Below are 126,825 nucleotides of genomic sequence, written 5' to 3' on the forward strand. Positions count from 1 at the left end.
CCTGGGGATCTACCTGAAGGAACCTGAGACTGTATTTTAAGGAAAGCAGTGTAAAAAACAAAATGAAATTTCCAGTATGTTCCTCATATCCTGTAACCATTACCAGTACCTAGATGTTGTGGTTTATTCTCAGGACCATTGCCTTGAGAGTAGAAGTGATGAAATTATGTACTAGAGAGACTTTACTGTCCCTCAGGATTTTCCCCATAATTCAACATCTCTCTCCTGTAATGCTGCAAAAATACAATGTTTTTTATCTGCACAGAGAAATGGACTGTCACAATACAAATAGTAATCTGACATTTGCAGGGCAGGATCATGCCACGTTTTGCTGAATGGTATTTTCATGGGTCTTTTCATGTACTGCTCTTGACTCAACCTGGTAATCAGAGGGAACAAAACGAGCACTTACTGACTAAACCAGTGCTGGCCCTCAGCAACCCAACTGTGTTTGCGTGGCACAAAAAGCCAGCACAACATTAATTCCCTCCTGTTCCCCTCAATAGAAAGAGACTTGGAGCATTTTCCAGTTTACAGGGGAGAGCACTTAATAGATCAAACTCATCCCTGACAGACTGATGCCAGTGCCACAGCAGCAGCTGAATCTAAGGAGAGTATTTACCTGAGAACAGAATGTGACACTGTTCTCTTCTTCTATTTAATTTCAGGTAATATTTATGGTCCACAGAGAGAAAAAAAAAGTGGTTTTTTGCTGTAACAATCCCCAACATCCAGCTATGCTTTCCAAAGATAAATATAGGGTCCAAACTTCCTCCCCCACTTCACATCAATTCCTAAATAGAGCATTAATTATATGCCACTCTTATGCAAAAATTAGGAAAAGATAGGCCCAAAAACACCAAGCACACACCCCCGTAAGATGGTTCACTCATATTTAAGGGGCCAAAAACAAAAATCAATTTTACTGAATACATGGACAATTATTCACAGCATCAGAATTAGCATAATTAATATTATAATGGATTTTTTTCAAAAGGGAACTTAGTATAATAATTACAGAAGGCATTCTATGTGGGAAACAAAGCAAACTACAAATTTCATAGGCTTTTTTATGCAAATACTGTAGCTGTAACATTCTGAGAATTCCATTGTAAGCTGAATTGTACACTTCTGATACTATGAGTAATTGCCTACCCCTTTATTTCTAATAACCTATTATTTATGTGCAATTTCTTTTATCCTTCTAAATACTATGAACCCATTTAGAGAAACCACCAAAGTGACAACTTACCAATTATCCTTACAAAATGTTGCATTGCTTTGGATTAGCTATACATATAATTAAATGCCAACTAACTGTTGTGTTCATATAAGTTAGCAGAAGTCTGTGAACCCCAGAAATATAAGATTGCATTTAATTCTAAACAATATTTCTAAAAGAAGATGATTTATATATAATCACCCCAGAACACAATAAAATTGCACTCAGTTTGGCATTAAAAAGATTAGTGAGTGCAGATATCAATATTTAACATGCAAATAACAAGTGCCATTTTCCAGACCATCCCCAAACAAACTCCTTCATGGCTTCACTCTTCCAATGCATCAATATTGCAGTCACTCTCCCATGCACACCCATGAGCAGCTCCATGATGCCATGCATTTACTCACCCTGTTCACCTCAGCTGCAGTGACATTTCACAAATTGGCTTAGAGTTGGCAAGCTGGATTACACACATCTATTGCATCCATGCTGTGGGACTCTGCCTTCCTCTGGGTCACACTGCTGAGCACCAGTGTCACTCAGAGGGGCTGGCCCTTGCTGATGTGGGCCCTCAGAACCGCTGTAATCATGCAATCCCAGAATGCAGCTGACTCCTGCCTGGCTACCTTGCTCATGTCCATGTGCAAACCACCGAGCAAACATTCAGTGTGTTTCTTTTCAAGCTCCTTTTGTCTCTTTGAGCTCACCATGAAACTGCTGTAGCATCTCAGTACCTCCTGTGCCCAAGACACTATGCCTGGCACTGCCTCAGGGGACAGCAGGGTAGCTGTGGGGTGCAGTGGCACCTGCCAGAGAAGTGATATGCTGCCACAAGTGGGTTACATAGGGAGCAAGCAGGATTCAGTCCTGGAAGCCTCCACACCTTCTGAAAGACCTTCTGAAAGCTGTACCTCAGCTGTGGATTGTCTTTTCCTCGAATCCTCAATGATTTAATGCTGCACTTTGAACACTTTTCCTTCTGAAGCAAACTCAAGGCTAATTCTTCTATCATTATTTTGGAGGGTCTGCCATGCCAGCAAACAGCTTTATATTTACAGCATTTAATAACAATACTAATGATATTCTACTCATTACATAGTCATCTTTCTATATTCATGCATTTTTCTTCTCTCTCGGTGCCCTTGGGTTTCAGGCAAACAATTATTTGTGGACAAAGTACTTGTATGGCCCTCAAATCATAAACTATTAAAAATATGGACAGTGAAAAAGCCAACACAAGACAGACCTGGGGGGCCTGACCAGAAACTGTCCAGAAACTATGAAATCACCCATGTATAAAATACACTGTCTGCCTCTAGTGCTTCATATTGCTGTTAAAAAGGCAAGTCAGGACACAGGGACTGGAGAGGCATAAAATGGCCTGCAAAGGCAATTAAGTGCCACAGAGACATTTGGACTTGATAAGAACAGAAGATTGTTTACAGCCCTGTTTACTCTTGAACATGAATACTGTGCTTTGTGTACAACAAGGACCTGAGCAAACCCCAGCACTCTGACACATTTGCTGCTCTGCTGAGACTCCAGAGGGCACAGACACTTCCCACTGGCACCATTGTGCAGGTGCTTTCCTGAGGCTTTCTGCTCCAAATGATGATCTCCAGCCATATGGGGAACAGACTCATCAAACAAATACAGCCTTCAAAGCTGATCTTCCTCTGTACCCTCTTGTTTTTTATGTGGTCCTGTTCCCCTACATGCCCCCACACCATGGTTTTTTTTCTCTCTGGCAAGAACACAGGCTTTACTGCTAGAAAATCCCTTAGGAGTTTGGGAATCAGACAGAACAGGGATCCTACTGTGCTTTTCACCACCAAGAGACCATTGCTCACCCCAGGCAGGCTGGCACCCTCGGTCACTAGGAGGGGAACTGACTCCCTGTTGTGTTAGTCCCAGATCCAAGACCCAAGCTGCATTTTTCCAACACGGAGAACAACTTCTCTCACCTTTAAAAGCCAGACATGCAGCACCAGACAGATCAAGAGACAAAGCTCCTGCAGGAGGAAAGCCCCAAGGCAGTGGGCTGTGGCAGCCATGGAGTTTTCCCACTGCTCCCAAGGCAAGGGGAGAGGGGGTTTCCCACTGCAGCCTCCTCTCAGCGTGGCAAGGGCCCTGTGAACACACCTGGTGCTGCAGGGATGGAGGTGCATGGAAGCCCAGCCCCCACGAGGTCTCATCACCTCTGCAGAAGTTGTTCCAAGAGCTGTCTGTGAGAAATAAATGAGAACGAAGATTATAAGTGTTCTATTTTTGGTTGTTTGCTGGTTTGGGGTTTTTTTTAACATTTATTGGGATGTATGTCTAATGCCTAGGATCAGTATTTCATTTTTTCCTCTGAATATAAATACATTGCCTATGGATATATCAGAAATACACAATAATGCAACTATGAGTTATTTACCTGCTGGGGCAATGCTAATGAATATTCTAGCAATGAAAATGGCTTCACTGGCTTGTAAAATATAAAACAGCAGGGAGCTCACTAGAGACCCCACAAGCATATGTCAATAAACTTAAATTATTCACAAGTACACAAGCCTCCCAAGATACCAGCTTCCCAGCCCCCTTTCATTTCCAGATGGTTCCTGACTGCCTCACATTTTGAGCAAAGTCAATGACTAATTTTCTGTCTTCCTCAAGCCCATCAAGTTTTTGCAGAAGCCAAATATTCATATGAAAAACATTTAGTTCAGATACAAACTAAATATTTTATTGCCTAATACTTCATATATCAAATTGACATGTATTGCAAAGTGCAATAGCAATACAGGACAATCGTATGTAAGACCATAACTACCTGGACATAAATGCCATTTTACAGAGCGCTCTAGCAATGAGCTCAGACACAGCACTGATGCAGTGTGCTCTCACTCAGAATGCTGCTGTTCTTTGTTTCTCTCCTCCACATCAACCCTGACAATATTAACATCTGTAATCACTAACCACTCTCATCTTGACACTTCCAGTGTCAAAGTGCCAAGCCAAGCTCTGCAGGGTGTTACAAGCAAAACAGAAGGTCCTAATCCCCACCAAAGGTCCTTTAGACAAAATTCAGATCAATGTTTGGATTTTAACCAAAAAAACATAACAAAACAAACAAACACCACATTAGAACACAAGTCCAGTCCAGGCATCTGTTGTCATAAAAAGATTGTGATTGTTGTCTTTTGTTTCTATTTTTGCATTTGTGTCCCTCTTCATTATAAATCCATTTGGCACCCTTTATAACAGCCTATCAAAATTATTTGATGTTACTGTAGATGCCATATGCACCCTGTGCTTTTACAACTTTTCTATTGTAATTCAACATTAATTATCTTTCCAATTAATGTACTGCATAAAGCTGCAATATGAAATGCTCACATTTTACAAATGAGAAAACTGAGCTCAGCTCTGTCTGCTTTAATCCCATTTTACTTTTATTATAATTCAATACCAGAATTCTTCTCCTTCTTGGCTGAGTTATTGACACCCTGAAAACACACAAGGGAACTATCTTCTGCATAGAGAAGATACATTTATTATCTTCTTTTCCAAGAGAAGACCTCCAATTTCTTTTTCAATACCATTTAGATATACTTTCCTGCCTTATGATCATTACTGAATAGCTCATAAGGAAAACTGAGGTAACAGATCTACTAATACAAGAGCATTTAGCAGTTACCATAAATGTAGACATCATAAATATCTACAACTGCTAGAAAATTGTAAGTGTGAAGCAGATCACAAATACAGAAAGGTGATAAAAAACTGTGGTCAAAGAATTGAAAACACCCTCTTATTTAGAAGCTGAATGATCCAACATATTCTTTAAATTTTGTGTGTCAAAAATACCATTCAAAGTTTTACTGCTGAGTACCATAATAAATATAAAAAAAAACATAAAAGCTAAAATATATAGAGAGCATAACATATAGAAATGAAAAATACATATACAAAATTGCTTCCTGTATTTATGATGGAAAGAATATATGGTGAGTTTCCACAATGAGGAACTTGATTTTACTGCATGTTTGGTTTAGCTGCTGTCAGTCGATGCAATCTTTGAGCTACTGGATTTGACCTGGTGGATAATACCACCATCTCAAAACACCTCACAGTTCTTTTTCATCCTGAATGTGTTCAAGTGCTTGAGGAAGGTACAAATTCTCCCTTTCTCCAGTGCCATTAGGTCCAGCTTTCTTCCTTGTTATCCCACCACGTCATTTTTAACAGAACCGAACCTGTAACACACAGAAAGCTGCAGAAAAAAATTTGTGAGTGTGAGCTGACCCTCATACTCACAAATCTTATATTCATTCTTTAATGCCCACCACTAGCTGGCAAATACTGAATATGTGAACATGCCCTGGGAAGAATATGCAGATCAGACAGATGGAACTTTAGAACATCACTTGTGAAATATTCTCCAGATAGCTAAACAGCCTCATTCTAAATAACATTGCTGGTCAAAAGGTCTATTTTTCAGAATATGTTTAAGACCAGCCTATTTAGCATCTTGAGACAGGAGTTCCTCTTGACCTGTTTTGGAATACTTCACTGAACTTAAAGTGCACAGGCTAGCTGTTACTGATCTATCAGTAATTCAGACAACCTATTTTAACAAGAAGTAGTGCTCCTCCTTCAACACCATCCTTGACCAAAGCCTTTTGAACTGACTTTTACTAATTGCTTAGGAATGATCTTGAGCAGGTACAGCTGAGGCAGATAGCCATGGAATGCTGCTGCTTTTTCCAGTGCCTATGTAAAGGTTATGGGGAATTTCAGATTTATTTAAGATAGCTTTAGTGACCAGAAACATTCATTTGTTTGGTATTAACCCGCTTCATTTTGATACAGCTCAATTTTGCCATTTCTATTTAGCTCTTCCATCCTTGCTGGTACCTCACTTTTGGTTAACTTATTTTAAATGACCATTATTACAGCTGTTAATTTTGAAAGAAAATTCACAGCTGCATTGATCCTCTCTTCCCACCATGTGAATGCCAGTCTTCAGGACACTGGCATCCTTTAGGCTTGTCAGTCTAAAGGACCAACAGCTGGAGTGTTTTGCACCATCAATGAGCTGTACACAGTGACAATGCTGCAAACATGGCTAGAACAGGAGAAGGAAAGAAAAAGGCAAAATGTTAGGAAAGACAGGCAAACAAGATTTTGTGGAGAACTGAACACAAAATGACAAGATGTTCCTAACTATGCACTGAAGTTAAGCTGTCTTAATCACTCCCTTGTCACTGGCAGAGTTTTAGAAGGGGATTCTCATTAGCAATGAATGGCTGGGAGTTCACCGCGTTTACCATCAGCTAACAAAGTATGCAGCAGGTGCTCTCACAGAGTTCATTTGTATCAACACCTCAAGTATCCTGAGTTTTCTCTCAGGCCAAGGCACATCTACCATAAGTAATTATTTATCAGACAGAAACTGAAAAACTATGAGAAAGAAAACTGCAACCTTCCCTGCTGGCTAAATTAGCAACTGCGTGCCCATACTCTTTCTCTGAGCACTTTTTTCCTGGGATTCCTTTTCTTCAGAGATAAAGAAATGTCTCTGGTGAGAAAAACAACCAGCTGCCAAAGACTGGTGCTAAACCAGCCTCTCAAGTAAAAAACTGCATCCTAAAAAGACACCCTTTTGTGAGGCTGTTCAGTGTTATACCATCTTGTGCACATTGGTCTTCTAGCTCCACCAAAGCACAGTCATTCTGTTCTGGACAGCAACAGCTCAAAGCTCTCAAACAGATACCCAGGAAAAATCCACATCCTGACTCTGAGGTCATATGTACTACTCTTAAGCATAAAGTAACCCAAGCAAAATCAGGTAAACACAGATAAGCCAGGTAAAGGCTCCATTTTCAGGGATCTCAAACTATCAAAGGAAAGGAAAACTATTGCTGAAAGAGAGAGAAAATTTTCACTACTGTGATCCTTTACTTTTTTCTTCCATTGATCAGCACACAGAAAGGAGCAAAATGCAACTACAAGACTTTCTGCAACTTCATTTTACACTATGAACCTAGAAATTAAAATTATATATGAATCTCGTTAACTTAGAAATTAAGAATCAAAATGACACTTCAGATTGTTTTAAAACACCTCTTGGAAAACCAGTTCCAACCTACTGAATATATTTCCAATGATTTCAGCAGGCTTAATTACTGCATACGTATTCCACACAGGATTCTACCAGAAACAAGAGATCAAAGCTAAAAATCAGTGTTAAACACATGGGAGGCCAAAACTCTACAGGTTGTTTAAGAGAGCCCAATAGCCTTCAACGATACTAAGTGCTCAAGCAAGAACTGCTTGTGTAAATTAAGCAAGCAAAAACATGTTCACAAAGTGCATGGATATTCAAAATTTTTAAACTGGATGTTGTCCTGGTTTCTGTTTTATTTCATCAAAGTGAATGAAAAACAGCCTGAACATTATTGAGTTTTTTGTCTGTAAAGGAGGTTCAGGCCTCACAACACACATCATATTTAAACTCCTCTCCCAGCTTAGCTACTTCTAAGCTTGCTGTGAATTTGGCAGCCAATTTCTGGCTCTGAGCTTCAGCAAAAACATTTTTCCAGTGTCCAAAAACACCTTGAATATAAAAAATAGGAAATTATTACCCTTGACTCTAACAACCAAAGAGTATAATTTAAAACAAAAGACTAACTTTTCTCTCTTATCATATTTCAGATTTTTTTTTCCTGTAAGAAAAAATATCTGGCAGAAGAATACATTTGCTTTATGTTTGGTGTCTTCAACAGAACACGAACATAAAGCAGCCATGGGAAGTTACTGGTCTGCCTTCATAGCTCTGGAATATACCTTGTACAGCTGCAGAAGACTGGAAAAGGTGACCCTCAGCTGTGACACAAACCCAGAAAGCTCAAAAGTGTGGCTTTTAACAGCAATAGCTTTGTTTGTTGCAACCAGACTCAAGGTTGCAGTCTACCTTTAATCTAGATTTTGGAGAGCTCACAATTAGGGGTTTTCTGAGGTTCTAGTTGATCCATGGCTAAAAACCACAGATCAATCTGTGGAGCATCTGGATTCTGTGAATTGACTGTGGTCTCTAGGTAATCCTGAGGGTTATTTAGTAAACCCAAGAAGAAAGATCTGTAGAGGCACTCAGTCTACTGGCTATCCCCAATACTCACAGAAGCCAAGATAAAACTCTGCTTTGTTTTAGTTGGTGCTTAGTGCATACCACAATGGAGGTATGGCACTGGCCCTCGGGGTGAAATCAATCGAGATTCCTGAAGTACAATCAGTGTCTCTTAAATAACACCCAGCCTTGAAAATTACACATAAATATTAACCATCTATTAATCCAAATTCCTGTCTGCCCAAGACAATTCACTGCTCTGGCAAAATACAAACAGATTTACCTTTATGGAAAAGAATCAAGCCAGCAGCACCATCAGTCTCCTGAGCTTTAACACTCACATGGCTGGAAAGTGTGTCTTCCTGCAGTGGCCTGGATCTGCTCAGCTGTTGGTGAGAATCCAAACAATGCAGCTATCTGCTTTACACTGGCAGTCAGGTTCTCAAAGCAGTACAGTGAAAGCGAGATGTGCAATACGCTTCCTCTAAAAAAGGGAGTCACCCACTTGGGATGCGCATTGCCATCATCTACTAATTTCATTCACTGTTTTCTGTGTTGCATTTCTGTTTTCTGGAGCTCTGCTTCTGTACAGCCAGACTCAACTTGTCACCAAAATCAACTGGATTTTGCTTTTTCAGAAACCTGTACCATTTCCTCTTAATTTCAGCAGATTTCAAGAAATGGGCTCAGATGTGTTTTGGCTGTCAGTAAACAGCATCTGCTGCACCCCTTTCAGGTCTTCATATATTCTGACCATAGTATTCTTTTCTTCAATGTGTTTGTTCCAGGTTACTGCAGGATCAAAACAGGATTCCCAGCTGACTGTAAAGAAGAGAAAAAAAGCATTGGTGTGATCTTCCTTTCTAACTGGGTACTTTTTTTCTGTTCAACTGAAAAATTGCCTTCTGTTGCCTGTTAGTTACATCAATACAGACAAAAAGAACAGCCTGTCCTTTCCGTGGTACTGTCTGTACAGGAGAATGACAGAGGCTTCCTGAACTTCAGTAGGTAAACAGTTTGCACACATAAACACTAATCTCACTATGTGCTTCCCTTCTGTGACTATACTGTCCTGTAAACAGCTTTTAACAGACAAAGCATGACATCTAAAATATGGGTTGCTAATGAGGTATTTGGCCTAATAGGGAGAAACACTAAAGAAACAAACTGCTATTTCAATAACACTTTGAACCTGCAGCATTTTCTCCAACACTAAGCAGCAGAATGTTGACCCAATGCCATTGTCCAGCTGCCATGCAATTCCTTCACCCTTTGCTGTAAGAACAAATACCCAGAAGCAAAGCATCTTTTGGACATTCTCCCCTTCTGGCATTCAGCTGCCTCCTTTACTGTGACATATGGCCATCAGGAAATTAATTATGGCACAGCTGTTTTCCCACTGGCCCCATTCAGTTGTTTTTAAAATGTTTTTTTCTGTTGCTTTTTCAGCTACAATTATTATCTGTAAAAACACAGATCTGTCATTAATCCCGAGAAGAACTCATCCCTGGAGCTGTAACTGGGGACACTTTGCATTCCATTTGTATGGAAATGGAAAAATGAAACAGCTGTATCTTTAGGGTTTTGAAACAACAGTACTATGTGAAGTGGGAGAAAGAGGTCACAATTTTAGATCACTCCTCTGCCATGGCAAACAAAGTGAGAGTATAACCAAACATTTTGCAACCAATAACATACTGGGAGCTATAAAATACTTTATTAACAAAGGCATGTAGAACAAAACTGTAACACAATCACAATAAAGACCTTATCACCACTTCTAAGGTTCGTTTATGTCATGAAGCAACTGTAGAGAGATGTAACTGGAAAGACTGTAATATTGTCATTGAATACTGTCCCATGACTACTTGGGAAATATTAAGGAACCATTTGCCAACCTCCTGTCAGGAAAAGCTCCTTTAGAAAACCACCGCTGTTACAATCATCTCCCATTTTTCAATAATTTTCTTGAAATCCTTAAGAGACTGTAATTCCCAGAGAAGCACAAACACTTCTGAAAACACATTATACAAATTAAATATTTTTGCCAGATACATTTTATTTTTTTTCCTGCCCCATGCAGGAAAAAATAACAATAATACATGGAAAAAATCTCTATCCCTTAACTAATTATTCATTTCCTCTGTGGTGCATCTTGGAAGTGCTAAGTATCTGCCACTGCCCAGTGACCAAGTACCAGAAACATTCAAGTTTTAACCTCAATGAGTCTTTGCAAGGAGACAGCCAATGTCCCAGAGACTGCTGCCACATTAATTCCCATTACGACTGTGCACAGAAAAGAGTTGCACAAAAAAAGGAAATTGTGACACTCCAGCAATTTCAGAGCACTGCAACAACTCTACCTATGTCCCTGCTTATGTCAACTGAAATACCCTGAGGCTACTGTGAATTGTAGGGAGTGCTAAGAGAGCCCAAGTATCATGAGACTCCCACTGTCTCCAAGTTCTTTTCCCTCAGTGCCACCTGCCTGGGTGCAAAAAAAGGATATGGCCCCAGAATTAGTCTTGCACACTGATACTGTAAGAGAGATGAGGCTTGTTCTTGGGAAAATAAAAAAACCTACTGTACCTTTTTCCTTAAAACAGACTTGGGTAGGTGATTATAATTCAGATGTTATCAAAATTCTTAGAAACTGAATCTATTTTATCCTCTTCAGAATAAAACAGGAACAGAAGAGAAAACATGTTTTTTACACAGGTGCAGCAATGATTTGTGAGAGCTTCCTGTGTGAAAGAGCCCCTAATCAGAAGGCATTAGTCATCCAAAATTATCTTCTTTCCTATCTCAGGAGAAATAACCTTACTTGCTGCATGACTTCATTTTAATAACTTTTGTGCAGGAGAGAGAAAAAACAGTTTTAAATGGTTTGACAATTTCTTTTCACTAAAATGATATTTACCTGGATCTCCACATTTAATAAAATGAATTCTGCTTACATATATACTCTAAACAGTTGTAAATATCAAATCATTTAAAATCTAGACAAGCCATTTCATACCTGCACCAGGAAAACCAGAGAACAAAATAAAATGTCTGAAGGTTAAATAAGATGTCAGAGTCTTCTCATTACAAAGGTTAATTCAGTATAATCAAATGACAACACCAAAGCACTCAAATGATTATAAACAAAGTAATGTTTTCCATTAATGAGATCCTCAACAGCTTTGTAACTGTGACCTTCCTGAATCACTGCTGGAGGCAAAACTGATTCAACAATCCACTTACTATTTTTAATATATTCATAACATAGTCAGTGGCAGAAAATGAGCTTTCCTGTCTTTTACAGAGAGACACATAGAAAGATTCTGGGAAGTAGAAGGAAGGAATTAGCAAGAAACTCCACTCATTCTGCTGAGGGAAGTGTCTGCCTCTCTCTGCTGCCCTGGGTCAAGGGCAAAGCAGAGTCACCTATTCAGTGTCACTGCCAGTGGATGTCCTCAGCTGTGCCTGTAGCTGTGTCCACAAAGCACATGCCAGAACAAGTGCTAGAAGAGTTGTTCCCCCAGACACCCGCATTCCTCCCCACCCCTGACCCTTTGGAAGGCATCTTGCAGTAAAGCCTCCCCCATGCTACATCCTGTTCCAGCACGAGCCTGTGACCAGTTCCTGGAGCTGCGCCTCCAAGCCAGCTTCCCCAAGACTTCCATGGCTCCCATTTGCCCCACTGCTGCTCTGCCAACTGCCAGCAGGACACAGCAAGGGAACAGGGTGGTCACCTTGACCCACAGCACCCTCCCTGTGTCCTCGTTGGGAAGTGCTTGGAAGGCTTCCCACGGGGCCCCCTACAATGGAGCTGTGGAGCTGATATTTTAATTTTTGCCTGGTGGTACTATGTCTCGGTGGGTCCAAGTGCCACATAAAGGGGCAAGAGAGAGCCCAGAACTTTCTAGTTTCAGACTGGGGCAGGTAATCTTTCCTTTTCCTTCTTTTTCCTCTAGTCTTGCCTTTTCTCACCTTGCAGACAGGCTTTTCCACCAGAGTGCCTACCAGGTAACAAGATGCTGCATTCCTCAGCAAACCACGGGGAGCTGTGTACCTCCTCTCCTACTGAACAATCGGCAGTGGTATTTAGTAAAATATTCTCCTGCTGAGCTACCACAAATGGTCCAACATTAACAGTGTGAGATCCTTTTTTTCCTTTATCTACTCATCCTTTGGCCTGAGCAGGAGAGGTTTACTGAGTCAGTAAATGTCAGAGACAACCCATATCAAGTCTCCACACCTGAACTCTTCCAAACTCTGTGAGAAGTAAAAGCCAGTGTCAAGATATGACAAACAACCTCTGTGTAGGGTCCATCAGGAGTCTGGACCCAAATGCAAAGGGATTATGGGCTCCTTAAGACAAAGATGCATATTTCACATTTCGTGCCTGCTCCTTTTAATTATTTGGCCTCTTTCAGTTCACTGCTCTGTCTCACAGCTGCTATAAATTCACCCTAAACATTACAGGCGTACTTTTTAAGCCCCTAAATACACTACATTTTCTTTCCAGATCAGAACTTGCCAAACAATGCAAATTCTATATGCTAAATGAGACCCTGACCCAGGACCCTCTCTGGTTCGAGCCGCAACTGCTACAATGATAACACAATTAATTCCTTTCTTGGATCCATGTTTTCTCCAACAACCCTAAGCTTCTGCTGCTTGGGTTGATCCTGTTCACTTAAAATCCCCAGAGCAGGAATTACTTTACTGAGAAATCCCACTGAGTACAAGCAATACTTGCAAACTCAGCCACCAGGGAAAAGAGAATTGGAAAATTAATCACCCTGTAAGAATGAGCAGCAAAAATATTATATCTAATCTTACAAAACACTAGCAGATGAGGGGGAAAGCATCTTACAAAGAAAATTAAGTCCCTATTAAGGAAAATCTGAAGAGCTTTTATTTTGGCAATAAAGTCAGTCCCATAATATGAGTTAATAGCAATATGAATAATAGAAGACAATGAAAATGCAAGGAATAAGATGACTGTGTCTTTACAAACAGACCATGTGAATCTGCTTGTAGATAGGGCTAAGAACTAAGAGATAGGGAAGCAACAGAAGAAACTCTTAGTTCTAGAAAATGTTACTATCAACACAGACTGTTGCTCAGCCAAGGCTGTGATAAATTCCTGATCCTAGAGAAAAAGAACAAAGAATTAATAGAATTATGAATAGGCTTTTCTTTCTTTTATATAATGAAAGGGGAGTGCATAGAGCAGGCAAGTCGGGAAGTCTGTGCCTTCCAGGTACCTCAGCCAATGGGGAAAAGGAAGGGGGAGATGCAGTCAGGAACTTAGGATAAAAAAGGGGACTGTATCCCCCAAAAATCTGAGAGACCCCCATGGGAAATGCCCATGGCCTTTATTGAAATAAAGTTACAGGACTCCTCTGTCTCCTTTTTGGACATAAACCTCTGGCATCATGGACTAATTTTCCTGACACTTCGGAGACACACTGATTATTTATTTCAGAGTTGCACAAACCTGAGTGCTCCAAGGTATTCCACAAATCAAGCACGCCAAGAAGTTTTTACTGTTTATACAATTTAGCAAACTAAAGAATTAGCGTTTTTTGGCTGCAAGTGACATAGTTCCCTTATTAATTAGTCTTCCATCTTCTATTAGTTAATGATTGCCTTGCTTCTCATGCTAATCAGTCAACATGCTCAGTCTTTCTCTTCTTGTGGGTTGGAGTTTTCTTGGGTCCGTGGCCACCAGTTGGTGGTCACAATCTGCCCCGGCCATAAATTATCTTTTACCCAGTCCAGCTGAGTTTGCTTTATCAGTTTCTTCCTTTTCTTGGGGGTTCTGCTGGACGTCTTTGTGTCCACTACCAGTAGTTCGTTCTTCTCGCCTGGCATTATTAGCCTCTCCCTAGGTCTGAGATTATTGAAGCAAATGGAGCCCAAGACCTTAACAAGGCAATTCTACCGATATAAATCATTTGTATTTCTAACACCTGGCCATCACTTAGCGCTCGCCTGTTACCCGCTACCTGCCTCAGGATTAATGTCTTTTCTCGTTGATTAGGCCGGATATACAACAAAGCCCGCCCTTTCCTGACCGGATTTTTACACAGCTCATATTTCGCACCGCTCGCCACGGAGTGACCTGAGCGGCCGGGCCGCGGCCATGACGGGCCCGTGAGGCCCAGCAGCGGCGGCGCCTGCGCAGCGCGGCGGAAGGCGCCGAGCCGCGGCCATGGCGCGGCGCGTCCTGAAGGGGCTGCTGCTGCTGGAGGCGGCGGGGCTGCTCGGCGCCCTCCTGCTCTACCGCGCCATGGACCGCAGCCAAGGTGCGGCGGGGCGGGCGGGGGCCGCGGGGAGGGCAGAGGAGGCTCCTTCGCGCGGGGGCCGCCGGCGGTGCCCGCGGAGCACCGCGCACCGCCCGGGTTGTGTTAGGAAATCCTGCCGTGTACAGGAGTCGGGCTCGGGTGAGTGCGGGCGCACAGGGCTGGCTCGCTGGCCCTAGGGTTTACCTCTGGAGAACGAGCTGCTGTTGCAGTTTTACAACCCCAAGCCCGCGAGCAGTCCTTCGGGGGGCAGCACGCCACCACGCCAGGAACAGGGAGGAATCCTGCCCGGCTTTATGGTAGCAGCACCGGGCCAGATAAGGATTTGAAAGGGAGAGAGGCTGGCCGCAAAATGAGGCAGGAATTCATCGGTCCTATTTCAGGTATCTGGTGTTGAGCCCTGAAGGGATGTCCGGGCTGTGTCTGGGTCTCGCAGCCTTTGCGATTTGACGTTTCCCAGGCTGAGGACAGACCCGGCTGGCAGGAGGCACCAGCGCTGTCTCCTGGATTATTTATCTTCAGCCCCTCAGGTATCTTATACTTAGGACTCGGTGCCCAGGTAACACAGAAAGAATAAGCAAAGCACCAGTTTGGTTACTACAGGGATGTTTGCTCTGCACAGCAGCAGCCTTTGCTTGCAGGGCTCTGGAGGGTGCAGCACTGGTTACAGACCTGTGTCCCTTCGGGAAGAGCCTGTCCTGCTACCTGCAGGGTCAGGGCAAGCCAAAAGGCAGCTGCTGCGTTGGTGGGAGGGCAAGAATCCACCCATTTCAGCAGTGGTCTTCATGCCAAGTACAAGCTGAGCTTCACCTTCACATCAGTTTGCATTTGTTTTCCAGGATCCAGATGATGTCAGGCCGTTAAATTTCAGCCATCTTTGCATTTTTATTAGAAAATACATGTAACAAAAATATGGAGAACAGATGTTTTCTGCCTATTGTAACTTGATGTTTGGCGTCCATCTTTGGGATTTTTTCTCCTCTTTTGTAATTCTTATATGCATTTGCATATCCTATGTAACTGCAGTTCCATAAGGTACAGTGGGCTAATCTAACAGCTCAGTGAACTCAGAGTCTGAGGCTTTTACTGGTTTCTTTGTGTTAGTACTAGAACGGTTAACATCCTTTTACAAGATGCTGTAAATAATTAACAGCATAAACCTGTTGTGATTTTCTACTGGGTTGTCAGAGTGGCCCACAGAATGATTCAATGAATATCTACATCTGTACAAAGAAACAAAATTTCCCTGGCTTTATCTGCATGTCAGTCTATGAGAAGCATGCAGCTTCCTGTGAATCGTAGGACTTGGTTATCACAATTGTGAGGAAGCTCAGAAATCACTGTGATGATGGGGCTACACATATGAGTAACCTGAACAGTCTCTGAAATTATTTTTAAAAAACAAATTCTTATCACATTATTTAATGGTGGTTGTAACTAAAGAGCCCAAAGAAATTTTGATAAAACAATTCTAGTTAGAAAAATTGTGCATTTAATTATTCATCTTAATATATGCTGGGAAAGTAACTGTGATCTATCTTTCTTGTCAGATTTCAGATACACAATGCAGAGGAGGTTTCCATCAATTCTGGAAGGTGGGTTTGTAGCTGTTGGCTTCAGAAGGATGGCTGAAGCTTCTGTTGCATCTTAATATATACAACCGATCTTAGGATGGCTTAAACCTTCCCCAGGAGACAGCTGCAGAAGTTTTTATTGTTAAGGCATGGCTGGAGTGTCAGACTGTTGGATAGAGATCTCAGAGCTGGAGGGTTATACACTGAATAAAACCAGCCACAAAGAGGCTGCTCGTCAGGTATGTCCAACTTAGAGCTGACATGGATTTTCCTATTTTTCAGTTTATTACAAATCCAATGAGCGGTCTGGAATTCGTGGCATAAGGGAGAATGACCAGATGACATGGTTAAGCAGCAAGAACTGAAGTAAGAAAGATGTGTGATTAAATAAAAAAATATTTAAGAATAATTATTTTTTAAATGTCCACATCAAGACGTCCCGTCCCGTTCATCGTCTTGATTTCTTGCCTTTGTACTTGTTTTTCAGCCCTCTGTGCCTGAACTGTTTCTTCTTTTTGATTATGCTTTTCACATCCCTGTTGTGAAGCCACTTGTCACGCTCTATTTCCCACTGGATCTGTTTGACATCTGTAGGAGGAAAGATGAGAATTTAGGAGCCAATGGATACCTCTGACCATGATGTGGCCTACAGAGCAATCATATAAAAGTTAAAACTTGACTACTGTATTTATAGAAGTCAATAAAGTGCAAACTGCCTTTTTTTTTGAGAAAGCTGTGGTTTTTTTCATTTCATATAACAAACCCTACCATCTCAAGAGTTTTAGACATTGCTTTGTATTTTACTAATGCTAGACACACTTGCGTTAGCAGCAGTGTTTATTTAACCTGCATATAACCATACACACGTGGTTCCTTAGAATTACTTTGGGAAAACTACTTTCTGCTTCACTGATACTGCAAGGACACAGCCCAATAGGTGGGTAAACACAGCAATACCTTAATGCCTTCCCTTTCCAAGGAATCAAGGACACTTTACCTGAGCAGAATTCACACAAATTCGTGACAAAGAGCATCCTGCCTTTCCCTGTTCACAGTGTGAGAGGGCCAACGACAGCTTCTCCCTCTTTTCTGAAGCCTTATGCACTCCACTACTCCCACTTAATATTTAGCACTGGGCATCTCTTGTCACATCTTACTGATGCTGAGCTACTGTCCCTGCTATGTGTGGTTTTGTGAGCCTGTGTTCCAGTTAAAGGTGGTTCATCCTTTCACATACAGAACCTGAAGGAAAATAAGTGAATTTCAGCATTCCAACTGCCTGCTACTTGCAGCATGTACTTACTCGCATTATCCCTGTTGGCCATGGCGTTCATTCCGATATTGTCAAACTTAGAGCCAGCATTTTCATCCAGCAGATAGCCAAACTTTAAAGAGAGAAATTTTAGTATTCTGTCACAAAACAACAAGTGAAATGCTTGATCACTTTTTGTTAAGCACTGATCAAACTCACCTCTTCTGCAGATGCCAGGATACCAGCATCTTGGAGTTTTCTCTTCTTTCCTCGGCTGGATCCTTCAAACAAAGAGTATTACTCTTATGAGACACAACTTCAAGTTCCCAAAGACAGTAAAACAAAGTTTTACCATGTTTTAAATGTTTAGAATTTTTTCTTTATGAGATTATCTGAATTAGCTATGTTGGAAATCTTTGTTCCCCACCTCCCCTAAAAGAAGAGGAAAATAAGAGTTTCCAACCAAGAATTAAATTACACAAATCAGGTGTAACAGATGCACAAAGCACCAGTACAACTTCATCCTTCAAAATTTCTTCTGCAATCTCCTCAAATCTCTTCAGATTGTTACTCTGAATTATGCTGGCTGGGGACAACCTCCTTTTAATTTATGGTTTATTCAAATCTGACCCTAGATCCAAAATGTGATAATCTACTGTAGTAAATCCCTCTACAAAGGTTTTTGGACTATTTTATTTCTATTAAGCTTTCATGTCAGTGTTTTCTTACCTTCAAGTGATCCCGCAAAATTCATATCTTTCTTTTTCTTGCCCTTTTTACTGACGGATTTCAGTTGCTTGTCATTGTTTGAGTCTGACAGGAAAAAACCCAAATACATCAGTCTCCAGTTTGCACACCATGTACAAGTATTTAAAGTACAGCAGAGACTAAAATTCCTTTCTAGGCATATTTGCCATAATGGTCCAAGTCTTTAAAAGGCAGTGCACACACACAAATCTAGCATTTCCTCAAGCTGGACCATTAAAAATTGGTCTTTAGTGTGCTGTTCTTTGTGTATGTTGTTTCCACAGCACCAGAAGGGAATGATACTATGATATATAAAATACAAAAGCTAAAAGCAAGCATTAGGTAAACCTCGAATGTCTACATGGTAAGTTTGGTGAAATAATAATCTCATTAAAGATTGTGTTAACAACTATGAACAGTTTACCTCCTCTACCCTCAGTCATCTTCCTGTGACCTTTAGTTATTCATTGAAATACTCCATTAATCTCTGCTTTTCCAACCACATGCACTGTAGTCTATGTAAACTGTGCTTTTCAAGTGAAAAAATAAAACCATGCAGGTACAAGAACCAGTTACTACTCCAGTGGAAATAAAAACTTGAGTGCACAGCTGTATTACAAAAGTAAGCTGTTACCTGTGATACAGCCATTTCAGTAACAGTTACTTCATCTAAAAAAAATCAGCATTAACTATTGTCTAAAGAAATAGAAAAATTATCAATGTTTATTATCAGATGTTTTTTTCTCCTTGAGCTCTTTTACTATTTCTGCCTACTGAAGCCAGTTATTTGTGTATAAATTTTCAGAATGAAAAAAACATTTGGAAGTTTTTGATGCCTAATTCCCACTCTCACCTAGGAGATTGTGCCTGGAAACACTTAAGACTTCATTGTACAGAGAAAGACTTGTCATTTCTTTGCCTAAAAGCCAAAATTCCCACCTAGATAACTAAACTGGAATTTGCATATGTAGATATTAGATAACCGATATTTAAAGTATTGTTCTTCTTGTTTTTCAGTAACAAATGGCACTTTACCTAGGTCATCATCATCTTCAGACACATCCATAAATACACCTCCCTCTTCATCCATATCCTCTTCAAAGTCTTCCTCCATACTTCCTAAGGAGACTTCCTCATCATCCAGATCACTGAAGTCATCTTCATCATCAGAATCCTCCCAGTCAGCACCAGATCCATCACCACCTTGGCCTTTCTTGCCGCCTTTGGGATTTTTTTTTATATTACTAAAAGAAGATGTAACAAGCTTAGCACTCCATCTGGAAAAATACTGTTTGCATCTAGATGACATCTGTCTACTGGCAAACACTATGTTAGGAAAGTTCAACATCATTGCAAACTACTGCAAATGTAAGCTGCAACCTAAAATATACATATTATACACTCAGGTACGTTTTCAACATTAGTGTAGGCAGTTGTGTTATAAAAGTCAACCATTTTAAGATGTTCTGGAGAGAATCCTATTCTGAAATTAGCAAAAATGACAGCTTGAGTATTTTATCTCCTCTGTGTGTTTGCTCCTTTTCAGAAAGTCTTTTCTGTAAAACACACACTGCTCTATTAAACACTAGTCAAGATCACAAAAATGTTTCAGGTTTCACTAGGAGTTTAGATTTTAATTCTGGTGTTGCCTCAAGGGAAAAAGTCTCTGTGCAAATTCAGATGCTGCATTATAGATACTTTGAGTAAAATAGAATCTGCTTAATCATTTACAATTGGACTCGATGAACCTAAAGGCCCCTTCCCACCTAAATGATGCTATGATTAATGGAAGTGCTGACTGCAGGAGAACTGAAAGCTCTGAGCTCTGTGACTCTGGATCTCACAAAGCTGATTAACTCTGTTAGGTCCAGTTACAACCAGTACTTATGGCAGCAGTGCCATTATGCCTCATTCTGCTTCCTTTTGTACTTAGTAATTCTCAAATAGAAACCTGAGGCAATGAAAAACGAGATTTTACACTGCTTACTGGGCCACTCCATTGTATAAAATAAACAATTAATTAATTAATTAAGACAATCCAATACTACAGATGTTATTTAAGGACTATAAGCATCCCAAAGTCATCCTTATGTGACTATTAAAGGACATGCAGAAAACCTGCATTACTCAGTGTAAATCTGATATTGCTGATTTTGCTAATATTGTGGATTTTTTGCAAGGTGATATTCTAAATTGTTCTGAAAAAGGTCTATCTAGTTTCACAGAGTAAAACTCTATACATATATATTAAGACAAGATGAGTAAGAACTAATCTGAAGTCTTACCCAGCAAAATCAAGGTCATCCTGGCCAACAACAGCATTATCAGCAGCTTCAAAAGTATCTAGGGAGAAAAAAAAATGCTGTTACTACAAAAAAAATATGCAAGTCGTTGCATCCAGCAAATACATGGACTTGTTGGAGCAAGTCCAGAGGAGGGCCACAAAGACAACCAGAGAGCCGGAGCACCTCTCCTAGTATTGAAGTTGTTCAGCCTGGAGAAGAGGAGGCTTTGGGGTGACCTTATTGTGGCCTTCCAGCACCTAAAAGATGCTACAAGAGAGCTGCTACAAGCCCTTCTTCCCAAGGGCACGTAGTGACAGGACAAGGAGGAATGGCTTCAGACTGAAAGAGTTTAGATTAGGTATTAGGAAAAAATTCTTCACTGTGAGGGTAGTAAGGCACTAGAACAGGCTGCCCAGGGAAGCTGTGGATGCCCCATCCCTGAAAGTGTTCAAGGCCAGGTAGGATGGAGCTCTGAGCAACCTGTCTTGTGGAAGGTGTCCCTGCCCGTGGCAGGAGAGGTGGAATGAGATGATGTTTAAGGTCCCTTCCAACCCAAGATATTCTATGATTCTAGCATTGCAAAACATCTAATTTTCAGATCATTATTTTAAGCTTCTGAATTTATGAAGCAAATTCTCATCAGAGATACTAATAATAAAAAACAAATGCAATTAGTAACAGATTTTTGTCATAACTAAGACCACATTAATTGAGTCACTAATAACCCTGATTAAAGAATATAGAATTATCTCAAAACACTGTATAAAACAGTTATGGAGAGTTAACTGGATTTTTTTTAATACATATAAGTAAAATTTGAAATGGACATTAAAACTGACATTTTCTTGTACACTAACAAATTTAAATTCTGGAACAAATCACACACTAATTCCAAAGCAAAGTACATGCTACAGGAAGAGGTAAGGCTACTGCAGGAGTTTGCCAGTGACGTTCCTAAACTCACAACCTCATGAAAGACGTTAGACACTATGAGAGAAACCATAAGCAAGACTGAAAAAGGCCCAGCAGTAAAGAAAAAGTAGAGCCAAATGTTACATGCTGTTAGAAAAGGTCACTCAGGCTATGTTAGGAAAAGAACAAAGGGGCATGAACAGGCACTCATCAGTGTAAGCTCAAAATCAGACAATTTCCAGCCGCTCAAACAAGCTGAGCACTGCAGTGGTGGGAGCAAGGCCTCTTTTCCAAACAGCACCCAGGTGGCTCACACAGCACACAGCAGGAACTGCTGTCAGCAGTAGCACAAGCAACACCTGGAAACCAAGTTTTCTCCCACTCCGCTATTCCTGTATCTGGTTCTTTTACACAATATGAACTATAAAAAGGATAAATTAGTAATTTGAAGAATCTGGGAATACTGGGATAGTTACTGCAAGGAAGAACACAGCCTTACCCAAGACTCTTTCAAATTCATCATCATCCACATCTTCCACACTTTCTTCATCATCCAGACGCTTTTGTTTCTCTCTCTTCTTATCGAACTTCGAATAAAATCTGAAATAATATATTGCTCTCAGACACAAAATTACAGGGGATTATCTTTATGACTTTTTAATTACAAAATCTGCAAATTGTTTCCCATGTATGTTGCCAGCTGAAAACTGTAAGTGATGGTTTCAAACACATCTAAAATCAAAAGACTTGTACTGCCTTTGTTTTTTAAAAAATCAGTCATTACTGCAATATTTAAAACAATGGAATTTCACTGGCCAAAAGTGGCAGAAGTTATTTTTAACATAATGAATTTATCAAAGAGCACAACAAAGATGTAAAAATCTGCCTTAGACTAAGAAGGAAGAAAGGATCAAATTCAACTTGAATGTAATTGGGAAAAAATAAAGAAGACATTCACCAATTAAATTTTATCAAATTTTCTCACATATCCCTCTTCTGTTGGGTCTTAGTTTTACCTTCTGTCAGCCATTTTCACCTTAATTTCATGTTAAAGAACCACCAAACACGGAAGGCAATTTTGACCACATACAAAAGAGTACTTTACAGAAGACTTCAAATGTGTAATCTCATTTTCAGCCATCTCCCATGTAACAATACTGTTAACTTTTCAGATGGGCATGTTTTTAAGATGCTTTTCTTCAATCTCGAAACCAACACGACTATTTTATTTATTTAGTAGTAGTATATTCCTCAATATTATAGCATCAGTTAATTTATAATAAATGAAGTTAATTCAAATAATAATTTCCTAAGGAGACATATGTAATCAAAATAAAAACAAATCTAATAAAAACAAATCTTTGCCAAATGCATATCACTTCAATTTTAGTATTACAACTGCATTTTTATGTCATACTCTCAAAGGAAATTCAAAGAAACAGAAAGAACTGTAAGTAATAGAAATATAAATACTCTAAAAAGTAGCTCCTCTTTCTTTTGCTTTTTTCCATTCTACTAAGCTTTGATGCTTAGTAGAATAACACAAACAAGCTATATTTCAGCTTTTATTATGTATATCTCTAATGTGTAAGAATTACAACCTACAAGACATTCATCATTACCCATTACTTAGGGTTTCTCTATTGTAATATCAGTTTACTTAATTTACTTAAACTACAAGCCCCAGCTGCCTTTGTTCATAGGTGATATTCTTTCCTAACCACTTTTGGCAAATGTTAAAATTATACCCAAGAGAAGCACTCTCATCTTAAATAGCTCAAATTAATCAAAATTTGCAAATACTTGAAATACTAGAGAGTACTTTAAAAATGCAGTGAGTTTTAATGGTAGTGCATTAAAAAAAAAAACAAACAACACTTAAAATGAATGTTCACAAGTATTCCATTACCTGTGAAAGAACACTTCATCCACTGGGATTTTGCTTTCATCTTTGGCCCGGAATTCCTTACTGTTGACTGCAAAAACAAAAAAAGAACTGATTTTTACCCCAAGTTGAAATGCTGGTTATTCTTTCCAGAGGCTAAGCAGCACACACAGACAGAAGCAGAGACACATGGTGTCATCCATTCAATAATGTGGAGCTTATCTGAAAAGCTCTTCAAACACAGAAAGCAGTTTTGACCATATACAAGAGTACTTTGTACAGAAGACTTCAAACGTGTAACCTCAGTTTCAGCCATCTCCAATGTAACAATACTGTAAACTTTTCAGACACAGGCAGGTTTTTAAGATGCTTTTCTTTAATCTTGAGACTTACACCAGTATTTTATTTATTTATTAATAGTATATTCCTCAGGACAGAAGTGCTCCTAAATTGCTCCTTCAACTCAGATAAACTAAAAAATGTGACGAAGTGAATAGGCTAAAATTTCTATTTTCAGCTTTAACAGCTGTAAAACCAGCCATAAAAGTACATCAGTAGTTACTAGTCTGCATAACTAAAACTTCTTTGCAACACAAAAGACCCAAAGCTGGTGGAAAAGCACATCCCTGGGAATGCTACAGAGATACTGCCACTGAAGATGGTACCTCTTCTGTCCTCAAGCATGTTTTACTGATAGTTTGCTCTGGTTTTTTAACTGCTGGTTCTTAAACTAAATCCTACTCTTGATTGTTGGAAACAGTGGGACTGGACAAAAGGCAGCTTATTTCTGGAGGCAGGAAGACTCTTAGCAAAATAACAGTGCTAAAGATACCTTACACTCATCCTAACAACAGCTGCAACTGTGGCATTGTATGGAGCAATCCGTATCATTTAATGAAAGAACTTAATGTGATTTAAATAATTACATAAATCCATTTTTCTGGTATTTAAGTCATTTTTCAATCATAATAAACAGAATAAAAATGGCTATATAATAACTGACTTTCTCCACACAATTTTTTCTTCAAATGATTCAACAGATCCAAAGTTCCATCTGTCAAGATTCCATACATCCTTACAAGATGAGGTCTGATCCTGAACATCAGGCATGACCACTGCACTCCTGATGGATGGCACTTTCTTTTATTGCTAAGACAAACGGTATAGACAGTACAGATGACACATCTACACCAACCAACCAAGGATTTTTTAGTCACCATAATCTTAACTGATTTAAGGGGCAGACTTACCTGCAAGATTCTGCATATCCTTCATAAACTGCTTCTTCTTCGGCTGCATTACCACACTGCTGGTGTTTTCTGTACCAGAATACAAATCAGGGAGAATTTTGATTTTATGACTATTGATACAGAACTGTTAGGAGCAGCTGACAGACCAGTGGGTTGTGCTGCCATCCATAATGACCTCAAGAGGCTGGAGAAATAGGATGACAGAAACCTCCTGCAGTTTAACAAGGGGAAGGGCAGTCCTGCACTGAAGGAGGAGCAACCCCAAGTACCAGTATACGCTGGGAGCTGCGCAGCTGGAAAGCTGCTTGGCTAAGAACACCCTGGTAGTCCTGGTGGACACCCAGGTGACTGTGAGCCAACACTGTGTCCCTGCAGCAAAGAAGGCGATGGTTTTCCTGGCATTTGTTAGACCACACTTGGAGCCCTGTGCCCAACTCTGGGCTCTCCAGTATAAGGCAGACATGGGTATACTAGAGAGAGTCAAGTGATGGGTCACTAACTTGATGAAGGAGACTCCACCTGAACACCTGGAAACACCTTTTCACTGTGAGCACAACTGTGCATTGGCACAGGTTGCACAGCAGTAGAGTCTTCTCTCTTGGAGACATTCAAAAGCCATCTGGAAAGTCTGCTCTAAGTGTCTCTGCTTGAGCCCATGACTTCACAGTCCCTTCTAGCATTCTGTAGTGTTTACATCTCCCCATGCCTTGCTTATTCCTGCAAAGTGAGCAGTTCCGCACTGTGGGTGTGAGGGGCAGCAGGATGTGACTGTCACCTGCTTCCAGGTTGCAGACACCTCTCCTGCAGCCCTGAAGACAGATCCCACTCCTCTGTTCCACCACATGCACCCCAAATATTTGACAAGGCCAATCTGAGAGAATGACAATTCAGACAGCAGCTATAATCAAGATCACGTGGTACAGAGAAGTGCCTACCTTTGCCTTTGCTGAGCTTGGGGTTTCTGTACACAAAACGATCCAAGAATCTCATTAACGTGAAATCCTGCAAAGGGTCACCGGAGTACTGAATGTGATTTCCCTGAAAGAGGGAAAAAGCCAAAAACCATTAAGGTCTTTATTTTAAAGACACCATCTAAACATAGAGGACCCAATCAGTTCAAAAACATTAAAACATACTTTAAAAAGATAAAGACTTGGGGATGCTATACCACATAACCCTGATCAGGTTCTCCTTTTTGCAATTTCACTATTTGCTTAACTAAACCACAATTCCTTTGCTTTGTTTCAGTGACAAACTGCCTTGCAATGTACTGTGCTAACAGCAGTTAATACTCAGCATCATTTCAATACCAATTTCAATATCTGAATATTTCAATATTCAAATGAAAAATAAACATTTTAAATACGTATTTGTGAAAGTTGGAGTGGTTTTGGCATACAATAGTATTTAAAAAAGAATTTGTTCCTGTAGTAGTTTCCCATATTTAAAAAAAAATAAATAAAAAGATACAAAAAACTCTAATAAAGCTTTGAGAATCATGTAATATCTACATTTCCGCAAAATTAAAACTTTAGTAAGCAGTTTGCTTTACACACAACATTGTAATTCCATTAAAAGCTTGGCATTTGAGAGTATGATAGAGTTCTGCAGAGCTGCTAGTTCCCACAAAGTGCAAGGAAACTTCATAAAGTATTTTTTCAAATGGCAAAAGACATCTGACATAAAATATCAAACTTTAAAGCAACAAGCTAGCAAAAGCACTTACTTCTAGAATAGTTTTTGCAAACAGGGCCACAGATGGATGAAAATGTTCAGAAAGCTGAAAAACATGAGTCATTCATTTATTTCTAATTAAAAAATATGTTGTAAGACCACTCTGTGACTTACCAAATAACACATACACATAGTAATGCAAGGTTGATGAAGCACCTTAACAACTGAAGAACGTCAAGTTCTAGTCTTCTTTTTGCATTAAACACATTTTCACTTACAATTTTATTTAAGTCAACACTGAAAAGCTTTAATGATCAAAGCTAAGATCCAATAGTCAAAAAATATAATTATTTTCCAAATCTCCACTCTAAAAATTTCTATTCCCTACTCAAGAATATTAGTATTGTATGGAACATATACAAGTTTAAAAATGAACAAAGTGTCAGCTTTAACCTTTCTGTTGTTACTCAAGCAGCTACTTCAAGAATAACCAAGTTATTTTCTCTTTCTTCGTATAAGGGCCACACTTTTCAACTCAACAACAACAATTCAAGAATGTCCCACCTTCTTCAGTTCCCAAAGGCTTGTACTTTCAGCACCACAATATAAAGGACTTCGGTGCATAGGATCATAGGAAGCTTCACTCTTCCTGCCTGTGGGGTGGAGGGGAGAAAAACAAATTTTCACAGGCAGCTTTAGAGGAGTATTATCCTCATTTCCCCATAACAGTAACGCTGCCCATCACTCCCAGCTGGACAGCCCAGGGGTTCATCTGGCACCAGGAAAAGGCTGTGTTCAGCTGCCCTTCACAGTGAAATACAGCAGCCAAGTCTTTTCATTACTGCTGAGGTAACAGATAAATTGCTCTGACTGGTTGCTTTCAACCAAACTTCAATTTAAAAAGTAAAATAATGTTTTAATCATTTAATCTTACAACAACTCTTGACCAACTTGTCCCTGTTATGGACTCTTAGCTGTTGAAGTATGTATTTTCTTGCTGTTTTACCTCCCATATTCAGATGATGCACCCACGAGGCTGATGAGTTTGAATTGTTTGTTTTAGCAGAACTTTCCACTGTACTTCTCTTTTCATCTTCTACTTCTTTGTCAGCATCCACAAATTTTTCCTCATCCTCTCCAGCCTCCTCATGATCCTTAAAGCACTCTTCATCATCTGACCCCTAAAAATTAAAAAACATTAGCAAACAACTTTTTCTTTCCATATTTACCCTGATTTTTTAGAAAAACGCACATAAAATTCTTGAGCTACTTAAAAAAATTAAACAAATGATGGTTGATGTTTAAGAAATACAGATTTTTGTCTTTGATATAGCACTTAAAATTGAACTTTACTGCTTAGAACACACAACTATAATGGTCCCTCCCCATCTTAGAAATATCTTAGCAAATGGTTACTAAAAAACAGGTTAGGAAAAGGTGCTTATGAAAACAGCTCTTATTGAAAAGGCAATGAGATAAAAAAACCATCTTATACCATGTGATCCTGTAACTGGACCCTTAACTCTGGTTTTACTTTCAGAAGCTCAGACAGAAGGTACAGGGTTCCACAAATGAAGGGTGGCATTTGTCCACAAGTGACTTGAAGCAGCCTCTTCACAAAGGCCTTCACACGCCGCAACACAACATCCGCCTTCAGAGACTTATAGACAAGATTTAGAAACATGGATGGCTTTGAGCACGTTGCTAAAGCAGGATCTAGAAGCTTCCTGTAGGGAACACAGGAGAAATTTTGCTGATTGTCACAATGCACACAGGAGAACAACAGCTATTAACAATTACCTACATTTTTCAGAGTGCCATCTAAAAAACTAGTGACAGCTTGCCCCTCAGTACTCAAAACCATTAAGATCAATCCTGAACTGTCAAGAGCTGTGTAATATTTCTATATATATATATGAGACACTAAAGATTAAAAAAAAAACCCAACAAACTGCCTTGGTAAAAAAAATATTGCAAGAAAATAAAAAGAAACTGAGTTCAACTGAAAACAGTTTCAAAATTTGAGATACTCAGTGCTAAGAAACAAATCAGATTTGTTTATTTGTTTAAAAAAGAAAGCAAATGGTTAAAAATCAGTGCACTTCACAATCAGATCAGACACTTGTACTGGCATTTTTGGCTCCAATTTTCTTCCAGGCTGCCAAGAGCAGTAAGGCCCTTAAATACATTGCACATTCTCAGGGAACCTGAATTCCCTTTTTAAAAAAATCAGTAACTTCCCCTTGGTCAGCTAACAGAAGCCTGTAAGGATCCTATAAAGAGTCTAAACAATCAGCTGGGACAAGAAAAAAAGCAATATTTTTATAACACAAGGCTTTCCAGCTACAGAAATTAAATCATCTATAAAATTTAAGATCATATTCCTCCTCCTCAAAATAAGGATAAAAAAAAATAAGATTTTAGGCTATTTACAGGCCTAATTACTTTACAGGCTAGTACCTGTAAAAGTGATTTCAGAAGGAATAATTATCAATTAGTTTCAAATAACATCTGGAAGTAAAGCAAGCCACTAGAAGAGTGGCAAAGTATGAAATGCAGATGTGTTCTCAGGACCTATCCCTATCTTTTGTTTTTATCCTCATGTTAAATCAAACACATCACATGCATTTTCTTCCAGCTCCTACAAAACATCAGGAATTTTAGCCAACAGAACACAAAACTAACATGACCTTAAAAGCAAAGTGTTTCTACAACTTTAAATTAATGGTGACTACTTCTTAAAATGATTTTTTTAATATAAAAATGCAAACCTGCCACTTACTTGTACAGTGCTGCATAGTACCTGTCCGATACAGTCTGCTGAGAGTCCATCACTTGGAACAGCAGCATCAGGGCCTGGACACTGGTACTGAAGTTCACAAGATGCAGAACTTTGAACAAGGTGTTCATTTGCTCTTTCACTTTCTCATCACCAGTCTCAGCGTAAGGGTAAGCTCTGTTTACCCCACAAAGTAGAGCACTGAGCATTTTGGATTCAACATCTTTTTTCTTTATACAGTTCCGGAAAAAGCAGAAGTACAAAGTTATCAGCTTGTTAGCCAGTGCACTTTCGTCATGACTGAGGACTATCTGATTTAGAAAGCAGATAGCATAGTATTGAGTTTTCACATTGATGTTTGAGCGGTACAGAAGCCTCTCCACCTCACTGCACACTACTCCCTTCATATTTGGATGCTTGTGAAGTAAGGTCTCTAAAAGATAAGAGGCTTTGGTGGCGATCTTGTTCTGAGGGTCACCCAGTTTATTCACCAGCAGAACCAGCAGAGCTTTCTCCTGCTCGGGCTTGTTACAGAGCAGCTCGTGGGAAACTGCCAGCGCTCGGGATTTCGTGGCTGTCAGACAATCGTGGCTCAGTGTTTCCAAGGCCTGCACGAACTCTGCTATCTGCAGCTTCAGGTGATGCTCAAAGTACCAGAGTATCAGCCGCCTGTCTCTCGAATCCTTGTTGCCACTCGACATCTGCACTATGTTGTTAAGCGGTCGCTGCGAGAAAGACCGCAGTTTTCGATTGTCTGGTAAGATGTCTGTAATGAGAAGCTCCTTGAAAGTGTCCAAAGCCATAAGACTCTGCTGCCTGCTGCCCTTCTTCTTTACAAGACTTATCAAGTTCTCAACAAACTGGAGACTGTGGACAGCACTGTCCTGGATGAGAAGGGTCATTGCTGCCATCCTGTCAGCCAAGGTACCCGAGGACACAACAGTTTTAATCCATGCAGAAGAGGCCCCCTTCTGATAGTCTGTCTTATTCTTAAACAGGTCTCTCTCGTGTTCATACAGCTTTTGGGCCAGGGCCTTATACTTGGACAAAAGTGTTTGATTCTGTGGCTCTGTAGAGAATTCATTGGTGTATTCCAGATCATACCACTTGCCCCCTGGTTTGATCAGGATTGCTTGCCTAGCGTGAAATTCAAAATCTTCTTCCAGCCTTTCCTTCTTTGCGGAAGGCTGCTGGCCCTGATCACCGCCAGCCTGCTTCTTCTTGCTGTCTTTCACACTACTTGCCTTTTCCTTTCCTTTTTTTTCTTTTTTCCCCTCTACTGAAGGACTATTTGTTTCCTTCTTGCTTTTCTCTTTCTTTGGAGGTTTCTCTTTCTCCCTGCTGCCACCATCATCCTCATCCCCCTCCACCACCAGGCAACTCTTTGCGTATTTGTTGATCCCCAGGGAGCTGACGAATGCCTCCAGCTCCCCTTCCTTCAGGTCATCGATCGTGTCCTTCTTGCCTCCGTCCACCATCTCGCTCTCCTCGTCCACGGCACACAGCATGAGGTAATCTTGCTGCAGAGACAGGGCACAGCTGTCACGGGGAGATCTGGTACAAGGCTTTCCAAGACTCCCAAGGCTTCCCCACAGAATCCCTGAATGATTTGGGTTGGGACGGACCTTAAAGACCATCTAGTTCCAAACCCGCCTGCCATGGGCTTTCCCCTACACCAGGCTCCTCAGAGCGCCATGCAGCCTGGCCTTGGGCACCTCCAGGGATGGGGCATCCACAAGTTCTCTGGGCAACCTGTCCCAGTGTCTCACCAGCCCCTGAGCAAGGAACTTGTTCCCAGCTCCTGCATGGGCCGCCCCCGCACACCTCGCGTCCCGCAAGGGCCTGTCCCGGGATGGGGGTCCCGGCCGCCACGTGCTCCCTCCCCCCGCTCCCTCACCTTGGTGCCGCCGAGGCGCAGCACCTCTTCCAGCGTGAACTCTCCCGCATCTCCGCCTTCTGCTTCTTCATCACCATCGTCGTCGCCCTCTTCCTCGCCGCTGTCGCCACCCGCCTTCCTCCGCTCCCCCACGCCGAAGTCCCAGAGCGCGGCCGCCATCGCCGCCGCCGGAAGCGCTGCCGCGCAGCCCCGTGACGCGCGTCCGGCCCGTGCCGCGGCCTCACGGGGGCGGCGGGGACCGGGCGGGGAGGAGGAGGAGGAAGAAGCAGAAGAAGAGGAAGACCGAGGAGGAGGGGCGGGAAGCCGCTGCCATGGTGCTGCCGCTCGCGCGCCGCGCGCTCCTGGCGGGCCGCCGGCGGCTCCTCCGTCCCGGCGCCGCTCCCCGCGGTGAGCGCCGCCTCTCCCCGCTCTCCTCCCCGCTCTCCTCCCCTCCGCTCCCCGCAGCTCCGGCGGCGCGGCTCTGCTCGGGCGGCGAGGCGGAGGCGGCCGGCGGGGACGGGGCGATGCTGCGGCACCTGGCGCGCAAGCTGCGGGCCTGCGGGCCGGTCACGGTGGCCGAGTACATGCGGGAGGCGCTCACCAACCCCGGGCAGGTGCGGCGGGGCCGGGCCGGGCCGGGGGGGCTGTGCCTCGGCCCCCGCTCACCGCCGCCCCGGCCCCTGTGCCGCTTGCCCCCCGCAGGGTTACTACACGCGGCGCGGAGGCGTCGGCGAGAGCGGGGACTTCATCACCTCGCCTGAAATAAGCCAGGTGTTCGGAGAGGTAACGCAGTTCTTAAGTTACTTGTTGTACTTCAGTCACGCGGGCCTGGCTGGAATCCTGGTGGACAACAAGCCATCCATGAGCCAGCAGTGTGTCCTTGTGCCCAAGAAGGCCAATGGAATCCTGGGTGCATTAGGAAGGGCATTGCCAGCAGGTCAAGGGAGGCGATCCTGCCCCTCTGCCCAGCCCTGGTGAGGCACATCTGGAGTGCTGAGTCCAGCCCTGGCTCCTCAGGACAAGAGAGACATGGAGCCCCTGGAGTGACTCCAGTGGAGGGTAACAAAGGTGACTGAGGCTCTGGAGCATCTCTCTGATGAGGAAAGGCTGGGGGAGCTGGGCCTGTTCAGCCTGGAGAAGAGGCACTGAGAGGGGACCTCATCAATGCCTGGAGTATCCGAAGGGAGGTGCCAGGAGGATGGAGCCAGGCTCTGCTCGCTTTTGACAAGCAATAGGACAGGAGGCAATGGGCAGAAACTGATGCACAGGAACTTCCACCTGAACATGAGAAAGATCTTTACTGTGCACTGGCACTCAGATTGCCCAGAAAGGTTGTGGAGTTCCCCTCACTGGAGACATTCAGGAACCATTTGCACACAATCCTGTGCCAGGTACTCTAGGATGACCTAGTTGAACAGGGAGGGTGGTCCAGATGGCCCAATGTGATCCCTTCCAGTTTCCACCCCAACTGATTTCCAAGCCAGTGTTCAGTGTCAAAATACTGGAGTAGCAATAATAAGGTTCAAGTTTTTTCCCAAGAGAAAAATTGGTTTTGGGGGAGGAAAGGGGGTTTTGTTTTTGTAAAAGTCCTTTGTCTGAAACACCATCTGTTTATTTTCATATAGAACTTGCTTATAAATAAAAAGAGTTATGGTGATTCTCCAGTGTGAAAATGCTCCTCAAAAATAATCTCCAGAGTTTGGTCTGGCTCACTCTGGTTTGTATATCATTTCCGGAAGTGAAGATTGGCTAAATCCTCTTCTCAGGGATGCTTTGGTAAATGCATTGTCAGGAACATTTCCAAAGGCACCTGGACAGTGACTTGCATTTAGGTGAAAGTTCTTGCTCCAGCCAGAACAGACTCCTCAGTTTTACTGATAGAGAGTTGCTTCTGCTGGGCTGACAGAAATCAATGACCAACGTTAATATTTAAAGCCAATAATGTGATGTTATGTATCATAATTCTTCTTAACTTTAAAATATCAAGAGAGAATGTTGCCATGTTATCTCAGTTATTATCAGACTAAAGACAGGCGTGATTTTGCCCGAGTGCTGAAGTTACTGCTGTAACCTGTGTGTTGTTTCTCACTGCCAGTTAATAGGAATATGGTACATTAGTGAATGGATGGCCATGGGCAAACCGACCACCTTCCAGCTGGTGGAGCTGGGCCCAGGGAGGGGCACCCTCACCGAGGACATCCTGCGGGTAGGTGAAACCATCCGTGTGCTGTGTTTCTGGCTGTGTTCCACAGCTACAGTGAAATCTGAAGGGAAGATGATTTGCTGTCAGGGTTTACCCTTCCCAGGTAGCCAGATCTCTTCAGTCAGGCTGGCAGCTCAGACTCTGATTAGAATGGATGAGTTTCTGGGACCAGGGCTCTCAGGTGGAAGCAGACCAGGAGCCAGCACGCTGCACGGACACGCCTGTGACCTTCCAAACACCACTGGATAGAAGGGGAGGGCAGGAATACTCCATTGTAAATTATTTCTGTGCAGGGAAATGTTATCCAAACTGAAAACCATCTAGGAAGGTGTTGCTGTGTGTAATTGAGATGGAGGCCTTAGTGCAAGGAACAGAACGGGGGAGCACAATAACACAGAACGAAATTGTGTTAATTCCTTTGGGCATTTCAAGGCCTTATTTCTTTTGAGTTAATGTTTTGTGTTCAGTCATGCCTGCATGGCTGTCTTTATTAAAATGCTGCTGATTCATAAACAAATAGCTAATGGGACTTAGCACCACATAAGAACTTTTATTCTATTTACATATGTTAATAAAAATGGTGAAATGTGGAATATCAAACACTTCTTCAAGGTGGCAGGGAAAACTGAACCATTTCTCTTCTAATGCTAGACCTTCTACAGGTCTTAGAGGAGCTGCTACTGCTCTTCCAAATTAGCATTTCATGTTGTTGTCCGTACAGCCCCGTAATGTACAGCCAACTTTTTTGAAGTGTAGCAGCTTTTATTAAGATTTATGAAGAAACTCACACTTCCTACTGGAGGAGCAAAATGCAGTGTCTCTCACTGAGATTGTTTTGTTAGTGAAAGCCAACTAAAATCTTTTATCTTGAATAGTTAATAGTGAATAGTAAATAGTGAGAAGAACGGTTAATACTTAAACATTTAATGTACAGAGCACAAGACTGCACCTAATAGAATTCATCTGCCTTTACAGGTCTTCAAGCAGCTCCACTCTGTTCTTAGTAAATGTGATGTCTCTGTTCATCTGGTAGAAGTGAGCCCCAAACTCAGCGAGATCCAAGCAGTGATGCTGACAGGAGGGAAGGTACAGCCAAGCCCTGAGGACGAGTCTGCTTACATGAAAGGCATTAGCAAGACTGGAATTCCCATTTTTTGGTACAGAGACATTCAAGATGTGCCACCAGGTAAGGAGCTTGAATGCCTCATTAAAGGGAGGGTGCCCTTCCTTCACTGACAGCTTTTGACAGCAGAGGGCATCTCTGCTAGCCTTCACACTGGACAGAAAAGTAGTTATATACATATTTGTTCTTACTTTCACGAGTCTGAGGCAGGATCTTGGTTCATTTTCATCACTGCTACCTACTCTGTCTACCTTCATTTGGGGATAGCTACCCAATTTCCTATATTCTGACTTCTTATTTTCTTGGTGAGGGAAAAAAAAACCCTTTACTGGCTTTGCCTGAATCTCCTTTCACAAGATAGTGATCCAAAATTCATTGCCTGGAAGCTAGAGCTAGCTGTAGAAATGGCATCTTAATTGTATGCAAGCTGGAAGTAATTATGTTTTTTTCACAACTGCATTAACTAGCTTAATTCATTAAAAATCATTAAAATATTTTAAACTGGGAACTGCTCTGGAAATGTTAATAATTTAATGGAGTTTTTTTTTAACCTCCCCACAGGTTACAGCTTTTACCTAGCACATGAGTTCTTTGATGCCCTGCCAATACATAAGTTTCAGGTATAGCAAGATCATTATTTTAATTGTGACCATCTGCTTAAACACTTTTTCTCTTTGAGGAAGAGCAGAATTAAGGTGCCAAACTAGTCACATGACCTGTCTCTGGTGATTAAATAATTCTATCTGCATTGGACAAATAAGGCTTAATTTAGCTCAAAACTGTAAAATTAGTAATTATTTTTGAATGGAAAAACTTGAGGAAAGCTAAGGATTTCTTTCTGCTAAAATAACTCTCAAGGTTATTTTTTTTATTCCTTATACTACATTAACACAACTTTAATTTCCACATGATTTTGTGTAATACTGCTAACAAAAGACTGAAGGGCTTTCACTTGAATAGTAATGAGAGCAGCAAAATAGAGGCTAGTTATGATTCAGAAGTAGCTAATTTATGAAAATCACCAGTGGAATGAAATCTTTCATTTTGATAAGTTAAGTGTTGCACTGTCAATAGAACAATAGAAGAGGCAGCATGTTTCTTCAGAGCATTATTCATTCCCTTTAAGTATAATTAAACCTGTATTTGTTGGCTCTGCAGATGAGAGTCCACCACAAGCTTTTTCTAAAGAATGAGTAGTAGATGTTAACAATGTATTGTTCCTAAAACCTTTGTGAAAAGGCTTGACATATTAGTTCAATCAAATGAACAAGATGCTGTGGTGCCTGTTGAGTGTAACATGAGTCCCTTGGGCTCGTTGAACAGCGAACCGAGAAAGGCTGGCGTGAGGTGTTGGTTGACATTGATCCAGAAGTTCCTGACCAGCTGCGGTTTGTCCTGTCGCCATCCAGGACCCCTGCGACACAAAACTTTATTCAGGTGAGGTTATGCCTACCAGAGCTCATCCTTACACCTTTATTGACTCTTTCAAGTGCATTTAGTGCTTCTCAGTTACTCTGACAGCAAGAAGAGAGCTCTCAGTCTGTAAATGAATAGAGCTTAAAATTTCTGCAAACATTTAGCTTTGTATGCTGTGAAACTACAGCACAAAAATGATCACGTGTATCAAACTTTGCAAAACAGGAGCTTGAACACACAAAATGTCTCAGCAAACCGAGGCAGCAAGTGACGGGCAGAGTTCTCCACTGTGTGTGTGGCATCACCATCTCAAGAGTGCCCTGCCCCAGCCAGGCTCTCAGCCTGCTGCAGGGTACTCAGGGCAGCTGCCTGCTCAGTGCCACTTAAGGCTGACCTTTAATGGAAAGTGGCTGTGGTTTCTTCCTGAAGTGCACTGGATACTCAAAGCTACAGAATTAAGTACTGGAGATTAAACAGAGCTACAAAGTCTCACAGAGCAAGGCCTCTCAGAAGGGTGTGCACAGCTGAAGCACTATTTTCCTTAAGTAAGGAAGTTTCCCCTGATACAGATATTCTTGGTAGAAAAATTTGCATTTGACTACAGGTTGTTGAAGAGAGGATTGAAATCCAGCACTCAGAAAATACTAATTGAGAATGAGTGATAGTAAAAACTAGCTCAAGGCAGTATAGGTAGCCTAGAATGCACCTCCTGTACCTGCGTGTCCCAGCAGAGCAACAGCCCCAAGACACCAAATGTCAGGGATACTTGCCTTGTGCTCTGCTAATACAGGTGTTGTGGTCTTTGGACTCTGCACTAGCCAGAAGAAACAAGAGACCACGTGGAAGTGTGTCCTGAGGCCGGTGTCATTGTGCAGCGGCTGGCCTCTCGGATAGAGAAGGATGGTGGGGCTGCTCTGGTTGCAGATTACGGCCACGACGGAACCAAAACTGACACTTTCCGGGTAAGGCATTTGCCCTGTAGCAATAAGCCAAAAGACTCTGTTATCTTTATCCTTAGGTTCTTGTGAGAAAGTTCATAGGTGGGCATAATAGCAAAAACTGCATAAAACTGAGTAATTCTTGTTTAGTCAGTACCCAGAAGGGTTTCCGTCAGATGGAGCGGGTAATCTGAGCTCTTGCTACATTTATCTCAAATTTTCCTTGTATAATTTGCTGTGGTCACCACTCAAAGGCACAGCTTAATTTTTGCTGGCCCCAGCTATCATAGTTGGACTACAGCTGAATGTAATCTTCCAATTTCATTTTCAGGGTTTCCGGAATCACAAACTTCACGATGTGCTGAGTGCTCCGGGTACAGCAGACCTGACAGCAGATGTTGATTTCAGCTACCTTCGAAAGATGGCACAGGGAAAAACAGCTACATTAGGCCCTATAAAACAGAGGGAGTTTTTAAAGAACATGGGCATTGACCTCCGACTGCAGGTACAAAATGTTCACAGCTGTAGAGCTCTCCCAATCCACAGGCAATACTCTTAAGCAGCACAAGAGCTTTAGTAAAAATCTTTGGGTTTAAAATGAAGTTATTCAACATAGAATGTAGGTGTGAGATCAGAGAGTTGCTTCTGCTAGATGTAAGTTGCTCCAGATCCCTGAAAATAAATTGATCATATTATATTTATGAGCATTTAATGCAAAACTTGCATTGGTGTATTGGGCTGTGGACCACCATCAGTGAGTGATCTCACCAGTTCTACCAACCATCACAGCACCGTTAAGTGAAAAGGATGCAAGAAGGGATTGCAGGTATGCAGGAATTTATAGGAATGCAGGAGGGGCTCTAACCTGCTTTTTTTTTTTTTTTTCAGGTGCTCTTGCAGAATTCAGGTGACACAGCAACTCGTGAGCAGTTACTTCACAGCTATGATATGCTGATGAATCCCAAGAAGATGGGGGACTGTTTTAATTTTTTTGCCCTGCTGCCTCACCACAGACTTGTACATCCTGACAAGAAGGATAAGCCAGAATCAAAGTCTCCCCTACCGCCTGTTGCTGGATTTAATGAACTGTTACTAAAGTAATTTCAAATACTGTCACAAAATGTGTGATGGCTGTTTCCAAATAAGCCTGGTGCAGCACGCCAAACCTCTGGACTGACCTACTCAAAGCAGTATGAGTGGAAATAAAACACTGCAAATACAGAAACCAGCACACAGAGCAGAGAATGAACAATGGTTTGGGGGTCTTATGAGAGAACAGAGTGAAATATTTACTAGTGGAATCAAAACTTGTCAGTAACAAACATGCACTAAGGATACTTCAAATGTATTCAAGCTTTGGTACTTGAATAAAATCAAGATGCCTTGACATCTCTGAAGATATTTTTATAAAGAGAACAGTGACAGGATGCACGTAAAAGGAGTTCCTGCTGGCTGAATTTCCACAGCAGGACATATTTAATAAATCCACAAACAAGAAAGTATAAACCATTTACTCCTAATGACATTTGATAGGAGAGAATTCATGTAAATAAAAAGAACGAGTCTGATAGGGAAATAAATTTTATTTTCAAGCTTACCAGAGGATATTTACAAACAATAGGGTGTATAAAAATATAAAAGTACTTGACAGTGTCATTTCGAGGCTATAAATTTTACATGAGCTTTTTTCTAGCATCACCATAGCACTATTGCTTGAATGAATGCAACTTAATTCATCTAGGGGTAAGGGTATTAAACACTGTAACCTACTGCTGTAAAAGTCTGCAGTAAAGGTAGAAAAAAGGGAATAAAAAACTCAGCTATTTTTACTACTCTAGGAATTTTACTCATAATGTAAGCCTGATTTTTTTGGTTTCTTGACCACTAGCTGCTTGTGGCTTCTCTTGTCTGGCTCCATAAGTCTGCATATGATCAGGCAATCTCCTCCAAAGGCCAACAGCATTATTTTTATTTTAATACAACTTGAAGAATAAATAGCTCATATAATATTTTGAAGCAGAGCAGACTTCATGGGGAGAGACAAAAGCCAGGCCTTCTACTTCATTATTGTCCCCTCCTTCCTCTATTCCTGTTGTGCTTTTTCAAGTGACTGAGCTGCTTTATTTCCTCCCTTACAACAACACAAACAACAAACCCACAGGTAAACCTGAAGTAACAGCTCAAGTAAAAAATCTGAAGTTTAAAACCAAACTGTATCTACATATTACAATTAGGATGGAATATAGCAATGGCTTCACTGAAATTTGGTCACTTGAGCACTGGAAGTTGAAAAACAGCACTGCTTTCCTTGCCAAGAGCGGGCAAATAGCAAACTACCAATGCCAGAGGTGATTGGTTGCAGAGATGAAAAGCAGTGCCTCTTGGAACAATCAGTCCTGAAACCCTCTCTAAACAGGGTTAAGAATCCAGAGCTCAGCCTTGCCAACACAGACACCTACGAAATGCAGTGGCAGATAGATAAAGGGCAGTGGGAAAAGAAAGAGTGAGTTAAAGACCCAGACCTACCTGTGGGCACATCCTTCTGCAGCTGCCACTGACCACTGCCAGGTCACTGCTACTGCAAGCAGCTGCCAGCTCTGAACTAACCATGTAACATTTTAGGTTTATCTAACAACTTATAAATCTGCTCACCTGTCTCCTTACCTGAATAAAAACAGTAGAAAAAAATACTTATCTACACACAAACTAAAAAAGAAAAATCTTTGTAGGAGAGAGGAGATAACCCAAAGCCTCTCACTGCCTTTTTAGTTCAAGCCTGTATCAGTACTTTAGAAATATTTCCAACTAAGCTCCAGTTAAGTAGCTTGGCACATCAGGGATGCATACAGCCATCCAGCACCCTCCAGGAGCACAACACTGTTACCCCACAAAAAAAGGATTTCACCCTTTTCATTTTTTTAATAAGACCAAAAAATCTTCCATTTGCACTTAGCATTATGGCCTCAAACTTGTTTGAAATGCCATTTACTTGAACTGTCCAAGGGAATCATTTCCAAAGAACACTGCTGTTTCCCCTCTACTGTGCCACAAGTCAAATTAGTGGTTGGGAATCCTTCAGTTGAGGCATGTGCACAGTAAAAACTGAGTTAGGAATTGCTTTTGAACTCTTCATTCAGCTTAAACAGTTCTGAGCTGAGTAAAAAAGAGGATGGGAGGGGCTGCAGGTTAAGGTGGAAGGCAAAGTCCTTTCTCCTACAATCCAGCTGCCCTGGCAGAAGCAACAGCTGATGTGGTATCCACTGTTACTTCTAGGTTTTGAGCAGAGTTAACATAACAAGCTAGCAGGCTACAAACTACTCCTGATGTAAGTCCAGGGAACCTTAAAAAATTAGAAAAATATTAGAAAAATTTTTAAATCTTATTACTCAAAACGACAGAAGAAAGCTGCATGTATTTTTCCCTATTTTTCCACATCCTTCTGCTAGAAGCTGGTCTTCCAGAGTGAAAGGATATGCTACATCAAGTCTTGTGTGCTCTCTGCATTATTTGTGTAGTTTTAAGGCAAAATGCCTTTGGTGTGTATCAATGGCGTGCCAGCCTTGCACAGCAGCGCACTGTTGTGGCTTATTGCTTTGTTCAACAGACAAAATAAAAGCCTAGCACAGCTTTGACTGTCATCTCCTTAGACTGTCAGCCAGCATTTCAAGAGGAATGTAAGAAGTTATGGGGTTTTCCTTTTTTTTGGTTGCTATCTGTTAAAAGTTCAATTAGGGCCAAGACACACATATTTAACTGTCTAAACAGCAGCAAATTATTCCTTCATCTATGAAGCTGTATTCAACTAAACCACCACGTTTTGCTTTAGCCAAGGTATACAGTCTCTTCACCATCCACAGTTTGAGAAACAGGAGATGTATCTAAGTAACAGAAAACAGTCCTCTATGGCCTAGTAAATAGGGATTAGAAAACCATTACAAAACTCTTACTGCGTAGGCTATGAAAAAACAAAAACCTTTGAAAAACACAAACCATTCAGTCTGTACACACTACACCTCAGCAATGGCTTTGTAGCCACCCAGCTCGGTGAAATGTTACCCAACAGGGCTGTGTATCCCACTGCCTAGTAACTTCTCAGAGTTAAAGTCAGGGATGGGGAAAAGTTTGCAGACAACAGTCTATTCCCATGGCAATGCAGGATCCTCTGGGGCTTTACACACCAAACTATGTGTACAGCATTTGGAAACAGCAATAGCTGTTCCACTTTCTTCAGTTTCTGCCTGGAGTATCCTTCTTTGCTGCAATTTAGCATAATGAACAAATCAAGGGTCTTCTTCCATGTCATCTGGGTTGGGAGCCATAATGAAGTGCTGGGGGTACTCGAGGTTGTGTTCGTAAGCGTGTTCTTTCCAGCGTGCATCGTCGCTCTCATGGGTAATGTAACGCTCTCCAATGCGTGTTTCAAATTCTCTGAGGTCAAGCCAAGTCTGATAATCCTAAGGAGTAAAAGAGATTTAAAGAAGCAGTTTTAAGAAACAGTGATAGTACATTCCCACAGATAAATTCTGCACTTTGTGTCCATTTTTAGTGTAAATAGCCACAAGATACAACCAACAAGATCTGTTAAAAAAAAAAGCTCCAACACTGTCCACAAAGAATAGTTCAAAATTAAATAGACTAGTATCTAAGGTTGTGAAAGCAGCAGATAAACTCCATTCCAAACAAATCTTTTCTAAGGGGGACTACAAGTTACCGCACACACCAGGCTTCAGCACTCAACAAACAATGTTTGTCCCCATGCTGATTTCACAGGGCTCCATGCACTCATCACTGCCCACAATCAGGGGGGAAGCCAGGAGAGTAAACCCATGTTCTTGTCAGACAGAAAGGGAAAGGTGGGAGAGGCAGTAAGACACATTTCCCTTGAGGAAAGAAGGCACTCATAGATGGTCTGAACCCTGGAGCACATCAAATGTAAAGCTAAAACCAGAAATGCTCAAGCCTTCACAAATGCTTGCTAACAGAATGTGACACTTGCAGTTTTCATAAGCCTCTGAAGGATTTCAGCCAAATAAATTATTCACCCATTATAAACATAGTGGAAAAGGCAGATGGGCTTACCTGTAACCATGGGTGACTAAGGGATTTGTCAACACTGAAACGTTTTCTCATCTTCACTTGAAGCAAATTGTTTATTAAATCAATGGCTGGCAAAGAACAACAAAAATTATTTGTTTAAATACTAACTACCTCTATCATCATTCACATGCTGCAGTAGAATTTTTTTTTTTATGTGTGAGTGTATCCTACACTGAATTCCTTTAAATTTAACCAAGCTCTTGAATTTTATATTTAGCTTTGCTTATGTTAAATGTGGCTACAATATAGGTATATGGTAAGTTCCCCCTACTTTTGATGGAAACACTAAAAGCTTTACTGTGTTATTCATTAATCTTTTTCCCTACTGATTTTAGTGATTTTCAGATATGCCTAAAAAGCTTAAGCATAATCCTGTGTTCCACAATGATATAGTACTTCCACTATTGTATACTTTTGTATACATCCTTCCACATCTACCTGTGTATTAATAATGTATTAACCAAACATGATAACAACATATAACCAAAGCTGGCACTGAAGAGCTCTAGAAACCAGCTTTGTAAACTTCTAGGTTGTTCAGACCTGACACTTAAATCCACACTTCCTAGTGTACACACTACAATTCCAGATGCAACTTTGAGCCGTTTCTGTGATTATAGCTCAGATAAAATATATACCAGCATTCAGCAAATACCCACACATGAATTAACTACTTTGGGACTTTTGGGAAGTGTCAGATTACTCATCCCATTCATCATACATAAAATTCACATTTCTTGCTAAATCTCCTGACTCCCCTGCCCTGAAAATTATCTAAAGCATTATATTCCACAATTTATCTTGCACAAATATATTTAACTCATATTTATCTACTTTGGCATAGTCTACTAAAAAACTATCAATAATTTTCACACTCCTTCCTTAAATGAACCTTGACGTTTAAGCATTTGCAAGTGTTACCTACATACACAAACATTCTAATAGCGAAAATTAATTTCTTTACCTTCACTAGAAATTTCCTTCCAAGGGTTTGGTGGGTACATAAATGCTGCATTTTGAATCTGATCATTGATATCCTCATCTTCATTAAATGGGAATGTGCCACTGAGGCTCACATAGACAATAACTCCTACTGACCACATGTCTAGGGAGCGGTTGTAGCCCTTGCTCCTGAGCACTTCAGGGGCGAGGTACGCAGGGGTGCCCACCACAGAGCGCCGGAAAGACTTCTCACCAATGATGCGTGCAAAGCCAAAATCACACAGCTTCACCTGCAAAAGCAGCACATTCTAAACTGAGAAACCTCTGCTTGACCTCACACCCTTTCTGCCATCACATAAACATTGTAGGCAAACAGAACAAACCCCATGTAAACCAGTCCATTAAGGTTTTAGGTTGCTGGGTTTGCAGCATACAGATCAGCCACGCTTCAGATCAAGATCTGAACTGGGCCTGCACAGACTCAGGTCTGAGGCAGTTTGTGTATTACATGGCCACAAGTGTGCAAATAAGGAAGAAATATCTTTATTCCAAACCCAGCTCATTTTCAGAAGTGAATCCTCTCTCTCAAAAGGCACAGAACCAAAGTTAAAAACACACATGAATCCCAGCCAAATCACATTCCTCTTAATCATATTCTTAAAGCTGGAGGCTTCGGCTACACGGAAATCCAACAATGAGTTTTAGCTTGAGCTCAGAGCCAGCCAGCTCTTGACGGAACATCCCAGTGAAACGCATTAATAGCTGGCACATGCACCAGTGTTCAAATCTTTATGATCCTGTGGTCCTTAACTTGAACACAGCAGGCACTTGTGGAGATAAAAGGATCCAGATCAAGTTCAACACGTAACCCCAAGTCAATAAGCCCTCCTCAGAGTATAAGAAAGAGCAATGCACTAAAGGCACTTAGTGAGACAAGGAGAAAAAAGAGACGACTACAATACATGCAGTTCAAGTAATTCTAGAAGTCAATTGAAAATCCCACAAGAGATTACTTTTTAATCAGCAGTGTCAATATTACTTTTAAAAAACCTGATGAATAGTAATGAAAAGTATTGTTTAATCTTCACTCACTTGAGGGAATGGTTCTGCTGATGCTAGTAGTACATTTTCTGGTTTTAAATCACAGTGCACAATATTCTTGAAGTGTAAATTCCTCAAAGCAACAAGTATCTACAAAATGAAAGAACACTTTCAGAATACATTCAAGCAGATCAGAAGTGTCAAAAGACACACCAACTAACCAATACAGCAATTTCTATCAACATAGTCCTCAAGAAGTAACCCACATATACTGTGCAAATACTGTTTTTTTCCAGCCTACTAAGACTTGAAAACAAGCAGGTTTATTTTCCCCAACCTTCTTCCCCCCCACATCCTCCTCTGTTTTTTGAATGCTTACTGTTTTTACATTCATCTTTAGATGTCCATAACATTAAGTCTTGGGAAACAAGGGCCAAAAAAATTAACGTAATTAACATTCAAAGTTATTTTCTTGTTTATTCAACTTCCCTTAGATGTGTAGCTCTCTCTGCTGTCTCTTTTAAATAACAGTACAGAACACTCCTCCTCCAAATTCTCATCTTATAATTACAAAACCCAAATCTAGCCTTTCCTCTCAAAGCAGAGGAACTGACTGCTCACCTGAGTGACCATGAACTTAGTTATTCGTTCTGGAAGTCGACTTTTCTCACTGGAAAGAATCATCTCTAGCATATCCCCATGCAGCTTTTCCATCACAACAAAGACTCGTTCTGGGGTTTCAAACATACATTCGAGGTTCACAATCCCAGGATGGTGCAAATTCTAAAACAAAGTAGCACAGGTACATTACTAAAATAAAACGGTACGAAATAGCCTGAATTACACAGAAATGCTGACCCCAAATCAAAAAAAACCCAGTTAAATAAAGCTGAAAAAAAAAATCTGAGGAAAGAAAATAGCTCAAAACAAGTGTCAACCCATGGAACACAATAACTACTAAGGATAACTTGTTTAATACAACTTAGCTCAAATGATTAATTTTACAGTTGATGCATGTTCTGTACTCAAATTATTGAGTATAAGAATAATACTCAAAGATTGAGGAGCTAGTAGTGGAAAACAGCAGAAAATAATACTGAGGGAGTCAACATGGAGCCAAAATACATGGCTTCAGTGGGGTAGGTATCATCCCCAAGTTATCAACTCTATTAAATACTCTGGAGTTCCTGCTTTTATAAGATTCCCTCTTCCAAAAGTACTCAGAAATCACAGATGTAGATTTAAAAATCAATTCAGAACACTTACGCACAATACAAAATCTCATTAATGGTCTATTTAAGACAAAACTCCAACATGATTCCAAAACACTTTTATACCTGGAGAATGGCTACTTCATTACGAAGCTGACTTTCCTGTTTAGTTGGAAACCTCATCTTGTCAATGACTTTGATAGCCACATCTCTTCCAGTCTTCCTGTGTTTTCCTGAACAGAAAGTCAGTGTCAGCCATCGAGAGATAGAAGTAATTCATAGCTATTAAACATTACGGCAGAAATTCCTTTTTGGGGAAACCAGTATATTCTGTCAAGTGTACAATATTACCATATTTATATTTAGAATTGCAAATGGTATATGAGTAAAAGAAGTGATCAACCTCGACAGGAATTCTGTAGTTTAAACTTAAACCAGTTACCACTCTGCTGTCAGGTACACACACACTGACATTCCATGTATTGGGTGAAGGTTTGCTTGTGCAAGGGACGTCCATATAAGCAAGTAATAACTACTCCACAAAATATTGCCTCTCCTGTAAAATCAACAACAATTCAAGGCCAAAGTGAAGACAGATCTACACACCCACTGTAGTGGCATAATACTTTTATGGGCTCCATGTGCACAGGAAATTACACACCAAATACTCTTTGGGAACATGAGAGCAAGTAGCCCAAAGAACAGCAACACATCTAACACCCAAGGCAGTCTGCTGCGATCAAAAAGCTCTAAAAGGTTGTGGTAACAAGAGGCAGTGGTAAGAAAAACACCATGCTGACAGCACCACATAGTATTCCTTACTGCAACCTGCATCAGCTCCATGAGAAGCGTTCTGCAATACACAGGGAGGCTGTGTCCAGGGCGAAGTGAGGAGCTCTTAATGCTTCCCCAGCTTCTTCACAGCTGGCTTCTTTCAGTCACATCAGAGAGGTTAATGGGATCACACACTGCAAGACCTTGGAAATCTGAGACATTTAATACTAAACTACGACAGAACAGTAAGCCTGCACCAAAGAAAAGTATCTTCATCTGCTCAGTGAAGGGCTTGGAAGCCATTTTAGGTGAAGGGACGATACACACAGCTACAGTGAAAGTGTCACAGAAGGTTCTACCAGCACTGCTGTGGGGAGCCCAGCTACACCTCAGCAGCCAGCCAGCCTCCCCTGCTGCTCCCTGGTCAGCACTGGTGGCCAGGGCTTATGCAGGGCACAGGAACTGCTCCACAGCTGCTCTGCCAAGCAACTACTACATCTGCCTTCAACATCATCATGAATAAAGGGCTTATCTCCACCAGATAAAGGAAATTATATTGAAATGAAGCACAAATACAATGAATTACAAACTAGATGCAAAACACAGAAGGCAAATGCTAGATTGCTAAAGAATATAAAGCAAACCAACCTATCTAACAAAACATCTAACTACATAAGCTAGACTATAGCTAAAACTTGCCCATGAAGAGTAACAGAAAAGCAGCTTGAAAATTCCTTTTGTGAAACAAAACACAGCCAGCCAGTTTTCAGTGCAAGTTTTACATCAGTAAGAAAATGTCATGAGTAGTTTTTTTCTGTCTCCCTTTTTTCAGATCTTTCAAACTAATCAAAGTTTGAAAGGAAAAGCTGAGGGAAACTGTTCTCACTGATGCAGGAGTTGGATATCTATATCCTACAACTTTTGATTTGCAATTTTGAAAACGTTTGTCAAGAATGGGGGACACAAAAAATGCAACAAAAAATAAAAATGCAATCCAAACCCCACAACAATGAAAGCAACTTAATTTTTCCATTAACTGTTACCATTATTTCAGTATGACTACACAGGTGCAGATAAGCCAATATCAGAAGTTATCAGATCTAGTCTCTCCAAATACCAGCAACAATTAAGCAGTGTGTAGAGCCAGCAAAATCATAGTCTTTTATATTGTCTTTTCATACTCTTTCAGCTTGTGATTTTATATTAAGAAGTAAGCATATGCTATATATTTTAAGCCCTTATCCAGTAAAAAAAAAAAAAAAATCAATGAAAGCTTTTTGTAAGTGTTTATTACACTTACAAGCATTTGTAAGCATTGAATCTTGCAAAACACCAAACTGAAATTTACCTACAAGGCAATTTAGGAAAAATAAAATCCAGTCATTAAAATAAGTGTCTGCATTTGTTAATTTCTATTCATAAGAGAGGGAGGACATTTTGATGCACACTATGCTTTAAGAAATACAGAGGGGGCAGAAAACCTGACCTCTTTCAAGAGTGATGTAAAACCAGACCAAACTGCATTTCCACCAAGCAGTTTAGAAGTAATAAAGTATCTAACTACACAATTGACACAGAGAAAAATCAAAGCCACACTACTTCCTGATTAGAAAGAAAATGTGACAGAAGCAGAAAGATTACCACTTGTAAATCATTACTTATGACTTTTTCTTTCTTTCCAGATTTATGGTCTGTGGTTTTCTCAACACTTGAGATATAACACGAGATTAAAAAAAAAGAGAGAGAGAGAGATAGAAACAGAGTTCATATGCATTTCTAGTATTTTTCTTTTTTTTTGTGATGACATACTAAAAACAAGTTATATGCTGCAACAGAAGGTTTTAAAACCTAGGTGGTAATACTAGACTTGAAATCTAGGGCTAACACTCCTGGCAAATAATACCTCTTTCTATTTCATCCTGCTGACAGAAATTTCTGTCACATCAAGTATTTCATACACATCAAGTATGTCAATAATATGTTTGCATGCATACTGTCAAAAAATTATGTGTTTTTCTAATTGCTTTTGGCCACATCTCTCAGGTGTAATTCAAAACAGGTATAACTGACAGCAAATACATGACTTCTAATGCTGTAAAACACAGTGTTAGAATTTGCAATTTTAAAAAATCATAAAACATGGCCAAATTGGATGGCTTTGTATTAAATGCAACACATATTCTAAACTGATTAGGATGCCAACACATAACTGTAAATGGAAGAATTTAATTGTAAGAAATACTGTACATAGAACTGCAGAGACATGCAGCAAAGTAATCCAAACACAACTTTTAACAAGATTGACTTCACCTAGACATTCTAGATACAGCTAAGTTAAGTGTGAAAAGGATAATTTTATCAAGCAGATATTCTACCTTAATAAATGCATAATGGAACACAATGCAATTTACCTCCATATACAATACCAAACTGACCAGAACCCAGCACTTCATCAGCAAATATTTGGTACACAGAGCTGATATCCTAATGCATGAAAAAAAAACCACAAATATCAGGAGTCATTAAAACAATGTTCAGACATTAAAATGTTCACATTAGTTATTACTGGCTAGGCTGTAATTATATTTGACATTAATCAAAATCTGTAAAAGGTACCATCATTACACTGAGGAGTGGGAAAACACAACAAACTTTTCCTGAAAAGGATCCACTGAGCTGCACCAAAAGCAGGGACACACATTCATAAAAACTAACAGCCATAGCAGATAAGTAGGTTACTTCCTGCATATAACATGGACTTCTTTACCTACAGTGCTCTGGTGCTGCTTTCTCATCCAGACACTGCTACTACCAATTACTTTGTAATACTCAGATAAATAAACATCACTGTAATACAATGCACATGACTCACCACATTCTCTTGGACCTGGCAATTTGAAACAGAGATGCTTAGAGACAACTCTTCTGCAATAAAGAAGATAAAGCCAAGTAAGTAAATAAAAAGGGCAAACTTTTTCTAAAAAGAGTGGAAAAATAGTAATCAACAAGAACCCTTTACTGACTTCTAACCCAGTATCAGTGAAATGATTTTTAGTGTTGTTTTGCAGAAACTTCATACTCTGGAACTCATTAGATAAATAACCCTAAATGTTTTGCTTTTTTTGTCCTATTCTGATACAAAAACAGTAGAACAACACAAGTGTGTATGCAATAGACAGCTGGAGAACCAAAAGCACTAGTAATTGTATCATAGTTCATTAAATGAACAATGGTTTCTGGTAGCAATAAAGAAAAATACAGGCAAGAGGAGCAGGTAGATCTCTCATAGTCAAATGAACGTGGCTTCTTATCTTCTGTGGCACCAAGAAATACATAATTAATGTATAAGAAAAGAAAACAGATCAAAGAAACCAAGTAACAGAATAACTGATAAGTAAAAAGGCAATAAAGCCCATAAGATTAAAAAAAAAAAAAAAAACCAAAAAAAAACCACCAAAACCTTTGTTTCACGGATAAACTACAGAAGCAAATCAATCCTTGGAACATAAGGGCACATTCAGGAAGTGTAATTTCCAAGTAAATGTATCAGCTAAAGAATCCTTCAGTCTGCAGCAGACATTGACATGAACTTTTCATTACAGGAATAACATTGATGCACAGGCAAGAAGAGATATACCAAGGCAGGCAGGACCCTGACTTGTCAGTGGGGTTGGACTGGATGATCTCCAGAGGTCCCTTCCAACCCTAACAATTCTGTGATATTATGTTAACTTAAAGAACAAAAAGAGCTTATTCATCTACAAGGTAGCTAGAAAACACACTATAAACTAGCAGTTTGAAAAGAGCCTTTATAATCCTAAAGAGAATTCAGAGAAAAAAAGATGCCTGATTTTTGCCACCTGTGCTTTACCTCAAAGAAGAAATTTACAGAGACAAAACAGGAACAATTACTAATTCTCAAAGACACCCTGAAGTCTGCATCTGAAATATGAACTCTGAGTCTTGCAGATGCCTACTGATTATTGACTACAGTCAAGTCAGTACTGAAGTAACCGTACAGAACATATGGGAAAACAATAAAGAAGTCGGACAAAAAAATTCCTAAGGTCAACAAAAACTGCTTCAAGGTAACTAGAAAATAAAGATGCAGTTTTCAAAGTGTTTAACAGAACACACGGAACTCTTGTCCACAGATGGCTACAGAATACTAAATAACTCAGAGGTAAAGAATGATTCCTTCCAAATAAATCCATTTTTCTAGGGTCTGAAATGTGCAAGAGTAAGGGCTAAGAAGCAGTCACTTCTAATGAAATTAGTAATGCCAAAATTCCACACAACTTCTGCAGCAGGTAAATTCCCTCCACAGCAGACAGGTCTCTTTGTTATTTTAGCTCAGAATCACCCCACAAAGAAACACCCCACCCCAAACACTAAACTAGGTACATGGTTACAAAGGATTCTTTGCCATGGGTCAGACTGGGAGAACATCCTCATTTCTAACTACCTCTGGCCACAATGGGGTATACAATAACTAGATAGTGCCTTGTGGACCCTTTGATGCTACAAATTCTCTGTTCCTGCAAGTATTTAAAGCACTAGCAATGTCTTCCTCCTCCTTTGGTCTTTTCATTTAAAAGCGTGTATTTGAGACTTTTTTAAAATTAAAATCTAATTATCTTAAGGGCTCTTGAGATACATTTCATGATTCACAAAGTGCAGGAAGAAGAGGGATGAACAGACATTTTTTGGCCTTCTGACAGTTTAAAAACCAACCTGAGTTGTCTAAAATTATGTAAATACCACTCCCCAACTCACAGTAGTTTCTTATACTCCTAGAATCCTAAACATACTAAAATACTTCCTCTCAGCATCTACCACTGCAGTTCTCTTCCCTACCAATGTCAATGGAATGTTATTATATATATCTGAAAAACCATTTGTTTTGGAAAAATCAAGTGTCTTTGCAAGTCTGTCAGCAACAGTAAGCCCTAGATGCTAGAAAGCAAAGAGAATTTTGGTGTATCTATATAGAGATATATACATACATACATACATATATATATGTATATGAAACTAAAATTTCCATATCAAAAGTGGCATTTTATGTATGTATAAAGGCAGGTATGAGGTACCATCTCACAGGTATGTTTCTTCACTGTAATTAAGTACCAATGCCAGTACTGGCATTTCATAGTTTACTATTTTAGACCATTGCTGCATTCAAAGGAAGTGCCTTTACCTCAGACTAGCATTTACATGTTCTTAACTGTTGCTGATGCAGAGTAGCCAGACATCAGAGACAGAGAAACTGATCTCAGAATCTACAAAAGAAAATTTTCTGCAAGGAGATTAAAGAGTAGCTGGAATTTTAAAGGAAACTAAAAAGTGAAAGCATAAATCTCAGTACCAAATGAGAATAAATGTTGTTGCAAGGAACAAGGAGATGTCTTAAAAGAAAGAAAACAATATATAAGTTTAGGGTAGCCTTGATAATGAACATAATCCCATGCCAGATGATAAAAGGGAGGGAAGGTGCATAAAAAGAAGAACAGGGTACTTTTTGTAACTACCCACAGCTTAGTAAAAGTTTTTTACATACTGATGGTATTTACATAGCAACAATAATCCTTTTCTTCTCCTTAGCTACTGACATCTCAGAGAATTTTTAAAATATAATCATATATAGGTACTAACATTAAAAAAATCCAAGTTTGGTTCTTTCAAAGTGTATGCATATAATCTAAATATATTTAGTTATGTATATTAGAAATATCTAATCTATACTCCATTTTTACATTTGCATGTGTTCTTAGTGGTCCCACAACAAAACTCTGCATTCATATTGTAAATCTGATTCTTTACTACTTTCTGCTACAAAGGATTAAAGGATTTGCCCACCCTCCACAAACCTGAGGGTCACTTTTTAGAGACTCATGGAAAATTATGAACCCAACTCAGCAGATAACCAACAGACAATACTTCACTCTAAATAAGCACTGTTCCCAAAGGAATCACTACCATCAGCAGCTTCAGCATATGAACAAGAGCCTTGTCTGCCTGCTTACTGTGATCTTTTCCTTGTCCTGCAGCAGTGCAAACGCTAGGCTGAGGAGTGACTGGCATCAAGGCCTGGCGGATGGCTTTCTCCCAGCCCTGAGCTACGTCAAGTCCAACTCCGGAGGCAGCAAGAACTGGACTGTGATGAGCGCTGCCATTGTTCTCGCCCACAAAGTACACCATCGTGTCAGTGATGATCTCAAAACAGTAGGGATTGCTGCCCTGCACCACGTGTGAAAAATCTCGAGGCTGAGTCACCTGGAGAATTTCTGAAAGTGGAATCTCCTGAAGAAAGATATTAAAAATTAAAAAATGAAAATGCACATAATATTTTAATATACTAACACCCATAACTGCAAGCGTTGCAAAGAAACCAAATCAAATATATCAAAAAAACAAAACCAAAACACCAAGCTTCATAAACAAATTTGGACAGCACATGACCATTGAACACCAGGTGTTCTGAATTCCTATATACAAGCCTAGACAGATTTTCAGGCCCACCACAGTTCTCTCTATACAACTACTATTTTCTGCTCAAACTAAATTTATGTTCATCATGAGACACACCCCCACTACATGGGTAAGTGATGCACAAATAGAGAATGACCATTTTCCCCTTGCAGTTTATACAGCTTAGGCAGAAAAGAGCATGAGGGAGAGAAAATGAAGCAGTAACATTAAGGAGAGGATGCAGCTATACACACTAATCAGTAAGCACTGCTTTGTGCATCAGAATCATTATGGGTAAAGATTCTCTTTCATACAGATATTAGCAGATATTATCTGCATTCAGATATTATCCTCTACCTGGTCAGTTTAAGACCATGGTACAAGAGTATTAGAGAACAGATCTCAAGGAAGAAATGGTTTCACATTCACACTAGGTGGAGGAGGACATTCCACATCCATGGGAAGGTGGAGGTGCAGGTCACTTGCAAGAGTAGTGAACAAGCAGATAAACACTGGGCAGGCATTAGGAGGATTAAGAGACAGCAGCTGATTGAGATGAAAAGCAAATAAATGTAAAGGCAAAAACTGTGAATTACTTTAACAGCCAAGACAAACAATCAGATCTAAGCAGTTAAAACAAGGGATGCAAAGGGGCAAATGAAAGGACTAAAAGCAGTGACGTAGTGGAGCAACAAGCAAGGAACATATTTTACCAGCTGTGTTTTGAATGCACAGGGCAATACAAGTATCAGAGAGGTCTGAGAAGAGACTGCATTGGTCAAGATAGGGATGAAAAGGATCTGGGCAAGTTTAGCTGGGTGTACAGAGAAAAGGCTTGATCTTAGAGTTGTTATAAAGGAAGAAGTTGCAAGATTTGGACCCCCACCTAAAGGCATAAGACAAGAAAGGGAAAAGTCCTGTTTACACATTCAAATGCATTTTCTGAACATTCCACCACCAAACACAATCCTACATTGACAAAACACTAAGCTTCATTTATATAAACATAAGGCTACACAGTAAATTTTCCTGTAAATCTTACTTGAAACCTTCAGTTGTACAGTAGGGAGTAATTGAATTTGAGGAATGTTGAAATAAAACAGATAAGCATGCAAACTATTCAGAGAACACAAAAATCCAAGCCTTCATTCAACTGGCCAAAGAAATTCTCAAAGAAATTGTGAGGAAAGCTTAATATACCAGGTAATTCAGGAGAACAGTACATGCAAAAATGTAAGGAGAGACATACTCAAGGGAATTAGAGCAGGAGCTGCAAGCAACTTCTCAGAGTTAGTCTTGGTCCTTCTCACTTACAGGCTTTGGGCAACAATTAACCTGGTCACAGTTTTGATTCAAAAAGAGATGGGAAAATGGAGATAATACATAAACTGCTCACAGTAGACTTCATATCTATAAAGCACTGAATAAATAAAGTGAAACATAATTATTACTCATCATTAATTACCTTATAATATTTTGTTCCAGATTCATTTTGAAATAGTGTGAGGCATTTGCTGTCCAGTCTCCAGTAATGTCTTTTTCTCTACAAAATGCACAGTACAATTACATAAGGAATAAACCTCTCATATGGCTTTTGCTACCTCAGTATTTAAATTAAAAAATGCTTTAAATTACTGTGATAATAATTCAAAATTAATCTACCGTAATCTTAGACTGCAGAAATGAAAAAATAAACTTTGGGAATAAAGACTTTGTCTTAATTAATGGAAATAAATAAATTATTTCCAAAAACTAGCAAAAATATCACTTACCTTACAGCAAAAGCAGTGACAACAGGAGTTACCTCATATAGGAAAAAACAGTTACTAGACAGGTTTTACTCCAGGTGCGTATTCTCACAAAATCTGAATTATTTAAATTTAGTAACAACTGTGGGAGTCACGCTTTCTCCCTTTATGCTCTCATACCTACATTGCAAGGGTTCAAGCACTGAACAAGCCTAAGTCCTTAATTCTTCCATCAATATAGAGGCAAAACAGACACATTATGAGATTCAAATGAAAAAAATACTTTGTGGGGAAAAAAAAAACAAAACCACAAGACACACTATATAGCCATTTGCTGAAAGTTCCCACCAAAAAGAAATCTCCCCCACCAAAAAACAACACAGATTAACTGTTGTATATAACTGTCTTGTAATTTAAGCAGAAGAATATTCCTCAAAACAAAGAAGCTTTTAGAAAGCTAATAGGGTTGTATGAATCAAAGTATCTGTAAGATACTTTGCTTGCACCATGCTCATATAGTTAGAAAACCACTTCTATTTTTCTGGGACAAAAACCCAAGACCCCTAACCCTAACTTAGGATGACAAAGTTTTAAATATTATTCTATTATATTTCTATTTTATAAATTTTGTCATGTTAAAAGCAAAGCCTTTTTTTTTTTGCCATATTTAAGCAGAGCTTAAATCACTTCACTCCAGGAGAATTAAATGCAAAGCCTTTTTTTTTGCCATATTTAAGCAGAGCTTAAATCACTTCACTCCAGGAGAAGCTAAGTCAACCTACAGGAGTTAGATATAGAAAACTAGATCAATAATGGATTTAACTAAAAGAAGTTCCCAGACAGCACCGGGACAATGGGTGAAACCGAAGGTGTAAACCCCTCCTTTCAACATATATGCCCTTTATTAAATTGTGAATCAGGAAAGACTTTGGAGGAGAGAAATTAAGGAAAAGGCTGGTACTCAGGGGTTCAAAATCTGCCCCATACCCTACTCTGAGAAAGGATGGGACCAGGGTCAGAAAAAGAGTAAAGATGATGACACAGAAACTTCTCATTTTAAAGAGTGAAATATCTTGTTATCAGGGAGCACAAGAAGCACACAGATTCTGCTGTTAAAATGAACCTGTCTGGAACTGATAGGAAGCTCAGTTGTTTCAGGAATAGGAAACAGTCTGACATTGCTGAGAACGGAACGGTCAAGGGAAATAGCCGATGTTGTAATGCCCAATACGGAAGTCTCCTCCCATTAGGAAGCTCTGTGAGATCTTGTTTGGCTGACTGTCCTTTGGGTCAGGACACTCCATTTGACTGGCCTTTTTCAGTTGATGTCATCAACATAGCAGCCAGACTGACAGATGAAGAAAATCAAACTAAGCAAGGTGTTTCATCAGATCACTGTCCTAAGGGGAGGTTAAAAAAAAAAGTCCATGGGAAAACATACAGGTTGTACTGAAAGTTTAAATCAGAGCTGAATATAAGGTCTGCTCTGAACAGTTCTGCTACAACTACTCACCTCTGTCTGCTACCTGGCCTTAGTTTTTCCAGAGCTAGCTGATGATAATTGTGACTTTTATGTAGTCTTGGCTGTAACCACACCTAAAATACACTAGATGCTTATTTTGGATTGAGATAAATACATCTAGGTACTAGAAAACTGTACCTTAAAGAAATGGCTTTTAAGGTAGCTCCACAAAGACCATTTACAGCAGTCAGTTTAGCTGACAATCACAAAAAGTGAAAACATTACAGTAACCTGAGCTATCTATTATCAACCTTCAAATTGATTCCATCAGAACTTAATTAACTTTGCTCCTCTAAATTCTGTGTCCTTCAATCAGATGCCACAGAGACAAAGAATGAAAAAGTATTTCTGCTGCCTTTCATGAACAGTGTCAATATGCCATAAAGCATTATGAACTCCATGAGTTCTGGGAACTTCTTAAATTCATCCTTTTCATTCATCTACCAAAAAACAAGAGGATTCCCTTCCTCCCATCAGACAATACTATGGAACCCAATTATTTTGCCTTGTCTTCCTCCTCAATATACAAAAATCAAGCAGATTGCCTACTCAATTAAGGTAGCATTATTGGTAGCACTGGCCACAAACACACAGTCTTTTTGAGGATGCTTGCATACCCAAGGACACAGTCAAGCCACAACTCTTAGACTGAATTGCTAGAGGAATTAGGACCTTCCATATCTACACATAACTATTTACAAACACCTAAATCATTAGAATAATACTCTCAGCCATTTCAGTACACATAATATTCTTATGATTTCCACATTTTCACAGGGTAAAATAGAAAAAGAGACAAGTATTTAATTCAACTACTAAAGAGAAAGAAGACACAAACAAATTATTGTGAGTTACTTTCTCAGGAAAGCTGAAATACTACATATGCAATTAATTTGAGACAATGTAGAGATGCTTTTCCTTCCCAAAGAGGAGCAGGAAAAGTACTGTTCAATCACCACATGAAGAATTTTGAATAAATTACAGTTTCTCTCTGGAACCAGATTTCTTTATAATGAACATCACAGCTAAATTCTATCAAATGATACTCTAAATCAGAAATAAAATATACTAGTTTAGAGAAATAACTTGATTTAGGAAGAAACTAAAGTAACTGACCAGGTTGTCTCTACTAGTGTAGTGGACCATCCATCCTTCTTTCACCATTGTACTGCTCTTCCTCTTTGTGTGTTTGATTGACTGTACAACTCGCATGAGAGGAATATTATTGCTTGTTGAAGGACTAAAAAGAAGATACAACAATTTAATATGTAACAAGTTAAAATACAACAGTTCTGCAATTATACTCATTTCACACATTTAATCCACAATTTTCAGGAGCAGACACCTTTTTTCCCATACAGATTTAGTTAATGGATGAATTTGATAAGGCATCTGAGCTCCTACCAGGTCTCCTAGGGCAAGTATTGCAGTACTTAATGAACAGAGAAGAAACACACTGGACTGAGGACACCTACAGAAATTATCCTCTTTCAAAACAATCCGCTGAGACTGCTGGTCTTTTATGCCATTTTACACCACAGAAATATAATTAACATCAGCATAATTAGCATTTCTTCTTGTCTATGTAAGTTAATTACGCTGCTTCATAATATTGTTGTTAATGAAGGCCCCTACCAAAGCAAACTTTCAGCTTACAAAAACATAAACCGGGGTGTGTTAAATCATAATTGCACTAGAAAATTCTATCAATACTAAGGTATATTAACTGCCCTGCAGACAAACGTTTGATAATCTCTAATATTCTGAGAGAGCCATAAATTAAACATACAGATTTTAATAGCACTGAAAATGAAGCTAATCACCGAACTGCCTGCCTAATACCAGAGCTCTACATGTGGCACTAATAGAAACATCTGTAAACACATATCATGAGGTAGTTTCAAAACAAAAAATGTAAGGATGCTTTAACATGGCCTGTTGTTACACTACAGAATTGGCTACAGGATGCTGTCATGCCAAAAACTTGAATTGGTTCAATCTGATTAGAAATAAATGGAAAAATCCTACTTAGAGGTAGATGTTGCTTCCCACTCAGGAGATCCTTGAGCTATAAATCACTGAAAGTTGGGAGGTATCATTATATGCTCTCCCTCACAAATTTGCTATTAAGCCCTGAGCTACAGCGACGTTTAGTTTGACCAAATACAACTGCGCTTATCTTATTAAGAATGACTAAGAAAATCAAGATGACACTACTCAGAATAATAGAGAAATAAAAATAGGAAATTTGATTTAAAGAACTATGTTAACAGTTATTGGATAAAAGACTTCAGAAAAATCACTTTCAAGATAAATAAAGCAAACTATTGCCTAACATGCATAGACTATGATGCCAATATTAAAATATGCTAACCAATGCTGTTTAAATCCACACATATATAACAGTAACTAAATTAGGCTCATATCACAGAGGCCTTAACTACACATTAGCTTTGTTAAAGCTGTAAGTTTTATCCTGCTTTAATAATCTGGTTGTATTTCTTCAATAACTGTCATAGCATAACAATTTTTCTAATTAGAAGAGGTTGTATTCTTTTAGTTTATTTATGCTTCAGATTTTCTTGAGATAGGAGAATTTTACAAAGTATTTTCAAGCTACAAAAAAAAAAAAAAAAAAAAAAAAAAACCAAAACTCCACACAAAGGGAAAATACACTTTCAGCAACAAAACTGAGCTAATTGGAAACATTTTACTCACAATACTGAGCAACACATATCCTGAGCAAAGAAATCCATCCTGTAACTTACCTGATTGTTTTGACAGCTTCCTCATCTTTGTCTGCATCGAGGTCAGACGGATCCATAAAAAAGATTTTGTCCTCTGGAGGAGAGGGCTCTTCGGCATCATCTAGAACTCGACTACCGTCACTGTTCATTTCACTGCTATCAACTTCCATTGGCATATCCAAGTCCTGGCCTGGGCTAGCAGGTTCTGGAAACAACACAAGTCAGACATTATTTCAAACACACAACCAAAAAAAATAAATAAAATCCTCCAAAACACACCTTTTTTTTTCAGGTCACTCTTACGGAAATAAACATAAAACTACAATCACAATATACAAAGTCTTGACACTTCTGCTGTAAGTAGAGCATGCTAATGAACATTATCAATTTCATTTTGCTAAATTCCATGGTAAGAGAGACCCAACTAAAACACAAACCATACCGAAACAGAGTGAAAAGCCTAAAGTCTATACCTAAATTTCATTAAGTAATTCTGTTCCATAAGTAATCAGGACAAAGTAACCTTTCGATGGCTAGAGATAACCCAGAGAATTATTTCTGTGCAAATGAAATTCTCCATTAACAGCAACCCACTCTGCTCCCCCTGCTCATGTAGTCCATAATAAGAAAAGTAAGAAAGAAAAGGGGAGCTGTGGAATTGCAGGAAAAGAGAAAAGCGGAACGGATCTTATTCACCTTTGATTTTCTGTAGGCAGAAATTTAGTGTTTTCAAAAGCTGTACAACTGGACTGTGGAAAACTAAGAATTAAGACATAAAAATATCTTCATCTGTAGCCTTATTATGGTTTTTTTTTGTTTGTTTGTTGGTTTGTGGGGGGTTGTTTTTGTGTTTGTTTTTTACTTGTGGCGAGTTCGATTAAGAATGGGAGAAAGAACAAAAAATAAATTGCTCTTTACATCCTCAGAAGAATTACGTGAAATCATAGTTCCCAAACTATGTGGCCTTCACCACTTCAGCATCACACGGGCAGAAAAACCAGGCTGCAGCAACATGATGTTCCTAGCACATCCTAGCACAGCTGTTGCCCAAGCCTCTGAATCAAGCTGTACAGTTTGATGCGATCTGCTCCACGTCACCAATTTTGTTTCACTAAAAAATGTGTGACAAGGCAACATAGCCACAGAACGGCTGAAGTTGGAGGAAATTTTGAAAGGTCACCTGATCCAACAACCCCCCAAGTTCATTTCTCCAGTCTGTTGAAGTCCCTCAGGATAGCAGCACAAACCCTCTGTCATATCAGTCAGTCCTCCCAGTCACCTGCAAACCTGCTGCAGGTACACTCTGCCCCATCAAGACCATTAATGAAGATGCTGAACAGGACAGGACCCTTTGTTGGCCCCTGGGATACACCATGAGTTATTTGCCATTGATAATCACCCTCTAGGCCCCCCCATTCAATCAGTTTTTAACCCCTATCTGCTCATCTACCCATACTTCATCAGTTTAACACAAAAATACTCTAAACATTCTTCCACAAAGTGTTCCGCACGTTCCTCTTTCAATTCTGCAAGGTCTATTCAAAAAGCAGTCCTTCTTCATTGAGGTTTCCAGAAATCCTCTTTCAATTCTTCAAGGTCTATTCAAAAAGCAGTCCTTCTTCATTGAGGTTTCCAGAAATTAGAGTACAAGTTCTTCTTTTGGTTTGGCTTGGGGTTTTTCTCCTTTCTCTTTTATCTCAAACACCTCAGCTAACTCTGGCCAGTAAGATAAGTGAAAGTTGTAAAAAATGGTACGTGTCTTCAGATATTAACATTTTAAAGTATATATTTCATGGTGAACAATGAGTAGACCAATCACAACAGATCTTCAAATTTTGTAGATTGGGGTGGCTTCTAGATTTTTCATTTCCATTAAGCAATCCCAAGCAAAAGCTCAGTGAACTTGTCAAGACTGATTAAGTAAAATTTAAGTCACCAGAGTGTAAGTTTTACAGTGAATCTTTTTCATTTTAACTGAAAAAACTGGCAAGATAAATAAAAATGTCAAATATTCAGAGATGAGGAAACTAAATACTAATGTAACTCACTCAGCCTCAAAAGATCTCTCACTATTTGAAAGCATGTTTCTCATCTTACCTCCATTGAAAATAACCTCTCCAAGACAGTCTCGAGGTACTTTAGGTGCACAGCGTTTGTGACAGTTGAATCTGCAATCTAAAACAGCAGATAAATGAGCCCATGACATCAGAACCTCACTCCCACCCAGGCACTAACATTTATCATTCACTTCTTCCAACACTAACTCAGTTCATATTCATACATTTGCATGTAACTGAAGACAGCACCAATGAGGTCACCTCCAGGAGGAAATTAGCAATCTTGTCCTTATGTCACATGTTGATTTGTCCCACCACTATTTAATATGTCAGTACTTCCCCTTCCAGTACAAAATTATTTGCTACTTCTGTAGCTTCTTCTGCAGCTATTTTTTCCCTCATTATGTAATTTCTCCCATTCTTTCACTTGTTCCACATCCTTTTTTCCATTGCTATATGATTTAACTGTCTCATCTCTAACATTTTTCCCCACCAGCCAACTAAGACTTGCAGACATCAGAGGTCTGATCACACAAAATCTGTGATCACACAACTACATCAGAACAAATATGTACTTCAGTAAATCCCGAAGTCCAGTTCCCCTCTCATTCGGTTACAGATTTGCTCCATTTCTTGCTGACACAGGGCAGACAGAATAGCATTATGTCCAGATTTGGCCTGAGATGGAGATGGAATCTCACCTGGATGCGTGCCATTTCTGCACCCGAGGTATCAGATGCAGCCTACTGAACAAAGTCCAGCATACAACATTACTGGTATGAACAGGAATTTCCTTTGTTAGTTGCATCCCTGTGATTTTCAACTCCATCAATGCCATGAATTTCAAAACTCCCTACTGCCCCCACAATTGTTTTCATATTGATAGTTTAACCTCTTTTTGCTATCCAAAACAAGTTCAATGTGTTTTTCTTTTAAGCCCAGACACGAGAAAAACCATTATCTCTCCATTTTTAGTAGCAGAGGAGACAAATTTTGGAACAGAATACAATATTGCTCAGCTTCTGAGTGCCTAAAAAGATGCATCCTAGGAGACCCATTAAAGGTATTTTACAGTCATGACTTCAGTCCATATTATGAAATACAATTACTTCACTACTTTAAAGAAGGTTGGAAGAAACAGAGACATTTTCAAATCCTGTCACGAAACTAAAAGACTGAATCTATCCTAAAAAATTGAACTATATTCAGAAACATTCCTGGATACAGCAATGCAATTCTCTAGTCTAGTAAATAGCTACAAACATCCCCTGGCATGCTTTTGGCCCACAGCATTAACATAATCTCAAACAGTTCCAAGGTCTAGCTCATAAACCAGAGCATCCTATGAAATTGCTCTAGGCAGTCTGATAGAGCCACCCAGGCTGGGATGCTAAGAGAATTTGCTCATGAACACGGGTCATTGTGTCCCAGCTGACCTCAGTGTCCGGGAATTTGTTTCTGGGCACATTTAATTCATTACCACAAATACAGCCTTAGCATCTCAAACATCATCCTCAGAGCCTAAAGAGCAACCTGAATTAAATCAAGAAATCCAGGGCTCCTACGGGTAGTCAGAAACATAAAACTACTAAAAGACCCCAAGCTTTGTTAATGTGCACAAGAAAGTTGGTGGGAAACCTTAAGAATCTGTATGAAAAGTCAGTGAAAATATTTTAACTGCTTGATATCGATTCCTGATATATTAAAAATAAGTATAGGATCTTACTGCATTAATGGAGGCCCATTAAGACACTTACTTCTGTCCTGCACATATACATGGCATTTCTCTAGGCTTGTTTTCCATGCAGAAATGCTTACAACATGCATACAAATGATATTTTTAGCCAGTGCCATTCAATTCCCTGAAACTGATGTGGTAGCCCCATTTGTTCAGCTGGATACAGCCATAGCAATTGTATATGGCCAGCAGCATCTGTATGTTAAAACCACAAGGCATCTTTTTCAGGCTTCATTATTTTTGTATCATGTGTATCCAAGAGACACACTGACTGGAAAAATATCAAAACCAGTTCAGGATGCAGATTTCAAACAGACTACAGAGACTGCAAATAACAACAAAAATTAAAGACAAAACTACTTCCTTACTCACATGAGGCAGCAGTATTACTAGTCAAAAAAAAAGGTTAACATAGCTGCAAGCTTACAATTTTTTCTCTCCTCTAATAAAGCAAACTGAAAATATATTAAGTGCCCTCTCTCCAAAAGCTGACCTTCAGTACTCCTGTTTGACAAACTCACATGAGAGACATGGAAGCTGCTTTCCATATTAATGTTTATGATTCATGACTAGACTTTTGTTTCCTGCAAAAACACCAACAGATCTGCACTAACTAGTAATAAAAATCCAGAAGGAGATCATGTTAGTTATGCCCTTGGAACCACATGGAAGAGCCTGAGAACTGAAGCCATGCATGTTAACATATGCTACACAAAAACCATGCAAGTTCAGCACAGGCACCTACCTCCAAAAGGTCATAATCAGTATCCTATACTAGATTAATACAATGAAAACTCACAGATTCCTTACTGGTCGGTCTAGAATACAGATATTGAAAAAAAGGAAGCATTTCCCATTTTTATTAATTCATAATTATCCTTTTAGAATTACAGTGTTTTCAATCTACATAATTAAATTTTATTTTCCAGAAAAATGTACAATGCAGAGCCTACTACAATGAAAATGAGGGCTGCTGTGATCTTCTGAAAATTATGCAATTTTTCAAAACTTACATGTCGCTGTTTTGCAGTATACAGCCACCTAAGTTCCAATCAGTTTTAAATATGAGACCTTTACTGAAATTGACTGCTACAGCAGAAAATTAAACATGTACCTTTACACTGCATTCCTTGGCGAAAAAGGCCCTTAAGCAGCCGTTTGCAATACTGGCAGATGGTGGGACGAGTGTAAGAGTGAACAGCAAAGGTGTGTGGGACCTTCACTCTGCAAAGCACCATCTTATCCATCCAGATGGGGCGGCCACTCCAAGAGGGAATCCTCTTACTAGGTTCTGGGCAGAAACGCTGGAATAAAGGAATACATAATTTGCACCAGAACAATTCTACTGCCATGACTGCTTTGAAAAGTCACAGTAGTCAAGTGAACTGGAAAAAGGTAAAAACTGCACCCATTTTTAAAAAGGACAGAATGGACAACCCTGGGAACCACTGACCTTTCAGCCACCTCTCTATATCTGGGAAGATCACAGAGCTCCTACTAGAAGCGATGCTAAAGCACATGAAGGACAGGGAAGTGATTTGGGACAGCCAGCAGCCTTTCATGATGGAGTGACTCCATCAGTGGACAAGAAAAGGGCTACAGGTGTCATTTATCTGGAATTCTGTAAAGCCTTTGACATGGTCACCATAACATCCTTCACTCTAAAGTGGAGAGATGGATTCAAAGGACAGACTTTTAGGAGAATAAGGAATTGGCTGGATAGTCACATACAGAGGGTAGTGGTCAATGGCTCAGTGTCCTGATAGACATCAGTGACAAGTGGTGTCCCTCAGGGCTGACACTGGGATCAGAGCTATTAAATGCCTTTACCAATGACAGAAGTGGAATCGAGTGCACCCTCAGCAAGTTTGTGGATGTCACCTTGAGTGGCACAGCTGGCATACTGGAGGGACATGATGCCATCCAGCAGGACCTGGATAAGCTTGAGAAGTGGGTCCATGTGAAACTTATGAAGCTCAACAAGGTCAAGTGCTGGTGCTGCACCTGGGTTGGGGCACCTCCCTGTATCAACACAGGGGATGGGAATTGGTGTCAACCCTGCTGGGAAGGACTTGGGGGTCCTGGAGGATGAAAACAAATGTCAGTGGGGCTGTAAGGGAGGTGCTGGCTCCAAAAGTGACCAGACAAGAAAGCAACCTGGCCAAAAAGCTTCAAGAGGACATTCTGGTATTGTAAAACAAAGACATGAAAACATCAGATGGAAAAGCCTTACAGAAAGCGGAAGAACCTTTATTTCCACAGAAGATAAAATGCTAGAAATTCACTCATGACATTCATTTTTTGAGCAACCTGACAAGAGTTACATCCATCTATATGAATGTTTGTATGTGCAGACTCACATACAAACATTCATACGGAAGGTAAAACGGAAATCACTGGAGGCAGTCAAACCAAATTCCAATCACCACCTCAAACTATCAGTTTTTAGAAGCAAGGTATAGCATGCTGGATAGCTTACTAAATTAGGCAAAGCTATTTAGAAAACTCAACCCCCTCAAAACAATTATTTGAAGTTAAAACAAAAACTTTAGTAATTATAACAGAAGAGGTATTGAGTAAATGAAGAGGCATCAAAAAAGTACCAAACATGCACATAGAAATAATGAAGTAAAATTCTGTGATAAATGCTTACAATTCTATGTTCACTGAATAAATCTTACCAGTAGTCATAAACATCAAAATAAATATTTTTCAATACCGAAGACTAAGCTTTTATAGTCCCTAGCTACAAAAATCACGTTCTTGAACTAGACTATAAGAACAGTTATAGTGTAAAGTAACAGATTACTATAAAAGCCTAAGGCACAAACAAATGGATCTAATCCCTGCCTGTCCTGTCTTATGATCCCAATATAGGTGGGATATAGTTGATACTTGGTATTTGTTATGTAATTGAGAACCTCTCAGCAATCATCACAACAAGGAACTACTACGGATGTCTGTTTTTACTCTAAGCCCTTCATCCCCTGCACCCTCATTGATGGGGTTTGGGGCTTTTTGGATTAACTCTGTGAAAAGCTTAACAGCAGATCGGGAACACTCTTCTCCAGTATTAAAGCTTACAATTTGTACTGCTTTGGCCAAGTACCTAATCTATGCTGATACAATAATTACAGAACTAATCTGTATTACTAAGAAGGCAAGATGTTTTATCATTCTGAAGCCAAAGTTCCCAGGATTTGATATAACCATGAGTGAAAGGTTAATAACAAAATTATATATTAAACTTATGATTTATTTCCTCTTGCATCTCTCACAGTAATAATAAGCAGTAAGTGTCCAAGTCTCAGAATCATCATATTTTAAAATTCACTAAAACTGATCATAATGGTTAAGCTTGACTCCCACATACTCATGATGAGCCACTTAAAACACTATCTAGTTCTCCAGAGGTTAAAGAACTGAAAACAGAAATTGTTTCTCCTTTCCCATTACATACCTCTTCAGAGGCAGAGGATGTGTGTTCAGCTTGTGCTGGTCTTGGAACTGAAAGCCCTGCTCCTGGTAAAGACACGTTAGACAGGCGCCTCTTCCTCACTCCACTGCAGTTGTTTGGAATCTTGAAGGCACATCGCTTATGGTAGTTTAACCCACAACCTGGAAGAGGAGTTTGTTTATTCAAAAAACCTCCCAATATTCAAAGTAACAAAAGCAGTTTTTAAAAGCTGACCCAGGAAAACGGTAAAGGGAGAAACAGACTGTTGTGTCAAATTCTCTGATTTTAATGTTCTTGATGCGATTCACAAAAACAGCTTTTTCTCCAGTAAGCCCAGTTCTAGTAACAAGGTTTAACACTTGGAAGCAGTTGATCTCCCACCACCAGGAGGCTTTCATCACTCCCTCACTTTGGAGCACAAGAACCAAGAAGGATTCAGTGAGAAGGCAGCGTTAGTACCTGACAGCAGGCTGCAGAGTGCTCCACAGCCAGCTGGATGAAAGCCATAAGGAAAGGGATTCCCCTTTGGGAGTCTCTCCAAACTATGTGTTCCTTGTGCGAAGAACACAAGGCTGTAAGCTAGCTATTTTTTCCAAAGTGGGAAACAACACCAATTCTTAAGTCATTAGCCCAAGGTCACGCATTAGCCCAAGTGTGCATTAACGCCAAGATCAGAACTTTGGTTTTCCAAGGCACAAATCCTTCCAGCTAGGAAATACTGCATTTATCACTTGCTAATATACCAAACACGATACAAGTTCTCCCTCCTCATCTTATATAGATATACACACACACAAATACACTAAATATCATAGACTTACTTACCCTCACATTTTAATCCTTGTCGTACCAAACCCCAAAGCATCTCTCCGCAGTAGTCACAAAAAGTAGGAGCCTTGTAGGAATGCACATAAAGTGCATGAGGACGAATCTGGAAATCTTCAACTGTAGCCAAAGCTTTTAAAAAATTGCAGTAAGTTATAACTCTTGCCACAGGATCAACAAGGATTTATGGAAAGAACATGTTTTAAAAAAGGCTAACTTAAAGAATGCTGACAAGATATTTAGAAATCAGCATTTTACTGTATATGTCATTTAAATATGCATTTAGGAGACTACATAGTTCTTCTCAATAAACATTTTTATTGAGGAAGTGTATCTATTGAACTCTGTAGGCTAATGGTCCCAGCTAATCAACAGTATGAATCACTCTGTTGAAAACCTCACTAAGCTGAAGGCAGGTACAACAAGCTTTGCTAAAAGCAACAGTAAATGTTTTAAAGAGCAACTTAATTTTCAAGTTGTTCTGTAACCTACAAAATTTTCAAAAAAAGACAGTTCTAAAAAATAGATTTTTATCTTCTAAAGGACTGTTGCAGTAAAAGTTTATTAGATTATACTCAGTGTATCCAAACAGAACTGTGGATAAAGTTTCACAGAACACTGAAATATTCTTTTCCTTAAATAAGCGTAGATATATTTCAATTTTTTTGTCCTGTTTCTTTGAGGGAAAGAAAAAAAAAACCAAAACGTATTTTACATCAAGATTGCCTTGCCCTGATGGCTATTGTTTTTGATCAGATACATACTAACACTCCCTATCCAGATTCTTATTTTTAAAATCCTACTGAAAGAGATTTACATGTCTTCAAAATGCTTCTGTTTTGGGTGGTCTGTCTGTCTATAAGGAAACTGTCAGAGACTGCCAAGAGTCACACAACAAATTTTCCAAATATGTTATTCACCAGAAGCAATGAAAAGCTTAAAATAAGATGATCAATTACTGAACATCTTAGACATGCCCTGAAATGTGGCCAAGGACTCAGCCTTACAGCTATCAAATTCATATTTATTGACCAAGTTCACAAATCTAAGCTCATGACAGTCAAGAGGTCTCTCCTCCTAATATATAGTCTCAGTTTGTCACTTTATCCTCAAGGACTTAAAATCTGCTCAACACTAGTCCAGCTTTTATTTGTAGTTTAACTACAGCTGACTTTTGATTGAATTTGATGAAGTATTGATCAAACACATACAATGGCAATCAGGGCTGGGGTTATTCTGTCCTCGTTATTGGTTAATAACCACCACTCTAAGGACTACATTGCTTAAAGAAACCATTACAATAACCCATAGGAGTCTGTTTTTATAGGTATGATTCAGCAACATTTATATAAAGTCTTATGACAGCATAAGCCATCAATAGTAAAAGCTACAGAATAAAAAGACAGATATATGCAAAAGAAAACCCACAACAGTTGGAAGAACAAATTCTGAATCCTACCTACATTTTGCCTTAAACAATTATAAAAATTAAAAACTGGTATCATTATACTTATAAATTCTCATTTGTATAGTTCAGATTTATTTTTAATAAGAAACCTGAAGAAGATTAATACAGAACAATGAAAAAATAACAAAACTGAATACTGAAGCATCAGTGACACTTGGACTTTCTTAGAAACCTCTACCCCAAAGTATATTGCCCAAAGTGAAAAAGCTCAAGGCAGGCATGAAAATAATGCTCCATGAAGTCCTATTTTCTTTTAATCTACTGAACACAGAGTTGTGCCACTGTTACAATAATACCTACCAGAGAGTACAACCTCAACAAGATCTCCCTCATGTATCTCTTCTGCTGATGTAATTCGTTGCAAAATATTATCTGAATTCAGGTCATGGCGGAACAGGAGAATTTTGTCATACATGCCAAAGAAACCACACTCTGGGAACTGCAACAGAAATCAAACTCTAAATTAACACATGCTCTGTGATAACCCTATACATCAATGTTTTTTAGTAACAGCTACAGAACTCAAGAGTGGTAAATGTTTCATGATAAGAAAATTAATCTGCTTATTTTTGAGGAAACAAAGCATTTTGTGAAAAATTCTATTTTTTTTTTACCTGAAAAAAAAAGAAGTAAAAAGAAGTGTTAAAGTTTTCGTTTCTTTGGGTTTTTAATCTCTCAGACCTGCATAATCAGTCTGGCACAAAGAAGCCAATGCAGGCCTTTAACTTGGATACCACCACCTATAATCCTCATTTCACAGGTATTCTGGTCAGGCAGGTATTTAGCTCGAGACACTCCAGCAGCACCTTCTACACTTCTCTTGAGGAGCAAGCCAGTTAAGAAGCTCCATACCACTGTTCTACAACAGTTTAGGTCTACAGATATAAGAAATCCTGAGTAACATGCTCCAGAGGACGCTGCTTCAGCAGGCAAGTTGGACTCTATGACCTCCAGTGATCCCTTCCAACACTACCCATTTTCTATGATTCTGTGAAAAGAAAAACTCAAATCCCCACAAGGACAGAAAAAAAAATCTGTACAGGAAACAGATACACTAAATCACATGCCACTTTTCCATGATACATCACTGAAAAAAGCTTTCTCATTCTATATTTTCCCTACTCATTGAAAGCTTTCTCATTTTTTATTTTCCCTACTCTTCAAAACACTGTCAAGCATGAGCAAAACTTTTTTAAATGAAAAATTCTTAAAATGAAAAGTTTAAAACTACCCCTACTCTTCAAAACACTGTCAAGTATGAGTAAAACTTTTTTTAAATTAAAAATTCTTAAAATGAAAAGTTTAAAAGTAAACAGTTCGTGGGGAAAAAGAGCAGGAACAGACTCTGGAGAGAAATAAGCAGCATTCAAGCAGCTCCTTTGACCTTTTGGTTTAAACCAGAATTCAAACTTGAGATGGGAACACATACACAGAACAAAACAGGAAAAGTGTGGGAAAAATATGGACAAGCTCAAAAGAAACTTTTATTTAATGAGGTAACAAGTTAGTAATTTACATGTCACACAGTCAACTGCATGAAGCTTGTGGTATATTAATTGCTCTTAACTAAAATCATCACGGATTTGTTCTACCAAATCAAAAACATAATGAAGGTATCGTATCCATTGTGCCCATTGTCTTCACACTTTCTTCTCATTCAGAGAAAAAATAATATCCTCTTTACAGCAGCAATTTCATCTGAAATATCAAGTTGATCTTCTGTTTTGGTGTGTACACACTACATAATTACCTGACACACAATACTGAAGAAGTCCATGCTCCAGAAAGCACTCTATGTACCTTGGACAGTCACAAAGAGAGGCAGAATTTCTACAATTTAACCCTTGCAAAATCAAAAGACAGAGCTGACAAATTTATACTGACACATAGGTATTCAGTCCTCAGCAAGAAGCTGATTTACTGGGCCAATGCCAAAGCAGCCAGCTGCTTCCTCTGTCTCTCAAATCACTCTCAGGTTTCCTATGTAAAATAGCAAATATCCAAGAATATTCTGAAAATTACATTTTTCCAATTGCCCAAAGATCATCTATAATACAAAAGAAAATGTAAAGCTTAAGAATTAGCTGTGCTGCCCAAATATGTACCTCAGTATCTCTGCAAGTGTGCATGGGACTTGACTTTATATTGTGAACACACAATGATACAGGCCACTAGTAATTCTTCCAAGGGAACTGACATTTCTTCATAACTGAAACTACATCATAAACTTACTTTAAGCTCTAACCCAAAATCCCACTGTGCCTTGATTGACAAGAAAACAAGATATATTAACATTATTTTAATAAGTGCTGTGAGGTTTATTACTTGATACACTGTTAACTTCTGTTAAATTGCATTATACTGCTGAAAAACTTAATCTAACAAAAGGCATAGAAAATCAACAACAGCATATATCTGCCTGCAGATACACATTACACTTTTTAATAACACCAATATTAATGTCAGCTCCCAGGAGGGACAACTCATGACTCAGGGAATCACGTGAAAGATTGTCTCTTCATATTAAGTTCACAGAACCACCTACGAACCACAGATTTGAAGGAAGCTTCTAAGATACTTCACAAGTTTGAGTCTCCTTCTTTTGATAAAGATATGTCTTTCTCTTTTATTTTTTTCACTCTTTGAGACCATAACCCTATCATGCAGCTGCCAGAATATCCCTACACATAATCCCCCACCTCAGTAACCAGAGGTCACAATCACCTGCCAAGCAGCACTTATCTTAATTGCTATGACAAAATATATTCTGCCTATGCACCATTTACCCATTCCTGTGGACAAATCTTGGATTTACTAAAATGTTTTAAACATACTACACTAATTTTCATTATTGAAAGACATTAGCTAGCAAAATAAAGTTACAGATGAACACTGAAGTCCTCTTTGTGACAACAAGTGCAATCATTAAAAATATGAGACATTACATCCCTGAGAAAGCAGCCTCAACATTAATCCAAAGTTTGTACCTATAACTGAGATTTTGGTTTACAAATAAGTTCCAGACAAAGGCAAAATTAATTTATATGGAGTAGAAATATTATAAAAAAAGCAAAATCATCTATTACAGATTGTTAGAACTGTTGATATCAACACCCTCATTTGGTTCTCCATTAATTAAATTGACCTTTTAAGCTGTGTATCATGAATGCTTCTCATATTGTCATGATATGCTTTACTGCCCTGTTCTTCCAAAACAAATATACATACACATAAAAGAAGTGACAGTGCAAGATTGTCTGTTTTGTAACTCTAGCATTTAACCTCCTCAGAAGGTATTTCTTCCACTTCCAAACTTGAGCTTTATCAACGCTTTCTAGACTAAGATGCAGAATCACAATCTCATGACTAACAAGGGAATAATCTATACTAGTATGGAGTACAAGAACTCTCCCACTAAACACAGACTCTGTATACAGTTTCTATAGTATGTGACAAGACTGCAGCAGGACACACTTCTCTAGGCATTGTGCATGCCTGGTCTCCATTTCTGAAATAATTCCAAAAGCTAAAAGGATGAAAAGAGACCCAGCCTGTTCATTACTATGAAGAGCTTCAATTGCTAGGAGGTTTTCCTGAATCCATAAGAGGGACAGGCAGTAGCTGAGGAACCTTGCAGCAGCTCCTTTACCTGTCCTCCTTGTGAGGTGCTTGTCTGCACATCCACAAAGCAGCACAGAGGAACAGTGCAGGTGAGGGCAGCCCACCAACACCCTGCCCAGGACCTTCCAGGCCCTTCACAGGAGCCATCAGGCCTCCAAAGGCCCATCTCCACAAGCCAGGGGAGCACAGAGAAAGAAGGGAAGGTAGAAACCCAAATAAAAAATTCCAGGGAAAAGATACTCTGGCCTTCACAAGACATCCTTAGACCCAGTTTCCACACATACACTGATCAGGTAAGTCAACATTAGAACACCTTTTGGCCTGAGAGGGGTTGCAGTCTAATGGTATGGTACAGATCATAAAATGCTGGGAAATTAGGATTGTACATTATCTACAGAATGTTTACAGAAGGCAACAAAGGCAAGGAAAGAGGCGATTCAGGAAGCAATAAACATGGGGGAAAAATTGAGGGATAAGAAGATAAAAGAGGCTGGTCACCTGTAACCAGGGGTTGGTCAGAACAATTGTCTGATCATGCCCCGTGCATCATCAGCTCCACCCATCCTCTATTCTCATTAAATTCAATTTCTAGCTATTTTCCTGAAAGATTTTCTCTCATTCCGAGCCCATGTGTGTGTATGGGGGTGGGTCTGACCACCAGCAATCAGAGCAAGAGGATCCTGTAATCTCAGTGACTGGAGAGATCAAAGTAAATGAAATCAAGAGCTTGAATACCCAGGTGTCAGCAACTGAAAAGACCAAGATGCAGCACCTATTTGAAGCAGCAAATAGTGCTTGAAACCAGCTGCTGGAGACACCCACCTCTATTTGTTGCTATTTTTTTACTGGTGGGTGAGTGATTGTGCGTCTGTACGTTTTTTCCCCACTACCAGACCTCCATCCTGAACCACCAGAGACTGATACAGCATGGGACTGCTGGTGTTGTTTGTGCTCATGTGAATGCTGACAGACAGACACACTGTTGATCTGTTTGGATCTGTACATATACATGCATGTGTTGCACACCTGTATCCAAATGCTAGTGTCTATCACGAATACAGCAGCCTGTATGTATCTATAGCAGCCTCCAAATTCAATCATACCTAATAAAATGTTTCAAGTTAGATGACTCATCCTGCTCTTTCCTTGAACACTTCCACCCCACCCCCACCAAAAAAAAATTTCCCAGTTACAAAAGAACAGACCCTACCAGGAAGATGCCTGCCTCCCAACTCCTTTTCACACTCTGGCTCAGATTCCTCTCTCTGTCCCCACTCCAGCCCGTGCACCCAAGCCATGGAAGCACTGGCTGGCTGCCCTCCCCACGGCCGGCTCTGATGAGCTGCAGGTGGCCCAGCAGAGCCCTGTCTAAGGCACTTGGCTGGGCCTCGATGCAGGGAGCAGTCAGCTCCAACCAAGCAGCTTGGCTCCTCACAGGCATGCGGCGCCCTGCTCTCTCTTCCGCTCCCCAGTCCATTCGGGAATACAGCATTCCTAGCCAGCACCTTGGCCAGAAGGCTGTGTGCAGACTGCTGGCCAACAATAACCTCATCGATTAACAGGGGTTTTATTTCAAGTGGTATCTTTTAACAGAATTTTTACGCAAAGCTTAAACTATGTTCAATAGTTGAACTACGTTCAAGTTGTACACTACCAAATTCTTCTCTCTTGTACTGCAGCAAAGTACAGCTTTTATAGCTTTTCTTATGCTCAGTTACATGAAGCTGTTAAGGAAGAACATTATCCAGCTTCTTTGAAGTGTTAACAGCTCATAATGTAAACTTGAAAACAAAACTCAAAGCAGAATTTTTTAAAGCCTGTTTTATCTTACGGGATTATACAGCTATTATTTTCCTGCATAAAAGCCTAATGTATCTGCACAGTTACTCAGAATATATAAACTGCTAATCCCAGTATTACTAAGTTTCCTAAAAGCAAAAACATGACTGTTCCCAGTCTTAACAGTTCCAAAAGAGCATCTAGTGACAGGAAATCACTTGTGGGAAGTCCACATATCCACTAGACTGTGCCAAAATTAATCTCTAGTACAACAACATCACCAACTTATATCAAGAATATATGTAATTGTTAATACTTGGGTGGTACTAGCACAAATGACAACTAGCACATTATTGCAGTTACACTGAGGAAAAATCATTGGTGTTATCTAGCATGTTCATACTGTAAATATTGCAGCATAGCTAGCTTTAATTGAGAGTGCATTACATTGCCTTTTTTATCCAGAACTCAACCAACATACAGCAGTCAGTACTCTGAGCGAAACACAAGTGAGGCTTCTTTCTATCTTGGCAGTAACTGAAAAATCCCTTTACTTCAAGTTCCAGGAGTTACTTTACAAAGTTCTGGACTAGTCGCCAAAAATTCACACTAGGGAAAAGTGTAGGCGGATATTGTTTCAAGGTCCAATATCTCATGACCCGTCATAACTCAAAACAAATGCTTCAAACCACTGAAAGTTAATTCCAAGGTCTAATGGTCCAAAACACCATTGGAAAGTCTCTCCATTCACTGAAGTCATCATTCTATTATCCTGCATCCCTACCCAGCTATTCACTCCCACTCTTTAGAATCATGTGCCAAATCACATTATCACACAGACTATTGGCTTCAAACATGTTGCAGGAGATCTTTCCCTCACCAGATGCCTCAGTACAGACATACTTGGACTACTGCTTGGCTAGGTTTTCCAGCATACAAACCTATTACCATGCTGGAAGTGCTAATCTGCCCACCATGTAACACCTCTGCACCACCAGTAACTCCCCAGCTCCCACCTTCTCACAAGCATGTTTGCTTCTCATGCCTCAACTCTTGCTAAGTCTCTGCATTACCTATATGAAGAAAACAGCTGACAAGTCAAGAAGGCAGAGCAGTATGACAAAAACAGATTTGAGCACATCTGAACAGAACAGATGATTTGCGTTCATTTTTGAACCTTTCAAAAACAAACACCATGAACTATCACAAGCTTAACCAGTTGCAGTTCTGTTATTTATTACGTTCAAGTTGTTACTGCAAGTGTTGTAGAGATCCATATGTAATATGGATGGATTGCAATATGATCCTTGTAATGCAATGAAAACAATGAAGCGGAATCTAATCAGCAAGACATAAGAAATACCCCTTTGATTTTGTTAAATGGTGACTTTGGGTGGGTTCAGTCAAAAAAACTGCTGTAGAAAAACTAGGCGGGAAGAGTAAGAAACAGATTGCATGGGTGAAGTATCAGTACTCAAAAAGAATGCAACAGTTAAAGGATCATGAGAATGTCAGGGAAACATTCTAAGGTAGGGGAGCAGTTGGTCTGCTTCAGAGCAAAACGTAAAGCCATCAGAGGAAATATATGCAGAGAAGGAGAATGCTGAGTATGACTGAAAGTGAAAATGATGAAGGACAGGTCTGTGGATCAAAAAAGACAGAGAAGTTGCAGAAACAGGAAAGTAAAGATTCATAAATTTACTGAAAAAGTTACAACAAATCTTGCAAGTACTGATACTACACAAGTAACAGCTCAAGTTAAACTTTTAGCTACAGTAATCAAATGTTTCTCATTTATAGCTCTAATCAGAATAAAATTAGGCAAACTAGAATACAGCGTTTAGAGCATGCTGTCCAACATAACCCTCAGTTTGCAAGCAGTGGAACATCACCACACACAAGTTTCTAGTTTTAAGTCAGTCATCCCTTTGTTCTACATCATTTGAGGAATGAAGAGACAGTATTCCAACACAGAACAGGATTAAAAACTTGCCTCTGTAATATCTGACTATTGTGCAAGGACACATACTGTCTACCCGCTACAAGTTTTTCTGCTTCTAAACACTGTCCCTCTGTTCCAGCAGCCATATGTGCCCAGCTTATGTTCCTCTTCAGACTGCCCCTGAGAACTGTATGTCTGATACTTTAATACACAGCAACCTAGATAAGGAATGAACAGAGAAGACCATGAATCTACTGGAGACCATAAGCAAGAATTCTTTTTAAGCATCCCTATAAAGTTAAAAGTTTGGATTTTCTGAGGACTTCTATTAACCATTCCAGTACAGAACAACCTTAACACAGCAACCCCCAAACTCAGCTTTATACTTGAAAAAAATTGAAGAAAAACACTTAAAAAGAAAAAACATCTCCTGATGTTTAGAACATCTGTATGAGAGCTAAGAGACACACCAAATATTTGCATTACTCATCTCACTCCTTTGCAGACACATGCCTCTTTAGTTTCAGTTCTGCTGATGCTGCTTCTAATTACCCTTCTGCAAAACCTGAACAAGCTACACTGAACACCAGTGTCTGAAGCAGGAAACACAGAGAAGCAGAGCCCTAACCACTGTTTTTGATACCGTAATTGTAGCCTCAAATACAGTAAGGCAGATGGTTCAAGCTCCCAAGTAGGCAAAGAAGAAATCCTCAGAGTTTTATTTTGTTCCAGATTACGTAGAGGAATACAAACCTGAATTGTGACTGTTAAGTAAACATCTGTTTAACTCTAGTAAAGATAACACTCAAATAAGAAGAAAAGCTACCAATTATTATTCCAAGTAAAAAAAAGGTATTTCTCCTAATTCATTAAAGAAATGCAACAGTAAGTAGATACAGAGAACTATCACAACAACCACACAGTATCCTGCAGTCAAGACAAGACAGTTTCAGCAGGCTGTGGAATACCAGAGGAAAGGGAAGCTTTAACACTCTTGAATCTCAACAGTATACCCAGCAGCTTCAAAACTTTCAACTGGAAAAAAGAGCAACCATTTGCATGATTACCGACAAGAACGCAGTTAGCAATTTTCACATGAGGCATCCACTAATCCTAGAACACTCAACAGTCTTGCAACAGTCACCAGACCTAAGAGAAAAAAAGTCAAGGCAGGACATACTGCTGTCAAATAGAGTACAGGGAGAATACTGCCACTCATGCACTAGCTGCAAAACTACTTATGAAAGATTAATCCACCACACATGAGGTTGTTTCCTGATCAGTTTGCTGCCTGCAACATGTTTTCACTGAGCAGTCGCTTTCTGGTAGTGTCAGCTGCAGGAGAGCAGAAACTGCAGCAAAGCCAGACAAAAAGGAAAACTGACCATGAAATCCTCATCAGTTTCACAGCAGATTAGGCTTAGCGTGTAAGAACTTTGAGCCGTAAGAAGACTTCATGTTAAACTTTTAGCTGAGCCTGCCAAAAAGCAGAAAGGAAAAAGAAAAATAAGAGTGAATGTACTTGTTTTCATCTTTCTTTATGACAGAAGACAGGAAACATGCAGATGTAAAGAGAAGGAGCTGATATAGAAAGAAAAAGCAGGCCCTAAAATGGCTGCATAAAGGTATACCTAACACGCATGGTACATGAAAAAAAAAAGTTGACCCAAATAACTCGTCTCTTCAGAAAGCAACTAACATGCTGAATTATATTATGGACGTTATTATGAAAGCGGTTTGTTTGACAACTAGTTTGTAAAAATAGAAAAGATATGAAATATATTACATGAAAAATATGCAGTAAGTTATGAGACAGGAAAAAGGATACACAAGCATATGCAAGTAACATATAATGCACTTATGTTTTTTCAGGCTATTAGGTGAAAAAGAATTATATAATAAAACTAACCAATGATAAATATCACAATTATCACAACAATGAAAGACATGGAGATAATTCCCTGACCTTGATGGAAAATAGTAACTTCTTACTTTACGAAATACTGTTAACTTCTTTCAGGCTGCTTCCTGGGATCTAACCTTCCTAACCTGAAGATAAAACCTGGATGCAAAACCAGCACAATCAGCGTTACTTCCTTCCTAGATAGACAGCATTTGCAACAGGGTAGCCAAGACACAAGAGAAAAGTGTGCTATGGTTCTTTTGTTTCTCAGTCAACCCTCTCCTAGCAGAAACTATACTGACATATATAGGAGTAACACATGTATCAGTATACAGAAAAACAACACTAGGACATTATTAGCTGTTTGGTGGGATCTTTACTTATTAACTAGAAACAAAAGGAACAGCTGGTATCAAGTCTGTGGCCCTGCAATGCATTTCTGTAGCCACAATTGGTCCTGTCACTGCAGCTGGCTATACAGATCCAAGAATATCCCTCAAGAGTAGTAAGCATAAGCTAGTAAAAACCTAAGGTATCAGTGGCAATTGTTGAAAGGCAAAAACTGCCCATATTGTGAAAAGACATTGTTGCAGGAAATTTAGAACTACATCTTTTACTAGATTTCACAAGTAAGAGGAGAATTTACTCCTTTTGAATTAAAAGCTTCTCCCTTGAGAGTTACCAAAATTTCTTTCTGCGTAATTGCAAATACCTAACATAGATCTTTGTCACCAAACCAAACTCTTGACATATCTCAGTTGCTATTACTAAACAGCCTGTTAGCAAACAAACAACTGTTGCCATCAGCAGAACACAGTAGCATTATACCATACCTTCTGGTAAACTATTGAGCACACAAGATCTTTAACAGCAGAGAGGGACAGGTCCTGAGCTTCAATGGTGACAGTCTCTCGAGTGAGACCAATCTGCAGAAGGAAGGAGATCCCATGCATAGAGCCTCGGGAGTTGGTGAGGCTCTGGGTACTGAAACTGCCATTGGAGAGTCGGCCGGAGAGCCCCGACTGGGGACTTGAAGACAAAGTTGGGGTCTGTGGTGCAGCAGCATGACACGCAGGTGGGGAAAACTTCTGTAAGGATGGGGGAGAAGAGTCGTTTGCTGACATCTGACTTGCTTTACTCTGCCGAGATCTCCCTAGTAGTCAAATTCTAAGTGAAATAGGTTATCAGTTCTCGGTTTGAAATGAAAACAAGGATAACGTAAGTTTCCCTTTCTTAGTTCAGTAAAATGCTCCTGACGAGTAAAACTTAAATTTCCCTTTCATTCGGTGCAAGCCAAAGAGTAAAATAATTACAGCTGCAAGTTACTTTAAATTAAAGGTTCTCTTTCTGCAGTTACAATCAGCTGATCAAAAGCAGATTGTCTGTCCTTTAGCACCACATCCAGACACAGAGGCTTACATAAAGGCCTCACAGAAACACATCAGCTCTGCTGTTTTATACTTGTCCTTCATTTTTTATTAAAAAATAAAAAAAGCTGGTGAAACAGATTGAAACAGAAGTTGATAATTCATTAAAAGTATCCTTGTTCACCTAGTTACACAGATCATATCTCAAATGAAGACTCATCTTCATGCAGATAGCCTTTCACAACGAAAAAAAAAGTGTATCCTTGAGCAACAACAGAAGTCCACGCATTGATGACTCTATTCCTCCTTCAGAAAGTCTTCTCTGAATTCACAGGACACGGTGAACTTGAAGATCAATGAAGATATCTGATTTCATTTTTATAAAATATTTTAGCTCATGAAATGGAGGAGCAGAATGTCTGAAGACACAACCATATTAAATGTAATCTCTAGCATCACCCAGATAATCTCCAGCGTTTTGAAACATTGTACTCTGCCTGTAGGGGAAAAGATAAAGTTGTTATTTCACATGAAATGCATGAAGTCACATACTCAACTCCTTTTACTTAAATGTATTACATTAGAAGCATTTAGTACTTGTAAATTAAACTTAACTGCTTTCCCACTGTATGATACACAAGAAAAATCAGATCTAGCACTGACCAATATGTTACTACAACTTCTAATTAACGACAGCTTAGCAGAGCAAAACCCTTAGCACTTAAGAGGAAAACAACAAAAAAGGTAGGGGGAGGAAGCAGTAGAACACAGCTCTGTTCTGTACATCTATATTGAGAAGCTGGTGGGCAGGGAAGGAAATTCATTAAATGCACAGAAATGTCAAAAAAAGAAATGTCAAAAAAAATACAAGATAAAAAACTCTAACTCTATGTGGCAGCATGTACCCAGGGTATCATTTTAATACTGTTATTCAAGAAAACTGAAGAATTACTTGCACAAACTATAGGAGAGGTACCATTGAGCATTGGTTGGTTCCTTTGGGAAAAAAATAATTTAATAATACTCACACGTCTGATTAAAAAAAGCAAGTCTGCTGCAACCTTCAAAAATAAATAATTTCATGAGCATGGGCTTGAGATACTTGTTACAAGATGCTATGCTACCTGATTCAGTACTTCAAACATTCAATGAGCAGCTGAAATGTTTGAAAATAATAATTTCAAGATTCCTCATGCCACAGGAGAAGTTTTCCATGACTGCAAAAGTGGTCCAAATACACAGATACTACATATTACTAACAGTTTTTACGGAGCATTGATCCATACAGGATACTGTGTGTCCATAAGTAAGCTCACATATTTTTTCCTTCCCTTATGTAAAAAAAAAAATAAAAACTTAAAAAATAAAAATAAAAATTTAAAAAATAAAAACCAAACAAAAACAAACCAAACTCAGCAAGTGCATTACTCTTGCAATGAAATTTCAGAAGAGAAATGCCACATCTTTTTGCACACAGTAGAAGCTGTCCCTTCCCAGAAATAAGGCTGAGAATTGCTAATACAGTCCAATTAATACACTATGCACTCCTGGTATTTACCAGTCAAATAGGTCAAAACCCCACAGTCATTGCATTCTGAAAGGTAGATACACAATTTGGAAGGAAAATAAGCTCTTGGTATTGTGACAAAAATTCCTAACAGAGGTTCTGTAAAGAGAACAAATTGATACATCTGGATTTTCAGCACAGTTATCTAGAAACTCTTGCCTTCAAATACAGAAGATTTGTTGGACCTGTAGCAATGACATCTGTAAAGAAACTTTGGCCTTAAACATGGTACAGATGAAAGCAATAAATAGGAAGAGCAAGAACAGCAACAGTAACATTTAAAGACCTTCCTCAAGAGAGCAGCTCCACAGTGCCTTTAAGTTCACTTGAAGATGACTTGTTCTTGCTTTCTACATACTGCTTTCCTCTCCCTCGCATCTCACAGATACCAGAGACAGCAAATACGAAGCCTTAGGGGTGGATTTGAATTACAAAAAAACAATGCCTAACCAACATAAGAGAGAACAGAAAAGCCTTATGATGTGAAAGAATTAATGAGTCTGCTAGGCAAGTTTAATTTACACAGTGAAAACACCCTGTGAAAGCTCACCTACAACTGCCTAATTAGAACGCTAATTATGTTTCTCAAAGGCAAAGTCTTTTGATACCACGTGTGTTTGCATACAAGCCTTTGAAAAAGTTTATTTTTGTTACTTGGTAGGAAAGAATGGATCTTTCTATGAAAGGAAAGCCATAGAAACTGTTCACTTTGTAGTGAGGATAGAGTTCTTCCACATCAAATCAGTGTATGCTGAAACTGACATGCAGTCTACAACTCTGCGTTTTTATTTACGCCAAGAAAACCCTATACCTCACAACGCAGAGAGGAACAGGGGCAGTGAAGGAGTCCCGCTGCCTCCTTCCCCTGCAGCCCAGCTCGCAGCCTGCGCTCGCCCACAAGCGCTGTCCCTCCCGATCCCGCTGCCCCCAAACCCGGGCAGCTTCTCCAACACCCGGTCCTTAACCCGCCCTCCCGCCCCGATGCGAGGCGAGGCGCGGACGCCGAGCCCCGCTCCAGGCGGCTCCACTCGCAGTTCTTACCCAGCAGGGGCCGTTCCTACCGGGAGGGACGGCAGCTCCCCGCCACGGATGCCGGGCGGGACCGGCGGTACGCGTCCTGCCTGCCGCGGGTCACGCAGCCCCGTCCGGGCTGGCGCTGGCAGCCGCCCGTCCCTCCCCGGTTTAAATCCCCGCTGCGCGACCCGCCCCCGCCGGCACCATCTCCGGAGATGATGTGGCCTCGGCCCGTCACCCCCACCCCGGGGCACCCAGGGCGGAGCTGCCGCCGCGGCGCTTTGCCCGTGCCGGGCTCGGCGGCCGCTCCCGCCGCCGCGGCAGGAACTTTTGGAGTCCGCCCCCGCCCTTCCCCGGCGCGGCGGCGGCCCCGACCCCCGTACACACACCCACACACACACACCGCGACCCCACGGCAGTTCCTGCCCACAGCGGCGGCGGCCACGTCCCCGGTCCCGCCGCGCTCACCTGCGGCCCCGCTGCCCCGGGCCGGAGCGGCCACTCGCGCATCTCCAGCCCCGCGGCTCCCCACACACACCAGAGCCGCCCGCGACGGGACGGGGCTCCGCCGCGGGGGCTGCCGGGAGCTGTAGTCCCGCCACAGCGTTCTGCCGCGGGCCGCCCGGCCTGCGCGAACCACGAGCCCCGACGTGCCCAGCGCGGGTGGGGGGGCTCAGCGCGCGCGGCGGCGCACGCGCAGAGCTCCCTGAAAGAGTTTCCGTTAGTTTTCCTTGGCCGTGGCGGGCGCTGCCCGGAGCCGCTACAGCGGGACGGGACGGGACGGCCCCGGCTGCGGGGCCCTGCCCTCCGGGCTGCAGCTGCCGCCCCGGCCTCGGCTCTCCAGCCCTGCCGAAGCCTGTGCCCGCGCCAGCTCGCTCCCGCCACCTGCGGTGCCAGCGCCGGGCGCGGGTCCGGCAGCCCCCGCCCTGCCCGCCGTACCTCGCAGTGCCGCGGCTCCTTCCCCGCTCCGCCCGGCGGGACAGCCGCAGCCCGCGCGTCCGTCCGCGCCGCTCCCGGTTCACCTCGGCGGGACGGGGTGGCGCAGCCCCGCGGGGGTGTCCCCTGGGCCGGGCAGGCCCTCCATCGCTGCACAGGAAATACTTGACCTAGTGTGTCACAGCATCGCGCTGGTCTTTTCCGTGGCCGCGCTGACCTGGGAGCTGGAAGTGGCTTTCAGCGTCTCCCGCTAGCCCCCACGGATGTGCGTGCAAGAACTCAGAAGTTCTCCGGGCCCTTTTCACTGGCCGTCTCCTGCTGCTGATTTTCAAACACCACCCCCCCCCCCCCCCCCCCCTTTAATACTCCGATTCACCAAATCCCATTTTCTGCCCTGCGTTAATGATGCCACTCTTGGCATCAGTTGCAAATTTCGGCAGGCAAGATACTTGGGAAAACAGTGAGCTGCAGTACCAAATAAAACTTGTTCAAGGCAAAAGTGCTTCTGTAACCTCCCTTCAGCCCAACAGCTCCCTGTTGAGAGACAACTTGTAATCTTCCTTCTTGAGTTTGCATTCAATTTCTGTGTACAAGTCTTAAAATAATATCTACTACCACAGAGAGTTGCTGAAGTTTAAGTTATATACCAGACTGAAAATGCCTTGAAAAGGCAAACTGTCAAATTCAAAGGCTTCTAATCCTCAGCTCAGCGAGACACAGATGGAGCAGCAGATTAGTGCCTTGTCATTTTTAGCTCTGTTTGTAACGTACGTTTCTCATTTCCTTCACCTTGTGCTCCTGAGGCCTGGCCCAAAACCCACTGAAGCTGAGGGGAGCCTTTCCGCTTTCTGCACCCTATTTTGCATCAGAGCTTTACAGCTGACAGAGAGTGTAACCAGCTCTCTGCGTTGACTGGCGCCATTTTATTTGATAAATAATATGCCTGCAGCTTCTTGTCAAAATCTGGAAGTACTTTAAACTAAAAACGTAGCAGTTAATGGTTGATTCTGCTTTTAACTGGTTTCGAATGCCAAAAACCACCCTGGGACTTTTTAATGAAGGCTATTCCATGAATAGAGGATGTTCTTGCCAAAGCTCTGCACCAGATAGCTGAGCAATCTTCGTTTCCTTTTTCCTCTAAAGTGGGACTCCCACACGCCACCACTGTAAACACAGAGCTTGCCTCCATAAACATGATTTCTGATGCTTAGCACAGCCAGGAGTCACACTCTGCTGTATTTAAAGTGCAGCAAGTTTCTCACATTTGGAGTAGCAGCCCTAAAAATAGCTGTTTATGGACAACACCAGATGGGTATTAGGTATTACCACAGCCACTGGGCAATGATTATATTTCTTTGTAAAGAAGCTCAGCTTTATACCATCCAGTAGGGTTGGTGCCATTTAATTTGCTGCCCTAAGCTGTAATAGCTGCTTTTTCATAAATCAGAAGATGGATTAGTTAAAATCAATTTATTACAGAACACAGGACAGCATCAATAAAATTATCAAAATAAACAAAACTGCTGTAAGCACTTCTTTGGTGTTACTTTCTGTTGAACAAATATTGCTGAAGCATCCAAACCCTGTTCTGTTTGTAAAGATCTCTGTTGTAAAGATGTGTAAAACACATCTGAAAGCAGCTCTGCATGCAGGATCAGTGTGTGGAGCAGCACACCCATCTGTGCACATGCACAGCTGACTCTGTGATTGCAGCATCATGACAGCATTAGCCCTGGCTGCAGCAATTGACAGGGCAAGCATTCCGGGTTGTTATTTTTATGACTACCATAATTAGTGATTTCCTGTGGATTTCATCAGTGTTCTTAACTTTTTTTCTGAGCCCACATCATTCCCTCAGATGGTTAGCTTGCTTTCACAGCTCAGCTTTCCCTGCTGAAGCCAGCTGTGCTTTACAAATCACTCTCTCTTACATCTACAAGATACTAGGAAATGGGTAACTTTCATTGTATTTATTTGCTTTTATAAACAAAAAACTGGTTTTCTGTACAGACCACAAGGGCTATATAAACAAACTGCATTTGGAACTGTTTTATAACTCTAAAAATTATTCAAGTTTTTCCAGTTTGAAAATAATACCTCTAGCATTTGGTATTTCATATCTGAAAATGGATGCATAATGTATTAATTTCTATTCACCAATCTAATGTTTTAAACATTTTCATACTCAAGGCAATGTCTTGGAAGAGTTTACTGGTGCGTTTGCCTTAGAAATTCCATAAGCACATGCTGCCATGATTATTTTTCACTGCTTTCGACCCTGATGTTGCCCTCATTTAGGATCTGCAGCAAATGTCTGCAAAAAGAGGACGTAATATCTCTATAGACAAAATATAGAAATGCTTTTCCCTTTTTTTTTTATTTTTTCTGTTCATTGTCTCTTTTCTTTCTCACTCTCTCAACTCAACTTCTCCCATAAGGGAACTGAAAAAAAAGTTAGGAGCTCAGGTTTGGTTTGGATAAAATCCTGAAATGTGGGTATGTCTATGAATTACCTCATCGTCTTGGTTTGAGCCCTTAACTGAACTTTGTCCCAAAATTTACCTCCCAACAAACCAGTGAAAAGTTTAGTATAGACTTATAAACATAGAATCAAAATTTACCTTGGTATAAACATACATTTTTGACTTTTTTTTTTTTAAATTAAACACAATGAATGTTTGTATTTAAAATTTTAGGTAGTTGAGTTTTGGAATCCACTTACCCTCCCTCTGCAGTTTAAGGAATGACCTCATAGATCCTTTCATCTGCTGGATGGGTAGCTTCTTTCATATCATATGTATAATTCTACTGTATCAGCTCCAAAATAAAGTTATTTTCCTAAATAAGTGTTTAGGGTAAACCTAACACATTACACACTTTCCACATATTAAAGCTTTGTCTGAGAAGGCATCAGCCCATGGAAACAGGGTCTCCTTAACCCAAATCACCAAGCAGGTTGCTTCCACAGCCTGATAAACGCTGTTGCAAGCCCCAGGAGGAGGAGAAGTGGATGAGTTAAGCAGGATGAGCAGCAGCTGCTCAAGCCCACAAGATGCCCATAGTGCCAGGCACCTGCAGGCCCCTGTGCTGCTCTGTGGCCATCAGCCCCACCACCCCTTCCCTCCGGGCTGGAAGAGCTGCCTGCGGATTGCTGAGCCTGCAGCAGCCCAGGCTGTTGGGCACTGGAAATCTCAGAGTGTTTCTGCTGCCTTACTGCTGTTGGCAAATCCGCCGTAGCTGAGGCTCAAAATTACAGAATCATGGAGTGGCTTGGGTTGCAGGTGACCTTAAAAACCATCTGGTTCCCACACCCCTGCTGTGGGCAGAGACACCTTCCACTAGACGGGGCTGCTTGGAGCCCCATCCAGCCTTTTGGATTGGAAATGACCTTTTACTATGTGGATTCAAAGCAAACCACACTTCCTCTGCTCTCCCTGCCAGTCGGGAGAACCAAGCATTAAAACTGTATTTGTCATGGGGGAAGGTGCAGGAGCTCCCCCTCGGGAGAAAACTGGCATGCATGAAACCTGCGTGAAACCCGCATCAAACCCGCATCAAACCCGCATCAAACCCGCATGGAACCCACATTAAACCTGCTTGGAACCCACATTAAACCCGCATGAAACCTGCATTAAACCTGCTTGGAACCCACATTAAACCCGCATCAAACCCGCATCAAACCCGCAGCGCCGGGCAGTGCATTTCCCCAGAGCTGATAGCCAAGGCAATGACGGAGCCCGAGGTCTCAGCTTCCCAGGGGCGGCTTGGCTGAAATGCTGACATGTTGGAGGGTCAGCAGAAGGAAAAGGCTTGGACAGAGGTGCCTGCATCGACTGTCCGTCGGGACTTCAGTAGATGGCACTGTCACACCAACTGTCACCTCCTGGACACAGGAAGGGACGATGTACAGAGCATACTGTCACAGATTGCCTATGCTTTTCTTCAATTAAACTACCCTTTTTTCCCCCCTCTAGATGATATCTGATTACATCTATTTGATTTTTCAGAGTAATAAGCCTACTGTTGAAAATGTATGTAATAGAACAGCTGACCACTGAGAAATTTGTTGACACATTTTCTATTAGGTGGTACAGAGCAGGACTAAACAACACATTTTTTCCTTTGTAAATCTCTGGAAAAACAAAATGTCCATCACTTCTGGTTTTTTTGTTTTTTTTAAGTTTGCATATTTAAATAGTTATGTAATTCTGCTGTCAGCTGTGAAGCATTCTGATTTCTATTACATGGACTCTTTTTGCTGTTCCCTCAGTCTTTGTAGACATAGAACTTTATGGGGTAGTTATGAGAGGGGACATCTCCACTCCAAATTTTGAAAGTAATGCCCTTAAAAAATCCCGTTTGATCTCTCTACACATCTGGTCAAGCACTTACATTTTTATGTGTGTTTCTCATGTAGGTGATATTAACACTGCCTTAATCTGACTTTACACTTGCCAAATTTGTAATCTATCAAATAATTGTAACCCTCAGAGCAACCACAATCCCTTAGGGAAAAGCAGTGTTGGCTAGTCCTGACTCATATTCTTGTCAGATTTCTCCTGTAGCTATAGTATTTATTTTCTTTTCTGCTAAATTGTATGATTGTATGAGAACCCTGGCGCATCACCCAGAAATTGTGTCCAGCATCTGGATTGTATAGTCAACCACAGGAAATCTCATGGAGGGGCAACAGATTTTTGTTCTGTTGTGTAGTTCTGCTGGGATCACCATCATCTTGGTAGTGGGATTTAGACTAATTGCCTGTGACTTGATCTCTGACATGCTGGGGCTTTTGTCTAAAAATCTGTCAACCATGCTGATTTTTCTTGGTAATCAAAAGATTGCTCATTTCTTTCTGTTAACCAGACCAGTGATTCAGCTGTGAATTTGGAACAATTTCCTAACAAAGCACTGTGTGGACTTTCATGACTAAAAAAAAAAAAAAAAGCACCAATTTAAATTAACTCTCTGTTTTCCCATATATGAACAAAATTGGACACAGCCACATTCTGAGTATCAGCTAGAAGGATCTGTAGTAAAGCTATCACCACCAGAGATGTCATCTGTATGCTGGGTGGCAGATCCACCAGCTTTTCTAGGAAACTTGTGAAATCTGGGTCAACAATCTGCAAATCACAAATCACTCCATTTCTCCAACATCACCCTTACTTGCAAAACTCTAGTTACTAGGATGAGGCTTTCCAGTACAAGGCTGACAAGCAGCAAAATGATTACTCCTGCTGCTTCCCTCCTTCATTTCTTCTTTTTTTTTTTTTATTTTGTTTTGAGATTAAGCCTGAATTTTAAGAAATATGTAAAAGTCAGAGACTTTAAATATAGTCTCAGAATAGTCAGATGTTTTCTACAACATCCTAGAGCAAAAACGGTGATGTCAAATCACCTAAACAAGAGAACAAGAGCTCAGAAACTTGTATCTTTGGTTTATTAAGTTATATTGGTGCACTGCAAAATACCACCTCACCACAGATTTTGCTGTGTTCTTAGTTGATAATATAAGTACAGAAATTAAAACGCCTGAAGAGTGGGTTTTCATTTTAGCAAAGGTTGTTGTTTTAGGCCTGAAAAAGATAATAACAAGAACTTGTAAATGAATGAATTAAACCCCTTCTCAATTCTATAGGTCCTTGCTGTCACACGCTTCAGGAATGCCCGCTCCCAGCTTCCATCGGCCCCGAGCGCTGCTCCCGGCCGGCTCCCAGCGGGACAGCGCCGCAGAGCCCTCCCTCATCCCGGCTCCCACCGGTGCCCGAAGGCCGAGAGATCACGAGCTGCCCCTCGGAACACAAAACCAGCTTTCAGGGGAAAGCCGCAGGCTCCGGCTTTTCCCACGGTGGGAATCACGAGTGCCCGCCCGCCCTGGCTGCCCGGCGGCCGGGGGAGGAGGCGGCGGGAGGGGGCCGGGGCGCAGCAGCCCCTGGCACTGCTGACGCGCTGCCGGCCGGGCTGGGCTCGGGGGGAGACACGGACACCACGGACACTGCCTGCGCTGCGGCTCCGGCAGCCAGCGCCGCTCCTGCCGCAGCCTCCTCCCTCCGAGCCTCCCTCCTCCTGCCTCCTTCCGAGCTTCCCTCCAAGCCTCCCTCCTCCTGCCTCCTCCCGAGCTTCCCTCCGTGCCTCCTCCTACCTCCTCCGTGCCTCCTCCTGCCTCCTTCCGAGCTTCCCTCCGTGCCTCCTCCTACCTCCTCCTCGCCTCCTCCTGCCTCCTCCGTGCCGCCTCCTCGGCCGGCACAGCCGCGGCTCTCTCCTTTCCTGCCCCGGCACTCGGCGAGGCGGAGGGAAGGGATGGCGGGGGTCGCTGCCCGGCTGCTCGGGGCACTGTGCCTCGCCGCCTGCCTGTCCCCGGCGCTAGGGAGGGACGCCGGAGCGCCGTGGACCCTGGAGAAGGTGGGTCGCGTTTGCCTTTCCCAGGAGCTTCTTGCTTCTCCTTTGGTACTGGGGGCAGCGCCTTCCCGGCGGGCAGGGGTCAGCGGCTGGGCGCGGGGACGGCCCCATCCATCCTGCCCTGGCCTCCAAGGTGAATCCGGGCTGGGCTCACCCTTAGCGCGGTCCCGCAGGTGAGGGTGGGTGGCATGGCTTCTCTCCTGAGCCCGAGCTCGGTGGCTGCAGAGAGCGGATCTTCTTCACGCGTTTGGCTCTGTCGTCTCGCACCGCCTGGGACCGGGCAGCAAGAGCGATAAGATTTGTCAGGGGCAGATACTGTATTTAAGGGGAAACCCAAACAGGGCAAGACGGATCAAAATCTGAAATTGTATTCCTTATAACATTCTACTATACTCCAACTTTTGTTGTGATGGTGGTGAGTCAGAGGACAGTGACTTAGCTTGAGAAGACAAATAGCTCTTTCAGCAGCAATGCACGTGTATCTAGGAAAAACAAGTAGGCATGGTGCCGATAGCCGGTACGAAATTGTTTTGAAAAGATATAATGCTCTAATATATTGTAGACTCATACCATATTGTGTCTAATTTAGACTGCTGCGTGAACTAGTGAAAAAAGGAACCTTGAGATAAGGTTTAATTAAAGAGTGGTAAGCTTTAAACCACAGATTTCTCAATGTAGCAGCTCTTAGTGTACTATTATGAAACATTAACATAGTTTTCTTCATAAAGAATTAAACCACATGAAATGTAGGAGAGCATAAAGCTGCAACCCACATTCAACTAAACACTTCAGGAATTTCCAAACAGAAAATATACTTTTAGGGCCCTTCCCCAAGTGTTTGTAGAAGAGCTGAAGTCAAAGTTCAGCAAGAAGCAACTGAATTCCACAAATCCAGTGCACCATTCTCATCACCAATAGATCAGAGTCCAGGACAAGCTGGTAAAATGAAGCTTCCCTCACAACCTTCCCCATAGTAATTCCCTTTCTCCTTGATTTTATTCACGCCCCCATTCAAGGAAATGTTGGCTTGTTTCTTTGTTTGTTAATGAGATACTGTTTCATTCTGTTCTATTTATTGCATCTTACACTACATACATATATATGTGTATAGCTCACTATATAATATATATAGCTCATGTATAGACAATATATCTGTAACACAATACATCTGTAATTATGCACAATACATGTATTTGTACATATATAGTATATACATGTGGGGCTGAATCTTTAGTCACACTGGTCAATGAACAATCACGTAGCCCCAGTCTCCCTTCTGCAGCCCCCTGGAGCCCCAGCACTTCCCTCTTTAGCTGGTCCCAGTCTGAGCAGTCAGTCTCCTGGCCGGCGCTGTCAGTAGTGCCATCCAGCCACAGAGCCATCACACCTGAGCTCCTCCGCCTGTGCACACACTAAGCAAGAACAACTTCCTCTTCCTCATCAAATTCTTGTCCTTCGACAACTTTTGTTCTTTCTCCCTGGAGGGACATGCGAGCCAGAAATTCAAAGTCCTCAAGTAAGCCTGGGCTACTTGTGGAACTCGAAGTTTTGCAGTTTTATACAGCTTAGTACAACAGGATTAGTGACAACCCTCTCATTAATATATTGTTCTGCCTCCCTGTTGTGGCAAAACAGGGATTGACCAACACTGTAAAGAATGAGTCACTTACAAATCTTATTTTGCGTATCTTTTATTTCATAACCACTTTTGTAACTCCTCTCACTTCCCAAATTTGAAGATATCTCCATTACTAGAAGTGGAAATTGATTCCTCTCTTCTGAAGTATTTTCATGCATTTGTACTTTAATAATGTTTCTTTGCCAAGTGATTTGATGACCCCAGTTACCAGGCATGCTCTTCTCTTGTTCAACTGCAGATTTTCTGAACTTCCTTAATTAAATTGTCCTCCTACACTCTTCCAAAGTACATAGCTTTAGCTTTTCACTCTCCCCTTACAGCCTGCTCCTCCTAAATCGAACAGCTCCCTGACATTTTCCCTTCTCTGTGCCTTTTTAATAAGGTGGTCTACATTCCACCTTATTAAACTTCTAGTATTTCAAAAGAGTGTCTTACAACATCCAAGGTATAATTTCCAAACTTTCAAAAGTTCATCTTTATATCAGATGAAATTATATAATTTTTCTTTTCTCTTTAATCTATGTCTAAATTTGCTAGCATTAAAAATGTTAACTGCCCATCCTAAATGCTGGTGTTCTTACAGTCTTAAAATTCAGCTTTAAACACTGCATTAAAATTGGCACAACTAGATTCAGTATCTTTGTGTCAGCCCTCTGCTTAATTTCACTGCTAAACCTAAGTGGAATTAGGGGAAAGATTCACATGGAGATAAACAGCTAGGAAACAAGAGAAAGGTAGAATTAAATATTTGCGGTGAAGTCTAGAAAATACTCATGCTTGTACAAACACAAATGAAGTAGAAAAAAGTCAAATATGAGGCAACTCCCATTTTTAAACAATATTCATCACCTAAGGTAAGAAGATACCTGACTTTTGAGGTCAGTTCACATTCTGGCCAGGTAATGGGTTTTAGGTGTTATTTCAGACACATATGAAATGACACACATGAAAGAAAAGGAGAGTGAATAATTTCTTGTTAACACATACAATGATAGGGCTAGACTACAGATATTTATGAAAATGTCAGTTTGACGCAGGAGCAGCCCAAAAGCAAGTCACCTGTTAAACAGTTTGAAGAAAGAAAAAGAATAAAAAATACCATTGTCCTCCACTATAAACTATGATGTGCTCATGTTCCAGTTTCTCTTCTTTTGCTCATCTCAGAAAGGACGACATAGACAAGGTACATGGAAGGACAGCAAGTCTGATCAGTCATGTAAGGCAGCTCTGATCAAAGAAGAAATAAACAAAGCAATATTTTTCATTCAGAGAAAGACAGGAGTAGAGGGAAGACCCTGTGATATAAATGAGGAATCTGTAAAAACAGTAGTGGCACAGGAAGTTTCTGAGGAGACAATTGCTAGAGATTGGATAGGTTCAAACCTGGTGTATAAAGGGGCATTTGAGATGTCCTTGGGAATTCCACCTGGCATTCAGCTACCACTCCAGAGCACTATGGAGCTCTTGCAGATCTAAGATGTGCATTTGGCAGCTCCATAAGGATGTCTCAAGCATTTTGGGTCACCTGATACAACCCCAAAGGCCTGCGCTTGGGCAACAGAAAGGAAGTCACTTGGGAGGAAGGGAGGTAGGTCACATATTAGTGGCTGTCACAGGAGACAGCTGTTGGAACTGAGGTTAACCCATGTGTCACCAAGCGGACCAATGTCCCAGCTAGCCCCAGACAAGCCACTTTCTTTGCAGTCACACCCATTCTTTCACTGTGGGTAGAGACCACAATGACACAGCTCGCTCCCTCTGGGAGTGAGTTACCTTAGGCATTTCTTTGCAGTACACAGCATAAAGCTAAATATTATTACTACTGGAAACAAAGCTTCTGGTGTTTGTCTCAATAGAAACCTCAGTTGAAGGTGGTGTGGTTGCAGACATGACATGTATAATTAAGATATTAGGAAACACAGATCCCATTCATAGGTTCAGGTTTTACAGCTAGCTGGTAGGTAAAACTTTCTCCCATACTTTAAATACAAGCATATTTTGCATGGAAATGAAGGATAGGGAAGCCAATCATTTCGGAGTGAAAAGGGTTTTTTAATTATGTTTTTTTGGGAATAAATCAAAGTAGCACAATATACCATTTTTATTGTAATTCTGAAGAAAACTATGGTTAAAAAGGTCTAGTAATAGTTATAGCACTCTTTTTCTCTCTACCTTCTGCAGTATTCTCACCAACCAAGAATTTTAGGTTCTGATGCTATTCAAAAAGTTGTGGCCAACACAGATATTTCTGAAATGTGGGAGAATGATTTGCGCCCTATCCTGATCGAAAGATATCCGGGATCACAAGGAAGTTACATCGTGCGACAGGTAAGACAACACTTCCTGAACAATCTCTAAGAACATCTGTACTATATATTATTATAATTATTAATATTTATATTCTGGTAACATCTTTGCTGACCCCCACCAAAGAGACAGTCCCACAGAAGTGACAGGCACATTCCTTTAATTCAGTAGGATGAACTCTACAATTGTTCAAGTCTAGACCCCATAGTGCCTACATGACACAGCTTGCACATCAGCTGACATTGTTTCCCAGGGCTGCAGAGCATGATGAAAAATAAGAATTTTTTTTAAAAAACCCCCACGTTTTAAATTAACAAGTTTGCCCCAGGTTTGGTACCCAAAGTACAACACAATGGCTGTCCTTTCCCTCACATGAGCAGGTTTTTGGTCACTGGTTCAGACCCAAGACCATGCATGGCATTAAATAAATTACACCCCACCACTTTTTCTGGAGAGGCCCTGTCCTGTGTTGTTACAATGCCCTGGAGTGTTGCTTCAGATGGGTGTGTCAACACAAAAGGGGATCAGAGGGGCCCAAAGGGGCAGGCAGATGAAATGGTCAGCAGGACAAAGCGCAGCCTTGGTCCACAAACCACACCATCTCCACTGGCCCAAGCACAGCAGTGTCCTGGTGCTGGACTGACAAACCCAGGCTGCAGCTGGCCCCAAGGCAGTAAAGACTCCAGCACGTTGTCTTTGAGCCTCAAGAAGTTACCACACAAGTGGGGTGCTGCCCTGTCAGCACCTCTGCCCTGCACTCACAGCGTGAGCACCTTAGGGCAGTGTCCGTGCTGGCTCCGGACCCCATTAACCAAGCAGGAGACGGACAATGGTACAGCTGAGTTTACTAAAGACATTCTCATCATCTCACCAGCCTTCATCTACCCTTTGGGCACTGACTCAACAGCTCTAAGACAGCCCCAGCTACAATAAATTTATTTGCTACCCTGCAGTTGGTAGATTGGAAAAATCCAGCCTTTTTATGCATTGTGTGTGTGTGTGCACATCTCTGTAGATTTAGTTTTGTGGTTTCTTTAGCAGTACTCTGGAAGGCAGCCAAGTGAAAGGGGGAAAAGGAAGAAAAACAAAAAAACAGCTGAGCCTAGGCTAGAAAACCACAGATTATGTTCAAAATAGGATCATCCTGTTACAAGGTAACAGCATGTATTAAATTAGACCCCTCACCAAAGGAAAAAAATAAGAGTCCTCTATTGTCAAAACACAATAATGGAGTTTTTGTCTTTGTTGAGACACAAAATCATCATACTCTTAAGGGAAAAAGGATACTGGGAACTCCATCCAGTTTTATACGGTCCCCTCAATCCTTAACTCTGCCTACTGATAGCTGATAGACCATACCATGTTGTAAAAGCTTTCAGAGTATGATCATGAACAAAATAGAAGTTTGCTCTAGCACTAAAATCTACGGCAATATTGTTGTTTTTTGTCATTCCTACTGACTTCCCTAAGAGTAGAACAAGTCTTCAATGTCTGTTTTCCCCTCAGAGGCTTTTCCTAATGTTTACTTTAAGAGGGAGGAATCTGCCTTGAAGAAGCCCTCTAGGGACCCATAAAAATAAGTTGCTTAACAGAGAAACAGAGATGTCCCTCTAATAGGAGTTAGCCAGAACTGTGGTTGAAGTATAGCTGGGGTTGTTAGAGGTATTATCTTCAGGCAGGAAGATAGCTAAAATTAATGATTTGCCTTATAGATTGTCTCAATTCTTCTCTTTACATGAGCTATACTTACAGAATTTCAATTTTAAAATGCTGTTCTGTAATGTTTCCTTCTTTCTTAAAGGAATCTACCTATCTGTTATTGCCTTGTAAACAATTTATATCACTTGAAAGGCAGATTTCTCACAAAAGCCCAACCACCTCACACCAACCAACCAACCAAAACAGCTTTTTTTTTTTCCTTATACTGCTGTGGCATCTCTGTGTGGTAATTGTCTAAACAGCCACAACAAGGAACAAGGTCTCTGCAGCCAATCCTGAATTTCAATTTTAAGGGCACATCTGAGTTAAGTTTTGAAGATATTAACATTAAATCTGCTCTTGTTACACCTGCAAAAGACACTGGCCTGAAAACTTCAGAGATCAAGATCTTAATGTGTCATAATAATTGGCAATAATTCAAAACACCTTCACACTCCAAAGAGAAAGATCAAAAGGAAGAAACTAATAGCAAATGAGGCAGTCAAAGGCTCAGGTAGCAAAGTTATAAAGTGATATTATATGTTTTGCTATAAAGTTTATCCTTTAAAACACCATGAACTTACAGAAATAATTAGCTAATGATTATTAGCTATAATAATTAGCTAATAATAGTTTGTCTGCAACGTCTTTCTGAAGCAAGAAATACTAATCTGATTGTTTTTTATAATTGCAGCATATCAAGCACCGTCTTCAAACATTAAAGGCTGGTTGGGAAATTGAAGAAGATACATTTCAGAAGTACACACCATATGGTTATAAAACATTTTCCAATATTATTGGCACTCTTGAGCCCTCTGCAAAACGCCATCTCGTACTTGCTTGCCACTACGACTCAAAATTCTTTGGACAGCAATGGCAGGGCAGAGTGTTTGTGGGAGCAACTGATTCAGCTGTGCCTTGTGCCATGATGTTGGAGCTGGCACGGGCCCTGGATAACCAGCTTCAGTTAATCAAGGTACTTTTTTTGTTTCATTTTCATTTGCCTTTCCAACAGCCACAGGCCTCAGGGCATTTCCACATTCTTTTCCATAGCCTGCATGCTGGGTTCCCTGATTGCTGTGCTTGTAATAAATCTCCCACTGACTCCAAGAACAAGCAGAGATCAGTATCTACTACTCTAAAGTACATTATCACATTAAAATTTCTTATAAAAAGGGCAGATATCTAAAAGTTATCTATATAAACATACACCATATAAAAATAACAAATTATACATGAATAATAGATGTTTCATAGACTTGGAAAGACATAATGCTACTTTCTATCTAAAAGGCACAGAACCTGATGCAGAAGTTCCTATCCAGTAACATCTAGGGTCATTGAAAAGTTTTGTTGCATTCTGAATCCTGCAGAAATCTCTAAGTTGTATTCTGCTTTGAGACACTGTTTGCAGAAGAGTCACACTCAGGTCCCCCTATCCCACAAGGATTTCAATTTTTCTTTTTTTTTTTTTTTACAAATTTGAATGGTTTATTTATGAAAGGAGTATAATGTTGTCAGTCTGTGTTACCTATGCTACGAAAATCTGTTTCAAAGGGCTGCAGTGGCTAGGCACAAAAATCTGTTGAGCCTACAAACTCTTAAAGCTTGTAGGATTACAAATTGGTAGGATTACGGATTCACGAGTGCCATCTACTGGTTCAGTATTCAGTATTTACAGAAAAATAATTCTCATACGTTTACAGAGCTGTTACAGGAAAGGTCTCTCAAATATGACAGACACTTTATAAAGTGTCAGGAGTACACTCAGCTCAAGTATTAGGATTACTTGTCAACAGGAGTTTCCAGAAACTGATTTGGTGCCTTCTGATATGTGAATATTTAAGAATGAGAAGAAGACTATGCCAATGTTTTTAATCACAAAACAAAAAACTCCTGTAATACATAGGCTTTCATTCAGAAGCTTCATTTATAATAAATTTGCTTGGTGTCTATTTATGAAACTACCTGCACACTGACTTTAAAGACTGGCATTTTTCACTACGAATACACTATTTTACAGTGAAAATTGTTTTTTATCATCTAAGATGACGGCATTTGACAAAAGGCAACTAATTACTTTTCACAGGCTTTCACATTTACAGTCTGTTAACAAAATATATTTTGGGATCCATCTGCTTAATACATTAGTTATGATGGTTTTGCTCTGCTTATGGTAGCACAACATGCTATGTTTTCAGCCAAATCTATTCATACTTTGACTTGAAATTGTGATTTTTATCTTGACGTTTCTCCAGTTATAACTTACTTCTCCAGAGTAAGCTTTAAATTGTTGGGCAAAGACTCTTCTCTGCATTATTAAAATGTATTAAGCAGTAATAGTAATAACAACACAAGTAACTACTTTCTAAAACTCAAATAGCACTGATTCAATTTTCTCCAGAATGTAATGCAAAATGACTGCTGCCCACAGAGCTCTGTCACATACAAAGGGCAGCAAACCATTGCCATTAGAGAAATCAATACACCACTGTGAGCACAATCAATGCCATCTTGCCTGCATGACCGACATTTTATAGAAGCTTCTGTTTATATTGCATCAGCTGCAGCTATTTGGGAGTTGTAGCCCATACAGGACATGACTGCTGCCAGTGACCCCACCTTTTTAACCACATCATGCAATTTTTTACTTGAAGTAGTGTTAATTCATAGAGGGCTTAAAATATTTATAGCAACTGTTAAGACTACAGTTCCCAAAACTGTAGTTCCATTTAGTGGAACCAGACTGGGATTTGCTGTGCTGTGGATTATTAGGAAATTCTGACAGTTCAAACAAGGCTTCAGATAGTAGACTCCCTCTACATTTGAAGAGATTTCATACAAACATCTTTTTTTGTGACAACAAATACATTTATCATATATATTCTCAGGTTTTAATGTTGTTATATTTTGGTTGTTGAAAGGGAAAGACATATCTGACATACCCATTCTCTTTGCTTTGGTTTTGCACAAAGTTGCCTCAGTGATTGGAAATTCCCCTGAATGAAAAGAAGGAGCTCAAAGAACCATCAACTTGTCAAATACATAATTCACCTCTGCTGATGCACAGCTGTAGCAATTATATTAATCCTTGTGATGCAATCAAATAATAATATTAGCACTCACATCAGATGTTGTTACTGACATGTCTCCTCATTATTTGAGATAATGTTGCTGCTACCTGGTTTTGCAGATCTCAACACTCAGGTCATGTCCTCCCAAGTCAGAAATGAAACTTTTATCCAGAACCAAAATTATGAGACTGGAGAATGTGTCACTGATAAATAACAACTACCTTGAGTGATTACACCGTAATAATATCCAAAGGAAGGTTTGCATAGGGAAAATACATCCTTATTTGTGTTACTTTCATGACTACAGTATTTGCCCTTTATTTAGTGTTCTGCCCAGAATCAGTTATTTTGACTTTTAACTTCCTCCAACAGGCCAGCTCAACGTCAAGACCAGACCTTTCACTTCAGCTCATTTTTTTTGATGGTGAAGAAGCCTTTGTTCGGTGGTCCCCTTCCGATTCCCTCTATGGATCTCAACACTTAGCTCAAAAAATGGTATCGACTCCACACCCACCTGGTTCAACAACCACCAACCAGCTACAGGGCATAGTAAGTGGCTCTCCCCTTTTTAAGGACTTTCCTCCTTAAGAAACAATAGCAAATGGCATTTTAAAAAATATTTAATTAGTAGGTAACTGGTCAAATTCCCAAGAAACCACGACCCCACTAAAGTTAAAGGAAGAAGCAGGCTTCTGGAAACACTATGAGATATGATAGAGAATTGGCAAGAGCTTTTCAGCAGCATGTAAGTACAAGGAGGAGTCACAGAAATATCACAATACACAATTTATTAGAATATAAACTAGGATACCCACCTTCTTCAGGAAAAGATAACTCAAAGTGATAGGGAAAGAGCACAAACAGCATTGGCCTATGAACAAATCTCCCCTAGCTCAGGACTAAGCTACAGCAACCTCTGTTTTTCTCTGATTCCTACTAACATTCTGGATGTCTGCTCCCTTCTACTTTCCCTGTTTACTGCTGAGGCACTTCTCTTCTGTCACTGCTTCTTGTGACTCATAAAATGTCTTTCCCTTGACAGACTTTGTTGTTCTCAGGGGAAAAAGCAATTTCCTCTTCTTTCTCCCCACCTACTGTTGTTTTTCTTTTAAAGAGATATAACGCACAAATTGCAAGCTAAGCTATGCAGCCTGCTTCAGCTCCAGGAACAGAGGAATAGCCCAGCCTTTCCCTCCTTGGGAAGACAGCAAAAGTATCAGTATCAGATTGGAATCAGGTTCTGCTAGTGAATTCTTGTCAGGCCCCACGGTAGAAAGGCACATCTTTGGCCAGGGCTAGCAAAGACCTGCTCATGACCTGTACAGGAAACCAAGAGTTTCATTGCTGCTGCTGATGTTATAGGAAAGCATTCTGTACTAAAGATTCTTTCTTGTCTAGGACCTGTTTGTACTACTGGATTTAATTGGTGCGCCAAACCCAGTCTTTCCCAATTATTTTCCAAACACTCTCCGATGGTTTCAGAGGCTTCAAGCAATTGGTAAGCAGAAGGATATGGGTTTTGAATGAATTTCAAAATCTAGTGAGTAGTTTCTGAATATATTAGGTTCTGTGAATCAGATTTTTAGATTAATTTTCTGGTTTGCAGTAATAATCTTTGATAATGTAAATGTGAAATCTTAAACCTATATGAAGATTTTGATACTTAGTTAATAAAACAACAGAGGAAGACTCTCAGACATTTGGAAGCAACAAAACAGATTCTGTTACTGATTGTCACTCTGTGACACTTGGCAACTGCTTCACTTCTGTGTTTTTGTTCTCACTTCTGTAAAATGATGGTAATAGCACCAATCCTGAGGTCTTCCAAGTATTAAACAAATGCAAAAGACAGTCACTGCTGCCTTTTTCTTCTCTGATGGAAAAAGCTTCCGTGTGTGAGGAATAATAATTCAAACGTGCTAACATGCTTCATTGTCCAAAAATTGTAATAACCACTTTCATTGTGCATTACAGAGCAAAAGCTACACAACATGAATCTGCTGAAGAATCACAATGCTGGAAGTCAGTATTTCCACAGTACTTTACATCGAGGCTTGGTTGAAGATGATCATGTTCCATTTTTGTTAAGAGGTGATAGAAATACTTATAATTTGTACATGCTCACTAAGAAATGCATCACTTAGTAAATGAGCAAGTGCATAAGCTCTTGTTTTTCAAGCTTATTTGCCCCAACTTGAGGATTCTGAATCCAACTTTAGAACTTTGACTTAAAACCTAATGAAAAAAATTGATTCCTTAGTGGTATGCAGCTAAAAAATCAGAGAGAAAAAGAAGTAAAACAGGAAAGAGGCTGAGAAAATAAAAGTGCTCCTCCCCAAAAGCAATCGGGAAGCAGAAGACTGATTTAATTCCTCTTTTGCCTACAAGCTGCAGTACATATAGGCGGCTTAATGTGTGTGCATACATACCTTATATATATATACACACACACACACACTGAGGGCAACACTGTCTCTATTTTATAGAGTAAAAATAAGACACCCTATTTTACCATTTATGTAGAGAACTAAAAAAGTGCTTCAAAAACGTTCAGTCTTAACACTTTCACAAAAACATGGTAATCAGTTTTCTTTTTGAGGAGCTGCAGTGATTTCGCTGTCCTTCTGTAGCTCCTAAAGACAAAATGCAAAGAATCTCAAAAAAAAAAAAAAAAAAACAAAAAAAAAAAAAAAAAAAAAAAAAAAAAAAAAAGAAAAAAAAAGAAAAAAAATGAGGGAAAAATATTTAAAGGAAAGGAAGGTGGCAGATTTACACAACACATTTTAATGATGGGATGCAGTCACAAGCATCAAAACAAGAGAAGGTAAAGGGAGCTGCAGGGACACACCCTCTAAAGCAAGCTTATTGAGAAGTTACCTGACTCTGTTGCTAAATGGTGAAGTATCAGTTGGCTTAACAGAACTCCTAAAATATTTCTTCTCCAAATTTCACTTTCCTTTTTATAGGGGTTCAAGTCCTGCATCTGATTCCATCCCCTTTTCCTGCAGTATGGCATACTATGATGGACACAGAAGAAAACCTTGACAAAGCAACTATTGACAATCTCAACAAAATCCTGCAGGTGTTTGTACTGGAATATCTCAACCTATGAAAGACAAAACATCAACAAATTATCCTCCATTCACACTACTGTTTGCCCACCTTCACACTTGTTATTTAATTGCATTGGAGCGTACCAAGGTGAAGAAAAATGTGATAGCTCTTGCTAGACTGATTATTGATTGAGCTATTCATGGCCCATTGATCCAGCAGCCAAATAAGATACCATTAAATAAGACCTAGCTCAGCCTGGAAAGAATTTGATCTTTCCATGTTTTGTGTCTGAATTAAAAAAAACTCCAGAATCTTTCCAGATTGTTATCATTGTTTTTTGTCACATTATGATCCCAGGAGGGAACGCCTCATGGCTTAATTACACGGTAATAGTATTTACAAGGTGTGACCAACTTCTGCAGTGTTCAGCTATGGAAATTTATGCCATGTTATCAGAAGAGGCAAAAATCACACCATAACAGCCTTCTACTTTGGGCTGAACTAAACCACCTCATGCTCCATTGGGTTGCTAGAACTCCTGACACACAGATGTGATTTTTAATCCTCTCTGGTCCCTCTCCTCCTTCCCCTACAAAGGTGGCTGCAAGGGTTTTTCTCTGCAGACAGCTGATGCCCAGAAAACAGAACAATAACCCAAACTCAGTTTTGCCCCTGTCATTTGTTGGATACTCGTTGATAGAGAGGGGTGGGGGAATGTGATGCTAACAGGAAGGGATGTGGGGGTTTCCCTGTGCTCTGACTGCAACACAGGAGATACAAACAAAAGATCAGGTGGTGTGTGGGAGCAATGACCCAGTACACACCATTCAGTCACGTGAGAATCATTCACAATTTGACCCAAAAAAACCTCCAAACCACCACCCACCTGCTGTTTTTAATACAGACTACAACAAAAATAATCAATGAGCAAAGTGTTCACTTTAGAAACTATAGTTTATCTAAATACAATTTTAAAGGCAAAGTGCTATCAAAAGTAAAATGTTATTAAAAGCAAGACAACAGTTTAGACACCAAAAGATAGCAATTTAACAACCCTGTGCTTTTACATTCCTTACTGGAATTATTCAATAGCTTTAGTGTAACACTGGCAAAAAGAAAGACTGGAATGAGATTAATGAAAGCCAGAAGAACAATATTCAAAAGCTACTGAGAAAATTATGGTTTCCACTGGTGAGCAAAGGATGAGAGCATTTTAAGGAAAAAAAATAAAAATCAAGCTGATAGGAGATGAACTGAGAGAAAAAAAGTCAGTATTTTACTGCTCCAAACTTCTTCCCTGCAAAGTTCTACCCTGAGCAAAGAGATTTAAAAAGGAGGTAAGCAATGGAATTGAAGGCATGTCAGATTTGGCCTGTATTTTACCATTTTCCTAAAGCAAATATTTTGGAGCCCAAGACAATATTTACATCCATATTATAAAGTTGTTACAGAAATAGGTATTTACAGCAGTGAAAATCTGTAAAATTTTACTATTACAGGATAGCCTGAAAATTAAATTTAATCTGATTTTAAATTTAATTCTGATTTGGTAGCTCAAGAGCAAAAGCATTTTATGCTGTTTGTCTTACCTGCAACTTCTGAAATAGAATACTATGAAAATTCTAAAAAATTAGACTATGTCTTTATTTTCAGGTATCACAGTATATCTGTTTAAATATATCAAAGCTTCTTGAACTCTTTGCAATCATATTCTCTTCTACTTCAGCCCATGAGAAAATAGTCTAGAAAATTACATTAAATCTTCTGAAGTTTGAATACTTTGAGCAGTACAAAGCACCTTCATACCCTCCTAAGTGGCAAAGAAAGGTAACAGAATGGCTAAATATAGAAATATTAAACACGAATTTGTGAGGTTGTTTTGTTTTGGTGAACTCTTGTGGTACTTCCTATTTTGCAGGACCTCTGTAAAATGCAGTACATGTTTGCACTGTGTACTGCTACTCTGCTTCTTTTTTTTGAAAGTTAACTTAAAACATGCTTCATTGTGAAATATTGGCTCAGAGGGTTGTTATAACTGGGAAAAGCCTGCGTTTTTTAAATCTCTATGAAGACTTAGCTGAAGCCATAATTTAACCATGTGGTACACCAAATCATGTCAATTTTGTCATTACATTTTTACTGCCTGAGCATGCAGCTCTCGAGTTATGTTTACTCAGTCCAAGGAAATGAGATACAGTTCGCTGTAATATGATTCAATATTTATCAGAATGTGAAGCAAACATGGAAAGGCTTGGGTTTGTTTTTTTTTTCTTCCCTGCTTCGGTTTTGTGTTTGGGGGTTTTTTTGGTACAGGAAAAAAAGGCCATCTCCTAACTGGATGCTGGCCCTGGAAAAGTTTACTTACAGAGGGAAGGATCATCATATTAGCAATTTATGTGATTCATCATTCATTTAAAAAATAATTGCTGGAAGGAAAACATTAACCCAGTAACCATGTGAATCTAAGTTCTCAAAAGCACAAGAAGCAGTCAGTAAGGCAGACATGGCACAAGGTGGGTTTTCATTGCTACTAAGGCAGGGGAGAACAAGCAGGTAGAACAAAGTCAAAGCTATTTCATAAAATGCCCAGAGAACAAAAAATACAAGTAAAGAGACCAGGACTGGTATCTCTTCTACTCTCAGTTTCAACACTGAGTATGACTAAATATCCAGATCCATTGGGTCTGGACAAGCACAGGACAGATAACCACTTCAGAATTCAGACAGATGCTTTGTGTTGAAAAACCTATGGCTGGATAGCTTCTCCTCCTCTGTTGGATGGTGGCAGCAAGGGTTAGAAATCAATAGAGGACTTCAGTTATTCTAATCAGCAGAATGGCTGCACAGGTTCTCGCCTTGAAAAGGATTTGTCACATCTCAGTCAAAGGGAAGGGAATAAAAATCAGTTTACCAGCCACAAAAGGCTGTCATGGCTTTGTGTGCCAAAGGTGTCTGTGGTTACCACCTGGGTTACGGGAATACAGAACAGAATGAACTCAAGAGCCATCACTTAACATGTAAAGCTGAAAAAAACCCCATATGGTAGTTATTTGTCTTGTGATAGGTGCTCTGGCTCCTTTTGTATCAGGAAAAGGCAGTTTCTCACAAGAATCTGAAGCCAAATAATGGTACGTGCCCCTCAAACTCTCTAAAGCTGGATGCATTTACCTACAAGTGACGCGATCCTGTGCGATCACAGCTGGAACAACTTAAGGGAGTAACAATGCCAAACCCTCTGGCAGACAGAAATGACAGCAAGTACCAGTCTTCTTTTCTCTCTAGCTGAGACAGCATTCCTAGCATTAGGAATGAAGATGATACAAATTATAAATTCTTATTCACTATGTATCAAATAAACATTTAGATTGTGATTGCCTAACAGCAAAACGCAGCTAGAAAAGGCAAAATGTACAAAAACCCACTTTCTACAGAATTATTCCAAGGACCCAGTCTACACTGGTATTACACCCAGCAAAACAGTTCTGAAGTTTGACTTACCTGCTCATTGAGACTGAAGCATCACCCGAGAGCATCTTAAACAATATATATAGAAAGATAACTGTAAAATCTTGTACACAAATTCCACTTTTTCCTTGTCAGTTACGAATTACACTGATTTTATTTTCCTCATATAAAAGGAGACATTTTACTCTGTGCTGATTTAACAAATGTTCTAATATATTCATAACAATAAAGCAGCTAAAAAGCTGTTCTAATATCTAAAAGAATCTTTATCATCTGCACATATTATATATATTGTAAACAATCACTCAAAAAAGTATTTTTGTTGAAGTGATTATATTGCACTCAGAATTCTGGGATTCTCACCCTCCCTTCTCATTTTAAATCAGAGATCAGCTTCATTTTTTAATAAAATGGAGATTTAATTTTCTACTGAAAACAAGTAAGCATGCATTCAATATAATACAATGTATTAAAAATATCAGAAAAAGGGCATGTGATTATGAAACTGGAGTAAGGAACAATTCTTAACCAGGCCACACAAGAGTAGCGTATTGTAAACATTCTGCTGGCTCTAAGGTGTTGCAGATGCTGTAGAAAGTGCAGTCTAGTTCAGCACCCAAGAGGTACAGAGAATCTGTTCAAGTGTTCTGTACTTCAGTGAATTTCCATGCAGCAATGGCACACGTAATAGACTCACAGAAAGACAGGATAATGGGCCACAGGTGATTACTGAGTTAATACTGACCTCACAGAAACAGAGCCAATCATTGTAATTTCACTGTAATCTTTAAATGGAAGTTTGCCAGGTCATTACATTTTCTAACAGAGCAATGAAATTTTTACTCTCACTGCAAATGAAGTACAGAACTAGATTCCCTACTTGTAGCTTACATGGACAGCATCCCAGTGGCAGCCAGGGCACTACCCTCAGCCTGAAACATCCCCAAAAGACACATCTCCATCATGCAGAATGCCACCTTGCTTTTGCAAGAATGACTCCCTCCTCCAAACACTGGCTCAAGAAATACAGGTCATGGAGGGGGGAGAAAAACAGAAATATTCTTACACAGAAAAAGAAAAATAAATCCTCAGCCAGTGAAGAGGCCACAGATCTTTAAAATCCAAATGAAGGCTGTTTTCTTCACTCAGATCCACATAAGAAAGATTTCTCCATCAAAGCAATTATCTTCAGTTAACATAGTATCCTTGGAATCCCTGAGATACTACAGCTCCATGTAACCACCTCACGGAAGTGGAGTGCATAATTTAGCACACAGATGAACAAGGTGGAAGCCAATATATAGCACCCTGAGTTGCAAGTGGAAACCCATTCCTAGACGGCCAAGAGATGCAGAAGAATGTACAGAGGAGCAATTGTAATGTAGATACTGCACAGGGGAACAGAAAAAAACCTGAAGTATTTCTAAAAGGCCTTTCCCTGTTGTCAGAGCAGAGAAGGAAAAGACAGCGATGAGAGGGAAGAGCTCTCTGAGAAAGGCCCTGGAGAAATGCAGACACCTCAGTGTACAGTAGGACAGTAATGGAAAAGCAGAGACAGGTTAAGTGGTCGTGTTCCGAGTGTGCCCAAAAAGTTAAGCACTCCAGCAGTGACTACAAATTCTCAGCCATCACTGATTTGCACTCTGGATATAAACCAGGAATATAAATAAATTACTTTTGCCTGTGGAACTACATTAAAAAAATACAAAGAGGAAAATACAAAGTCACAGTCAAATAACAGAATACTCTCCGTAGTCAAAAATTAAATACTGGCTTCAGAAACAACAGTCATCTGATGTGTATCCTCAATAGGGTTAATTGTAAAAAAGAGGTGCTTGTAAAATCTTAAGTTTTAAGTATTTTATTTCTCAGTATATTGCTAAATAATTTTGCAGTTAAACCAAAAAGTAAGAAATATCAGAGATGAGAATGGAATACTTACAACTAGAAAATGGTTGCTGAACCATATGAATTTCTATAAAAGCATCAATCAAAATGTAAAAACACTCTCTCGCAAAATCAATTACAATCTGAAATGCCAGATTGTCTTCACAATGGCCATAACATGAATATTGATGGATTTTTGCAATCCAAAACTAATTGTGATTTGGCCCAAGCATGGCTTAATACAATAATCAAACATGTCTGAAAATTGGGACTTGTATTTCTGCCATTTCCTATTCTCTGAGCTATTCAGCATCCAGTAATTCTCATTAGAATTAAAAAAAATACTACCTGGTGACAATTTTATTCTCTTAGGGAGTTGTGCTGCATCTCAATACATTCTTGGATAAATGAAGAAAAGTGGATAAAAAAGATGAGTAGAAATAGACACCCTATAAAAACTACTTGTAAAGTATTGTAAATCTGCAAAATATCTGTGGCATTACACAGGCTACTGCTGATGCAAAGGAAGAAACTGCTATTTAACCACTTCATGAATATGAACAATGCACTTGTTCCCAGCCATTCAGAATGATGTGACATTCCAAATGCTTATAAAAATTGGGTAATAAAAGAATTAAGTCAATACCCTTAAGTATAATAAATAATGGTGTTTATTATGGTCGGGGCTGACCACGAGCGTTTGTTCCATATCTGCCTGGGACATTTGCAAAACCAGTTCTGAATCCTTGAGCTGCTCCAATTCCTGGTATTCCAAGTCCTTGATTGAGTACACTGTTGTAGGGTGCAGATCCATGATTAAAGCCCAATCCATAGGGCTTTGTCTGAGTGTTTAGAAGGATGACTGGACTCACATTTTTGCCTGGTGTGTTAAAAGAAAATTCTGGTGGTGGGCTGCTAGGCTTAGCTGGAGTGGAGGTAACAGGGTTCAAATTGTCAGCAGCTTTCAAAGATGGCATTGGAATAATGTGATGATCCGAAAGGTTCAGAATATTGTTTGCAATAGGCACAGATGATAAGGTAGGTCTGATCCAGTCATCTTTGAAAATCTGAACAGTCAAGGTCGAGACCAATGTGTATAATCTGTTAGTGACATGGGCAAGTACCATTTGCTCATTTGCATCTCTCCGAATTCGGACATGGACTGATCCAGCCTAGAAAGTGACAAAAACAAGTTGGCTGTTAATTATTACCCCAATAAAGATTCTCCACGTGCATTAAAGAAGAGGAAAATTATCCTACAGAGAATTACACAAAGACCTTTTGCAGTGGAAACTATAGTCTAAATTAAGAACCTTATTACAGGACACATTCTGATCTTTCCTGATGTGTTGCTCTCTTATGAGCATAGCAAGATGATCATTCAGGAGAAATGAGTCTTACAACCAATCTATACAATACAACATGTGTTGGCAAGAAAGGCAACAACTGGGGGAGAAAAATGGCTCAAAAGAACAAAGTGCAAAGTTAGGCATAAGTGGCAGAACAGTAAACTGAAAGCTATTTTTACATCAGAAAGAGAGAATAGATGCCTTTTTTGTTGTTTAAAGAAGGGCAGCATACTGGAAGAAACCAATGAAGACATTTTCTAAGAGTCTTACTTTTCCAGCTGTCACAAAATACCTGCATCAACTTAGGAATAACCAAGTTCTGGTGATCGTTTTGTATTACAAAAAATACACCTTAATTTCTTTCAGCTTACAGAATTATTGGTACACAACTGTAATTATTTTGCTCTACCTTCTCCCCTAGAAATGCTGAAAACATATGATTCTACTGTCTATTGTAGACCTTTCCTGCTTGAAGGGTTACAGTTATTTCTCTTTTCCTAGACAATATACACTAACACACCATTTAAAAAATTTTTTTTCCATTGTTTGTCATTTTCTTCACTCCAAAATACAAAAGAAATTCTACAGTTGCAAAAATGCATGCTTTAAGCCAGAACTGCAGTATACATTAATAACATTAACCAACAGCAAAGCTTTAAAAAATGTAAAGGACAGAGGAAGAGAAGTTTTGCAATAAAGCACATGGATTGAGTACTGACTCCATCAAAATTTTTTACAGTTATTATTTCAGAAGAAATATCTTACTTTATGTAAATTAAAAAATTAAATAGTATCTGAAAATGAAGCCTAGAAAGATAATAAAGGTATAACTTACCAAAGTGCCAAAACCTAATGTCCAGAAATGTTCATTTCGAACTTCCAACACACCATCCAAAGTTGAAACCTAATTTTACACAAACATCCACAAATATGAAAATAAATTAGAAATTTCAAATCCCTTTAGAAACACATTTTTATACATAACTGAATAACAAATAATTTTCAGTAGTGAAATAAAAGCTCCATACAGAGAACAGATGATGTCTGTTAATGTCACTAACACTTATCCTATTGCACTTTTGCTACCCTTAAACATCCAAATCCATCAAAAAAGTTTTAAGGAACATATTTCAAGTAACTTTTGCTGCCAAACTTAAGTATGTTCTTAACTTGATATGCTGTAATTCAACAGCTGCCTGCACTCCTTTTCCTCCTTCAACTCACATTTGTAAACCATTTCAATAGTAGCTCAAATTTAAATAAAAACAGCCTGCACTACTTAAATAGATTTGTTCCAGATACCTAAAAGACACTATTCATCTTGGAAAGCAAGATTCGTATTTTCTACATGCAGCTAAAAGAATACTAAAAAAATAATTTTAGCAAACTTCTTGGACTGGTCAGAAAAATTCTTCACATTCCTGAATGCTTATTAGCTGTACACACTGTGCTATGTATTATACACTGACTTACCTCTCTAAGAAGTTTATCTAACTGGCCAATCACATGAGGTGGGGTTGTCTTCAAAAAGAAGAAGTAAAGAAAATACAAGTTATAATAAAGATTAACTGGCCCTGTTGAAGTAAGAGAGCCTTTAAGTCTGGTCTACCCACACAAGAGACAAATGGCATTTTCATTAAATTCTTATGACTTCGTGACGCATATTTGCACAACTTTTAACATTCTTGTAGCACATCATGAATTCCCATAGGAACACTTCTATTTGCAAGCTTAAAACAGATTTTTTGTTTTTTTTTTTTTAATGAGACCATTTAACAAAACCAAAATGACAAAATCTGTTGATTTGTAAGGCTGCCTTACCTGGAGTAGTACTTTCCCACTGTAGACACTCATGGGATACATGGTACCAAATGTCATCAGAGCAATTGCTATAGCAGAGGCTGTGTCCACAGCAAAGTAATTGCTAGGGAAAAAGAGCAATTTTAAAGAAACACTGGCATTTACATTTTTGAAAGGCAGAACAACTTACTTATGGTTCTTTTTTCATTCTTTTAAATTATATAAACTTACAGAATTTTACATATACTAATCTCATTTGAACTCTCATTCATCTTGGACAATAGACAGATGCATTCAGAGTTGCAATACCATTCATACAGAATGCAGCTCTACATCAGAGCATTTCTTTCATGTAAAAAATGTATTTTCCTACAAACTGGATACAAAAAGAGATACTGTTTTAAAACAACAACTGCACATACTTGATTTCAATGAGCATATATGTAATGCAAAGAGCCAGAGCTCCAGCAATATCAATCAAGACAAAAGGGTTCATCCGTGGCAGAAAGATGCTACTCAATCCTGGGATGATTCCACAAATACTGCAACAAAACAGAAAAAGCAGTTGTCAGCCAGCTCCTCTACTCTCTCTTTCTACTCTGAAATTCCAAAATTACACCCATCATTTAGCATTTGACTTCTAACACACCTTGCTGTCATAGCATATGATGAGCACTGTAAAGGCCTCACTAATTCTGCTCAAAGGCTGCTGTCAGCAAAAATTACTCAAGTTTTTTTTTTTCTGGGAACACAGCTCTTTGATATAGCTGAATCAGCTGCCTGCAACACAGGTTCTTGGTGGGTTCAATACTGGTATTACAGAGATGTACATAGAGAGAGATTTGCGTATCACCAGTCTTCAATCCATCTGCCACCTTGGTGTGCAAAAGTGTCCCGAAGCCAAAGGTAACTAATTCATGAAGTCTTAAAAGAGGAAGAAGACCAGTAGTTGAATAAGAGGAGACCAAAAAAATGCATGAGGGAATGCTGCAAAAATTACTTATTTATAGCTATTTCCTGTCAATGGGAGTATGAAGAGAGAAAGGAGTTTATGTACTTCCCAGTGAATGAAATATTTCGTTGCTATGGTTAAAGCAAACTAATGTTTAGACATCATGTGCTGGCCTGCTTCTTTAAGAATTTTAATCAACATAATTATATACAGGTGCAGGTATTTTTTTAATCAGCACTGCTTCACATAACACATCTGAAATAGCTGTATACATACTAATTCAATGGGGTGTTACTTATATTGACTTAACTATATACAGGTTATCTCAAAACCCAGTAGAAATAATATTACTCTTGATCTGGGACTCCTTCAAGTTATCCATCAATGTCCTTCCCCTTAAAACTGTGTTTCTACACTGATAAGAGGAAAGTTGTGCTATTGCCCATGATTGGTATCCACCTTTTTTTTTTTTTTTACAATAAAACTTGGCAACCTAATTATTAGTCTTCCAAAAATATTTCGCAGATTTTGGTTCTGATGATGTAACATCTTATACCCATATAAAATGAATTCTTCTGTTACCAAGCCAGCATTCTGTGCTCTCCTTAACTGTAAAAAAGATCACGAGATGCAGAAACAGATGGGTTTTGAAGCATACTTAACATGTTTTACAGCTTGGTTTAACATTTTTCTTTTGATACCGACAGATAGTTGGAAGAATGTGTATGGATTAAAATAAACTTCCCTGACATCTGACAAAACTATTTGCAAACAACGTTATCTTGCATTTAGATATCCAATAAAAGCAAGACAGTTAACAGATAAGATGAATGATCAACACTGCTTATATCCCTGGAAGACATGGACTTGCCAGTTTCCTGCTGGACAGGTCAGGAGTTTCCATAGCTATGGTTTAGTGAGTTACCTGTTTCATATATCACATTTAAACTCAACCATCTGAATCATTTGTCCAGCCCACAAAGTAAATAAACATAAATTATTACAAAATATATCACTCAGTAATGCATGCTGTGAAATGCAGTTCAGGTATGTACAGGATAATGCTAGTTTTCCTAAACTCATCCAAAGAGAATTACATACAATGTACTGAACACATATATTCAAAAGAAAAGATACCCAGAAAGATGTATTTCTGTTAGATTGATGTATCTGGGAAATATGGGAGACAATGTTTACTCCAGAGTTCATACATGACACCTCCAGTAGGTAAAGATATTTTAAAAGCTCTAATACAAGTTTATGCCTCAATACCCCTCCAAAATGTTATTATACACACAAAACCAACACTGCCTTCCAGAAGCTAATGATTTTGAAAAACAATATAAAGCTTCACCTTCTACTAAGATCTGCAACATGTTCCTGAAGCCAACTTGTGCTGGCAGCTGCAAAAGAAAGAAGGTAATAAAGTTACCACAATTTTAAGTACCACTTTTAAGTTACTACATATTAAAGTATACACAAGTTATATTTTAAGGGAAGAATTCAATAAATACACTGTGAATGAGTAAATATATCTCAACAGATACGCAGGCACTTGAAAAAAGACCCAGGTCTGTCTTTTCCAGGCAGCAAGTACAACATCCATCTCTCATAATAATCTGAACTGATTAAATACAAATATAATTGCAGGTTATAATCATTATCTTTTATATAATACAGTGTAAATTAGATATTTATAACTATGGACAATTTACAGGACAATTTACAATTACAGGAATGACTGCAAGCCTACTTCACAATGAAAAAGTAAAAGAGCTTTTCATTTACCAATGAAGAGGAAAAAAGAACTATTGCATTAACTTATTTTTTAATTCATTAATACATCCATAAAATGTGTTGAAATTTCTGGTATCTGTCACATGCCTCCACTGATTGCATTCAAAAAATTGAAAATAAAGGATACTGAAGCATTAAAATAATACTTGGTTTATCATATTAATGACCTCAGACTACTTCGAGCCTTATAAGCAAACTGAAGTTGAAAATCAGATGGCAATTCTACTGCACAAAGTTATATTAACAGAGGTAATAGTAATATACAACCACTAGTTAAGGAAGTTACCAGACAAGTAAGCTATACCTTGATAAAAATAGGAACATTAACATTTTTTTCTGAATTCTTGTTATAGTCTAATTTATCACATACCTTCAGAGACATAAGCAAAAGGCTTATTCTTAATGGAAAGCATTGTAAATAAGTTGAAAAAGAGAGCCACGAAAGTACCAACCAGCAGTCGTCCCCTAGGGAGGGGGAAAAAGTGTCTTAATTTCCCATAACCAGAGAACATGCCATCAAGCTGTAACTACCAATAACAGTACCAAAATATTTTGCTTGGTTTCATTCACTGAGGCTGAAAACCAGTAGGATAAACTAGTGTAATACTTAATAACCAGCAGTGTATTATCATTGTAAGGGTTGTACAAGATCACTGAACTTCGTACATTGTTATCACACAACGCTGGTAATGTCGAGTAACAGCTATTAACCAATTGCACAAACACACACATGTATATATTTGCCCTTTGAAGATACAAACACACTGTCCCCTCAGCAGCACAGCTAAGAAGCTCAGCTTTCAATGGAATCATGCCATATACCCCCAACCTTCTTCCAGAACTACTTCAGCATACATCCCACGTCCCATTCCTTTGCCCCATAACACCTGCTTTTCCTCTCCCCGTGGTCTTTATAGTCTGAACCCTCTTTGCAAAACTTCAGTTCCCTGTTGACCACAGCATCCTTCCCCCCACATACCAGGCCTTCCAAGAGGCCACAAGAAACAAAAGGAACTGAAGTAGGAAAAGCAGCAATATGTACTTAGATCACTACTTGAGAGAACATGAGCATTAAATTTCAATTGTACCTTGAAAAGAACCGTCTGCACTATAGCCTGCACATGGTTTGAAGCCAAGGCACCAAAAGCAATTTGGTACTGAAAGCACTTGCACAACTAATATATGCTAGATAACAATCAGAAACACAAAAGGACAACACATTTTACATGTTAAAATAATTTCTTACGTGTGTATCTCAGGCTGTTCCAGAAACCGCTCCGCACTACGAGAATAATTGAAAATTTAAGTTATATTATACAGTAAAGCCTTGATACATGCCTTGAAGCATGTTTTTACAGTTCCTTAGCATTAGCTGCCATTCATAAACAAAAACTGATAGATACAGTACTGCAAAAAAATGGATTGTTAAATAAACACAGCAACTTTTATAAGCAATGAAAGCATTTAACACTGAATCAAAGCAGATGTGATTTAGACTTCCCAAATATTTCCAAACTGTGCCAGCTACCATGAATGCTGCCTACATGATAAAAATATGCTTGTAAATGAACATGCAAAAAATATTGCTATTGGCACCACCACCAGTGCTGGTGACCACAACAAACTAAGTCTGAAATTCCTGACTTACAACCTCACTAAGCAAGGTCAAATAAAGTAAACATTGGATACTGGGGTGGAGATATAGATCTTTTTTCACCCACCAGTGAGTTAACAAATGAGCTTCAGTTGTAACAGAAAAATCTGCTAAGTTTGTGGAATTTCCTAAAATTGATGTTGGAAAACTTGGAGATTTTGACAGAGGGTGATTCATTCCAGTGGACTGTCACTTCAATACATTGACTTTATAGTATAAAGTTACTAAGTTGTTAATACAGTCCTTTACACAGAAAATAGAGCACTTGAATAAAATAAGGGAAGGTGTACTGTTGCAGTTTTAAATTCTAGATGTTAACAAAAGCTTTTTCAACTTTAAAAACAAAAATAATGTTTTAGGCTAATGTCCTGAAACACAAATGCTCCCAAGCATACATGGTATGGCAAATTAATACTTGAACAAACTTTGAGGGAGTGAAGAAGTTGATGTTTTCAACATTCAGATCCTTGATATATTATGAAGCTTCTTGACTTCAAAAAGTAACAGAAGTAAAACCAAAAAAGTTTTATTTGTTAATGAGCTTAAAAAGTCAAGATGCATAAGGAAATTAATTAAATTAATTACACAAACTTTTGGAAAAAGTACTCCTAAAACCATTATATCTTTCCCTAGAGAGCTTTTTATGAACATTTATCAATTTCCATCTTTACATCTAAAGCCTACACGTAGTGTAGTAAATATAAGCAAGCAGTAAGATTTAGCAATATTTTTTTAAAATCTTTAAGTCTTTTCTAAAGTATCTGTTCACATACAGTACTCATAGAATGCATGTGCTTTGGTTGATCTGGACTTATCTTCATATGTTGAAAAATTAAAGAAAATAGTACATAACCCTACCTTTCTTTCAGTATAAAAAGAGCACCAAGCTGTGCCAGAACTGTAGATGCAAATACAGCTAGAACTTCAAACCTTTCAAACCTGAAATTTGAGAATTAAGTTTAGAAACACTGAACATTGAACAATGCATCCAACAGAATCTTTTCTGCGCAAGAACCAGTGGGATACAGCTACTTTTTCCAATTCATTCAACAGCAGACAGATGGGAAGAAACTGGAGATTTTATAGAATATAGAATAGCCATTCTTTTCAGTTTCTTTTATAGAATAGTAATTATTTTCAGTTTCTTTTAACACTCCACTCAGAGACACCTTAAAATTAAGCATTTCTTAGTTCTTCGTCCTGTCCATCCCCTACTCTGTACTGTTCTTTACATAAAGTCTTTCCCCTGCTCACTTTTAGGCCCTTTCACATACAGAGTATTACTGATGGCTGTTTCAGGACCCAGGCAATGAGAGCGAGCAAGGTATGAAATGCTGTATTATCAAACACGACATCTTGTTATTAGTACTTACCCAAATGAATACACTGGGCTGGGTTTCTTCATCATTACCCAGTAGCTTATTAGACATGTTACCAAACTGAAAAAAGGGGAGAATTAGACTGTGATAAGTAACAGCAGCCTTTACAAACTGCATAATGTACAAATACACACTTGAGCCACCAGAACTCAACAAAGGAATACAGCCATATCTTGCCCTGAACTCAACCTCCATCACTGTCACAGTGATGTTCTAAATGTTCCTCATGTGCTTTCTGAACTTGCCTAGAAATGCTGTAACCTGGGAAATGCTGCTTAAATGAGAAGGAAGCTGATAAGCAAGACGGAAGACTGAAAGAAAAAGCAAAGAAATCTCTCCATTAAAGTCTTCTTTTAGAGATATACCATGAATTGGATTTAGTACTCTAGAGTAAGTCTCAGGCCACACCAAGTATTGCCTTTTACACAGTGTAATTTCTCTATGTATGCAGCCAAAACAGATTAACTTTCTTTGGCTGCATTCACCTACACAACCTCTAATCTAACTGGGCATTCACTGACAGCCACAGGTCTCTCTTGCTATCTTCTGTCCAAATTTTTCTCTCATACTGAACATCTAGAATTCCAATTATTTTGGAATCTCCATGGTAGTAGTCAGAACGTTTCAAGGATGAGTATAGTTTCTGCCTATTTTTCCTCTACTGAACCATTTTTTCTCTACTGAACAATTTTTTCAACTGGAATCCACACAGATTCAGTGCCATCTGCGCTTCATGCAGTCCTTTTGTAATTAACAACGTTAAATCACACTGGATCAAGAACTCATCCCTACAACTGATGAACAATCACATCCTCACAACTTGATTCTCAGCTGCATGGAATAAAAAGTAAAAGTAAAAAGGAAGTAATGTTCATATACAAAGCCATAAACTCATATTCTCAGTGAGACTATTATATGCAACCAGGCAATGACAAAAAGAAAAGAAGCAGAAATTTACTTTTGCAGCAGAATTACTGAGCATTGTTCTCCCTTACAGCAAATCAAAATTCTTGAAAGAGATTGCTGTGAGTTAGAATAATCTTCTAGTCCAACCCCTAACCACCCAAAGACAGGAGTGCCAGGGGTGTTCTATCTACCCTCCTCTAAAACTAAAAGAAAAAAAATGTCCATACAAATTAAGTAAGGAAAGTACAACACCAACACTCTCCCCAATTTTCCCAAGGTGAAAAGTCAAGACAAAAAAGTCAAGACAAAAAAAAACCTCAGTAGATACAAAATTATAAGAGAAAGACAAGATTCATTACAGTTAAATCTTAATTCTAATGCAGTCACAGATCAAATTTTTTTTGTGCCGATCCCAACAAGTCTTTTTTGTTTCTGCATGTTTGCTGATGTCATTTATGAATGTTTTATTGTAAGTCAGATAGTTATAGTAGGTAATGGACATATGTATGACTCAGAAAGCTGACCTATACCTTTTATAAGATAGTGAGATAGCAAGGAAGGTAATGTAGGCTAATATTTTTAAAATATCTACATTTTATTTCCCAACCACTGCTACCATCTGTATCTTATTGATAATACATATTTCATGTCTGTATTAGCAATATTAGCAAAAGTGTTCAGAACTATCATACCAAAAGTTGTTTTAATACAATTTTGTTAGAATACAAGAAAAATACTGAAAATATCTAACGACCTTATGCGCAGAATATTTGGTATCTAGCTTGTGAAATATTTTTGAAATAGAATTACATACTTCTTGTTTCCTGACGTTAAAACTGAGGGTTACTTCACAATCAGTGACTATGGCATTAGGAAAATGTTCTGAGAAAACAATCAGACAACAGTTTTGTGCCATATTGCTTTATGTTGTCAGGTATCTGCACAGAGAAATCTCATGATTGAACTGATCAGTTACTAAGTTACTAGTCATTCCCAACATAGCTATGGTGGGGTTTACAATCTATTTATTGTGTGCAATTTTGTACTCATTTAAGCTATATTTAAACCAGTTACTGTTTCTATACTGATGACTATGTTACATACCTTTGAACTTGTAAGTAGATTTTAAGTGTACAGAAATATACAGACAAAATGAGCAGTAAGACAAAATGGGAAAAAAACTCACCTGAAAAGGTCAAAGATTGTCAAATATGTGTAAGCAGTTAAAGCTGTAAATAAAAGTAAATATTAAAACTTAATTTTCAATGCAAAAATCACTTGTATTCTAAGTCCTTTTTGTACAGCTCTTTCCAATCTCCTACCTACATAAACTGCCTCTGCTGATAGAACAAGTCACCAATATGCTTAATGTCATAAGCAGGTTGATGATGGCAATCCTAATTCAACTAAAGCACGTAATAAAGCCCAGATACAAAAGGTATCACATTTGTGACTAAGTTGTGACTTGGAATTTAAGTACTGGAAAGTCAGGAGATCTTCCAGAAACACATCACTTACCAAAGTAAGAGATCTCTTATGTGTGTTATTCCAGTGAAAAGTAGGTTAAACTGAATATTTTACTTGTTTTGCATCTCTAACCTATCTCGAAACTGAAAGAAAACCTGCACCAAAAATTTAACACAGAAATAGCATTTTATTCTCAGCATAGGTGATGGGAAGTACATCGAAGCCCCTATCCAAAAGTAGAAGTCACACAAAACTGCACTGGGTCTGGCTGATCTGGAGCTCATTTCTCCACAGCAGCCCTCAGTGCTGTGCTTCACAGTGGCAGCTACAGAGGTGTTGAAAACACTCCGTGTTTTGGCTACTGCTGAGCATTCCTTGGAAGAAAAGAAGTCGTAAGCCTTTTCCACACCACAAACATCCTCACTCAACTGCAAGTGAGGGTCTCTGCATGTCACTGATGCTACTTGTACAAGGAACAGGCTTGAGGACTAGTAACTCAAAAGCCTACTGGCTTTCAGTCTTAAGGATGAAGAAGCTATGCAGGAAAAAAATTACCAGCAGGACTGAAAAACTGTGCAAACTTTGAAGGACTTCCACCCATCCAAACTTGTCTGTGACAACTGCTTCTAAGCTGACTGCAGCAAATCCAAAGGAAGCACTTTCCGAACCCGGCTGTGCAAACCGCTAACTCCAATAAGTACTGGATTTGGCTTTTTCAGTCAGCTGGAACTCCACAAGCTAAGAAACACATGGTAGTTACAGTTTCAGTACATGAGAGCCACCTACCTATGCTGTTTGTAGAGCTGCACCACATGAGCAGGAAGCCAATACATATTAAATTTATAGCACCAAACAGCAAAATCTTCCAGGACTGTTGATGAGAATAAATATGTATTTACACCTTCCAAAATTTACAAGACAGAAATACATCTACCCAGTCTTAAAAAACAATACTGCAGTACTTCATCATGCAAACAGAATTGGCTTCTCCTCCCTCCCAAATATTCACGACTCATTTCAGAACAGCAAGCCCTTACTCTATTTTTAACTTTACAGATTATTTTAAAACTCATTTATCAATGCCACCATGCTGAAAATACCTTTTTGGTCTAAAAAAAATCCCACCCATCTATAATATTTGCATTTCATTACAGCACACAGCATCTGACGTTTGAATACCAACTCATGCAACTTTATATTAGTGGGTTCCTTTATTTGTGCTGAAACTTCGGTCCCAAAAACATCTGAACACATTCAGTTTACAGTTCTACTGAACCCACCAGATATAATTCCAGAGAACACTAATTCATAGGGAGAACCCACAGAAACTATACAACTTCAAAGATTATTTTTTTAAGCACAGCTAGAAAAATACAAAGAAAAAAATTCATAATATACTTAAGTTAATAGTGTGTTTTAACTTACTACAGCTAATGCATTTTTATTACAATTGTGGTTTTTTTAAACAACACTTACCCTTCTGTCTGCTGCAACCAGCCTAAATTCATGTGTTAACTTTCCAACCAATGATCTCTGTGATTTGCGGAACAGGTGTATTGTCCCCTTAAAAAAAATCAATAGTTTAATTAATTAAAAACTTCACTTAAATCATAATTTGAATCAGCAAAAAGGAAATTTTCATTTATGAACTATTTTCACAGTTATATCAAAGACTACAGTGAACTTTTTGTTAACCAGAAATATCACAAGCTTTAAACTCAACAATATTTTGGTAACCATCTCACATGGTTTATTATATTAGAATGACAAATGACTTAGAATCAAGCTTCATTTAGACATAATCCAGAAATCAGGTTTACTGGAAAAGACACTAAAGTATCACCTAAAGAGTGGGTTTTAACTTTCTTTTAGATGAAACTACTACAAGACAGTTGGAAAACACAAATATTTTTCTTCATCAACGCACACTTCTCACCCAAAGGCAACGGATTTATTAAACAGAAAAATATTGTTTATAAAGGAGAACTCACCATTAAAGTAAAAACAGTGCTGGTGATGTGGTGGACACAAGGCCAGTAACAAAATGAAGCATACCAACAAAACGAAATATACCAACAAAATGAAACATACCAACAAAACGAAATATACCAACAATGATTGTTGGCTCTGACTTAACCTAAGGGGCTGCTACCCGGCTCTCCTGCAAGCCTGACAGGGAGCAGACTACCAGAGAAATTCATCTGCCATGACACTTGTCTCCCTTTCCTCAGAGGGTCCAAGCTTCTGGCTGTCCTCTGTTCTGCTCTCCCCACAAAGAAGTAAGCTTTCCACATGAAAAACCCTTCTGATTTGCAAGCGAAATCTGTGGACTTGTAATGGATGGTCTGTCATCTGCAGCAGTTTGGGGCCAGATTAAATAAGGCTTGATTTGAAGCTATCACACCTTAGCTGCTAACAGAAGGCAAAATGACATACTAATAGGTTCCTCACCAAAATAAATTCAATTAACTTTCAGACATTTTGTCAACACAGCTGCATTACATATTATCTAAGAAATACAAGTGTGCCATGAATTAAACTTTGAGCACTACTACATATCCCATGTTTAGCTCATCTGGGACAAAACACAGGCTTACTCGTACTCTTTTCGTTATTAGCAAATCATTAGATGATAATTTTAATTCTTAGCAGACACGTGCAGGATGCCAGAACACCTCGGATAGCTTTTCTAACAGGCAGTGGACAGCCTGCTTATGAAAGCTGCTGTGTTACAGAATCAGAAAGAATCACAGAATATCCTGAGTTGGAAGGGACCCACAAAGATCATAGAAGTCCAGCTCCTTGCCCTGCACAGGACACCACAAGAGTCACACCATGTACCTGAGAGCATTGTCCAAGCACTTCTTGAGCTCTGTCAGGCTGGTTGGTGATGTGACCACTGCTCTTGGGAGCTGCTCCAGTGCCCAAACATCCTCTGGGTGAAGAAGCTTGTCCTTATAGCCACCCGAAACCTCCCCTGTCACAACTCCAGGCCATTCCCTCAGCTCCTGTCACTGGGCACCAGAGAGCAGAGATCAGCGCCTGCCCCTCCTCTTCCCCCTCTGAGGAAGCTGTAGCTGCAGAGAGGTCTCCCCTCAGTCTCCTGAGGCTGAACACACCAAGTGACCTCAGCCACTTCTCACACGGCTGCCCCTCCAGACCCTTCACATCTCGGGAGCCCTCCTTGCTGTCTTTGCACCCAGGCCTTTCCCACACTGTTGGCACTGTGTCACTGCCCAGCCACACCGTGCCACACCTCCCTGTTTACAAAGGATGCATCAGAGCTGTGTACTTGGTGCCACAGGGGACCTGTGCAAACTCAGGCAGGCCACAGCGCACCCCTGGAACAGCTCCAGCACGGGTTGCACCTTGGCAGAAAGGCATCCCTAGATCCTGCAGTTGTGCCAAGAGCTCGGAGCTGGGCAGGGCGGCTGCCCCACACCTCAGCCAGCCCCTGAGGCGATAGAAGAGCTCCAGAAGACGAGTTTCTGCAGCCAGAGGCACTGTCTGCTCCAACAGGTGACAGCACCTGTTAAGGACACCGATGTCCCTCCAGTGGTGCTCAGCACGACAGGGGAACATTTCGCCGCCCAGACGAACACACACACGTGGCGGTCGTGCCCAAAAGATGGAGTTTTCGTCTTTGAGAAGCGAGCCACAGAGTGACAGCCCCGACACCGGGGAGCAAGCGCCCTACAACCTGTTTGTCCTGCGGCGAGTCCCAGCTCCCTGACCGATGTGCCGCTGAAGGAGAACTGCGAGGCTCAGACCGCAGCCCGGCGACCCCGTTCGAGAGCCAGCTCCGGCACAGGAGCCCCCCAAGCCCCGGTACCCGGCCGGGCCCTGCCCGCGGTGCCGGCCGGCCGGGGCCCGGTGACGGCGCTGGAGGGGCGGGCGGAGAGCCCCGAGGAGGAACCACGGCACGGGCAGCGACGCCCCGCGCTGCCCCGGGCCCGCTACGGGCCGCGCCCGCCCGGATGCCCCGCGGCGCCGCCGCCCCGGCGAGGGAGCGGGCGCTGCCAGCAGCCCCCGCACCCCGTGTTCCACGCACGACTTTCCTTCCCCTTTCCCTCCTTGCCCCCAGCAGGGGCCACTCACCATATTACTCCCCGCAGCGGAAGAGACGGCGCCATGCGAGGCCGGAAGGGGCGGGAGAGGTTCCCGTCGCCGCGGCAACCGGCGGGCCCGGCGGGACACGTGGCGGAAGCGGCGCCCGCCGGGAGCCGGCTGCGGCTCCGTGCCGATGCCGGGGATGTGCCGCCCCAGCCGCCCTTCCCTCGCTCCTCCCCAGCCGGGGGCAGGCTGGGCTGGAGGCCCGCCTTGGATATAAAGGTCTTGTCTGCGGCTTCCCCGGAATTCTGCCGTTCGTGTGCCCGCTGCTTGCAGGAGCCCGAGGAAAGGGATCCTACGGGTGGTACCATCACAGACATACGGTCATCACAGTCCAGCCTGTGACCAAACATCACCATGTCATCTAGACCATGGCACTGGGTGCCATGTCCATTCTTTCCTTGAAACACTTCCAGGGATGGTGACTCCAGCACTTCCCGGGCAGCCCGTTCCAGTATCTAACCACCCTTTCTGTGAAGAAATTCTTCCTAGTATTCAACCTAAACCTCCCATGGCACAGCTTAAGAGTGTTGTAGTCCTAGGCCTGCCATAGTCTGTCACGATGCTCCACTACAGCACTTCCACAAGGAGGGATCTGCTTCCCAGGACGAGCATTCCTTCCTCGGTCCCCGCCGCCAGCCGCGGTACTCGGCGTTAAGGGCACTCAGGACACAGCCTGCAAAAGGAATTTCTTTTCCCCAGCGAAACCCCCCAAGGACAGCAGCTCTCCAAAGTACATGAATTATGTTGAAAATGTAGTCACTGTGTGCTGAGATTCCCAGAAGTGCCCCCGTGGCTCTGGACACGATGAACATCAGAAGCATCACAGTCCAGAGGAGGGATCCGCACGCAGTCCAGCCCCATCCCAGAGACAGCTGCTCTCCAAAGCGGACTTTGAGAGGATTCTGCCACTGACCACCGCTCCCGAGGCTCGGGAACGCCGGGACACAAGGTGACAGCGATCCCCCGGGCTGGATGGCCAGCAGATGGCTTCACTGTGCCCAGAAGCTCCTGTCAGAAGGAATGTGCACGGCAGGACCGCTTTGCATGGAAAGTGCAACGAAATCCAGAACAGAAATCATCTTGGAAGTTCGGATAGCTCTTAAGAAAAATTGTGCTGCAAAGCAATCCCAAAGTTGCATGGGATTGAATGTACTGAAAAATTTATTCACAAAACAGCTTATTTATTATTTATTATTATTTGCAAAGTAAGTGGAAAAGAGAGAAATAAAAATTGAAGTGAGATATTTTATTAAGACAGATTATTGTGCCTAGGAAGAAACTTGGAACAACCTTCTGTAACACTGCCTTAATCTTTGTTCTTTTAAAGAGTCTATTCAGCTCTCCAGTACCCATAGTTAAAAATGTTATTTGCATCTCACCTGTTCTGTAAAACATACCAAAATACTTACCTGACTGTGGGTGAGAGATAGACCTGTACATCAAATTAAACCAGGAACAAGCCAGTCTTTAATCTGCTTCACAGTTTGATGTGCTTCACAATTAAGTTGTGTGTATTGTCTCCTGTTCCTGTGCATTTGCAGAACCTGTGATTATTGATTTAAAAAAAAATTATTTTCCAGATTTTGAGTGTATCTGGACCTTAGAGGTATCATTATTAAGAACAACTATCAGACTTATCAGGTAATTGTACTCCTTAAGATTTATTTAATGTCTCAAACCTCATTCTAAGTTCTTGGCTGTAATCAGTATGCTTTTTTCCAGTGTATGGAAGAAATTTTGGAAACTATTTGCAGAAAATAGATTTGTGCTTTATAGAATCTGGATGACAGGCAAGAAATTCAAACTGCAGCTGCTGCCTCCTTTCAAATTTAATGAGGAAATCAGAACTCTGGTGAAGCGCTGTATAATTTGCTCCACAAAGTTTTTTGGTTACTTCATTATTGACATAGTATTGGGCTTTTTGATTTATTTGATGTCACAGGGTATTTCTTCCCAGAAGAGGCCAACAGTTAGTTATTAGAAGCTGCACTTGAGGAAGTGCCTTCACAGAAGAAAAGTTCTACAATAGCACAGCTGATACTAGCATTCTGCATATAACAAAACTAAGAGTCTTCAAGGATGTCTTACTGAAGCAAGTTTGTGGCCTTTTAGAAATTACTAAAATGAGATTTAAAAATAACAGAAGTTACAGACTTAGAACATATTGTTCTTACAGTATACACTTGCAAAAAAAGTGGAATTTTCAAAACTGTGTGGTAAAACCACCACACTTTGCTCAGTAGGTTGTTTGTAGGCTGGTATTCTGGAAAACATGTGGGTTTTTTTTTTTTTTTTAATATAGCTGGAACACAGCACCTGGAATAATCCCACAAGTGTTGAGAGATGGATTTTAGTTAAATTATATTTTTCTGCTTCACCACTACATGTATTTTCTGTTTTATCATGATACATAGAATAAAAAATAACTTAGGGAAAGTTGCATAACTGTCTTCTCCAGAGCCATATGAACCCTTATAGGAAACAGGCTGGATTTCACAAGTTCACAACATATTTGGAAATTTGCAGAAAGATGGCATGAGTGGGGAAAAAACCCCCGAGAACAAAAACCCCAAAACAAAACAAACCCCACCCACCCAAAACAAACAAAAACCCCCCACCCAACAAGTTTTAACTTACTTTTTTTCTCACTTTTCTGTAGCAAACTAGAGCACTAAAATACAGAAATAAACATCTGAGACACACCAACATCTAACACTAGGCATGCAGCCTTGTCTCCCCTCCTTGGCTGGAATGGGAAAAACTCAATGAGTCCAAGATAAACTTCAGTCCAGGGTATGCTGCCAAAACCAAAATCTCTGTAGATTTCAAAATAACAAATGGTGAGATATGTTTTTTCATGCTCTTCTTTCTTCACTGATTTTAATTTTCTGATTATCTCCTCTACAAGAATAAAGTATTTGAATGTCTGTAACCTATACACAAAATTACACAATAGAAATAATTTTAGTAGTTCAAAATCTACTCCCAAAAAGTAGTATTTCAGCCAGAGATACCTTGGAGAGACACAGTGATGTCTTTCTGTCCTAAGGAATTTTTCCTTCACAGAAGCAGGAATAGCTCACATGCTTCAGTCCAAAATACTGGGGTTTTTTCTTCCTTACTGTATTGATTTTTATTTGGTTGATTTGTTTTAGCAGTGATTGACATGATGATGTGTGGAAGGCAGTGGTCATGGCTGTTTTTTGGGAGACCCCTAATGCTGTCAGATATGTAATATTAAAATGAATCAAAAAAAAAAATAAAGTTTGATTAATTTTATCTTCAGGATGTAACTGTAATAACAGAAATAGCTGTAAGCAGTCCAGATGCAGCCTCAAGACAGAGAATTACAAATGGTAAGGCAATGGGAATAAGTAAAGAAATTATATTGTTAACAGAATTAGCAGCAGCACTCTCCCCCAAGCAAAAGAAAAGTCGTTTTCAGGCCAAGCAAATGTTGCTTCAAATTTTTCAGAACTTCCTCATGACCACCAGAATTAGTTATGTGAAAACTCCTGGTTTTCACCATGATCTAGCAAGACTAGGATAAGCACACACTTTCAGTTTAAGCACATTTATTTAGGAAGTAGCACTTCTGTTTACATTAGTTTTAAGAACTTGAGTTATGTTCTTTAGAAACTGATTTATTTACATATTTATTGTTCCATCATCTGGTATACAACACCTGATGTTTTTAAATCTGTTTTTTTTAAACTAGCAGCAATTTAACAGGCTTCAAGTTTAATGAAAAGGCTATTAGTTTTGGACATTTTATCTGATAAACAGACAAGAAAACAGTAATAACAGGACAAATGAAACATTTTATTGTAAGCTAAAGCTATGTGACTGCTTGTCATGCTTTTTTACATTGGTTATTTTTAGTAAAGTGATGTTTAACATTTCAGAAAACATTCTTAAAAGAACAATGAAACAAAAGTGCTTCTCAACAACAAAATACAAAAATTAGTCCCATCCCAGACTGGAGTTGTCCGATATATTTTATGGGGGCGTGGTATGGTGTTTTGTCCCCACCTTTGGTCTTCATCGCTTTAATACAGATTTTGAAAAATACCGACTAGCCCTTCACACGACAAAAAATGGGAATCATGTAGCAAAAGCAGTTTCTGTATTTCCAGTCCCTTTGACAGGTGTGCCACTATTAGACAAAATACTTTCTTCCCCACTTCTAATGGGAGAGAACCCTGCATAACTGAGAGGCCACAGCCCAGCATCTTTGACCGCTACGCCCATATTAATCAACTACACAGAGCACCGACCTTTAATCCTCAAAGCCACCTCTCTGAAGAAAGGATTTTTTAAGAAGCATATCTTATGAAGGCAAGGAGAGTCTTACAGCAAAACAAGGTTCATCACCATAGTTTCCAGAAGTAATGCCAAGCATTTTCAAATCAAAACATCAGACTCTGAAGAATCTGCAGTGTCGAGCCATCCACTGGAGGAGTGTGTACCTTGCCAATTATTGCTGAACTCAGGAGGTAGTTATTGACAAGGTAAGAAGTTTCCACTCTAAGACAGTTAATGATTTACACAAGAAGCAGGAAAAACAGAATACACATTTCCCCGTATTTTACAAGATGATTTTGTATTTGCAGGAAGTGACAGCTTAACTTCCTCATCCTGTGGAATTATAATTACCATAATTAAAAGAAAGGATACTGAAAATTATAATTAAATAAGAAATTCTAAAAGAAAATAGGTGATCAATTTGCCATCTCTTAGGATGTCTGCAGATCATCCTAAGCATGAAAATTCACATAGGTCAGTAAAACAACATTCTTCAACACTAAATAGCAGCTCAAGAGAAACTAATAATAAAACTGTCTCTAATTAGCACAATGACTGAGATAGCTAGTTGCATTCACTACCTGCTTGCTACTTTTCATTCTGTTTTTGATATCTGGTAGAAACCCCAACAACTTAAAGCATCACAAAAGCTTGAGGGCACCACGGAAAATGAATGAAAATCTGGTCAGGTAAAGTAGCACTGGCTGCCTCCCAAAGCTGCCACAAGCAGAAGCATCACTGAAGCTGGAGAAGCCAGAGAAGCACATGCTGGGCACAACTACGCATCATCCATGTCTTGGGTAGGAAAGCACTGTGGAAATCTAGGGCATGAATTCTCACCATAGGTGATTCAGGAAACCCTAAGGAGAACACTGCTTTCCAGTTGCAGAACAGATGTCTCAGCTCCATTTGCCAGTATATCTGACTTCAGTATTCCCAGTACAAAGTACTTAAATTTCGTAAGAGGGACCTGACAGCAGTGCCAAGCAGTGCTAAACCCCGCTTGTCTAGAATAGAAAAAATACTATTTATCCTACATCAGGAGGTAAGGTTAATTGAGTTATATGTATAAAAACTGTCATTTTAAAAACACATAAAAGAATGGAACAGAAAAACCAGCAACAGCCTCTGACAACATACCTTCTCAGTTCAGAGATCCCATTCTTACTCATTTTTAAGTGTTATTACCACATTTGTTACCTACATGAAGTTGCAGGGCCATATTTAACAGAACTGTACTAGCAACTGGCTTTGAGTCAGCAAGACATCTCAGGGGCACAATGCCAATTTTTCTGGTATTCTAAATGCTGTAAAGTCTAAGAAACTAATAGGACAGAGAAACTTATTTGTGCATACATATCCCAGTTTAAGGCTTATCTTTAATATGCTGTGTTGATTTTGTCTTTGCATACGCAGAGGACTGTACAGGTTTGATGTAGTCCACAGAAAAGTCAACATTAGTAACAGGAGCATCATAACATACAATGAATTCTCATTTTAAGGAGAAAGAGCAATCTACATACTATTCTTCCAGTATGTTGAAAGACAAAAAATGTGGCTCCTGCTTAATAAAAGCAGAAAGATGTATGAAGAAGGTTGTTAGAAAAACACAAGGGCTTTGGGTTGGTTTTATTTTCTCCCTCCAGTAACTGCTACACTTGAAAGTCAGTAAAACACGCTGGCAGAGAGCCAGACAAGCTGCTTACTAATCATGTCAAAAAAGTGGGTCAAGTTGCTCATTCACTAGCAGTGGGCAGATTCACAGAAAATCAAAGTGGGGAAAAAAAAGAAAAAGAAA

The 126,825-nt window shown here is 39.9% G+C and overlaps 6 protein-coding genes and 1 long non-coding RNA gene across 8 annotated transcripts; 3 read left to right on the plus strand and 4 right to left on the minus strand.

Annotated features, from left to right (window-relative positions):
• Nucleotides 1-7,697: 7,697 nt before the first annotated feature.
• Nucleotides 7,698-12,007, minus strand: SULT6B1 (sulfotransferase family 6B member 1). The gene is given in 7 exon segments (XM_041404495.1): nt 7,698-7,828; nt 8,623-8,680; nt 8,682-8,780; nt 9,067-9,161; nt 9,812-9,937; nt 11,245-11,358; nt 11,935-12,007. Coding segments are annotated over 7 exon segments (696 nt in total).
• Nucleotides 12,008-14,463: 2,456 nt separating this feature from the next.
• LOC121335891 lies at nt 14,464-16,944 on the plus strand. The gene is made up of 4 exons (XR_005952665.1): nt 14,464-14,641; nt 16,189-16,233; nt 16,495-16,578; nt 16,700-16,944. It is a non-coding gene; the product is annotated as an uncharacterized LOC121335891 (long non-coding RNA).
• On the minus strand, nt 16,475-31,090 carry CEBPZ (CCAAT enhancer binding protein zeta). The gene is made up of 16 exons (XM_041404453.1): nt 30,894-31,090; nt 29,000-30,516; nt 27,713-27,944; nt 27,224-27,398; nt 26,782-26,870; nt 26,270-26,323; nt 25,479-25,581; nt 24,544-24,612; nt 23,318-23,384; nt 21,908-22,008; nt 20,497-20,554; nt 19,247-19,455; nt 18,194-18,277; nt 17,684-17,745; nt 17,516-17,597; nt 16,475-16,800 (listed from the first exon to the last, which is right to left on the minus strand). The coding sequence occupies exons 1-16, from the start codon at nt 31,050-31,052 to the stop codon at nt 16,661-16,663; spliced, it is 3,201 nt and encodes a 1,066-aa protein (XP_041260387.1). The 5' UTR covers nt 31,053-31,090; the 3' UTR covers nt 16,475-16,660.
• A 4-nt stretch (nt 31,091-31,094) lies between these two features.
• Nucleotides 31,095-37,939, plus strand: NDUFAF7 (NADH:ubiquinone oxidoreductase complex assembly factor 7). Its single transcript, XM_041404456.1, has 9 exons — nt 31,095-31,486; nt 31,575-31,655; nt 32,968-33,078; nt 34,051-34,261; nt 34,760-34,818; nt 35,522-35,635; nt 36,433-36,576; nt 36,884-37,057; nt 37,441-37,939. Exons 1-9 carry the CDS (start codon nt 31,205-31,207, stop codon nt 37,651-37,653), a joined length of 1,389 nt encoding a protein of 462 aa, XP_041260390.1. The 5' UTR covers nt 31,095-31,204; the 3' UTR covers nt 37,654-37,939.
• Nucleotides 37,940-38,117: 178 nt separating this feature from the next.
• Nucleotides 38,118-81,920, minus strand: PRKD3 (protein kinase D3). 2 transcript variants are annotated; one of them, XM_041404454.1, is made up of 19 exons: nt 81,783-81,920; nt 77,729-78,759; nt 67,951-68,089; nt 66,183-66,314; nt 65,361-65,518; nt 63,015-63,204; nt 60,203-60,280; nt 58,127-58,310; nt 56,475-56,598; nt 53,554-53,631; nt 51,644-51,920; nt 48,490-48,542; nt 48,029-48,101; nt 44,970-45,076; nt 44,254-44,415; nt 43,684-43,782; nt 42,614-42,881; nt 41,632-41,717; nt 38,118-41,006 (listed from the first exon to the last, which is right to left on the minus strand). In XM_041404454.1, exons 2-19 carry the CDS (start codon nt 78,017-78,019, stop codon nt 40,833-40,835), a joined length of 2,673 nt encoding a protein of 890 aa, XP_041260388.1. In that variant the 5' UTR covers nt 78,020-78,759; nt 81,783-81,920; the 3' UTR covers nt 38,118-40,832. The 2 variants fall into 2 exon arrangements, with proteins under 2 accessions (XP_041260388.1, XP_041260389.1); XM_041404455.1 differs by lacking the exon at nt 81,783-81,920 and adding an exon at nt 81,312-81,402.
• Nucleotides 81,921-88,004: 6,084 nt separating this feature from the next.
• Nucleotides 88,005-100,269, plus strand: QPCT (glutaminyl-peptide cyclotransferase). The gene is made up of 7 exons (XM_041404349.1): nt 88,005-88,184; nt 92,002-92,148; nt 94,520-94,801; nt 97,272-97,448; nt 98,298-98,397; nt 98,874-98,990; nt 99,866-100,269. Exons 1-7 carry the CDS (start codon nt 88,083-88,085, stop codon nt 100,009-100,011), a joined length of 1,071 nt encoding a protein of 356 aa, XP_041260283.1. The 5' UTR covers nt 88,005-88,082; the 3' UTR covers nt 100,012-100,269.
• A 4,997-nt stretch (nt 100,270-105,266) lies between these two features.
• Nucleotides 105,267-120,765, minus strand: SLC30A6 (solute carrier family 30 member 6). Its single transcript, XM_041404464.1, has 14 exons — nt 120,708-120,765; nt 118,086-118,172; nt 117,396-117,480; nt 116,329-116,371; nt 114,231-114,296; nt 113,716-113,796; nt 112,450-112,485; nt 111,574-111,668; nt 110,761-110,809; nt 108,877-108,996; nt 108,476-108,578; nt 108,128-108,175; nt 107,490-107,558; nt 105,267-106,477 (listed from the first exon to the last, which is right to left on the minus strand). The coding sequence occupies exons 1-14, from the start codon at nt 120,708-120,710 to the stop codon at nt 105,980-105,982; spliced, it is 1,383 nt and encodes a 460-aa protein (XP_041260398.1). The 5' UTR covers nt 120,711-120,765; the 3' UTR covers nt 105,267-105,979.
• Between the last annotated feature and the right edge of the window lie 6,060 nt (nt 120,766-126,825).

Source organism: Onychostruthus taczanowskii, unplaced genomic scaffold (genome assembly GCF_017590055.1).
Source record: "Onychostruthus taczanowskii isolate IOZ18803 unplaced genomic scaffold, ASM1759005v1 scaffold21, whole genome shotgun sequence".
In the NCBI taxonomy this organism is placed as follows: domain Eukaryota; kingdom Metazoa; phylum Chordata; class Aves; order Passeriformes; family Passeridae; genus Onychostruthus; species Onychostruthus taczanowskii.

What these genes read in the sequence shown, in the direction of transcription:
- CEBPZ (XM_041404453.1), bottom strand. Translation starts at nt 31,052, where the DNA reads ATGGCGGCCGCGCTCTGGGACTTCGGCGTGGGGGAGCGGAGGAAGGCG. An exon ending in TGAATTTGAAAGAGTCTTGG is followed by an intron (nt 20,555 to 21,907) that starts GTAAGGCTGTGT and finishes TTTTCTCCCTAG; the next exon opens with ATACTTTTGAAGCTGCTGAT. An exon ending in GGCCAACAGGGATAATGCGA is followed by an intron (nt 16,801 to 17,515) that starts GTAAGTACATGC and finishes TTCCTCCTACAG; the next exon opens with ATGTCAAACAGATCCAGTGG.
- NDUFAF7 (XM_041404456.1), top strand. Translation starts at nt 31,205, where the DNA reads ATGGTGCTGCCGCTCGCGCGCCGCGCGCTCCTGGCGGGCCGCCGGCGG. An exon ending in TCACCGAGGACATCCTGCGG is followed by an intron (nt 33,079 to 34,050) that starts GTAGGTGAAACC and finishes CTGCCTTTACAG; the next exon opens with GTCTTCAAGCAGCTCCACTC. An exon ending in CCAAAACTGACACTTTCCGG is followed by an intron (nt 36,577 to 36,883) that starts GTAAGGCATTTG and finishes TTTCATTTTCAG; the next exon opens with GGTTTCCGGAATCACAAACT.
- PRKD3 (XM_041404454.1), bottom strand. Translation starts at nt 78,019, where the DNA reads ATGTCAGCAAACGACTCTTCTCCCCCATCCTTACAGAAGTTTTCCCCA. An exon ending in GTTTGGTATTGTATATGGAG is followed by an intron (nt 45,077 to 48,028) that starts GTAAATTGCATT and finishes CTTTCTGTTCAG; the next exon opens with GAAAACACAGGAAGACTGGA. An exon ending in CAGCAGAACCATTCCCTCAA is followed by an intron (nt 42,882 to 43,683) that starts GTGAGTGAAGAT and finishes CTGCTTTTGCAG; the next exon opens with GTGAAGCTGTGTGATTTTGG.
- QPCT (XM_041404349.1), top strand. Translation starts at nt 88,083, where the DNA reads ATGGCGGGGGTCGCTGCCCGGCTGCTCGGGGCACTGTGCCTCGCCGCC. An exon ending in ACCAGCTTCAGTTAATCAAG is followed by an intron (nt 94,802 to 97,271) that starts GTACTTTTTTTG and finishes TTCCTCCAACAG; the next exon opens with GCCAGCTCAACGTCAAGACC. An exon ending in TGTTCCATTTTTGTTAAGAG is followed by an intron (nt 98,991 to 99,865) that starts GTGATAGAAATA and finishes TCCTTTTTATAG; the next exon opens with GGGTTCAAGTCCTGCATCTG.
- SLC30A6 (XM_041404464.1), bottom strand. An exon ending in CAGCTCTACAAACAGCATAG is followed by an intron (nt 116,372 to 117,395) that starts GTAGGTGGCTCT and finishes TTTTATTTACAG; the next exon opens with CTTTAACTGCTTACACATAT. An exon ending in CATTAGGTTTTGGCACTTTG is followed by an intron (nt 106,478 to 107,489) that starts GTAAGTTATACC and finishes GTCACTTTCTAG; the next exon opens with GCTGGATCAGTCCATGTCCG.